The sequence below is a fragment of the Vanellus vanellus genome (genome assembly GCF_965231255.1).
Source record: "Vanellus vanellus genome assembly, chromosome: 4".
Classification (NCBI taxonomy): Eukaryota; Metazoa; Chordata; class Aves; order Charadriiformes; family Charadriidae; genus Vanellus; species Vanellus vanellus.
The window spans coordinates 76,604,160-76,748,338 of NC_138909.1; the positions used below are offsets into that span (position 1 = coordinate 76,604,160).

Sequence of the window (144,179 nt, forward strand, 5' to 3'; positions counted from 1 at the left end):
TCAGAAGCGTGCTTTGTTTTGCAGATCTGCTGCAGTTCTCTGAAGGGCTTTAAATAGAGCGTGGCCATGGATGAGTTGGTTGATGTACTTGGATTCCCAAAGGCTTTTGATAAGCCTGCTAAAGACTCCATGGGTACCAAGGTGTGGTGAGACAAGGGAAGACCTCTCATTGAGTAATAAGTAATAGAAAACAAAGAGTAGGAGTTAATCTTCAGTTTTTGCAATATAGGCATAGAATAGTTTTTATCCAGTTGAATTTCACTGGGACCTTGTAAGGCACGTGCTTTTTGGCACATTTATACATCTGCTAAAAGAAAAGAAAACTGTCAGTAGAGAGTTGTGGAAGGATTTCTCCGTTTTGAAAGACTGGGCAGAGAAAATAGGACTTGAAATGTTGTGTTGGTAAGTGCAAAGTAACACAAATGATTCTAACTTCATATATGCATTGATGGGTTTCTACTTAAGAATTTCTAACCAGTAATTCCTACTTAGGAAAGTGATCTTGGAGTTACGCCTGGTTATTGTAGAGAAAGTCAGCTCCTAATACTACTTTCTTGAAATGTGATGAGCTATTTGGACAGGAAAGAAGACGTCACTAAAATGTACAACTATGATTTGACCATATCTTGAACCTGGTGTACTGTCTGCTTTTGTCTTCTTTCCGTTACCCAAACGTAATGTAACTAAACTGCTGTAAGATGCATATTCTTTACAAGGAACAATTAAATAAAGTAGGACTTGTCAGTCTGGAAAGGGTATGTTTGAAGGACACTTAAGTTCTGTAAAAGTACAAGTGCCGCAGAGAAAGTTGTTGGAGAAACAATGGATATTTACTCAATTCAGAAACTAGGAGGCATCTAGTATTTATGTATAACTTGTCTGGTTGATTTTCAAAACTATGCAAATTAATGAGGGAAAGATCCACCAAGGTCAATAAAACAATGGCAGCTGTGGTTCACAGATCCCTTGAGCTAAAGGTTCTTGGAAGCTAGGAGACTAGTATCAAAGGAGCAGAGATGGTTGCCTTGTTGCCTGGTTGATGTCTGACACCGGGTGGTGTCAGTGTGAAGATGTTGGCTAGGTAAATGTTTGGCCTGACCCATTGTAGCCTTTCTAATGTAATGCAGGGAAAATGTGCTCCTGCACCAACAGTTTGCCCCTGTAATGCATGCACTGTGTCACTCACTAGGGTCATGTGCTCTGAGTAACTGGAAAAATCCTACTTCATGGTCTTCCATGGGAGGCAGCAACCACTTCTCTGAAATTCTCCTTTGTTATCATCATTCCCCCAGGTTTGTCAATTTCACAGGGGCAAAGAAAAATTGGAAGAAACAGAAATACTTGTTTCACTCTCCCTTCCAGAAACTATGAAATGTTACTCTTTATCGTAAAATATCATGATTTCTGCAAGGCATTTCTATTTGATCTCTTCAGTTTATGGCTTATTTTACTGTGGGGAGGCATCTTTGCAATCAACTTCACCAATGCTCACAATTTAGAACGGGGAAAAATGTCTGTGTGGCAAGGAAGGGATGTACCTTAGTAACTGGATGTGGGCTTCTCAAAAAATTATTATTACATAAGACTCCAAAAATGTTCAAAGTGCATTGAGCAAACTAAGATGACTACAGCATTGCTATCTTCCAGTTTATTTTCCAGTTGGTGTGAGACCAGCAAATGCTTCTACACAGGCAGCCCTACTCTGTGTGCTGAGATTGCAGAGTCACAGAATGGCTGAGGTTGGAAGAGACCTCTTGGGATCATCCAGTCCAACCCCATGCTCAAGCAGGGCCACCTAGAACAGGTCACCATGTCCAGTCGGGTTTTGAATATCTCCATGGATGAATACTCCACAATCGCTCTGGGCAACCTGTGCCAGTGCTTGAAAACCTTCACAGTAAAAAGCGTTTTCTTACGTTCAGGTTGAATTTCCTGTTTTTTAAATTTGTGCTCACAAGGCTCTGCGCCATTTAAAAGAGATGTGGTGTACATCAGCTTGGACTTTGAGAAGTGGAAGGCTGAAGCAGTGCAAGGTGTCCAGCTGAGGTATGAGGAATGTCACTGGAGCTGTCAGTGGCAGGAGCCTGGAAATGTTGCTGTTCATACTGCAGCCAGTACCAGTTTAATTCATGCTAACTCAGTATACAGCAGGGCTACTTTTAATTCCAGAGGGAGCTCTTTGATTGATTTGGACAATAAAACATCCCAGCATTTTCATGTGGAAAAGCCATGTTCAATGTGAATTAACTGTCAGGCACAGTTAGTGGAGTTCTTGGTGTCGGGACAGCAGTTTTAGGCTCATCTCAGAAAAGATCTGTGCTTCCTGCTGGCAGTTAAAGTGGGAATCTCTGGGGTTTTTTTTTTTTTTGTTTGTTTGATTGGTTTTGAGACTCCTTCCCCCTTTGCCCCTTCCTTCCTCCTTTCCCCCTTTGCCCCTTCCTTCCTCCTTTCCCCCTTTGCCCCTTCCTTCCTCCTTTCCCCCTTTGCCCCTTCCTTCCTCCTTTCCCCCTTTGCCCCTTCCTTCCTCCTTTCCCCCTTTGCCCCTTCCTTTGCTTTGTTTTTAAAGGCAGCTGGGCATCCCTGCTGTCTCTAGTGGGTAATGAAATTTCTTACTGTTTGCCTCTAAATAAGGTTCTCTTTTCATCTGTGCTGTCAAAATAAATGGCTATTACAGAGAAGCGATGAATTAAAAACTACCTTCAAGTGTCTGAAGTACAGTACTTACTGTAAAAGAAGAAAACCACATCACTGTCAGTATTTTATAAATTGTCATGAAGTTCCACTCTCACCAGTTTTTCTTCAGGTGTCTCTTAGTGTAATATGGTGTGTGAGAAGGTCATGCAGAATTGATGTCTGCATGACGTCCTTATGAAGACGGCGAACTTGTATGGCATTGCGTGCTAAATGGCAATGACATGAGGTAGAAATGACAAAAGTAACCTGGAATAGAAATGCTGTATTTCTTTCCCTTCCCATTTGTAAAGTTCTCATACTTTACATATTTTTCTGTTTATGTGAACTGTAAGCATAGATTTTCCACATGTTGTTGGAAGCTTTTTTTTTCCTTTTTTCCCCAGAAAAATGGGTCATGTCAGAGGCTTCAAAAACATATGGAAATTAACTCTTACTCATTTTTATGAATCCTATATAGAAAGAGCAGAACTTTAGTTATTCTCTGTCATAATAAGGAAGGTGCTTTTTTTGTTGGTTGTTTTTTTTTTTTTTGCGAAAAGACTATGTAAGTTTTTTCTAATCGGTAACATTACCTTCTCTTCTTTATTTTACTAGTTATTGGACAGCCTGCAAAGAGTAAGCGTCCAAAAGAAGCTGGGGAAAACAAAATCAAGCCTGTTAACAAAAAAGTAAAACCCAAAATGCCCAAAATAAAGGAGAGAGAATCTGCTGACTCCTCTTTGAAGTCGCAGTCCATATTGACACAGGTGATGGATAAAGGTCGTTTCCAGAAACTAGCTGCCACTCTAAGCCTGTCTGCAGGACAAAGCATAGAACTGCGGTGTAAGGGAAGTAATGTTACTTGGAACTATCCTTCATACTTAGACACCTTTAAAGACGCCAGACTCAGGTAAGCTATTTTTCATTTTGAGGGGAAAAAATACCCCAGAATTCTTTTCTACAGCTTTCAATGATGTTGGTTTTGTTTGTTTACATTTTTACAATCAAGATGTTCCACTTAGTGTTTGTAACGTCAACAAAAAAGGATGAGCATCTTTCAGTTGTCATCAGTTACTGCCCTGTGATTTGCACTGTGGAATAGTCTTGAAGTGTGTGAACTGGATTTCCTTCACATGAATGTAAAATAGAAGATGTGGTCCAGCAGGACAGCAGTGTGTTCCAACCACTAACAGGGAACCGCATTAGAGCTCGTCTGAAATAAAACTCTCAAAATGTGCGACTGTGGATGTCAGGTACTCACTACCAACTCCGTTGCTCTACAGAGACCTGCTATGGGTGGGCTGTACTGATTGCTAATGTAGCTGCCACCTGAGACGCTAAGATTAATCTCCTGAAAAGGCTCAAACCCACATCTGTCAACTAGCAAAAAAATACAGCAACTGCCATGCTAAGGAGCAAGTAAAAGGAGTCTTTACTTTTTTCAGTCAAAGTTACCTTTGTTTGCAAAAGGGAATTGCAAGGTTTGTGGTGTGGCAGAGTTTAAAGCTGAGGATAGTCACCTTGGGTTTAGGAAAGCTTTTTCTCTCATCTAGTGACATCTTAGTGGAAACCACATAAATAGTTGGTAGAGCAGGAAGAGGAGCCGAGGACTCTCTCCCTTTGTCTGCCCCACCAGGTGAGTGTCCTGTTGCTCTAAACATCTTCCCCAAACCCCCATACATTTGTTTGCCTACCCGGTTTTTGAGGATAGTACACATAGCTAAATGTAGATTAAATGTAGTAATTTAGTTCTGTATTTGAAAGAGGAGGGGCATAGAAGATGCTTAAAGATGTCTACCCATGGCAAAAAAATGCCTGTGGAAGCGTTTGTTTTCACTGGCTGTTTTATGGAGATTTATGTGTCTGTATAAGACATATAGTGAGGAGGCTGTGGAGCATTGTGAACGATGAAGAGCTCTAAGGAGCTTTTCTTGGATTATTGGGTGAGAGGAGCAGAAGTGTGAGCAAAGTATCAACACCTATTGTCCTTTTGTTCCTAATTTAAGTACAAGTGTGTATGCTTTCTCTAAATAACTGAGGCTATCTGAGTCTCTGTGACCCATATCACTTATTTGCAGGTATGATGCTACCTTAAAATCGCTCCCAGTTAATTAATTTTTCAGATATGTTCTTCTCCTTTCCATTTCCCTTTTCAAAGAGGAGTGTTGAAGATTGGCAGTTATACGCTGTGATCTCTAGCATATCTTTCTGAAATTCATAAGCCAGTTCTTCTCTGAGTGTTTATTTGCTAGTTCCCTGACAACTGAGTTCAAGAACTGCCCTGGCTGAATAAGCCTCTGTAGCTAGTGCAAGGCTTCTGTCATAGTAAGTTACAGCACAAAACCTATTTCTGCTGAGGGCTTATCGCAGAAATATCTCTCAAAAGATCTTGTGGCCAATTTAAACAACTATTGCTTTTTCTTTTCCAAGTAATAATGTTTTATCTGGATTTATTCCAGTAGGTGGCGTTTATCAGCTGCAATACAGACCTGACTTTCCAGCAAGCCAAAGCTGAACATGCAAAATAGTATCAACAGGGAGCGTGTGTGTGTGTGTGCGTGTGCGTGTGCGCTGGTGGCTGTTCTTTTCAAGTGTATCTTATGTTTTGTGCATTTGCAAATAGGTTGCTGGCATAATTTGGTCCTGTAGACCTCCAGGTCATGTTATCTGAGTATTAGCGTCTGGCATTGAAGAAGGCAAGGCAAGTATTCAGTTTTTGGAGAGAAATCTGAATGCTGCTTCATTATTTGTTTGACTGTCTATTCCACTCTTGCAAAATTAAGTACTTTTCTAGTGATGCACAGTGGACAAAAATACAAGAATTTAAGGTAGTTTTGGGGGGAAAAATGCATTTTCTAATTGTGTAGTTTGGCATTTTGTAGTTTGAAGTAGTTTGGGATTCTGTTGCCTCAGCAACTTGTCTTTCTGTTGTCACTCAAGTTCACAGTATTTGTAATATTTTAACCATATAACAAAAGTTAATAATGTCATGCAAAATAAATGCTATAAAACATTTTTGCTGGGTGGATATAACTTGCCTAAGTATTTATTTTCTTTTAGAAGTATGTTAGGCTTATATTTAAGGGACTATATTGAAATATGATGATCTTAGCTTTAGAAAAATTATTTTGAAATAAGTTACTGAAGCAGAAAGGCTGAGTTAGACTAAATCAACAATTTTAAATGTAAGCAGAAGGTCCTACAATTAACTAGAGAAATTGAAGACGTAGATTAGTAGTGCACAGAGTCACAGAATAGTAATAATTTATGGAGACATTGACCACAGAATCTTTTGCAGTTATATTTTCATCACATTTTTAGCATGACTTTGGTAATTATCTCAAGATCTTTGCTGTACTGCTAATAGATGCATATGAAACAAAGTCTGCTTTATAGAATGTGAAATATGAAATTTATGTTTCGTGGTTTTAGAAAGCTATGTTTGAACTGAACTGGAAATATCATAAAGATAGCATGTTATTTGTTAGCTCAGTTGATAGTGTTTGTAAGTGAACTGGCAGCAGCAAAGGTTATTAACAATGCTATCTTTCAAGGGGAGCTTAGGTCTTCCTCGCAGCATACAAAAGACCACGCACCAACTACAAAAGGCAAATTTTAAAATTTTACAAATACATTACACTCATTATTTTAAAATAAAATGCTGAATATAGGGCAAAGGGGGGAAATCAGAAAAAATATTAGCAAATAACCTAGTTGTTTCATCATCTAGATAGATATCTATGTCCAGTATTTTCTAATATTTCTTGAGTGCTTAAAGGTAATCCCTTCATTACTAACTAGTGAGGTGTGGAGTGAAACCCGAGCTAATTAACTGAGCTGGGCTTTTTTACCTTGGATTTCCATGCTGGTCTTGTTGGAGTTGCGGCACTGGTGCAAAACAGAGTTGGTGGCAGCAGCAGGGGGGAAGTGGTTGGGGTCTGAGGAGGTACCAGAAAGTGAAGAAGGAGCGGGTTGCTGGGCTGGAGGATAAGTAAGGAGGAGAGGCAATGGCGATGAGGCCCATGCAATTGGTGGGGACTAATGACTGCTGTTCATTTGTTCATTTGGACGTCACTACAGCAATAGATGCTCAGTCATCCAATTCCTGTTTTTTGTTTAAATAATAAGAGTAATAAATAAAATTCAGTGGTGGGGAATTTTAACAGTAAGCAAGGAACTGCTAACATCTTCTAACTCTAGCTGCTACAAGAGGAGGCTTTAAGGACCTTGGCATCTAACAGAATTGCAATTACGGGAGGTAGAAGAGACCTTAAGGTTCCGGGCAGTGCGGACACTTGTAGCTCAGCTGGTCAGGGGGGTGTTAATAGCAGAGGTCCAAGACAGGAGCTGATGTTGAAGGTGCATGCTCACTGTGTTCTGTTTCCTGTCTGTAGTTCTGGGAGAAGAGGGTGTTTTGTTTTGCAGCTAGTTAAATTTAGCATCCACATAGTATGTTTCCTATGGGTGGTTGCAAAAAGAAGTAAGGATAAAAACCAGATGTTTTCACTCCGTGCCATGCTTATCATGTTTTTAACTCACCCATATGGTAAGGAGAATACAGCAGCCTGGAGGACAATATGACTTTCCTAAGAAGGAAGAGATTATAATTAGAAAAAGCCATTTCTGTAGTATTAGTGGCTATGCTTTCTTTGAGTTTGTGTTTGTAGGTGTACTTTATGTCCTGGTAAATAAAATATTTTTGCTTGCTGTGCTAGACAGTATCAGTTTTTAATAGGTCTGTAGCAGTTAACATATGCTAAAATTATCATATGGGAGGAGGGAAAGATGCTGAGTGAAAGGAGGAGGACTCTGTTTCTTGTTGAGCCAGAGGAGAAATCCTCTCTTTCCACTGTCCTCACTGGAGTAAATAACAGTACACACTGAAATGATTTACTTAGCTTTAGAGACTGTAGCATGCAGTGCAGCTCTAAGGAGAAAGCAAGAATCGTGCAAACTTGGCTCCTGACTTAAGGGTACACACCAGCTTGCTTCAGGACTAGCTTATCTATAATGCTTTCTTGCCTTGTGCAGCACAAATACACCCTGCAGATAACTTTTTGTCTGGAAATTTTGTGTACTGGCTGCACTGGCCAAAAATCTTGGCGGTGTTAACGGTTAAAGGTAGCTTGTGCACCTCCAGAATGGAAGGGCTGGAATGCCGTTTTGTAAGACACTGCATAACAAATTAATGACTCCAGGCTCGCCCAGAAACTGGATCTGCAATGTATGAGAAGGATCAAAAACTGAGAGGAATGAATGAAAAATAAGGGCAAGCACATTTTCCCTTTCTTATGCTTATAGAAAAAGCTGCTGTAGATGATGCCAGTCTAACTTCACGTAGTCTCTGCTCTGCTGGACTTGTAGCAGGGATCTCTCACTTGCCGAAGACTGACTGTATTTATCACAGAAGTTCATCTGATATATAAACTCATGTGAAATAGAACTGCTCCTGTGGAGGAAGCTGGGGCAAAGAGCTGGACATGCATCACACGCATATTTGTGTGCGCAGGGTGTGTACGGACAGGAGCACTCTCATAAGTATTGAGAAAACTGTGTTGTAGAGGGCAAAATTAGACTGCTTTCAGTGAATGCATGCTCCTTCTGGCTTAGTGGGATGTCGGTTGTGCTCATGTGTATAACTGAATTTCGTTTTGTTCCATGTACTCTGAAGTCTGAAAGCTAGGGTTTTTTTTCTTGTGTTAAACAGTAAGATGTTATGTTCCTCTCCTAGTGAGCTTGTATTTGAGATAAGCTGTCTTTTGTCATTATGAATACAGCTGCTTGAGAGGAGCTTGCTAGATGCTCTTTGAGTGATGCTATGCACACTGTCTTTTTGTCTTTTTATATCTATTTTTAGCTTCTAAACTTGGCATATTTTTTCTGGCAAAGATCTTTTGAACTTCAAATAACTAAAGCTTCATAAGATTAATGTACGGAATAAGATTTTGGAGTAGTTTCCTAGTTTCTTTAAACAGTCTTGAAATGTTTGTATATACAACATTTTTACTTTGTGATATGTAGAAAAGTTTTAACTTTTGAGTCAGATTTCCCAGCATCTAAAATACTAATGAAATAAACGTTATCCTGGAAATATTGGTCAGGTTCAGGATTTACCATTTCTAATTTACTTTATATGGCCTATTTTGTCTGCTTAATATGGTCATGTCACAAGTTTCAACACTTCCACTCTTGCTTGCCAGGTTCTGTTAGTGCATGTTTGTGGATGACTACCTCGCTAGGCTATTTCCATTGATTACTGGATAGCTTGTTCTCAGCTAAGTAGAACACACTGTACAATAATTAATTAACTCTGACCTTATTTTTCTGTCTGTTGGGATTTTGAGCTATAGTTCAGTGTCTGCATTAATGGTTGAAGGCAAAAATGTTCTGGCATAATGGTTTCTCTGTAATGTTGACATTTAATACTGGATACTTGCAAAACATTTTATGAGGATGTAGTCATGTAGCCTATGAAATGTGATCTGTGAAACTGAATAATAATAATACAGACTAGGACATGTCTTGGATTTCTCTTTTCTTCCTGTTGGGTGTTATACACAACAGGATCTCTTGCACAAATAGGAATGTCTCAAAGCTTATCCAACAACTGAAGACAATTTATAATGTAACATAGTGTATATATTAAAAAGAAAAGTGCTACTACTCCATAATTACATGATTCCAAAAAAGTGGAATCAGATTAGGTCGTGTAGGACAAGCATGTTAGCTGGTAGGAAACATGATTTGCCTGTTTCCTTAAACAGGCCTCAAAACTGCCCCATGGTGGATGTGTGTACTAATGGTGTCTGAGGGCTTTAATGGAAAAGATAATTCTCAGTTAGCCCTGTTTGGGTTGTGTATTTGCGGTGTTTTTAATTTCTAAGCTACTGGCCCTGACTGGAGGCCAAATGTTGGGTTGCATGAACCATGGCTTATGATTACTGGTAGTAGTGCAAACTGCTAGCAGAACACTTAGGGAGTCAGAAATTTCGGGAAGTGAGTGTAGCTGGAAGGAGTGGCCTCTTTGTTTAAGCAGTTATTCTGCCTGCAAAACACAGCATTTAGAGCCTACAGTACAGTCAGGCAAGCCTGTAGTGCTACTGTTACACAGTGACAAGGTGTTTCAGAGTATTTCTTCGAAGCATGCTAATACAAGAAATAAATGATTCAGTCAGACATCTGCCTTGCAGAATAACTGCCACATTAGTAAGAAGAAATCAGAGGATAATAAATATTCAGAGAACTCACAGTTGAATAAGAGTATGGGAGCTGTTCAGACTTCATGCAAGCTGCGTATTTGTCCAGACCCCATTTGGAACACTGAAAAGAACTTAGCTATCACGTGCTTAAAACTGGAAAAATCTCTCCTGGTTTGGTTAGAGCAGAAATTACCTTGTAACTTGATGTATTGCAAAGGAAAGTGGGAAACCTCTGTGTTCTGGATGTGCTACCATGTAAAGGCAGGTGGTTGAAAATAACACTTTTAAGGGTCAGAGCAGCAGTGGAGTGCATTAGTACTGCCACACGGCTGTCCTAACAGTGGTCCCTGAGAACTGGTACTGTTGGACCATTGCTTTTGCAATCTATCAAAAGGCGACACAGCAGACTGCCAACTATAACAACATCTGTCTGCAAGAAAGAGCCAGGAAAGCGAACCTTAAAATCAAAAAAGAACAAGATGAGATTGTAGCTGCTGAATTTCATAGATTAATCCTTAGAAACATTGTCAATATCTACATATTTATAAATATTTATAAATATTTGCACGTTTACAAATGACAATCCACTGAGAGATGTACCTGGGAAATTCAGGAGAAGGAGGAAAAAGCAAATCAAGTCTGAAATAATCGCACAGGCTGAATTTTGTGTAGTTATGTGATGACGCTGCCAGTACACCTCCAGCAGTTCTCAGGGTCATGCTCTGAAATAGCTGAGGAGTGGTGAGGAAACTCCAGTGAGAGGATGCCAGTGAGGTGGCTTAGGGCAGAGGAGTAGGTAATGCAAATTGACTTACTTGCAGAACAAATCCAAGCTGAGATAGAAGCGCTTTATGATGGTGTTTGCAAGTGGAAACTTGGACCAGGATGTTAAAGATGGGAAAGTATTCACTCTGAAAGCAGGCATAAATCATCAAACAAACTCTTATTAAAGTACCTGCTACTTACTACTCCTGAACTATCTTTGTTATATACTATTGAAGCAGTGCTACAGTTAATGATAACAAAAAAGGACTGAGATGCATGCAGGTTGACTTGGAGCATGAAAATATGCGATATATGTGGACAAACTGAGACAAAACATAGATGAACATATTGTCTGTAGCGGTCACAGCCCAGTTTCAAAGTGGAGACTGAAAGTAATCCAGGAATGAACTGTACAAGACAAAAATTGGGAAGCGCTTGTGTGAAGTTGAAATCAATAAACCTGCTCATGTAAGCAGGTCTTTGCTGGAGCAAAAGGGGAAGTTGCAACATAGCTCTGAAAGCGAAAGGTGAGGCAGTTGCAAAGTAAGAATAAAAAAAATCAAAACTAGAAGTGAGCTGACAGAAATGTACAAGGAAATACATCTGTGCTTGTCTGTGCCTTTTGTTTTTCTTCTCCCCAGTATAAAGCAGCTTGACAGGTACAGTCAGCTGATCCTCGCAAACTCCACTGCAGCAGACACAGGTGAATATAGCTGCTGGCTTCAGCTGTGCAATGGTAACAAATGCAGGAAGGATGAGACTAGAACAGGTTCAACGTACATCTTTTTCACAGGTAATTAACTCACTGGGGGATTATTCATGGAAATAGATTTGCTGGTAAGACAGGAATAAAGCTATATCAGCAATTTCGCTGTCAAGATTTTTCTTGTGCAATTTTCATCTTTTTTAGTGGATTTTAAGGAAAACAGTGCCGGTGAGCAGAAAATTACTTGCTTAGTGTGATTTATGAGTCCATTTTCCTTGTGGATTATGCTAAATATGTACCCAAAATAATGCGTAATGCAATGGAAAGCAAATATCTTTGAAAATACGAACGTGCAATTTGAGGTTCTTCTACAAAATGAATAAAAAAAGCTTAAGTTTGAAAATGTGTCTGTATAAAGAAAATAGATCTGTGCAGAAGATTCGTTTTGTCATGGCATTCAGATGAGCACGTGGGCTCTTCTCCCCCTGCCCCCCCCCACTTCCTTTTACCTGCACTGACTTAAAAATCTTGACCTCATTGATCTTGGTAAGGCCACAACTTCTCCCAAGAGTCTATGTAGCATGTTGGGAGGCAAAACACTCTTAAAGTACATGTGTTGTCCCACAGAGCTTGAGGTTGACTGCAGCCCCAACACTGCATGGATAGGGTCATAGCAGGTAAGTGCGCAGTTCCTGCTGCTTGGTACAACAGACCTGAAATCAAATGGTTAATTCTTCTAATGGAAAATATTCTGAATGGTAAAACAACCTTTGCTGCCTGATTAGAGCTAAAGCATTCTTGGCTAGCAAATACTACAGTACAAAATACTAAGATAAGATTGTTTGCGATATGTTTTGGAGCGAAGTTACACCATGAGACTGGGCAGAAGCTATTTATCAGAAGTGCCTAATGTTCTGAGGATACATTCCTTCAGAAAGGCTGGAATAAACTTTGCAGTCAAGGAATTTCAGCTTTATATTTCTAAGAAGGATGCCAAATATGGAAATACTCTTTAACTGTTATTCCAAAAGCAGTAAATATTTCAGCTACTTAGAGCAGTAAATCAAACATTTTGCCTAAAATCATATGTATGAAAAGGCTGTAGCTTCAAAGAATATCTCTTTCTAGTAGTGCTTATCTACTGGTGGTGGTGGGTCTTTTTGTGCGTGCTACCCTTTTAAAAGCGGGCAAGTGAACAGAATAAGATCCAGAGGAGTATTTGGAAACTTACTGAAAAGGAATTCCAAAGATTTCCTTAAGATTAAAAAAATATCTGACTACAGTGAAGAATACTGTGGTTTTCTTTTTCATTTAATGTTTTTAATGCCAGTTATGTAAATATATACTCAGAGGTTAAAAAAGTTGTTTGGTTTTTTTGTGCGTGTGCATATTTAAAGCAAAAAGCTTTGGGTTAATTTTTAATGTTGTTCATAGCTATTTTCTCTTGTCATATGTACTTTCTCTTCTTTCTGTTAAACCAAGATGTAAATATTATTCTAACTATATCAACTCTTCTGCACAGATAAAGAGGAACTTTTTGTACCCACTCCCAGTTATTTTGAGATTGTCTACCTGAACCCAGATAAACCTGCAGTCATCCCGTGCCGTGTTACTACGCCTTCAGCAAAAGTAACTCTGCACAGGGAATTTCCAGCAGGAGAAATTGAAACAGATGGAATTGATATTCTTTATGATGCGAAGAAGGGTTTTGTCTACCAGCACCCTACTTCTGATCATAAAGGTATTGTCTACTGCAAAGCAGAGTCACAGGGAGCACCTCAGATTTCCATCAAGTATCACCTACTGTATGTGGAAGGTAAGGTGCAGTTTTCTATATGCTTACACTGACTCTTGTTTCTTCTGCTGATGTTGTTTGGAAAACTTTTTTTTTTTTAAAGTAATATAAGTAATGTAATCAGAGTTTTAAAATCTTGGTCAAAAGTATATATGATAAAACTTTGTAGGTTTAAATTCCAGCAATTTCCCAGTGTGGAGGGGAAAGTTGCAGGTGTACATCACTTACCTGTTGCATTAAGCAAACTGAGGCAAAAATTGACTCTTAAGTTTTATCAGTGTATTTAACTTTAGAAACTAACTTTCTGCTTCCAAACACTGTCTTTCTACTATCAGTTCCCAAGGGCCCACCCTCAGCCACAGTTGCAGCATCATCTAATAGAGCAGAAGTCAGTGACAGCGTTCATATAATCTGCACAGTCCTTGGGGAGCCAGATGTAGATGTGAACTTCAGGTGGCAGTACCCCGGGCAAGAGGTAAGAGATGAATGCCCTGGCTGAAATGATTTGTTCTTCATAAAGGCAATGCTTTGAATGCCAGTCAGTGTCTAGATTTGGAGTAAAGATTCTGTCAAATTGTGGTGTCTGCTTCTTGCTAGCTCAGGCATGCTGGCAGGAGGAAGCAGCACATCCCTTTTGAACTTCAGCCCATCTTTCCCTGAGAGCCTAGCAGTAGTGCAGGAATGAAGCTGGAGAGGTCTACCCATGTTAGCAAAAATCAAGCTCAGCAAAGCTCACTCCTCCCTCAGGTTTCCATTCCAGAGACAGTTGGCCTCTGGCAGCGTTTACAAAGAAAAGCCTCAGACAGGGTCAAAACCAGCCAGCGTCAAGAAGCTATTCTAGGGCAAGCCACAAAGCCTCACTGATGCCGCTGCACTTGATATCCCTTCCATCTCCATGGCTTGGGCACATGAATCATCACAGCACAGATCTTCAAGCTTAATTGTTATCCACATCTAGAAACACAGTAATCTGCTTCTGCTCAGTCTCATCTGAAAGAATCCACTGGAATTATCCAGTGAATCTCAGAACTTTGTTGGTCCTTTCTCTTGAACAAAATAAGGTGTATCTAAGTAGCATCATTGATGGTCCCCTGTCTTCTCCCTCTACCTGCTGCAACCAGTTACCGTAGGAACTTGTTTCTTAAGCAGCCTTATCTCTACTGCTGCTTATCCTAAGCAGGCTAGGAGTAAAGGAAGGACTGCTGGAAGATGGAACCCTTCACCAGTGGAAAGGGTTTGCATTGTATTCTCTCCTCTTGGACCTGAGGGTTTGCATTGTATTCCATTTGCCAGCCCTCCTGGGTTCATGGAATCATAGAATGGTTTAGGTTGGAAGGTACCTTGAAGATCATCCAGTTGCAACCACCCTGCCATGGGCAGGGACACCTCCCACTGGACCAGGTTGCTCAAACCCCTATCCGGCCTGGCTTTGAACACCTCCAGGGGTGGTGCATCTACAACTCTGGGCAACCTGTTCAGTGCCTCACCACCCTCAAAGTGAAAAAATTCTTCCTGATATCTAATCTAAATCTACTCTCTTCCACTTTGAATCCATTACCCCTTGTCCTATCACTACATGTCCTTGTAAAAAGTCCCTTTCCAGCCTTCTTTTAGGCCCCCTTCAGATGCTGGAAAGCTGCTATAAGGTCTCCCTGGAGCCTTCTCTTCTCCAGGCTGAATAACCCTAATTCTCAGCCTGTCCTCACAGCAGAGGTGCTCCAGCCCTTGGATCATCTTCGTGGCCCTCCTCTGGACCTGCTCCAACAGGTCCATGTCCTTCTTGTGCTGAGGGCCTCCAGAGCTGGAGGCAGTACTGCAGGTGAGATCTCACCAGAGCGGAGTAGAGGGGCAGAATCCCCTCCCTCGCCCTGCTGGCCACGCTGCTTTTGATGCAGCCTGGGATGCAGTTGGCTTTCTGGGCTGTGAGCACATGTTGCTGGCTCATGTTGAGCTTCTCATCCACCAACACCCCAAGTACTTCTTCTCGGGGCTGCTCCCAATCTGTTGTGCTTGGGATTGCCATGACCCATGTGTAGGACCTTGTTCTTGGCCTGGTTGAACTTCATGCGATTTGCACAGGCCCACCTCTCAAGCCTGTCGAGGTCCCTCTAGATGGAATCCCTTCCCTCCAGTGTGTTGACTGCACCACACAGTGTGGTGTCGTCAGCAAACTTGCTGAGGGTGCACTCAATCCCACTGTCCATGTTGCTGACAAAGAGGTCAAAGGATGATGCAGAGCATGCTAATAAGGTACTCGTATCAGCACTGGTCTCCCTGAGCCAGCATAGAATTAAGTAATTTAACGGCAGAGGTAATTTCTTAAGTGAGTGAACAGAGTTCAGTGCTTACTAGGCTTGAGAAAATTCAAATCTAAAGCCCCAGAAGTTTGCTGTAGCCATTAAGTTAGAGACTGTTAGCACTCTGCTGTCATGGGAAGGTGTGTGCCTTTTCAGGGAAAAAGAGTGAGAGAGCAAGTGAACTCAGAAGGGATTTGAACTGCTGGTGAGGGCACTGGGCATGTAGAACCAGGTTTCTAGTCCTTGCTTAGACATCAGTTCATTCTTTCACTTCCCCCTCTCCCCTCCACCTCATCTTGGTTTTTTTTTGCTGCTGCTTGCCATGGAAGTTTTCCTGCTGAGACTATTGAAGTCTGAGTTCGTGAGCAATTACCAACTTCCCCTCCTGCCCTGCTCTGGCTATTAAATGAGGGCAGACTCAGCTGCATTTGGTGAGGGGCTTGGTACTGATAGCATGAATTAGGTGATTTGAAGAGTAACTACTGGATGGAGCAGCAGTAGTTTGGCAGAATTCCTGTTTTGGGTGTCCATTTGAAGTTAGGAAGGAAAGGGACAGATGTCTAAACGAGCAGAGAAACTTGCAGCTCTCAGTGAAGTAAAAAGTAAAATGTTAGATGCTTCCAGGTTGGGGGAACTGTAGAGCAATAGTGTTTTTTGAGTTCAATGGCCGATGTCTTCCTCTGAATTTAGCTCTTAGCATTACTTTGAGTGAGATGCATCAACAAATGGCAGTGTCTCTGTCCTTCAAGATGGGGCTGTAACTCTGACAGTCTTATAACAATTCACTCTTTTGGGTGGGGAAGAGAAGAAATGCCCCTGCTGATCGCATTAGTTTTGTTGATTGATATGGTTTTCCATTGGGATTTTTTCTGTGTTTTGGTGGGGGGGGTTCTAGCTTTCTTTGATATCTGTTTATTGGACTGTAGTAACAGACTATACAAAGCCCAATTTTATGTCTTCTGTAAAGAACTGTAGTTATGAAGAACAAACAATTGAAGCAATTAAATTCTAGACTCAGCCTGGTCTTCCAAAAGTCTGTACCTTACTAGCATCCACCCCTTGCTACTTTTAAATCTTTCACAGCTGAATGGCTGCCCAAGCCTGGTTGCTGGCTGTTCTTGGCCCAGTTGTTTCCAGTGCATGGGCCCTACAGTTACCAATTCTCTAGCATTGATTGACTATAAACAGCTAAACACATGCAAATTACCTCCCTTGTTTGCTGTAGATAGCGCAGCAGGGCGCATGCACTGTGAGCAGAGGGCTGCACCTCACTGCACCCACCTACAGGGGTTGAGCGAGACACTTTGGCCTGTGGCCTGCATCTGCCCTGGAGAGGGCCGGTGTGATGTGCTTATCTGCTGGAGGAAACAGTCTCAGCTCCAGCTGTGCCTGGGGATAGGGAGGGAAGAGTTGTGTTTGGGTTTCTGCCCCAACAAAATGATTAAGTAAATGTCAGAGTAGAAGCACTGTATGCTTGTTGGAGACTTCATGTTTATTAAGGAAGTATTTACATGCTGCAAAGGAAAAAGGTGGGGTGGATGGAGAAGAAAGAGGACCATCAGTGATGCTGGTCAGATAGACCTTTTTCTGTGCAATAAAAGGACAAAGTTTCAAGTTTCACTGGATGTTTCCATTCACTGCTGCTGCTTTCAGTGCAGGGAGATTAGTGATAGTTTTTGTTCCCCACCATCCCACCCAGCACCTGAGCTGTCATCTACCACTTGATCCCTGAGCAGAAGCAGGACTTTAATCCCAGCTTGCTCCTAGGTACATTCCTTTGTACAGATCCTCATCTCATCTCTGTAGTTACTAACCTCTCACTCTTACTTTTTTTCACTCAGTTGGGGTGGTGTTTTTTTTCCCCTTGCCACTCCCTGACAATTGCATTTGCTCATTCACTTGCAGTGAATGCATACTGATCCACTCCTTAATAGGGTTCCCTGAAACTAGCTTCAAAGCAGAAGGCAATTAGTTTGAGACAAACTGGGCTAGCAGGAGCCCAGTCAGGCAAACAGCATCTGCCTTACATAGACTTTACCTTCACTTTCAGTAGGGTCAGGGAAGTTCTGCCTACTATATTTAAGAGCTAACTTAGGCTTGAATTGTGTGCAGTAGCACTTGATTGTCACATGGAAAAGATGAGGGGTAATGGGTACAAGTTACTCCAGGGGAGAGTCCAGTTCAGCTGGACACAGGAGGAAAATTTTTCACAATGAGAACAATCAGCCATTGGAGTAATCCCTCAGGGAAGGGGTGGATTCCCCAACATTGGACACTTTTAAGATTCAGCTGGACAGGTTGCTGGGCCATCTTGTCTAGACTGTGCTTTTGCCAAGAAAGGTTGGACCAGATGATTCTTGAGGTCCCTTCCAACCTGGTAGTCTATGATTGTATGATTTTAACTATGTTATTAGTGTAGCACAAGCCAACAAAGGTGCTGACTAGCATGATGGATTTTTGGAAGGAAAGAGACTGCCGTGGTCTGTCTTTGGGCCAGCTTATCTTATCCAGTCCTTTGCAAACTTCTGAGGTTTCCGGGAGTGTGACCTGATAAACAGTCCATGAGAGAATACTCTTATAGAAGCGGAGTTAAAAACAAAACAAAACAAAAAACCAAAAAAAAAAAAACCCACACCCTGTTACAAATATAACACCATGCTATAAAAAGTGGCTTTCTAAGCATCCTTGTCTGTATTCATGGCTTTGACTTTACACACGTATTTTGGAAAGCATAATGTGAGGATTAATTTCAATCATTTGCGAATTGTTACTGTTTGTTTGTATGTTATCTAACACAGTGTTTCTGAAACCAGAGGAGGAATAAGTTTGCAACACACAATTTAAAGCTATTCTCTGTGCTAATAGGTAAAGCTCGGTCAACTAATGCATGCCACTGCTGCCTTGCTGAGACATGCTGAAAGTCTCTGAAAATAACCTCACATCTATCCTGGCATCTCCCCCAAGCTACCTCACCCATTTGATCAAGTACCCAAATGCAATCTTAATAAGTGGCCCACAGCTGCAGCTGAGTCCATTCACATACTCCAGGCAGCGCTTTGGCAGCCCATTGCTAATCTAAAGATACACAGTACCTGCACTTAGAGTGGAAGAGTCACTATATTATCCTTATTTGGCATAACTTATTGGTACATCAATATTTAATGCAGGAATGTTGTTGCAACTGCCAGACACCTTCAGTTTCCTGGCTCAAGGCTGACTTTTGTATATAGGTTCCTACTATCCAACCTCTTGCTTCAGGGTTTGATAGGGCAGTGTCACTCAGTACACTTTGCTAAATCATGTATTTTCTTATGTAGGTGGGGTGGGTTTTGTTTCGTTTGATTGTTTTTTTTTCTTTCTTATAAACAGTCTGAGAGGCCTGTGATTATCCAAAACTTCTGGAGATTGATAAACAGAGGAACTGGACATACCACAAGAATCTCAAAGAGTGTTCTTCTTGTTGAGGATTTTGAAGCCAGAGATGCTGGAAACTACATTTGTGTAGCTCAGAACCTACAAGGAGAAACAACAGTAGCTACTAAAGTTGAACTAAATTGATAGGAAAGGCTTCTGGACAAAGAACAAACTGTATGTTACTGATATTATAGCCATTTATTTCCTTCATTAATGTTTAAATTAAGTTTTCTTTATCACTGTCTCATTTCATATGTCAATGCATTATTCCATATTCTCTAGTTTGACAGCATTCCCTATGCCCAGCAGTAGTCAGTTGCGAGTTAATAAACCTACTACGAAGCATTAAAGTTTAAGCCTGAACATGCATAGGGCTTATTATATTTAGGAATAGGTGCTCTTGGGCTTTCCTTTGCTATGGTCTCTTTCCTCCAACTCTTTCATGAGGTTAACCTTTTTTTTGTGTATGTGGGTACTGAGAGGACATTAAATAGCCTCAAAAATCCACCAAGCAGTTGTACCTCTTCTGGCACTGTGCAATTCTAAAGTTCAGTGTACTATACATGTTTAAAACAACAACAACAAAAAAAAAAACCAACAAAAACTTGTTACAGAATTAGCCAATAGAAATGTTTATTTTGTAAGAATAATTAAATTTCTGAATATTATGAAAAATGTAAAAGTGTGTGTGCATGGGTGTGTCTGTTCGTTTCATATATGTGTAAAAACATAAACACACCAATAAAATTCTTACTCGTGGGGAAGATTAATACTAAATATATACTAAGGTGCTAGAAGGTATCTCCAGAGACATGCAAGTTGTTAGCTATGTTGGACTTCCCTTATGTTGTTGCTTCTTACACCCTTACAATATGTAGCTTACTTAAAGTTCACTCTTCAATAGATGTATGGTGTTATGTTTACTAAATTATGCAGCAAATTTTGTTCGCTAAAGGTAAAACCTGCATTTATTTACATAGTATCATTGACAGAAGGAAAAACCTCCCAAATGTAACATTATTCTAATGTTCAATTATACAGCAGGATTTCTTCTCAGGTTAATAACAGTTCAACTTGATTGTATTAATTTACTTAAGAGAAAAGGAAAACCTTTCATTTACACAGAACTATATCTGTATAAATAAGCTACTGCTTCTCTCGCCCTGGGTTTAGTTACCAATACCAGGAAAGTGACTTTTCAGAGAAAAGGTAAAAACTTGGTAACAATGTTGTTGGATGTTTTGGCAATGTTTTTACTTCCTAGCCTCAAGCACAGAATCCAGGTAAACTCAAACTTCCAATGCAAATCTACTCAGTAGTGTAATTGCGTGACAAAAAAGGTCTTAATGCAAGCCACTTTATTTACAGGGTGTGTGCAAAACAGCTTATTCTGAGCATACAAGGAACCAAATCAGGAGCCGGTCCCTTGCATGCACATTTCAGATGTGCAATGCGCAATTCATTTCAGCCTGCATTTGACTAGAATTCCTAAAGCTTTCTCCTGGTGGAGGCTTGAAGTAAGCCCTGTGCTCCAGATAATTCAGCCCTTTGAGCAGACGCATACAGCACTGTTTTGAGTAGTGGTATCCAGTAGAAATGGCAGCTTCTCAATGTGGCATTAACCTGATCATTAGTGTAGCTAATGAAAACATTAAACAAGCTTGCTGAAAGTTTTTTCTTCAGCATGCAGGTACCTAAACCAATGTAACCAATATGATAAATATCCATGGTAAAGACTGAAAGGGCTATGCACGTGTCATTAAATTGGTTTCATGGAGAATGCTCCCCAGATGCCCAGAATGTTGTTGGCTTCTGGAAACAAGGTAGCTACCAAAAAAACCCAAACCAACCCAAACCAAAAACCAACAAAAAACCAAAAGCAAGCTATAGGACCAACTTCAAAGGCATAAGAGGTAGTCCCTTAGTAATCATCTTTCTCATTGCTATTAAAAGGTATCACAAATGTTACACTGTTACCTAAATGACTAAGTAGGTGTTACACAATTTTATAGTAATAACTAGAAAGTCTGTGTATTTTTTTTTTTTAAGCAATACTTCAGTCTGACTAAAGCATCTTAACAATCACTCAGCTTCTGGATGAGGCTGTGCCATGTGTTCATTGCTTTTTAGCCTTTTCACTTATCAGAACAATGTATTTATTTCCCTTTGAACTACAGGAGCTGTGCCAACTTCTTAAATTTCAAAGTGCTTTTGAGCCTTTAATTTGACAATTGATTTCCTTTAGAATACCTAGCAAGTGGGAGATAGCATCACCTGTTCAGACTTGTTCTCAACAGTGCCAGCAGTTCACATGGTAGCATCGCTGCCTTGGTGACAGTTTGGCAGGAGAAGACAAGACAATGTAAATCCATTGCTGCATCACTGCTCGAGCAGTCTCCCTCAGGTTTAATGGTTATGTGTACCAATCACATAAGGAAGAATTTTTGGTGGTTGTTCCCCCTCCCTCCATAAACATCAAAATAATTATCATTGCAAACTATGAGAATTATTTTACTGTATAATTTATATAGTTCTTATTTTACCAAAGCCTCCTGGGCAGGCCTGATTCTTTTCACATTGATGCAATTACACATAAATGAACAGTGACACGGGGTAAGAGAATGAAGCCCCGGGAAATCCAATTTAAGTGACTTGTCAAAGTCACATGCCTAAGCCTGCCACTGGTGTTATTTTCTATTTCCATACCTCAGTCACAGCTCTGCTAAGGCAAGGCAGCAGCAATAGACATAAGGTATTTGTTTCTTTAGGGTTCAATGATTATTCCAACTTTCTGATGACCTTTTTAACTCCAGCTCAGCCCTAAATGATTTCCTGGTTGTCAGGCAACTACAGTTTTAAGGATCAGTGGTTAGTTACTGTCTAGAAGGAATTTCCTGCATGAATTGCACAATCCCAGTTTACACACAAGCGTCTTTGGTGATTGCAATGAGAAACTTCAAGTCTTCAGTTACCATAAGGAAATGATTCACCTCAAATTTTACAGCAAATACAATGCAACTCATACAAAGACCTTTAGAGAAAAGTATTGAAGGAAGGTGAACCATGTTACAAATAGTCTGAATGGCAACAAACCATTTGGTACAGATATAAGCGTCACTGTAACTTCCTCTGAAACTTATTAGAGTTGGAACTACTAGTTGAGTATCTGAAACCAATCATTCATTTAATGCTTGACTAGCACTAGACCTTTGGTATATATTTATGGTGAGTAGGTTGCTAGCATTTCCTGAAGGAAATGTTGTGCGCTAAAGAGACTACCAAAAAATATGTAGAAGTTACTGGTCAAGCAAAGCCTTTGCTAACACAGGGTATTTAAATTAAAGCTCAAAATACTAATACTGAAATGGTGAAAAAATATTGAAACCGTGTCTTACAGAAGAACAGAATTATTTAATCCTTTCAGACCAACAGGACAAACACTAAACAGGTATTTCTGTCATCCGATTTCTATATACGAGGATTCTTCATTTATTCATAACAGCATTAAATATTCTACTTGCAAGAAGTTTAGAGGTGAGGAGTCTCCTGTATTGTGGAGGGCAAATTAACAGTCTTTGTATTATTTACTATACCATACTTACTTTTCTGTACTGGTAGCCTGGAAAAGCTTTCCCCTTCTCTGTTACACACAGGGGTACACTATGTTTGATCTTCAAACATTTGTTGCACTCTTCTTGCATCTTTTATTTGAGGCACTAATATTGCAACTAAGATAAGAAAGTTCTTACCAGTGGCCAGACAACTGTTCTTCTGACACGACCTGTTAGCTTGTTAAACTATGTGGCTTTTCTTATAAAAAAGAAATTCCTCAATAAGGTGAGCACTTTAGTAAGATGAGTCCCATCGGATGCCTTTAGCAGGCATATGCACATTGGGTCCCTCTATTAAACCAACTGTATTCAAGTATTTTATTATTGCTTAGTTCTGTAATGTTAGATAACATTCTCCTTTTGTTTTATTTTTTAAACAGCCAACTCAAACTGAATCACTAATAATCACAAGCCAGCTCTGTAACTTCTGCCTACTTGAGAGTAGCAAGGGTAGAGTTAAAATTTTCTAAGGGTTAGCTGAACATTAATAATTTGTGCAGTGAAGCTTCACTATTGCTGTTCTGCTGCGCTGAGCAGGTACCAAGAGATTTTAAGTATTTGGAGGAATGTTCCTCCTTAAAGATATACAAGCAGGAGAAAAACCCTTCAATCAGTACAAAAAAATTTATTTTAAGCATTCAGCTCAAATACATGTGATCAAATCTCTTTGACCATAGAAAATAAAAATGTTCCAAGATATACTTTAAGCCAAGCTTTAGCCCGCAAAGGATTTTCAGTTAATTTTGATAACCCCTAGAAAACATGTTAAGTACTGACACCACTAACAAGTGGTATGTACAGTGCCCTAAAGAGGATTAAAAGAGAGCATAATGTTCCATAGAAATGGCGCCCTTAACTTGTACGTTATGGAAAATTAAGTAAATTTAATGATGAAATAGTCAATCACAAGTTTAAGTATATTACAAGTTTACTTGCTGTATGAGCACTGTTAACAGTCTGGTTTATAGGTTTGTGTTCCTCATTACTAGCCAAGATTTTTCAAGTCTTGGGTAAAATGGTTTGAAGTGGTTCTCCAGTTGAGTTCCTTAAACACTTTCCACCCCTCTGATTCCTGTCCCCAAGCTAGTGGAAAACACTGGGAGACTCAGCAGATACAATTTACCCCAACAGTTACCTGTACAGCTGGCTAACAGCATTAGCTAAACAGTAGTACAACAACGGTCCTGGGAGTGGTGCTGTAAACCCCAAGCTATCATAAGCGCGGACAGTGTTTTGCAATACAAATTTGAAGTTGAACCTGTGTTTAGTAGGTACAGTGTAAAGATCTTAAACAGGTCTGACCAAGGGTGTAGCAAAGCTACGCAATTACCTTGTTGAAGCGCAGCATATGGCATTTCCAGAAACGCTGACACCCTCGGCCTCCAGTTCCAGCTGCCAGGACAGTTTTTCCCCTACTTTACAGAATCTCTTGTACAGGCTCTTTTGCCAAATGAGCTGGCAAAACACTGATATCCTGCAGTCTAAGAGGGAAGGTATGGTAAGATAAATACACCGCTACAACCTTGCCCCTCTTCCTCAGGTGAATTTAGCCAGCGCTGTAAGGGTGTTAATACAAATGCTGATGCTTGAAAAGGCAAAGTGTGTCACCAGATACACTGGAATTCACAAATTACTTAAGATTCTTCTTGAGAACTGAGTTAAGAATGCACCTAATGACAGCTACTGCATTTTTCTCTTTGGCTTTCAACTCTACATCTAGTTTACCCTCAGTGGGTGGCCTCAGCAATGGACATGCTGTTTGGGGGAAATAAGTAGACCTTGCCTGCTGGAAAGGAATAAGTTCCTAAACCTGCAACTCAACTGATAACTTCTGACCTTGAGGGCTACCACGGTTCTGACTACGACCCTGTTTGACTTGAAAGCCAAAATCCACTGTATCCTGCAAAAAACATCTCCTCGTAAATGGCAGAGTTGTGCATGGATATTAAACCAAGAATCCATGCAAAATATGGCTGCAAGTCAGTTTGTTTTTTAAAATTAATTCAAAGTTGCATACTCAGGTCAGCCAAGATACTAATGAGTCAGTTGACGAAGCGTTCCATGCCATTTTTGTTACTGAACAGAAGGCAGAAAGGAGGAGGAAACTAACCTATAGTACTAGTGGCAGTTTCTCCTCATTCCCAGGGGAGGGTACTCTTGCTAATCGCATGCATACTGACAACATTATTAAGGAAGTACATGTCAATGTATAGTCTTTAGCTTTTATCCTTTATTACATACACAGCAAAGAAGGCAGCATTTAGACACACGCACAGTGTGTTACATCCATTCCATCCACAGCACACGCACGCACACACACATACACACGGCCTTAAAAAAGTGTCGGTGATAAGGAACATATTATAAAGGTTGTGATCTTTATCTCTGAGCCCCTGAGCTTTTTCTTATAGTTAGGTGAAAAGGCAACGAACAAGTCTTTCCTTGCTCTGTAAGTGCTTTGTGCAGCAATGTCCGTAGAGGTCATAAACAAGTCTCTTTGGGAGGAGCAACATGAGTGTCTTACTCCCATATTCTCAGTCTCTTATCGCCATTTTTGCACCAAATAGTTTCCAGTTATGTTTAGTCATCATAGTCAGCTAATATAGCTCTTGCTCCTGTGATTAAAAGTTAGGATCGGTTCTGCAGATCACAAATGAAATGCAATCTCCGCTTTCTCTCAAGAGATGTCATCTCGGTGATACTGTGGGACTAGAGAAGTTACCAGAATTTCGCGGGGACTGAAGAGGCACGGATGGAGAACTGGGAGACAGTTTTCGTGGGCTGCATAAGTCGCCATTGTGCAACTTCCACAGGAGTTCTTCATTTTCCATTGACAGGCGTTTGTTTACTTTTGATTCTTTCTCTAGCGACTCCTGTAAAACAGCTTGCTCCGTAGACAGTTGCCTGTAAGCATAAGATTTACATCAGAACGTGTGACCCAAGTTGGAGGCTACAGCACTGAACTTAATTGTTAAAGACAGGTTTGAAATTGCATTAACCCCTCCTTGGCTTACAACTTCTGTTAATTCCTTAAAAGGAGGAGTTAGCATTTTCTCCTCCTTGCTGTATTTAAACTGGGACCTTGTAGAAAGCAGGAGAAAGTCCCAATAAGAAACATTCCCAGAGATGAGAAAAAGCATCTGAAAAGTGAGACTTGTCCCACTTAGAATGACAGATGCTTCTAAATGGCCATGCTGGAGCCTTTGGGGTCTTGTTGCAGGCTCAGCTCTACACAGAAGCTGCGTTTCTTCAGTTTCTTCAAGGCTGGAAGAGTTTGCCCATCCATTTAAGCAATAGTTGAAGTTAGGAGAGCATCACACCCATTTTATTCATGTTAAATATTGCTATTATCGCTAAATAAAACACTGGTCTTTTCACTGATCTAAATTCCAATCACTTGACTAAAGTGGTTGTAAATAAAACCAGGTTTAGCTCACAAGCCAGTAATACTTAAAGGGCCAATCTACAATTTCTGAGTTGCTGCTTCTGCCCTGAAATACTATTTTGGAGCACTGAGAAACAAACTGAGCCTTTACCCCCTTGCAATTTGTTCCTTCTTGTTCTTCTACATAGGAATGCACATTTGTAGAGAGACAAGTGGGGAAGAAAGGGGCATGTTCTTTTGTGGAGTACTACAAAACCCCAGTCACTAATATTTACACAGAATTTTCTTCCTTGTCACAGGATCACCCCCCCACCCCCCCCGGTTCATAAGAACATCTAAAAGTCCACAGATATTTTTCACCTTGAAAGCTCCATGTGTTTGTCCATCCGAGCTTTTAATTCTTCATTTTCTTGCTGAACCTTCTTTAATTTATCCATTAAGATAGTGTTGTTCTCCAACTTCAAAAGAAAGGTCACAGTTTAAAATAAAACCCATACACGCACTCATCAAATAATGCCTGAGCTATCACACAGATGTTCATAATCTGGAGTTTGCAGACCTTGTTACGATAAGTGCAAAAAGGTAGAGGAATGTGAGGCTGACCTGCTATCGTGGTTTAATATTCTGTAACAGTCAAATAGATCCTACATAGCTTATCCTTGCATAACACTGGCAGTTTGCCACTTGCGCTGATTAGATGCCAACAAAGGAGGACTGGATAAGGGATCGACTAGTTAACCAGCACGTTCCAGTAACTTCTGCCAGTGACGGGCAGCAGTTTTAAGCAGCTGTTGCAGACAGAAGACTGTCTGGAAATAACACGCTGGTGTGACCAGCACAAGAGCTCCCCTGCGTAAACAGCCCTCCCTGCTGCTCTCCTGATTCCGCTTCATTGCTGTGGGACGTTATCAAAAGTTAAGGAAAAAACAGTGATTAAATGGTGGGATGGTCCAAGGGCTTCTATACTGTGGGCAACATCTGTCAGAAAAGATGAAGGTTTATTAGTAATTTACTAGTAATTGTAGACCAGGACAACATTGGATGCTGTACAACACTGAACAACTGGCATGAACGTAGCCCTCTGTATCCAAACCTCTTTCTATACTTCCTCATTAAAATCTTGCTTAAGCAAGCGTTACAACAGTGTTCAAAGGCCCCACCCAGGATAAGGACCCTGTCCCGCCACAAATAAGAGCATAATATGTAATTACAACTTGTATCCCCCAAGTTGCCTTTTCATGTGGAATTATGCACAGATCAGGAACAAATCCACACAGCTAAAGAACAAGTAGCTTAAAAGATAATAGCTAAAATGATGGACTGAAGCTAGTCAACTCTAGATGAAAACAATTATTCTATTTCATATTTGATCCCTTCTCACTTAATTAGGATAATTTCCATGTTAGTGTTTTCCTGACTGTACAATCTATCTTCCATAACACTCAAGCAAACGTGGCAGGTGCATTTTTTCTTTGGGGGATGGGGGAGAAGAGAGGGAAGAGGAAAGGAAACGTGGGAGAGGCTCCCAGATAACCCTGTACTAATTTAGCAATAGTTTATGCAAACCAGTAGTTGTCGTAAGAGGTTAAAAGCTCATTTACAACATCTGGTGATTCCTTCCCCCTCTTTACATTACAGCCCGATGTAGATATAACTGTATCCACAATGTGAGCGTGTCCCATCATCATTTCATGTTTCCTTTTAAACAAAAAAATTAATTCTCACCCATAAGACTGACCAGCCCGAGTTCGTTATCGGAACATAACTCAGAGACACGGTCCAAACCTGCCAGACCCTAAGGAAAACTCACCAGTTTTTCCATCTTCATGAGCTTCACATCCTGCTGATGGAGTTTCTCATTCTTGATCTCCAGCACTGCTTTCAAACTTTCCAACTCCTGTTCCAGATACATAATCTGCGGGTTTTTCTGAAAGATTTCCACAGAGTTTGCTTAGTACCCTGAATTTCAGGAACAATTTAAGAGTTTCTCTACTATTTAGAAAGAGCAAGAAAATAAACATGGTAACAACAGTTACTTGTTCTAAGTGAAATCAAGTCAAGCAGTTTAGAATTAAAAAAAAAAAAAAAAAAAAAAAAAAAAAAAGATCTGCTACCACTTTCTCCTCTGCTTTTGTTTGCCCTTTGGTATAGGTGGACAGTTGCAGTTTTCCTTAGAAGCTGTTCAGTAACCACTTTATGCACAACCGTGAAAACCCCTTGCGAGTCAAAGGCAGATACTACAGCTGTCACAGCAAAACCCGTTTTGCAGGAGTGCCCAAGGCTCCCTTTAAGGCTAGGAGTTCCAAAATTTATTTGGTATTACTCATAACCCATCCCAAGAGATAATTAGAGTGAACATTTGAAGAGGTTTCAGATGCTGGAGTAGTTCAAAAGGCACCAGAAATTTAAAGCCACGAACGTGACTGTAACTGATTTTCCCTGTTTGGAGTCTGAAGGTAACTAGTTCATAAGCAGAAATGGAAAGTTTTCGGTTTTACATTCTTCATAAAGCCTAGCACTGCAATCGGACAGAGAAGTCTTGCACTGCTTTACATCCATGACTTATCTACAATACAGCAAGTTAGGACTTTCTTTTCCATTTTTCCTTTTTTTTTGTTGTTTTCCAGGAGGTGGAGGGGAGAGCAGGAGGGGGACAGGGCAGGGTCAGATCTGGTTTCCTCAAGGACATCTTTTCCAGAGTGCGGAACCCTTCAAACACTGCAGAGTAAAACATACTCTCTGCATTTCAAAGGCAGTCACAGGCAAAATTCAGGAGAAATAAAGCAAGTCTCGGTCTGTTTCCAGGTAGCCCAAGTGGAACGCAAACAGAAGTCAATCAATGATTAAGTGTGTTGTGTAACTAAGTTTATCTTTAAAAACAAACAAAACTTGTTTTGGGGTAATACTGGTGTACTGCGTTGAGTAACAGCTTCACTGCCACATCAGAAACTCAGGACTCAGTCTGCGGGGTGCCGTCCCACACGGACAGAGCCAGTACATTTCCCAGGTAATGAGGGCCTCCACACCTACACATTTCATTCTCCTGCCTGCTAGAATGGACTGTGCCATTACTGAGTCTTGTTTCATTTCGACTTTTGAAAAAAAGTCCATGTGAGAGCGGGGTGTGCTGTGCTGCCTCAGAGGAGGTGGCAGACAGTTTGAATTCCTCCCTTTTGTGGCTTTACACAGAATCGAGGAGCTATCGAGAAAAGTGATCCTGAAAAGTTGAAGTGCAGCTTACAGTATGTTCAAAATTTAATTTTCTTTTCTTTCTCTCCTCTTCCCAATGGTCTTAAAATGTCTTTTAAAAGTTAAATCTGAGCTACCACATTAGCTACACGTAGTAGAACACAGAGCCAGATAAAAAGACTGAAAGGCCTTGATAAGGTTTTGGCAAAAAAGCTGGGAGTATCAAGTGACACTGTAAATACTGGAGAGTTGGAAATACATCTCTGTGTTCAAAGGGCTAATGGGAATTCTGCTAGTGCAAAATTTGTGTTCAGTACAGAAGAATATACTGGGTCAAATCAGTATTAGAGAAGCCTCAAGGTTAAGATGTGTCTTATGCTGTCAGGAGGCCAAGTGCATTTGCAGCTATGTAAAGGCACTTGACTATTGCTCCTTTAAATTAAACAACATCTGAGCATGCCTATGCAATACAGTTCAGACTCCCAAGTGCAGTGTACAACGTGTTCTCTTTGGTATCATCTCTCTCAACCACAGCAACATCGTGTGGTTGCAGATTCTTCTTGTGGCAGCTCCATCCTGCCACAATAATAAACAGTAAGAGAGAAAAAAAGAAATTAAATTCCAGTGAGAACTAGGGCAACTTCTACTGGAAGCATCCTAAGTGAATTTTTAAGCACGGAATTTCTCCTTATGGCAGAAGCAATACCACTGGTATTCCACTTATTTCCAGGTGACCAGAAAGATAAGCATGCTTGTGTCTAACCCTCCCAGTGCATAAAAAACCTCTCTCAGAGGACATTTCTAACTGCCACACATAACAGCAGCCCTGGGAGGAAAGGCAGGACAAAATATAAGTTTATCTGGAGATAAATTAGCAGCAAGTATCCATCAACATTTGAATAAATGCATTAGAGACTCAACACAAGAAGGGGGTTCTGTAGTAGTGATTAAGCCCACACTGATCATAGCGCTGTCAGAACATTTATCGATTGTCTAGAAGAAAGCTATGGTACAACTTCTGCGTACACACAGGTCTTCAATTTAACTTAGGACATAACTTACACCACTGACTTAGATATTCAACAGCTTTATAGATTTATAATTGTAAGCTTAATACACAACGTTGTAGTGATTGAGAAAAACTTCTGGTAGGCGAGCCATTTACATAAAATATTAATCAGCATGGGAGCCCTATCTGGCTTGACTGCAAACCTTTCATATTATGCAATAAAATAAACCCAGGCTTACAAGATCTGCTCATCCGCATTACTTTTGAAGATCAAGACTTACAAGATTGGCTTTTTCTTTGGCTATTTGTTTTTGCTCTTCTAATTTCAACTTCTCACTCAGAGAGTCGTTTTCACATTTTAATTCATCGATTTTTTTCTGAAATGAAAGGACATGGTATAGTTAAGCCAAGCATTCAGGGCACATCTCCAAACTGCCTTTTAAATTTTAGACCCCAACTCCAAATCACCCCAACTCTTAACAAACCTCCAGCAACTCCTGCTTCTCTTTAAAGGAATCTTCAAGCGATTTCCTTTCAGATTCATGGGCACTCTTGAGCTCTGCAACAGATTTTTTTTTCAAATTTTTAATACCACTTTAAGACATGAAAACACTTTCTGAAACGCCACAGCACGAAAAGCCAGCCAGTACACATATGCACAGGTGCAAAGTCAATGACAACAAGGAATGAACATCTATCACCAACTGATGCAGAGCATGTACAAAGCATCAGATTTATCGCTGCTTCAGATTTGTTGATTGCCCCCTCACATATCCATTTCATTAGTTGACAGCGTGTCAATTTTGAAAGCATTCATCTACACACAGCAAGTGGATGAACTGAGCGCAAGAGCCACATCTGACTAAAACTGAGTTTCTGATGGGAAAACGCAGCAAAAATTCAAACTGTGTCTTCAAGAAACTTCTAGAAAAAAAACCAAACATTTCCTTTCATACTTTGGAGATGCCACACAGAAGAGTTTGCTCTTTGATTGCAGTGGAAGCGTCACCAGTTTTAGTGACACAAAAGTATCACTGGAAACGTGGCTATCAAGTGGATTTGAAGGGAGGACGGAAATCATCATCACTTCAATTAGATGCAATGCCACTGAAAACTGAGCACACTCACCACCCCCTCCCTGAAAAAACACCTTTGCCCCAGTACACTGTAAGCAGCGAATAATATTTCTCAACATTCCCATGTCAGTCTGGAAAGCACACAACCCTCCTTATCCGCAATTTCAATTTTGAGGTGCTCCTTATTAGGGGGGTGGCAGCAATTACTCATTAACTTGAGATTTTGAGGGCAGACTGCAATTCAGAGAGCTCTTGCTGACAGAAGAGGTCATCTTCACTCTTGAAGCGTTTTAAAAGTTTCATTCAAGTACAACTTGATGGCTATTTCTGTATGTAAAATGAGACTTGCTCAGTTCCAAAAGAAGGAATTCAGCCAATGTTTTTATAAATAGCTGACCGCCAAGAACAATGAAATGGATGCACTGATGAAAACATTTGAATATTTTTGTTTGTGACTAGCAGTACTATAGCATATGTACTTGAATACAAAATACTTGCCAGAAAAAGAGGATTCATACTCCTTTTTCAGCTCCTCTACTTTTTCTGAGTGGCTGTTTTCAAGTTCCAGCTTAAAGTTTTCATGTGTGATATTTAAGTTGTCCACCTGCAATACGACAAGATGATTTTTTCCCCCCTTACATGTGTCAACTTAACCCTCATTTCAAGTATTGTTCCAGTGGCTTTACACACTGAGTACATTTTAAATGGTCTCAGTAGCACTTAAAAGACGGTCACAGGAGAAGCTAAGCCACATACAACACTTAATAGATGAGACCGATACCTTACAGTTTACCACTACCAACAGGATGATGTATGCATCTGTCACACACACAGAGTTGTTGCAAAGCAAGGTCACAGGCCAGGGGTGTTGCTATAAATCTTAAAACTCAAGCTGCCTCAAATATCCAGGGGAGCTCTAGAAGTCATTGAAGTTTGCAAAACACAAGGAATCTCCACCACGTTTAAATACAAGCTTAAGATCTGGACAGCTTAGTGTAGTAATTAATTGTTTTATAGTTGCAACAAAGTGGAGTTTCACATTAGATAAAACAACTCCATTATTAGCAAACCCCAGGACTCTCTGAAGGTTCGTTTGTAGGAGAAAGCAATTGTTGGAGAACATTCCTACTTCAAATGTTACCAACCTGCTCCTGGAGTTGTGCTTTGTACTTTTCAGCTTCTTCAATGCAGATACTTTGGAGTTTCTCACATTCTGCAGTGTAAAACTGTTTAAGCCTCTCCTCCAGCTCAGCTAAATCATTGTGATGTTGCTGGTTTAACTTCTGCAAAAACCCTTCATAAGCAACCTGCAGTTCATTCCTGTCTCTCTCCAATTTCTCACAGGCTGCAGAAGTGGTTACTGAAGATGTCAAAAGAAAAAAAGAAAAAAAGCATGGGATCAAGTTCAATGCTAATTTCACTGTCTCCGTTACAAAGTATTAAGGATAGTGAACACTGCACAGCAACATGGTTATACAAAGACAAATAGAATATATCCATGAAACAAGCACCACCTCCAAGGACACATGAAAAGATCTTTGCAAAAATACTGAATTCAGTGTTTCTTGTGCTTTCTATAACTAGATTCAATTAATTCTCAGCATAAGTGTGACAGTTTGTCATGACATTGAATAATGAATGTCTCACGAGAGACACTGAAGTGCTCCAATAAAAAAATTAATTGATTTGCTACTTCACCTAATTTGATCCAATTCCAGTAGTGCATTTGTCAGAGTACTTCACTTTTTGATATATAAACCACTTAGCTAAATTTGAAAGTCTTAATATCCTAGAGACCATCCGTTCAACATGTTACTCACACTTGGATAGGCAGCAGAGAAGCAATTCCAGCCTGACACGGGCTGCCTGATACAGAACCGCCAATCTGAAATGTACTGCTAATACGCATATGCCCAAGATATTTAAATATGCAAGATACAGAACAGTTTCAGGCAGAAAGTGCAGAGTATTCCGAAAACAGAACGAAACGCTGTGTAATTCTCTTTACATCTATATTAACACAGGTCAGCTAAGAACACTGCCTACGTTTGTCTCCCAATATTTACAGCTGATTAAAAGGCAAACCAGAAGTTAGTAACTTGTACTGCTGAGTCTGACATTGAGCGTTCCCAGCCCCAGCCAGACAAGCCCAAATAGGAGGAGTCTTTTCCCTACTGTTAATAGGAGAGGAGCAAGCGCCTGCTGCAGTTCCAGCTGCACCCAAAGCCTGGAAGCAAGGTGAAACAGGACCTCTAACAGGTGTGTGGTCACCGACCTTAAGCAAAACTGCTTCTACACAGACTCTAGTGCTTTGGTTTAAAATAAATTAAGACAGATGAGTGTCTACTTAAGAGAGGAAGGGAAAAAAAAAAAAATCAACTAAACCGATAATTTGATCTTCAATCAAATATGGGAGAAGTCATGCCTAGATACACTTTATAACAGTTTGGCATGCTGCCCAGCCAGCATAAATATAAACTCTATGTAAAAGCATGGGAAAATTCAAGGAATTTTGTACAGGCAGCACAGGAAATTCTCATTGCAGCTGTGTTTGAGCCTTAAGAAACACGAATTACAATATCTTTAAGGACCGGCTCCCATAGCAATACTGGGTTGGGCTACTAGGGCAAGCAGCCTGCCCCAACAGAGTGCCTCACGTTACACACAGGTCACATTCCCGCTTTGCTACAGCTCATCAAGAGCCAGTGAGTAACTCGAATGATACTTGCACCCTCTTTTAAGGAAACTGTAAAGAAGTCTTGGCCCCGCTGCCATCACTTGGAACCTGCAGTTGAACTAGCAAGTGCAAGAGCGCGAGTGTACTGCACAGAAATCTGTCTGCGTATCTGTCTCTACCTGAATCAGTTCTAGTGGCAGGCTTCGCTCTGCGCTAGGTCTCTGTGAAAGATCTGCTGATCAGGACAGATTTAAGCAGAGCTCTTCATCCCGGGACTGGCAACGATGCAACTAAAGGCTCAACTGAAACATACCACAACATTCTCTGCAACCCAAGCAGGTTTCACAGCTTTCTATATTTTCCTATAACGCTACCAAGAAAGATTTTTATTTCTGTCTCTTTATCCCTTCCACAAATTTCTGTAACTGCTTCCTTTGGAAAAAAAAGATATAATAGAAAATTAGCATTCACACTTTTATCGTGTCACATTGGTGTAATGTTATTGAATATATATGCTATATATATATGCCCATATTGTCACATTTGGGGGGGGGAAGAGGAAACATCACAGGTAGGGGACGTTATTTTATAACGCAAAGAACCAGGCAGTGAGTCAAATGCAGACGTTACACAGCCAACTGCACACAGAACGAATCCGGCCGTCTAGAGCAGAGTAAGAGGGGTATAGCTGAGAGATGGGCAACACACGCCTCATCTGAGATAACTGCAGCAAAATGCTTCAAATGATCCACTTCCTTTAAAGCCAGCAGAGGGAGAAGCAAACATCCAATTCTTCATTTGTAAGGCCAGAGCCATTCGTTTGCCTCCATTTAGCTGGAAGAATGTGCTGCTTATCGCTGTCGTATCTTTAAATGTCAGCATGCCGAACTTCAGATGATGCAAAACGCTTCAGAAAAAAGCAAATAGCAAACCACACCTTTGTCAAAGAAAACAGAAACATCAGTTCTTGTTCAGCCAGTTTGCAATTCAGATTGATGAGAAGACTAACTTTACAAAGGCAAACAAAAACATCTGAAGCTTGCATTGGCAGTTGAAGGTTGTGTTACCATGAAGGTAACATCTGGCCTCCACAAAGCTGGCTGCTGCAATGCTTCCTCGCAGATCGCGAGCCTGACTTGAGTCCCTGCCATCCCAACCAGGAGCAGAACCACTACACCACCAGTGAGCTCCCAGCATCATGGTGGTGCAAGAAACCGCATGTGTGAAGTTTTGACAAAAGCACCAACAGAAGAACTGTTGATTTGAAGTTACGAGAAGTCCTGGAAACTAAAGTTCATCCCCACGCTTGAGATTCAAGTGTCTGCAGCAAGTATTTTACACATCCCTATCCATCTCCAGACTGAAACATCTAATTTATCACTGTACACTGCCTTGTTTTAAGAAGGGGACAAGCCACGAAAACAACTAATTCCTTAGTTTCGCCACTCATCCACTGCAAGGGGATGCTGCAAAACTCCTGACTAACCAAATGTAATGGGTACTCAAGAGTGTTCTTATTGAACTGGTGCTTAATTTTGAAGAAAAATTTCTAATTGGAACGTGTAGTCTTCCAGCAGCACACACAAAACCTGTTTCGACTTCTCATCTACTTTAGAGACACTTGAAGAGCGTGCTTGAGTTTTTGTACACAACTACCATGCTTCCTCTCCCTTCTTAAAGGGTTTCCCTCCGCAATTCCACACCTTTGTTGTGCCATGCACTCTAACCACAGACCCTGAGCAAGAAAGCAACAGGGGACAAATGGTCCAACAGCATTTGAGAGAAAAAAAATTAAGCCATAGAGATGAAAAGATGCAGTGGCCATTTGTCCATTAAATTTGTTCAATCTCATCTGTAATACTGAACAGTTTTAAGCTTTAAGGACAGAGCATATGGGATGGTGTACCTGGCAGCCAGAAGATTTACCTCTTTATTCAAATAGCAAAGCCGTTAATATTTTTCCCCCCACTTGGTTGTCCCAGCCTCTCCTCCCACTCACACAACACTATCTTCTCCCTGCATTATTACAACAGGGAGAAAGACTAATCTGTAATTTTAGGCTTCTTAACACCTGTTTATTATAAACAAAGAGCCTGGTTCTTTTGGGCAGAACCACGAACTCCGGCAATCACGGGAAGTTTCTGAGATCTGGTAGCAGCGTATCTTCAGATCAAAAATGCTGGTTTTGACATGTAAAATTAACATTCGTATGTAGTTGTTAACAATGGCCACTTGCCCCTTGGGTGTTTCATTGCAAAGCTCTGTATGTGACAAAACCAAAAAACAAATGACTGCAAAACAGAAGTGTGGAGAATCAGGCACGTGGCAACTCCCTGCAGTAGTGCAACGGCAGCAGATCCAAACCACATGAACAGGGGGACCAGCTGAAGGAGAGTATTACAAAAGTTGCCTTAGTATCCCCAAGAAATCTATTTCATATTTTCACTAAAAGCAGCCAAGAGATAAGACCTTACCATTGTGCAGTATCTCCTCCTTATGAAATTTTGTTTTTTCTTATTCTAATTATAAAGCAATTCATCATCCCATGCAGTCCTTATGGCTAAACTGCTTGCATAAAAATATTTTGCAATTTACATTCCCCTAACAGTCACCATAACCATAGCTCTAAGAAGATAAAATATAATAGATGGTTTTTTGAATCCTGAATTAAATTGTTTTGAAACCACAGTTACCTTCATAAAATTGCCTAAGTCACTCCCTAGTCTAGTTATGATTTATGAAAAGCCATTAGACTGTCTAAAATTTTGCAGAGGTCACTAGGACAGAAGACAAACTAGCAGCATTTTAATAGATGGGGGCGATGTGAAAAGGGAATAATTACCAGAAAACCATGTATTTAGCATAGCATTATGTCACAGCACATAACACTATTGCTCTAACTTTGCATTTCACACTGCAAGATATATTGTATGTGTTCCATTGATCACTAAGTCTACAGTAGGCACAAAGGTTCATTTCCTTCTCCGTATATTTTTTAATTGTTATCTAATAATTAATTCATGGTTTTGGCAGATTCACTCAATATTGGAATTTCTTCTACCCAAACATGCTTTCAAGTTTATGGCCAAGTTTCTCTTGGTGTTACTTCTATAACGAGACTAATGGTAAACAACGTTAAGCCACATTTGATCTTTTTGTTCTTGGGCAAGTTGAAACGAGGGAGGCAGGCCAAAAAAGCATGCTTTAAGCTACACTGAAGTGGCTCTGGCTCAATATGTACGTGAAGAATTCAGATGTCTGCCAGGACGTAAGTTCCTATCCTCTAACACTGCAAGTGCTACAGTGTGAGCAGGCAGGCAAGCGTACCACTTGTGGCAAGTCAGGCCCTGACCCAAATAATTGATAGAAACATGTACCTACTATTAAGTATTTGTAAGGATTATCAAAACCTGAAAACCAAATCACATTCACTCCATGTGTCTGTAGAACAAAATTGCCTTTTTTTTTTTTTAATCCCAACCTCCAAAACACTTTAAAGGTCACTTACTGACTAAAAAAAAAAAAAAAAAAAAAAAAATAGCCTGAAGGTATTTTGAAGAAAGTGTTGTTTATCAATCACAATGCAGCAAATGGAGGGGAGAGAAAAGGGCTTGGAGCTTGGCTGTGCAGGGTACGCACCAGCCTCTCCGGCCCGCTGAAACCAGCTCCGGAATGGCCGTGTCCAAAGGGCCAAGGTTTGCAGCAGGGCTGAGCTGGATCACCTCCAGCACAGTGGCAAAGAGGCTCCGAAACAGTTTGGAGCGAAATTAATTTAGAGGAGCGGTTTCGTACCTCTGAAGAAATATGCAGCTCTTGCAACTTCTATTTACGTAACTGAACAGGTAACTAGAAATAATTTACGCACTAGCTTGGATCTTAATAAGAAGGGAAACAGGTGACAAACAGCACAATCTGTACCTGCTCCAGGCTCACAGAACTGAGGCGTTTACATTCAAACCACAAAGTTTAGTCTTTGTGGCTGGAGATTTTAAGGAAACCCAAGTTCAGAATCCAACTGTTAATGAATTTGAACTCCTCTGGAAAAGTCCATCCCCAAACACACCATCACCACTCATCCTCGCAGGCCTTTCCAGCTGCTGAGAGCAGAAGGCAGTGTGTGGTAACTATCCCCCCAACGCTCTGACCAGCCATGGGCAGGTTCTGGGATCCTAAAGCCTATTTAAATCATCAAACAAGAAAAAAAAGGTGTTTTGGTAGACCGGGTCATGCAGAATAACCCAGCAAAATGGACAATTTGACAGCAAGCCAATTTGGTTATGCAAGGTAACTCAAGGAGCTTAGGAGTGCACACAATTAAACTTCAAAGCAAGAAATTGAGGAGTCCAAGCTGTGCAGGGTGGAAGCTGCAGGAGACTCCACGTTCCTGTCAAACTTGGCAACACACAGGGACCAGACTACACCCAGCACCGGGGTCCTCCCCCTCAACTGCCCCTTCCTAAACTGCAAACCAACCGTCATTAAAAACACAGCAGCTGGGACTCCACAAAACACATACACATGTCCACACAGCCAAAATTAGAGTCAAACTGTACTTAACTTTCTGAGCCCATCTATGCCTAGATCCTACTGTGAATCAAAACTCACCATACTTACATCAAAACAGCCTATGGAAATTTTAAGTTCAGCTATATCCATTTAACAGTGGCAACAGAAAGCTGATTAGCAGGTGTGTATTTAAACAGATTATTTTCAGCTAAAGCTGCTGTTGCTTTTCTCACACCTTGTTAACAAATGAGGTCTGGCTGACTTTATTTTTTTTAATCTTCTCTTTTTTTAAAAAAAATCATTTTAATGTTAGATAGAATTGAAGACCTGTGTAGTTATTCATTTCTGTGATTAAATCCGCTCCCTTTACATGCTGAGAAATACAGACAGGCTAGACGCGTGACATTGTTGAGACAAAGGAACTGCAGGAAGATAAATGCTTCACTGAAACCGTGGCCTGGAAAAGCTTACAAAGGGGAGCGAGCCCGAGGCTGCCATTCAGATGCTCCTGCGGAAGGGAACAGCTGACGGCCTGGTCCAGCAGCACGCCAGCCAGCATCCCCTCTGACAGCTCTGTGCGCTCAGGCATCACACATCCATCAGGCTCAGTTGCATTTCAAGGTTTTTTTTTCTAGTTATTGACATGAATGGCATACTTTCCAAAATAAAAAAAAACAAACACACAAACCAAAACCAAACCAAACCAAAACAACAAACAAACCAAAAAACCCCCACCAAACCCCCACCAAGAAGTGGTAATGGGCAAAAGTTCTAGCTAGCTTTTGGTCTGCCCATCCAAGCTGAATTTTCCCTTTCCTGATAAGTGGCAAACAGAATGTAGGTTGATAAAGGAAAAATAATATTGCAGATGCAGGCCCATGGAAGAATAAAGACTGTCTTGCTCTGACAAAAACCCTTCTGAAGTAATTTTCATGATAAATAAATGGGTTTGCCCAGAAAGTTACATGTATGTATATAAAAAAAAAACCCTAAACCTTATTTATAATATTTATAACACAACTTTGTAAAAATACAAGCAGCCCATTTCCACACTGAAACTCTAGTTTTGTTGTCACTTCAGGGTGACAGAAGTGCTGGCTGCAGCTGATGGGGGATCCTGTTGCTCCTTCCCCTTTCTCCGCTCTGGCACCGGCACTCCTCCAGCCACATGCTGAGCCAGGCCTGGCAGCTTTGGCAAAACAGTACTTCAAGCCACTAGTTTTCAGCTGGTGGTGGTCCCAGCACAGCTCACCGCACGGCTGCACAGGCAGCGGTGGTGGCACAAGGCAGGACAGGGGGACCCAGAGGCAGAGGGTCAGGCTCTCTCAAAGCAGCCCCTGCTGAGACCTGCCTGAAACAACTGCTAAACTGCAATCCAGGTGCTGCTTTGGTATGAAGGTTAAAAGCTGCAGCTCAACAGATGCCAGACTGCACCAAGCTTGAGAAAAGCCTCAGCTTTTTAGTACTACGCTTCCAAGAAAGATGCTACACATTTCTGCAGTGTCTTTGGTACTCTCGTCTGTCTATTTAGGCTGCAAGGCATTCTCTGCTTGTGATACTCCCCATTCACACATTTGCAGTTTTATGCAGCATCAAATAAAGCTCCCAGAAAGCTGTATTTTAATATAGAACCATAGACTGGTTGGGGATGGAAGGGAACTTAAAGATCATCTAGTTCTACCCTCCTGTCATGGGCAGGAACACCTCCCACCGGACCAGGTTGCTCCAAGCCCCATCCAGCCTGGCCTTGAACACCTCCAGGGATGGGGCAGCCACAGCTTCTCTGGGCAACCTGGGGCAGTGTCTCACCACCCTCAGAGTGAAACATTTCTTCCTGGTATCTAATCTAAATCTACCCTCTTCCAATTTGAAGCCATTATGCCTCATCCTATCACTACATGCCCTTGTAAACTCTCTAAATTGGACGACAGTAATAGTAATAAGCAGAGCAGCTTTGCTCTGTTGCTTCAGCTGGGGAACGGGGAGAGCCCTCCCTCCCCACCATGCTTCCAGCTCAGAGTCATTGCCAGGGAACGCCTGCCTTGATTAATCAATGCTAAAAAGTAAATCTGAACATTAGATGTACCACCCGCATGTAACAAGAGCTACATTCACATTCGAGTTTGGCTGAGACAATACCCAACTTCCAAAGCATGTGAAAATAAACATTTCACTAATAAGTGACGTATCTGAAACTACTCCACACGTTTTACTTCTGCTTTCAAAGCTTTTTTTTTTTCCTTTTTTAAAGGGGCATTATCATAACAGAAGTGTGCTTTTATAAAACACTAGCTTCGTTTTCAAGTGCTATCATTGTCAATCCAATGACTTTTTGCACTCCACAAGATGATTCTGCTTTGAATTCAAATAAGTTATATGAAGTTACCGTTATATGCAATTAAATCAAGCTTCAAAGTTGGCAAAACCAGCCTCTGCACATTATAGCTCCATTTCACATTATAGCTGTCCACTAGGATGAGTTCAAAGATTTAATCCCATTAGCCTGATCGCATTTCCTTCTGTTAATTTTACACTCATTCACCTACAAGCCACTAAGACAAAAAGCAGATTTTGCGCAGTATATTTTAAGGGTTTATGGATTTTTGCCAGCAAGACTCTAGAAGACAGTGTACAAATGAATTAGGGATCAAACAGGAGCATCAGCCATACTGTCAGCCATCCTCCCATTTTTAAGAAAGTGAGTGCTTTGGTCACCAGACGCATGTTTTGCGAGGAGGCCCCACTAGGCGCAGTCAGATCAGTGCCAGGAATTCGGTGAACCTGGGGTCATGCTGTCAGGGCTCCAGAGAAATGCAGCGATTAAAGCATCCCAACAGAACCCAGTCAGGGAATTAAATGCTTGCCATTACAACACCGGGGCATCTGTCTTTCCGCAGATCTGTTTTGCTGTGTTTCTGTTCTCATGAAGAATACAGAAATAAATACTTACCTAGTTCTCCACGAAGGTTAACTAGTTCTTGAGATAACTCTTTACGCTGTTTCAGTGCTTCCTCCCTCTGCAGAGGAAAAAACAAACGCAAACATTTAGTTCCTAGTGATCTGAGCAGAGCACCTTCCAATAATTAACTTACATGTGTTCTGTAGGAAAACAAGAGGCAGGAGCAAGAAGCCAAGATATGAATCATTTAGGATAACAGTTCTGCTGTTACAAAATACACAGATGTTCTTCTGTTGTTAAGGAAGTTATACTTTAAAACAAAGAATAGTTTTTTTTTCCAGGATAACACTGCAATTAAAATCCTACTTCGCGGCAATTAATTATATATTTTATGATGGGTGTAGCAACATAAGCCTCCAGAACAAATCAACTGATAGCTGTCAAGGGCACAAAAGCACAGTATATACGCTAAAGAGGCATGCATTAAATATTTATCTTGAGCTTACTCAAACACAAAACCAAAGACTTTGCTAAATGCTCAGTCTTCCATGAAGACAAGGCACAGCCCTGCACAAAGTTGAATGCAACCTACCCCACCGTTCACAGTTCTTAATTTTAAGATAGATGATGTTCCCTATACTGAGAGAATCGCAACCGATCCACGCTCACAACAAGCGGCAGCGCCCACCTCCCCGCTCTGCCCAGGAGCTGGCCCCTCTGCCCCCAGCCACGGCCGAGCCGCTCCAGGGCTCGGCGACCAGCACCTCACACCCATGGCCACGGCGCCGAGGGGACAAGGTCCAGGCTTCCCACTGCCAAGACGCTTTTCACCTTGCTCCCGACCAGCTCCCTGCGAAACAAATCCTAATTACCCTTGCTGCAGCGCACTGAGAATAGAGGCAGAGTTTGCTGCTGGAACAGCCCATCTTCCAGCTCCGGCAGCCCCCCGGCACTCATCGGTGACACGCAGGTGGTGGCACCACTAGCCAGGCTGGGCTGGTCCGGCCACGGCCGAGCAGTGACGCTGGACCTTGCCTCTCCCCAGGTTATCCGACTTCCGCGCCGATCGCTCCCAACAGCGGCAGATACTGCAGCTTCTGCAATTGGCACAAGCAGCCAGCGATCGCTTAAAGCCACAGCCCTTCTTTTATGAAAGGCGAGCCCCAGACATGAGACCGATCGATCTCCGCTCGCTCCAACGGCGGCTGGGACTGCGAAAGGGAACGCTGCCCTCCTCTGCAGATAACGGAGCTTATTTTCAGCCGTATTTTCAGGCTTGCAAGATGCTGCTTTCACACTTACATTTGTTGATGCAAAAATAAGCCGCAGGAGGCCTGAGCTGAATGGGAGAGCCACAGCCAGAGCAGTTTTGCTGCTGTCAGTGCCCAGGCTAGTGCTCACAGCCCCTGCCCGTGGCAAACAGCTTGAAACTCACTTTGCATCCTTCTCCTTCAGCCAGGATACACTGGGAAAATAGTAGTGGTAATAATAATAATAATGCACTGGCCCCCAACAAAATCACTTTGATTTTTTCCATTAGCTACTACGTACCTGAGCACGGTTGATGAGTTTGGCAGTGGCAGGGCCACACCTGCACCTGGGGAACATGCCTCTCCCTGGGGAAAACCTCACCTTTACAGCAGATTCCCCCTTCGCCCCCAGGTCACTCCCACCACAGCCTGAGCCTAGCTATCGACAGCACTTGCCCACTGGGTTGCCCAGTTAAAAGCACCCTGTCCTGGAGGTGGGGAATACCCACCGCATGCCTGCAGAACAAATAAAGCAGTAAAATACACCATTCTTAAGAAAAAAAAAATAGAGGGAATGACCACCTTTGAAACCAGTCGTGTGTTAAGGTCTGACACAAGACTAATCAAAATGAGTAATTTTTATGCTATGCACTCTCATCTGCTGCAAGTTATAGGAAATTATTCTGCAGCTGAAAAGGCTGGTTGGAAGAAAAGGCCGGCCCTTTATTAGAAATATCTGTATTTTTGACCTTGCATGGAAAACATCCCCTTTTAATCACTCCACTTTAAGCAGTCTTAACGGTTATTTGGACACTGACACAGTGGCGAGGGTATTAAGTAGCTGTTTTGCAGTTTTACATTAAGCACTTAGAAGCTTTTTGCAGTGACAGTGGGCAAAGATTGAAACCCATGCCTCACCCTCCAGGGTAAATTCTCAGGAGAGCAGAGCGCTGGGTTATTGCAAGGACCAGCCCTGCTCTTCCCCTCTGCCCTGCGCAGGGAGGAGAGATGAGTCAGCTCCTCTTCAGCGCCAGTTCCCGCTATGGACACAGCAGTGGGTGATGAAAACGTGAACGCTGCAGTGATTTATCTGAGCCCCATCCTCACACGCTGGGGCACAACCACGTAGTGGATTTGCAAGCAAGTTAAACTACCAAAGCACTTTTATTTTCATGCTGCGGGCTCCTGATGGGATTTTCCAAAGCTTTTACAGCACCCTTGTCCATTACTAATTAGTCTACAAACACACTTAGGAGATTTATTATTTTTTAATGTGCCTCCTCCCCTTGGTTTGCATATTTATTCTTTATTCTAATTCTCAAACAGTCATCCTTGAACCTGATTTCTTCCAGCCCCTTCTGTTATTAAAACATCTCAAATTTTCCCCCCTCAGCCCAGTGGCTGGACCACAGCTGCAGGCCCTTTGGGAACACTAATGTTTTTGGTTAGCTTCCAGAAGGCCGCTTCATGGTCCACACATTTTGTATTTGTTTTTGGCTAAAGCAATTTGATGAGAAAAAGGCACATGAGATCAGAATATACTAAGGACTGAGAGAGGCTGGGACTAAAAACCCAAAACAAAATAGAATAACACTGCCTCATTAATGTATTTATTTAAAAAAAAAAATAAAAATGTTTCTTCCTTTCTGCTGCTCTTAAGCCCTTTTGCTTTTTTACTGGTGCTGTTTAACCTTGTGCCTCAACCTCCAGCTTGTCTGTTCGTAGTTTCACAAATCAAGAAATCCAGACAGACTGACCTGTATCACCACCTCCTGTTACAGGATATAATCAGAAAAAGCTAGCCATAGAGACTGCCAGCCTAAAATAAGAAGAATAAGTTGCTCATATGGTTAAGCAGTCACATGAAGTAGTTAGATAAAAGTGTGCTAGATTAACTGCTAGTTAGTCGAAGTTCTGCGAGACCTGAAGCTCCAGGTACAGGGGCCTCCCCAAGAAAACATTAAAGTTTCCAAGACCTGAAATCTAAGTGTAGTGAAAAACCAAAGACCACTTGAATAATCCAGTAAAGGCCATCTTCAGTGTTTAAATTAAAGACAGGCAGGGACACGCTTTGGGATGGAGTATTGAGCAACCTTCTAGTTCATGCTTTACAAGCTTCTAGCTGAAAAATCACTATCAGAATTTAAAAGAGCAGACTCAGGTGGGAGGATACAGGATTGAGCAATTTTGGCCTTGTTCATTTATCCACATAAATCTGGCAATAGGGATCATCCTCACTTAGTTGTCAGACTGAAGGAGGGTCTTCATACCAATTTAAAGTTGTTTCTGGCACAATATGTGAGTTTATGCCAAGATCATGTAGGATGACTGGGTACCTACTTTTCTTATTTCCAAGGAATCTATTGTAGGTGCATAAGAAATCCAGTTGTGCTTTAGCCAAAACATTCCCCCTACCTTAAAGAGGGAAGATGTAGGACGGAATGAGAACAGAGTTTGGGGATAAAAGCTTTGCCACAGGCAGTATCGGGGTGGTGCACCTCTACTATGGGATGCTACAAAAAAATTCTCAGCATAAAGAAAAACTTGGACATTTCTTGCCCTGTGAAAGATTAGGCAGTTAAAAATCCTTCACACATTTTGAAATTTTTGACAAGTGAGTCCAGAGGGATGTGTGCCCCATAGCAAGGACACTTGGGAAAGTGAGGTATACCCCACTACAACTGGACAGAAAAAGAAGAGGTCCAAGGCAGGGGGTTAGAGAACCAGGCAGTTTCAGGATGCCAAAAATGTCCCAGTCAGGAACGGAATAAATTACAAAATTTGTCATTTGTGTTTGAGTTACTAGCAGTTACACAGCCCAGTTACAGGCTTAAGAGTATTTTTCCTGGCAACCAGTTATTTTTGCTACAGCTTGAGATTCAAACAGACCAGCTTAGGGTCATTTTAGATACAAATGAGGGTGGGTGAAGCTGTATCAACATCTGGAACAGTTTCCACCACTCTGTTTTAAAAGCAGGAAGCTCAACAGAAGTCCACATCCCAGAATGTACAAAACCAGGCATTTATACCAAGCACACAAGCAACCAGCCTTCCTGGCTATGTACCTATACCAAATCTTCACGTGAGAAAGACACAAGATACCTCCAAGAGCTCCGGTTATGAGCAATTCTCAAGCTGGAAAGGGCAGGTATTCCTCAAGCATCCCACAGCTCCTTTTGCAGATCTCAAATCCAGAAACATGCAGTTTACGGCAAATTGGCAACTCTATTCTTTGACAGGTCATGCAACTAGCTGGCCTAACCCTTTCAGGTTTCCCAGCGCAGTCCTGCTGCTGGCCAGGTGAGGTGGCCCTAGTGTTGGAGCCCATGCTCTGCCTGCAGGTCAAGGCTTTGAGCGCCACAGGTAGGCTGTGCCTGGCCAAAAAGCCCTATTCACCTTGTGCAAGTTTTTCCTCCATGTTAAGAGCTACAACTCCTTCAACAGCTACGCAATATAAAAGAGGCAGAACCCAGGTTTCCAGTATGCATGTCCAAATAAGCTAACATCTGGTAGTAATTATCCACACATCACAGTTCACATTTTAAACAACCACACTCCTTCTGGTAACGAAACATGTACTCTTTTGGAGTTGTACTAAAGAAAGATGAATTCTCAAGAACCAATACTAAAAAGTTCACATTTTTATATATATATTTACACACCAAAATATGGGCGGGTTGTTTGTTGTTTATTTTTTTTTTTAATTTCAAGCAGCTATGTGATAAGCTACCTATCACAGTTGCCCAGTCTACCCCATGCAATGTATCACCTCCTCCAGGAGATATATGGCATTTCAAACTTCTTAGCAAGCTTCTGTCATTCACCAAAACCCTCTCACTCAATTTTTCATCCTCAGATTAATGTTTCCAGATCTTCCTCAAAGGTGTATTCATGCAAAGCCTTATACCTTCTATCCATTAACAGGTTCAGGAGAAGCATTATGCATTGCCCGAACCAAAAACCTGCAAAGCACTAGTACATTGTGAAGGAACAGACACAACCTACTTCTAGATCCTGAAATATCCCAGGGAATCGGGTTGTGTCGTAGGACTTTTCCCATGACACAAACATATAGTGACCATACTGAAACATTCCCCTCTTAATGCTGGGATGCAACGCTGTCCCTGCCCAGAGAAGGTGGCAAAAGACTAAGATGATGCTGGTACCAGGCACTCCCTGGCATGCAGGTGGGCAGCAGCTGTACCTGCCACAGGCAGGACTGGCAGGTGGAAACCATCTCTGAGCTGGAAGGATGTACATCAGCCTTCTAGTCTTACCAGCAATACACTTTGTAAGCAAGTCAGTTCAAGAGTCAAAACTTGCAGGAGGAGAACATTAACTGTTAAATATAAAAACACTACGATGCTTTTTTAAAAAGCATTTTATTAGACCAGACCAAATAAAATGTGTTCAGAGCACATAAAAAGAAATTCATCAGCGCAGCAGAGAATGGAAGTACTTAAGTGTGTTTTACTGTCATATACAGCGCCAAATTAATTTTATTCTGGGAAAGGAAAGCCTGATTTTTGAAAGCCATTTGCTACCAAACCACAAGCACTTACTCCTAAAATCAAACTGAGAAACACTGAGCATCTTAAAAACATAAATTATAGTTATTTGCAAGCACTTCTGTAATGTGTGCTTAGACCTTACAGGAGATGAAGAAGAAAAGAGCGTAATTTCAATATTTTTTTTCCATACTGGTACAGTCTCAGCTGTCAACAGATTCCAATATAGGATGAGTCTCTGTCATCCAAGGAGGTTTTCCTCTTATGGACAAAGCACTAGAAATTAGAGTCTACTCCATCCTTGTGCTGCACCAGGCATGAAAAGATGAGCAGCATCACTGGCTGTGATGTAGAAATTGAGTCACATCTTTGCATAAACTCCAGTCACTCATGTGTCATCAACTACAGCCTGGAGGTAATTATGAAGGGGTAACAAAAGGGCCATTCATATCCGCTTTGCAGTATGACATTTGCTTTGATTATTTTGGTCCTTAACCTACAGTATTTCTGCTGGTCCTTGTTCCTTCTTTGCTGACAAAACCCAATCCTCTAAATAAATCTTCTAATTAGAAGTCAGAAATTTTAGAAATAATATTTTATTTTAAACTCACCTGCTCCCCACCCCACTTAAAAACCCCTTGAAATATCATTTCTTTCGCATCACTTGGATGCAAAAGCAACCTAAAGAAATAAGCCAAGGAAGCAGCACAACAAACTGGATTTACACCCTCTGCTCCATGTATATTTTTGAAAGGAGTAACAGACTATTACTGCAATAAAGTGAAAATGTCATTAACCATCTCAAATCAATAAATACACAGTGAAATTACTACTTCCAAGTTACTCTTGGCCTTGTTAGCATTACGCATTGCCTTCTTACCAAATGAAGTAAAGCAATCAGTTTTCACCTTGACTTATTACTTCAAACAGAATTCGATTAAGCCTCAAAATACAAAGATTATGTGATTAGCTGACAGAGACTCACTGTAGTTTCTAATATTTTATTTCTCTCTTTTGCTAGGTACATTTATGGAGAATCAGGTGGTTATTCCCTGACATTTAGTGTGTGAAACACTAAAGCAGAGAACCAGCCAAACAGGATTCCTGTGAGTCACTACCTATTTAACACGGATCATATACTTACAGGCTCTTTATGCTTTTACAAGCTTTACATGGGATCTTATGCTCATATGGGATCTTTGTTTTCTCAATTAGAAGCGATATCCACCTTCCTGTAATAGCTTTACAAAGTAAAAAGATGCAGTAATATGGGCTATTTAACTTCACTTCTCTGAAACAGCCTGTTTTATACTTTACAGGGTTTCTGAACTCCAAAATTAGTTTTCACTTATCACACAAAATGACCCCTTCCACCCCTGTAAAAATTCCCATCTCAAAAAAAAGTTTACCCTATCTAAGCACTTATTTCTTGGTATTTTCTAAAGTTTTTGTCTCAGTTCATTTCATCTGAGTATGATAGTCTCCATCAGATACCACACAGCTTTGACAAGTTACAGTGTCACAACTTAAATTCTCACATCTATAAAATTATAATGATGTCTCTAAAGTTCTTTGAAATGTTAGAACATGAGATCTTATGCTTGAGCACAATATTACAATATTTTCTTTATGTCATTCCACTTTTCGAATTTCATCTGAAAAGGCAGATGAGGGAACAGAAGAGGGAAACAAGTAGCAAAGATGTTATTTTCTTTCCTCCACTAACTGCTCCCTTTAATTTTGATTTTGTAATAGATACTTCCAGTTTGCTGCTGTCATTAATTCTGCATCTTCTTTAAAGAAAAAAAAAAAAAAAAGAGAGAAATAACAAGGTAGTAATGAGAATCAACTTCTTAATGGAAAGCAACACTGGTTGCCTAAAACACCAAGCTTGTTTCAGCCAAAGGTGTCTTTTCTCAAGACACCTTTTGCTGGGAGTAGCTACAGGACAGGACTCCTGCTTCTCTCCAGCTGTAACCCCTTCTGAATACCCAGATGTACCCAATAAATTGCTTAACTGAGGCATCATCTAAAAAGTTATTTCCACCAGAGCCTAGTTTCACAGTAATTAATGGATTAAAATCTTTCTCTGGGTGTTAGAGCTCACAAATCTTCAACCTGTTGCCAAAAATATTCTTATGCATCAGCAGTCATGTGTTACAGGGACCTTGAGCATCATTTAAGCTTCCTTGCTTTCCAACAGCTACCTGTCAGGTGCCAACTGCTACAGCCCAGGTTTGCTTGACTGGGGGAAGCTGCAGTGTTACTACTCAAATACCCTCCTTTATGAACAGAAAATACTGAATTCCTCAAATTCAAGATATTAACTTTTGTCTTCTAAGTGATTTTTTTTTTTTAATCTAAACCACAAAAATTATCTAAATTAAATGTCCTTATTCTCTCTTGTAAAAAGTTATGTCTGTATTTTGGGAAACCAGATTTAAAAAGCAGAATTATACTTTGGATGAAAAATCCTAATGAGAACCCGCCAAGTTTAATGTTTGGTTCTAGAAAATCAGAACTATAAATTTAACTCAAAGACAACTGCTCTGCCAATATATTTTGGATTTATAGGCCAGAAATATGACTGCTCCCAAACTCTTCCTTTCACTATAAATGGTTTGGGGTTTAGTGATGCAAACCTTCTGCTCCTTAAGCTAGGTATGCATTTCTCATTTGATAAACATTTTCTGTTGAACTTCCACAAAAGCCAGGACAAATTTTTCTGATGCATGTGTCCATGTATTCCAGGACGGAAAAAACACTCTTTAAAGAGTGAAGTTCCCAAGAAAACGAGCATCTCGACTCTTACAGTCATTCACACATCAGGAAATGCCAGTTACAGTAGCTCATATACTAATGGTTAATTTTTATTTCCACCCAGAAATACTGAAGCCAGAGAGTTTCTAGCACATTACTTATGTTGCTTCCCATGTCACATCCATAATTAGTGGTATCCACATATTATTGTCAAGACTCTGTAGCCTCTCAAATGGCATTTCCCTCTGTGAAGGAAACTTCTTGAACATGTCACCAGTTATTCCCAAGTTTGAACTGTAAATACTGGCCTTCCTGTAACCATACCAAGAGAAGCACAACAGTGGAATCTAGTTTCTGTTCATCTCGGTAGCTCCCTGTGGCACAGACAAATTTGAAGCTCATTTCTACAGCAGAATCTCTTGAAGCTCTTGAAACATTTAGATTCATTTATTAAACTGGAAGAACAGAAATGGATGTTTATAACAAACATTTTACTATCTAAAGGTTTTTTTTTTAGCAGTCTGAGTAGTTCTGAGTGTGGCGATTTGGGCATTAAAATGAGGATGAAATGGTAGTATTTGTTAATTCACGCTTTGCAGTCACAAAGCCACTCAAGTTACTCTAATAATACATTGCTTTTCACTCAAAAGCTAAATCTCCCTTAAATAGTCAAAGCCAGATTTAAAACCAAACTAGTACTGTGCTGCTAAAAGAAACAGCTTCTGCCCCCAAAGATGTAGGAGTTTATATGTGGCGGTGAGTCAGAGGTTCAAACTCCCCAGCTCACTCCACCTTGCAGGGCCAGCAGCCCTGAGGCAGGGGAAGGGGCTGAGCACCCCTCAGGACGTGAAAAGTAGAGGCTCACACTGAAGTCCCCATGGCCTCAGCCTCATCAGCTGCTGATGTACTTTTGCAGGACATCACAAAAACAGAGTTTGGGATTTTCCTTCCCAAGGGAACATCTGGCTCCTACCCACGGCTGCAGACCTCTTGGGCACATGTTCCCACCCCACCCCAGCACTGGTGGACCTTCACTCCCACTCCTTCCCACAGTGAACCACTGTGTGGGACATACCCATAACACTTCGGGTATGGACAGACCTATAAAACTAGACCCATAATCATTTTTTTTCTTCCTGACTAGATGCCTGAACTGGCTTCTCAAGGCCAGGCAAGCACCAGCCTGTGCAGACATGAGGGCAAGGGAAGAGAGGGCAGGGCTGCAGGAGTGACAGCCACGGGTTGACTTACCACAGACATGGCTAAACCACATATTTAAAGCCTCTGTGAAAGCATCTGTTACCGAAGGGACAAGAAATAAATTCGAAATTAATATGTGAAATGAATACCAGGGGAAGTTAAAAGATCAACTAAAACGCAGTGGTGCAAATTTCAGAGTTTGATGCAGTTAAAGGTTAACGGAAGATGGCTTTCCTTGGCATATCACACACTTATTGTAAATCGCCGATTTCACCATTTCCTCTGTACTGCCACTTTTCCTTTCTCATTTCAATTTAAAAAAAACCAGGAAAATAGTTATGAAGTCACAGGAATTAACCGGGAATCAGGGCGAGCGCAGTAGTCTAGAAAGACTAAGCTTGCTTTTATGATTAGCCCACAGTTTGACACACATTTTAACACTGCTAGTGCACATACAGCTGTCTAAACAATGGAAAAAAACTCAGTACAGCACGGCATTCTTGCCAGCCACACTGTTCATTGCCATCGAGTATTCTGGATGCCAAGAGCATTTCCATCTGGTACTAAAACAGTGTAATAGCACAATATTACAATATTTTCTTTATGTAATAGTAGCAATAGTAGTAATAGTGTAATAGTAGCTCCTGCGAGGTAGAAATTGGGTTTTTTGGATTTTTAAATTCAGAAGAGTCTTGGTAAAAGTAGTTAAGCATAGAAAACCCCTGGACAAACTCTGACAGCTCAAGTGTGAGGGTATTATCAGAGCCAGCTGTTAACATTGACAGCTCCAAGATAATGCTTGCAACAAACAGGTTTGAGCTCAGGCAGTTTTGGGAGAGATTCCTGCTGGGCTAGAAAGCGCACAGTAGCATTGTTCAATCTCGTTTAACCCTTCGACAGCAGCCTCTCAACTTCATGCCAGGTGGGCTGGCCGCATTTTTGACAGAAGTCCTTGCCAGCAAGTCCTGGTTTCCCATTTCAAACAAGCTCATAAGAAGCAACTTTTAAACTTTTGTGCAGAAATGCACTGAGGACCTCTTGGAAAAAGAAAAAGAAGAAATAAAAAGGAAAGCAAACCCAAACCAACTCAACAGCTCCCAAAGCAATCCTCCCAGTAACTTCAGCTTTGCTGGGCACGCTGGAGAGGCTGGGGCAGGTTTTGCCAAGGTGCTGCGGCTGGGCTGCACAGCCTCCAAGTGACCCAGCAGCTTGCTCTAGCTCATTTCTCCATTTGGCCAGGCAGCCTGTCCTTGGCCCCCTCTCACCATCGTGTTGGCTCTGCCCACACATTTGGACAATCCACATTGTTAATCTGGCAAAGGAATGCTCTCTCTGTGGCTGGGTTCACTTTCTGGGAGTTGCACGCTGAATCAACCTCCTGCAGAGAGAGACCAACACTGGAAGAGTCCAGAGCAGGACCTTCCTCCCATTACAGCAAGCCATTTCATCAGCTTACACTGCATCGCATCACTTCACACTTGCTCTACTGGGAGGAATGGAAGAACAGCTTTGTTTTTCATGTAATCAGCTAAGCATGATTTAAAAAACAAAACAAAAAAAACCTAGAACAGCTGAAGCTATTTTAAGCTGGGTCTGCACTAGCTAAGTTATGAGCCCCTGACTTAAGTGCTAAAACCTAACTCCAAGTTTGTCCCTGAGTTTACCCAAAGAGTTTGAAAACTACACCAAAGGGGTCCCCAAGAGATACCTGAGAAAAATAAACGTATAGCCAGTTGAGATGAAGTTAGTTATAACAGACTCCACACCTCACCAGAAGAGAAGAAACCCAAACCAACAAACAAAACCAAAACAAACCACAGAACCAAAACAACTCTTCAGTGTTCCCTAAAACATAGAAATCCTGCAAGATATTTTTCCCACCTGCTAACCACCATATTCTGAGTATTCCTTACACCACCACAGCAGAAAAGTCCTCCTCACCCCCATGCTAAGTACACAAGAACTCTTCAGCAAGCTTTGTCTTATCCTGGGAAAGGAGAGAACAACCTCAATTCCAGTTACTGGTATGAAAGTACATTAATGTGTCGCATTTAGCTGAGCGTCATGTGCTTAGACTTAACTCTGCAAGATTACTGATTTTATACGATTTGATAGAAATAAAATTTCTATTTCCACCTACAAAAGAATAATGAAGAGGAAGGAACAAAATTACTAATGTCCTCCACTCAGTTCTTTTCCTTCCATCTTCAACACCACTTTTTTGTCTTTTTTTTTTTTTTTAATAACCATTCACATTATTTAAAAAAAAAATAATCATGTTTAGACTAAGTAACCTGTAAAATAGCCTGGAAGAAGCAAATATGTATGACAGGCTTCTTAAATATGACATTGATAAAGTATTCCTGAATTTTTAAAAGCTGAAATACAAAAATATTTGATAGAAGAATCTAGGCCAAGACATATAATTATAAAAGTTACCGAAAATCAAGATGCTTATTACGCAGTAATTAGAAGATTGCACAGAAGTTTAGCAGTGAGAATTTCGCATATAAATTTCACAATTTCATATTAGATGACAGGCATTCAAAAACCCTGTGACAAATTCCTTTGAAGATCTTAAACTAATTCTTTAGCAGAGAAAGGTGTTCCAATCGAGAGTTTAAAAAACCCAACCAAAGCAAACCCACAAACCTGGCTAAGAGCCACTGCTCTTACTGAGCTGAACCAAACTCGGACATAAAGCAGTATTTTTACATGAAATAAGAGCAAGCAGATATTATCCCACAAGTAGAGAATGTTATATTTCTGGCAGCATATTAAGATTTTGTGTACCAGACTAAAATCACTGCCTATCGGAAGAGCTGAAATAAAACTGATACCAATCTTGGAACGTTAGTTATAAATGCAAGAGAAACTGCTATTTCTGATGCAGCAGAAACTGCTGCATCAACAGTTACAGCATAAATCCATAACCGCTGTAGTTTCCTTAACTTCAGATTTCTCTTTTCTCAGAAGTTTTCAAGTCAGACCAAACGTTTCCAGTGTAATATCAAACTGATTAGGTCATTATGTATGTCAAATAGACTAGAAAAAATAAACATTAAAAAACATCAGATTCATTCCACTCTAAATTCCAGGTGCATTTCTAATTTTTTTTTTTTTAAATGAAATGCTGATAATTTTAAAATGCCACCAACAATGCAGGATTCAATAATAACCATTACAACTCACACTTTATTCTGAATAGCTCAAAAACATATCTACTCCTTATATACTCTTCTATCCAATGTCAGACAACAAAGCAAGGTCACGCAGGTTATCTGTTGAAACTAATCTTTCCTAGAAGGGCAGAACTTGAAGTATATACTTGTAAAGGCACTCGGCCCTGAAGGACTCCGACTACAAACATTTAAAAACTTCTCTTCTAAAAAGGATGTGAAGCTGCAAAGAGGCCATAAAACGCAGTGTCAGGGGGTTTATTTTTTCTACCCAATTGATGCCAGGAGCAGGTTTATTGCTACCTCCCCAGGAAAAGAGAAATCACTGGAATGGAAACACAGATGTTATGTATCACTATATTAGTATTTTCAGAAGCCCTTGTTGAGAACAGTTCAACAAATTAAAGCCAAAATTGATTAGCTGTGAGTTTTTACCTCAGACTGCAGGTGCTGGATCACAACCGTTAACGCTTCAAACTTCTGGTTACTGTTTGTCAGGAACTTCTTCAGCTGCAGGATGATTCCATTTTGGGTCTCACATTTTGTTTTGTACTGCGTCAACTCGGCTGTTTTTGTGCCAGGTGAACGCACATCTGTGGAGGCTTGAGCCTGTATGCATGAGCTCTTGGGACTCCGCTGCTTGCCCTTGTCAACTAAAACAACAACAGCAACAAATTAATATGCACTTTGACTTTGAAGTCTCACCAAACCTTAAAAGACAGGTGCAAAAGAAGGTAGTTAGAAATTCTTATAAACACTTCCTGGAATACTAACTAGGAGAAAGGGTTATTTCAGTAGCACTGCAGAGCAGACCCCAGCACCTGCCAGGTTCATTTCTAGCACCATAACCTTGTATACAGCCTTTTGCACTTCATCCTCACCTTCACATCTTCTGTGGCTTGCTTTCCAACACACTCTTCCCACTGTGCTTTAAATAAGTATTTTCATAAAATGCAAGATCTCTCTCATCCTACCTATCCAGTAACTTATTTCTAACATGAGAATTGACCGCTTTTGTTTGCGACATGGATTTCATATTTCCTTCGCTCTAAAGTAGTGCTGAATACAAACCCATCTTCCTTGTGTTTACTTGGTCTTTTTCTTCCTTTCAAAATTTTTGTTGCAAAAACTCCCCTCTCTGCAGCTCAGGTTTGAGCTTTATAAACTAGAGGGTCTTGCAGCATTTCTTAGTGTCTGCAATCTCAGTCATGAGGATGAAATATATTAAATTTTTTAAAGTCTCAAGTTGGCCCTGCCACTATTCACGGTCCAAGAATTACATCGTTGATTTAACATTCCTAGTTATGTTGTAACCTCAATCCCTTCACAGTACACAATCATCTCCTGTCAGAGGAAACCACATTACGTATCCAGCGCTCGACTCGTAAACACCGTGGAGGTTACAGGCGTCTCTGCTGCCTTCAGAGTGGCAAGGGAGTACAGCACTGCTATGCAGATAGGGCCAGTCTTCCCCGTTTGATCCCACAGGGAGAGGAGCAAACACTTTTGCAATAAAAGGGCTGATGCAATACATAAATATCCCTTGGCAATTTAATGAAGGCATCTAAGCAGATTACTTTGTACAGTTTCAACTTAACAAGATTGCTTCAAGATAAAGTGAAAAAAACTGAGACAGGAGATTTGGAGAAAAGAAAAATAGGAACATGTGGAAAAAACAGGGGACAAACTAACCAGCTGGTAGTGGCTCATGAATCCTTCCTGAAGCCCAAGCACCTGCTTTGCAGGTTGTCAAGTGATTCTGGAATAGTGCCAGAGGTGTAAGGTCCAATCATACAACTGGGGACAGCATTAATAACAAAAGCTTTGATTCTCCAGTAGTGTTAGTCTGACTGACACATCAGCTATTGCATTAATACATCAGTCTTGCACAGCCTTCACTTGTTTTCAAAGCATTTGAAAACAAGTTTCCTGTTCAAAATACTGATGTGCTCTGTGCCTCTCTTACTGAGCCAGGTATAAAGTGCCTCCTAAGCCTATTAATTTTCCAAATAAATCCTCTCTAAGCAAGATTTTCTGTCATCCCTCATAGTTAAGAGAATTGTCAGCATATCATATTCAGACGCTCTTGTATTCTTGGAGATTTCAGTACACTTCTGCTCAGAGATACTGACTGTTAAAGGTATATTTTCATTCAGAAACATACTGTCTTGCAGTTTAATAGTAGAGCTGTTAAAAGGAATATCAACACAATAACCCAAATCAAAATACAAATCTGTAGGGGAAAGAAAGATCAAGCTTGGCTGCCAGTTCTAGTTAGCTTATTTTTATCACCATTTTAACTACTGCGACCACTCCTTTTCTCACAGTGCAGACGTAACAATGTCCTTTGAGTAGATGTCTTTAAATGAAAGACAGCTCACATTTGAGGGCAACCACGTCGGATTTCCAGCAATCTTACGGAGAATATTGTGTTTAGGAAAATACTGGTTACTTTCTGAAGCTCTTTGAAAAAAAAAAAAATATCACACGAGCCGATAATGAAGGAGAGAGGAAGTAAGAGCTGGGACTAGAGAACAAACATGTACAGCCAGTCCTTCCCTGCCCTCCTGGCTCACATACTCCTACTCTCTTATATATTCCACCTCCCTTCCTGAATGCTCCACTTACAGTAAATAGAGAACTAGAGCACTCTTCTTGATTTAAGGCTACTGGGTGAATTCACCCATGCAGATGCTAATGTCATCATTTAATTAACTATATGAAATGACTTTTGCATCCATTTGTAGGTCCCTGACAGAGCTGCATTAAACCTGAACAAATGTTTGCAGACAATTTTTATTCTGGCAAAAAGTTACATCATATGCTGTTACCTAATGAAGTTATTTCATTTAAATACAGCGATACAACAGCTAACCACAAATGACACGAGACTCCCAATATCAACTGTTTCCACAGTTCAGCCAGTCAGTTTGCCAGTTTCCCACCGTTGCTTTTATCGTGGTGCCCAGACTACTAAGTCTTTTCCTAGAAGCTCATTCAAACATCCAACCAAGTCAACCCTGGATACTATACTAAAAAGAGCTGAACAGAAAACATGCACTAGAGAAATTCAGTGACATTCCTCTTGGCAATTTTATCATAGACATGTGCTACACACAGCCACTTCAGATGTTGAAAAGTATTTCTCTGCTAGCATGAAGCCTCTGTAGCATGAACTGCCTCTACAGATTAACACCAGTGACACTCCAATGCTTATTTATGGCCTATGTACCTCTGGGCAATGACAGATTGTTTCCAGATTTGTATAGAAGGCATGTTGTGATGTCAAAACAAAAGCCATGCTTTCATTAAAACAAAAGCATCATGAGTCTAATTACTGATACAACACAGCAGTGATGGACTCTAAATTAAAGACAGTATTGGTTACCAGCCCAAAACCTCCTCACTTGGGCTTTTCTACTTGCCACTTTTATACAGTCAGGCTTACAAAGCAGAACAATTTCCACCCTTCAGTTAGGTTCTGGACTCCTCTCCAACAGGCCCGAAGACACTGTACCAAATCTAGTTGAAATGCTCAATTTCTGAAGACTAGAAATCGGATTCTCAAGCACTGCATGTAGCACAGTAACCACGCAGAATCACCATCTAAGGTCCTATCCTTTGTACCAGTAAAAATAGCAGTTAGCAGTGATTTTGCAAAGACTAAGCCTTTAGATCACTGAATCCTTCACTAGCTGGCAAAAAGAATCTCCCATGACCTTGGAAAAAGGTCTAAAAATCCTCCCACTCCCTCCACCATCACTACACAGCAGCTAACTCCAGTTCTTTGGGGAGAACATTAGACCCATCCCAAGCTTTTCCATAAAGCAAGCTGTTTCCCATGGCTTCTCTAGTTAACAGGCATTCAAAAGCAAGAAATACACAACTGTCTGTAGATCAGGGCGGGTTCCATAAAGTTACATTTAAGTGCTGGGGTATGGCCCAGTACTTGGCTGGCCATCTCAGCACTTGCCTGGTACTGCTGGTTTCCTCAGCCTCCCTATTTTGTGCACTGTCACAGGACTACCAGATGAAATATCTGTCACCCGCTTTTTGGTTTGTAGAGCCAAACCAAAGCCTTCCTTTGCTTATCATGTACTAGGAAGGTCTGTGTAGTAATATCTACACTAGCAAGAAGTTATTTTCTTTAAGCAAGAGATTCAATTCCTAAAAAAAAAAAAAAAAAATTACATTTCTTAAAAGCATTCCAAAGAGCCTAAAAAAACTACTTGACAAGCACAAGTAGGAGCAGCTTCACTCCTCTCACCACACTTTTGGAGTCACCATTGTCTTACCCCTAAGCACCTTCTTTTCCCATTCCTCATCCAAACTGTTAGCTTCCACAGGTTTTTCAAAACCCATGTGTGTCTTGTGTAAGCATTTTTCAAAGAAAAATCCTTGCTCAACATTTTCTCTTGTAGGAAGATGCAGGCTGGTAAAAACTTTCTGCCTCTCCTCCATTTTCTGGAAAGCTTTGTCTACACATGTTAAATTGGTGCTCACTTCTTTGATCAGTAAGACCAGATCAGCTTGAGTATTTAAGCGAACTTCCATTTCTTCTCTTACTCGCTGGATTTCCTCAAGCACAGTTCTTATATCCAAGTGACTGGATTTCACCTCCGCTTTGAGATCTTCTTTCACCTGTTGCTGGCTTCTCTGCAGTGCTAACACTGTTCTGATTTCCTTTTGAGATGTTTCGACATCATGCTTTAGTTCCTTCTGTCCAGCCTGCATCGCCTCCTGGCTAGCTTTCACTTCTGCCAACAGAGCAGCGAGGCACTCCATCCCAATCCCACGGGAGTCGCAGGACCTCTTTCAGTGTCACAGCTTCCAAGCAGTCAGGGACGTTTGTGAGCTGGCAGCAGACTTCCCTGGGTAGCAAGAGAGCTAGCACATAGCTCTTGGTATGGTATCCTACCTCAAGTTACTATGAGCTGCAGTGAAGGTACTAGGTAAAAGTCTTGTACCAGGCAAGACAAAAGCACTACATAAAGCACTTCAATAAGCAGGACTCGAGAGCCAGAGCTCCTTCTCAGAGCTCAGCCAGAGCACTAATCAGTTTAATTGGCAGATTATGCCACACCTGAATTTTTTAAAATCTTTTGCTGACATCACTGTACGTGGGACGTCACCCCAAAAGCCACTCCCAACAGTCACTTGATCTGTGCATCAATCAAAGTATGCCCAGGCATCAGCAACCAGGTTTGTTGCAAGGCAGCCAAAGGCTCTGCAGGAACTCAGCAGCCCTCCCTTTCCAACACAAAGTCTCAAAAGAAGCCCAAATCGCCTGCAGGAGCTGAAAGCCAAACACTTCAACAGCACTTCATTATTTCAAGTGTATATTCAACAAGGTGATTATGCACCTGTCCTTCTGCTAATGTTTGCAGCAAGGGTTCAGGAGTACATCTGCGAGCACCTTGGACACTGGCCCACTCCCACTGAACACCCTCCTCATTCCCACGGCTAGCTATGCTCTTTTCGCAATCTTTGGACAAACCCAGATCCTGAGGAAGCCCTCTAGTCCACAAACAATAAACGGTCACCACAGCAATATGGGAGAACTGACTAATGAGATAATTTTGGCAGGTTAAGGAGGTTAAGCTTTTCAGCTATCAGGTCTGAGTGTAACTTATCTCTATAAAAGCTAAGGCTTCTCACTTTTAAGCACAGAACTCATAATAGGTCTAGGCTCCAAGTAGATTAATGACACCAGGCTGTTAGCTGTTTTGTTACATGGGGATTTAATTACTCAGTCATCAGATTCAGTTTGGAAAAAAATGACCAACACAACACAGATCTTGGTCTACAAAAGGCGCCAGTCTCTGCCTTCAAAGAGGTGAGCTGGTATTCAGCGCAACACCCAGCACTCGGAGCAGCACGCAAGCTGAACCTCAGGAGAGCTTTTACACCACACATGCGGTCCTGCCTGGCTCCAGGATGCTTGTGGAGACAGTGATGATCTCACAGACACCCCAGAGCAGAGGACCTATGCTGTCCATCCAAAACCACAGTAACCCCTGTCAGCACTGTTTTGGGCTGGGGAGCATTACAAAGAATGCTGATAGTCGACACATACAGACACAGGATTTCCAACTCACCAGTGCTACTGGCCAAAGAGCCAATCTGGGGAGTCCTGCTTGCAGTGAAAGTTTACTGCTCACTTTCCAGTTCGCCTCCTACACTAGTCCAGGCATACTCATGGGACTTGGAAAGTATCAGAGACATATCTTCCTCACAGAGCACCCCACAGCTTGCAGGTATCCCCCAACCGCCTGCTAGCACAGTGGTATCACAGACCCTGGTGGACACAACGCCAATGGTGGAACTTTTTTCCAAGCCTCTGTATCAACTGCCAAAACGCCAGACACACGCTTTCTGATGGGATCTCCTCAGCACAGCTACAGGCCACAGGTGTAGTTTCTTCCCCCTTCAGCCCCCTGCCCCATTTCTAGCCAGAGGATAGCTATCCCAAGAGCTCCTGAATATTATTAGTCACATACAGTGACCACTAAGGATCAGTACATAAAACAGACTGAAGCACAGTCCAAAGATTGAATCCAGGTAACATCTTTGACAAAAGATTTAGGTAGGTGAAGAGAGCCAGGTATGAGCACTAGCAATATTTCTGCATCCCTAGATCAACACCTGCAGTAATTCAGCTCAGCAGTGTGACACACCATTCCTTAGTGATTCCTAAAAATGTCACTTGCAAAGACCTTGTCAGACACTTCCTGGCAGCAAGTGAGAATCCAGCAGAATTGATTTCCACTGGTTCAGATATGATACAGGTAGAGAATGGGTCTCCCTCTGTAAGAGGGAGGGTATTCACCAGGCTCATCCATGTAACCACCCAAGATCTAACTCTTCCTGACATCCCAAAGGCTGCAGCTTCCTTTCTACATGCGTTCGTGCCCACCCTAAGTATTCTCTGCTATAATATAGTACACTGTGAAGAAAAGCTCTCCTTGGAAACCAGTGTCTTGCTCCATATGAAAACATTAATTCCATCCAGAACGTAATCTACGTGTCTGGTGCATTCCTCACTCAAACTAAGAGGTCTGATCACCTTCTTCACATAGCTACCAGGCAGGTTTCTTTTGCTTTTCTCCACTCTTGAAGACATTCATCAAAAACTTATCAAAAATTAAATTTGCAAGTAGATACTACAAAGCAAACAAAGTCTACAAAGATTGTCGGTACTTTGAAGTTTACAACCTCCTGAGAAAAGCACCATGCATAGTTTTGAAGTCAACATGGAAACTCACTAAACCACAGTAATGGTTATATTTTACAGTGTTAGGTAATACAGCATATTTGAAATATTAAAGAAAAAAGTTTACACAAAGTTTACAGTGAATCACACAAAAGAATCCATTACTTCGGTCTTCAGGGTGGTTTCACGTACTGTATGGCTGACCGTTTTGTACAACTAGGACTGGGGTCAGACTTAAAACAGCAACCAGATATTTTCGCTTCCCAAACATGAAAGAGGAAGCATCCAGATGCCTCTATATATTGGCTTTTCCCCTTTTTTTCAAAAAAATCTGGTTTACACCTAATTATAATTGGTAACTGAATATACTCCCCCACCACAAAAAAAAAAAAAACCAACACAAAACACACAACCAAAAAAATGTACCACCCTTGGACTTCTTGGTATTAGGCTGGCAAAGAGTTTGAGAACTAACAAGAAAAACCAAATTAAAAATGAAAAAAGGGAGTAGGGACTAGAGAGGGCTATAGAACAACGTACTTGCTACATATAATAGGAGGGAACACTTGGACAAGAATATATGCTTGCAAACTAGATATATATTTCTCAGATTTATGAAATCAGCCAAATTACAACTAAAATAACAAAATACAGGTAAGGAAATGCTGCCAACACATAAACAACACTGAACCAAGTTATGGAAAGCATTACAAAGCACGTATCCTGTACAATATTAACATTCATGAAGTACTTCTAGCTAACTGTGTTCAGTGGACTTTTGAGCTGGATCACATTTCTCCAAATACGCTGATAAACACTAAAGTAAACTTGAAGGTCTACCTGGTTTTATTAGAGCCTGAAGAACACAGACCTACACGGCTGACCTCTACTCTAGATGCTTTATCTTTTCCTCCTGTGAGCGAGCTAGTCCCGTTGATGCACTATTGCATGACCCATGGGTCTGATTCTAGGTTTTTCCCTTCAGGAGCTATCAAATCTCAGTCTTGCATCTGAACCAGCCCACCAGTGAGTACATAACTTCACCTTGTATGTTGATCTTTACGCAGATGGTTCTAAAGACTCAAAAAGCCTCTTCAGTTCTCCCACCATCCTCCCCCTCGCCACAAAGCGTACAAGCTATTCAAGCAATGCAGCAGAAAGACCGATCAACCATTTGATTTCATGGCTTTGGTTTTATTTTGCCTCGTGACAAGCTACGACACTTCAGAGAGGGAGATTTAAGAACACCCATACAAATAAGGAAGCCATTGGGTTTAATCTGCAGCAATACATACATTATCTTTGAGAGGACCTGGAAACTTGGCTAGCTGTAAATTACCGCCCTAAATTCTTTCAAAACTTTTGCTCTGGGCTATAAACCCAGGAAGAGGTTTCAGACAAATATACAGGGAAAGCGGTCACAACACTAAATTAACGGTGTCTGCAGAAGGCTTGACAGGCTAGACTTGGATGGAAGCCTTCCAACCCCCCCCCAGCCACTCCACTGCTTGGTCGGCTGTAATTTTCACCTGCATCTAACTTGGCAAGTGCCAAACCACACCTTTCTGCTGTGCCTCTTGGAGTCCAGGCTGGTGACTGTACAAACACAGAATCCTAAAGTGATGTTCTGTTCCTAACCTCTGCCTCAGGCCTGTCTGTATAAGCCAGCGCAGACAGCCCCAACTTGCCCAATGCGCGTCAAGCACATCAGTCATGAGCCAGTTCCAGTCCACAGGAAAGCGACTTCATTTTTCAGAGTTGTGCATTAATAACTTGCCCAATTGAAATTCTGAAGACATTGCCGTACCTCAAACTCTTCTAGCTACTTATTCAGATGGTCTTGCCTCAAGAAGCTGGGGGAAGAGAAACAGCACTTCCCATCTTGCATCTCACCCAGCATCAATGCGGTCTGAAGCCCAAGACAACTAAATGCTTTCTAGAGCATAACTCCCCCTTTCCCTTACTCTTAGAATAGTTTGGGTTGGAAGGGACCTTTAGAGGTCATCTAGTCCAACCTCCCCTGCAATGAGCAGGGACATCTTCAACTAGGTTGGGTTGCTCAGAGCCTCATCCAACTTGACCTTGAACATTTCCAAGGATGGGGCATCTACCACCACACTGGGCAACGTGGGCCAGTGTTTCACCACCCTCAGTGTAAAAATATTTCTTCCTTATCTAAGTCTAAATTCTCCCTCTTAGTTTAAAGCCATTACCCCTTGTCCTACCACAACAGGCCCGCTTAAAGGTTTGTCCACATCTTCCTTATAAGTCCCCTTTAAGTCCTGAAAGGTGGCTATAAGGTCTCCCTGGAACTTTCTCTTCCCCAGGGTGAACAACCTCAACTCTCTCAGCCTGTCCTCATAGGAGAGGTTCTCCAGCCCTCTGATCATCCTCGTGGCTCTCCTCTGGACTCCTTCCAACAGGTCCACGTGACCTCTTGAGTTTCTTTACGGTCAGCCACTAGCCTATGTCCAGGAACATCAGCTTATTTTAGCTGTCACCAAATCCTTTTCAAGTTGGCCTGAACAAAAGAAACTAACCATCACAGAAGCTTTTAAAAAGGTTTCAGGAACCAAACAAAATTTTACTGCTGGCAGGTAAAACCTGACCTAGATGCTTAAACTGACTCAGCAGGATTAAAACATACACAGCAGAAATCCCTCTGCATTTCTTTGCAGAGGTACAAAGGTTTTTCAGCATATTTTTCCTTAAATACTGGTACAGCCTGGAGGGGCAGTGCAGAATCATCACATAGTTTTCCAGGCATTCAGTCAGAAGTACTGCTTCCGAAGTCTGTGTCTGTCCTCTCAAGCCAATTCATCCATTGACTTACAGTATTATAGCACTGACTTCTAGCCTCAGTATAGTATTTTAAATCCATCCCTTTTTGCTCCGCAATTCTAGCCACAGAACTGGATCTTCTCTTTATACACACAACAGCAAAAAAGGAAAGGGAAATCTCAGATGTATTTACATACTTCAAAGAGCTGTATGCCTATTTAATGTTTTAATCACATGCTTAACACACATGTATCTTGCAGCAGTGGCCACACAGGGTTTCATGCTGGTAGGAGCTAGTCTCTTCTGAAGCAGAACCTATTAGCATGTCAAGTGCTTCCCTGTCCGTTACAACGCTATTAGGTAAGAAACCAAATGCTTATGGATCACGCCAGAGTCCTGCAGCCTAAAGCTGTTACCTAGAAATTAGCATATACCGCATGCAGCTCTATTAGCTTCCTGCTTGTTGACACAACAAACAGACCATGAACCAAGGGTGCCATTTCCTTACAGCATACTTTACACAGAAATTGGAGCAGGCGGCTGGGAAGAAACCAAGAGATAGCAAGCAAGGACAGTTTTCCCACCACACACCTTTCTATGCATGCTTTTGCATGATCTCCACAGAAAGCTTAGCAACCCCAAGCAGTCGTCCTTAACTACTTGTGCACAAGGGTTCTTCTGAATACAGATCAGATCTTTGGGTGGTTTAGGTTGGAAGGGACCTTAAAGGTTGTCTAGTTCCAACCCCTCTGCCACAGGCAGGGACACTTTCCACTCGACCAGGTTGTTCAAGGCCAGGCTGGATGGGACTTTGAGCATCTCCAGGGATGCCAGCCTACTCCTTGCCAGTTAGTCTGACATGTACTTCATACTCTTTCAGGCAAGGAAGTGATAACATACAGCGTGTAGCAAGCCCTCTGCCCTGTGGTGTGATGGTCTGGACTTTTTCTGTTGGGTTATGAGCATGCTCCTGCTACCTTTTCATGAGGGAGAGAGTTCTCCCTGCAATCGGGAGGCACTGGAAGCAGCCATGAATCCAAGGCTAACAAAATACCAACTATGCAAGTGTGACATTGCACTAAGGCTCCCAGGTAAGCCTCAGTACATCATCTTTCCAGTTCCTACCCCAATAGACTCCGACCCACATGGCAGCCTTTGAATTGTGTTCCCTATGTGTACAAGCCTATTAAGATTAACCATCCATTAAAGCCTCAGTATTTCTCAACCAAAAACATGCCTTCATCCAAGTGATTAACACTGATGTGTCTTTGTTCTCCTGTTACCTGTCCTACAGAATATGTCTCTCAAGCTTGTACAACTGTTTTCAGACATTGGCAAATACACTACTGATCACCTGGAACACAGTGCTTTTCTCCCTAGAGGAAGCATGTTAACGACACATTTTCATTTGCCAGCATTTTGTATGATGTGTTACTATACTGGTTAAGCATACAGAATCTCCATGTTACATTAGCTTTACTCCCATTTCTGAAGATTTTAATTTGTGTTTGAAAACCTACATTAACCTCATACTGAAGCTTTGCAAGGAGCTAGATTATGATGTTTGTAAAGATACGTAAGCTACATCTGAGAAAACGTATTACCTTCCAAATTGCTGATGGCTTCCAAAATAAAAGCACAAAGATGAGCATGAGCTCAACAGTTATCACAGCTGGAACTGCTTGATCAACCAGCCTGTGCATTTTTTAAAGAGCAACTTTTGAAGGAAAGTCTGGTGATCAAGACCCTCTTGAACTGTGCCCTATGCTGTCCTAGTGTTACATGTTTCTTTATCATTTCACCAGTAGCTCTTTCTTTTCCAGTCTTGATGATAACAAAGTTAATATTGCGTGAGATTATGTCAAATGGCCACACATTTTGTCAACTCCAGTAGTGCTGCACCGACAAAGTGAGTGAAGGAATTTAAAACACTTCAAAATAGCAATGACCAAATTTTCTAGCAGATTAGACGATTGGAACAGATCATCTTTACAAGTCATGTTTTACAAAGGACTTAAAGGAGTCTCAAACTTCACCATTAAGTGTGTTATTAATGTATCAGACAGATGTCTGCCTGTTAAATGCATAGCACACATGCAAGCCTAACACTTCTGAAATCTCAGCATTGTGCCCAGGACACTTTTTACCTTATGTACCACAGGCCTATCTCACGGAAGCACTAGTTGAGTTTTGAATACTTAATACACAAAGCAATTTTGTCTCAATATTGCATTCACAATATATTTAGCCAGGTTTACTGGAACTGTAACATCTAGAACTGCATTAGGTTTTCATCTAACTAGTACAAATCAAGCATCAATATGAGCCACACACCAACTACAAAGATAATGTTCAAAAGCCCACTATACATTCAGAGCTGACTGCAAACTACATAAACAGATCTGAAGTGCTATGCAATTTACAGAAGAAAACTCCAACACGCACCAGCTAGAGTACCAATGGATCGGGGTCATTCTGGTTTTTTTTTCTAAATAACCAAGAGCACTATTGATGCTTGATTTCTTCGCTTGTTCTGAACTAGAACAAATCCTGCCACATGCTAGTTAACCACAGTGCTACATACCACTGTGAGGGAAAAGAAAAGGAGGGGGAAGATGGTAGAACTAGTTTATTGTACTAATAATACAAAGCCTAGAGCATGGATGTTTTGATATGAGAGGGACTGGCCATATGTACACTAATGAAACAACTCTTCATCCACCTTAAAAAAAAAAAACACAAACAAACAAAAAAACCCACACAACACTGCAGCGAGTCACCCATTTTTAAGGGCAAAGATGACAACAGGATGGATAGTAACTGCATAAGGATGTGCTACAGTGTGCAGATGCCTTAGCCAATAAGGACCAGCTTAAAGTTTGTGAACTAGATCTCAATCTATAATCCTTTGTTTAGACATTTGAATTTCACTACATCAGTTCATCCTATACACCACAGGCAACTTTAAATCTTTGAATTCCCTAGCTTCTCAAGGAAAAAAAGAATGCTATATTAGAAGCTAACAATTATTTTTACATAAGGAGTTTACATTGAAGTTTCTAGTTGATGTATTGCTCTGAGTAGGCAAACACATCTGAAGCAGTCCTCTTTTTCTGCCATACCTTCTTATAGTTGCAGTTGTGCCTTGTCACCCCTGAAACCCACAACTGCCCAAAGAACCAAGCACAGAGTGATGCTGAAGACCGATGTTCCTCACCATCTGCTCCTACTTCCACCTTCTGTACAAGAAGCTGGTCCTTGTTGTCTGGTGCCCTCTACTGCTTCATCACAAGTACAGGACACAGAATATTTTTGCCCTTCGTTCTGCAGCCTTTGTCTACAAAGGCAGGACTCAGAGTCAACTGGGATAGGGAATCCCACCATGGTTAGTTCATCCATCTGCAAGCCCTTCCCAGATCCCATTAATTGCCTTCCCAGTGCAAGTCTTCATACCTTCTTCTTTCCTTCACATACTTAATTTTTTGCATCATAAATTTATTCTAGAGCTGTGTGTCAAACTTGGCTCCAACTTCCCTAGGTTTTAACAGCTAACTGTAGGAAGACCTCCACACAAATCCAAACAAGATTCTTGTAGCCTGTAAGAATCAAGCCTTTAAGTTTGAAAGTCACTGTCTGCTTATATACTATGGAGGTCCACTTTGTTGCAAAAAAGGCAACACACCCCCACAGCCCAATCCAGAACTAATTTAGAACTTGAAGATCAGTGATTCAGTTCATCAGCTGTGCCTGCCCCTAATTCAATGTAGCAATTCTTCCTTCACAACCAACACACGATTAGTTAACTGCCAGAACATTTACTAGCTCTGCTTAATGTTAGAGTCAAGAATTTTACGTTTCTCCCTAGTTTTTCTGAACTACTCAAAGTAGTTTTTCAGAGTAAGAGCCTATGTAAGGCTCAGTAATTTGCAAGGATGCATAATCTTTCCTTGAAAACAACTGTACAAGAGAGACCTGTAAAATGCAGTTTGATCACAGGACTAGCACATTACTATGCAACATCATTTCTTACACAGAATCTGCAGCTATCTTGGATGAAGAGGACAGAGTGACTTTTAATTTGAACTCAGAAGCTATTTATTCTATCACACTAGTATGAGCTGATGTTATATGACTGCAACAAATGTCACTGGACTTAAGTATGGCACTGAAATGCTGCCCAAAGGATATATGGAAGTAAAAGTAGGACAGGCAGTGGGAACTTGAAGAGTCTCCAGAGCCTTGGTTATATTCTGTATTATTGCCTTTGTGCCAAAACTGTTTCTGAATGTACCCTGCAACAGCTTCCTGTGTTTATGAAACTCTACATCCATTTAAAGACAAATAAATCCAGCTTAGACTTAAACTCACTGATGTTGTTCTTTAAAAAGTGAGGTGATAGCACTTCTAAGCATGCAGGAAGCACTGTAGTCAGTACTAAGTTATCCATAATAATAATACTTTATCTACCAAAGGATCACTGAAGTTCAATTCTAACACTTTGAGAAAAGTAGATGACTGCAATTTGCAATTTCAAGTTACAAAATAAGTAGCTAACAACCAAATTCTCTTTTTAAATCTGTATGGTCCACTTTTTAGAGAAGTCAAATTTCTGAGTATAAAACGGACTATAAAACAATTCAGAGATCAAGGTAGGAGATAAATTTTGCCCATGGCTTAAAAACAAAATAATTCAGTGATGATACAGGGACAATCAAGCTTATAAATTGGAAATGAACTGAGAAAAGTAAAGTTTACAGTAACTGTTTGACTTTGCAAATCCCTTCAAGAATCAGCCCTAGAGCTCTTAGGAGCTATATAGAAAATGCTAATGTAGCATTTTCAACACTGTTCACTATGGTATCACACAATGACCTTGCTTCAATCAATATCTCAATGGATGCCCAAAATGGCATCCCAGCAGGCAGCTCCTCCCCGACTACAGCCCCAAATCAGGTGTTTTCCCATAATTAAAAAATAACCATGCTGTTCTTTGTGCAAAGTATTAATCTATACCATCGCTTCCACACAACACAGCAGAGGCATACATTTTACCCTATTTGCTGATGACTACCCTGACATGTCTAGAAGATCATGTAAGGGAAGCTGCATTAAAATTTCTCCTATATGTAACTAGAGGATTATCTAGTTCTGCAACTGTATCATATAGCTTGGTTAAGACTCAGGGTTCCTCTAGACCAGTACTGTTTTTCTAAGGCATTAGAAATGGTATTTGTACATATCCACCTCTGCTGGGTTGGTTCACATAGGGCAAGTTATTTTTAGTTTTATATACATTACTATCTCAATTTAGAGTTTAAGCACCTGTGCTATTCACCCTTTTGACTGCACACATCAACACAGTTAAGATGAAGTAAAGTCTCTGCAGAATGAAGGAAAATTTAAGCAGCCACTAAATTAGCGATAAGCTCACAACTTTAAGCAAACATATATGAGGAAGCAGCAGCATAGCCCGTTTTAAGGAATACCAGCATAGTTGAACATGGGCCTAAAATTAACCTTGAAACAGTACTTTAAAGCTACCCTAGCTGTGAAACGCAATTTGCCGGTCAATAGAATAAAATAGCATCGTTGCTGCTGGTTAAAATCATCCATGTGAACTCAATCTTCCATGCTTCAGTGCAAATGGAAGACAGAAAATATGTCATCTCAAGTGCCACATACGAGCTCTAAATGCTGCTGGAACATGCCCTTCTCAAAAGACACAAGAAAACGCACTTATATAATTTCTGGCAGTCACCACATCACAGTCAAGGACCTATTTGTGTATTTCCTGTTATGTTAAAGAGTTTTCCTGTTATTAAGCAGCAAAGATGTCTCCCCAGGGACATGCCCAGAACATTGCACACCATTGTTTCAGGAACAGCCTGAGTGCAACCCAACAAAGCCCATGTGGAAACATCTTGCCAAGCTGAGAACAAAACAGAGAACAGGGCAGCATCCAGTGTTTTTATTAGCCACAAGATATAACACGTCCCCACCCTTTGAGAGGCGCACAGTCCTTCCTCTGCTTGCTGACCACTGCTGGAAGTCAAGGGACTTCTCTTCCTGATGACTCCTAACCAAACTGTACTACTAAAGATCGCTTTGGCAACGGCTGCCTGACAGGTACCAGTGCTCCCCTGAAGGGGGGATTGCTTGCCATGCCTGCTCTAGAGTCCAAGCAGTTCCTGTGGAGGAGGTTTGAAACATTCATCACATCATTCTTTGCATTTTACGCTCCCCTGAGTCTCTTCTGTTTAAGCTAACAACTACAAAGACAGCAGACTTACATTTTTGTTAAACTGGGTGGTGGGCAGGGAGGGAGGCAAAGACAACTACAGAAGTTTTCATGAGGAGCCGATACCTCAGGTAACTGGGTTGTTCGCTGGGGTATACCCATAACTTACCAAAGACCAAAATCCATATGTAAGGTTGACCTCTATGAAAGATCTCTAGCTAGAAACACACTTGTGCCACCAAGAAATACAGCAACAAAAATATTCACTGCACATTACGGATACATCCTGTCTTCCTTGACCTTAAGTCCTCGCTGAGAGGTCCCTCACAAGACACAGGAATACAGGTTTATTAGGGTTATGCTATTCATTTCATATTAGGACTTTTTTTTTAAGTAGCAAAATGTCTTAGTTTGTTAAGTGACTTAAGCAGGTGGTAGATTGTACAGTAATATTCATGGAAATAAGTGAGCCTTGATTTTGTATTGGTTATACAACAAGCGGCCCATACTTATGGCTAAGAAAGGCAAAGTTTTCCAGCCGTGTGTTTTATTTGGAGTAGACTAATTTGCAACTGGCTTTGTAAGTAAGTTCACGCATTCTTCTGCTGGAAGCATTTCCAATATTCCTGTTTTACTGCTTCAAGTAATTGAAAATAATTAGCACAAAGTCTATTCTTGTAATAAGTATAAACATAACATTTTTAATAATTTAAGTGCTTCTGATATTAGCAATATTCACACACATAAAAATGAAGGCCACTGAAATATCCAAGAGTCTAAAACTATTATTAAAGAAGTAATTAATGAGTATTATTTGTAACTTTCCCAACTTTTCTACCGAAGGGCTGCTAGTTCTCTTTAAGAAAAAGATGAGCTTTCATTAAAAGAATTTCACCACAGATGTTCCCAGCTGTCCTGTTTCCTGCCCAACTAGAAGTATTTCCACAACATCACATACAAACTGTTTACATGAGCATCTTAAGGAAGAACCTTTTCTCACGATAAACTTCTAAGCAGCATACTAACATGACAAGAAGTAGCAAAATTAAACTTAACCAGGAGCTGAACACAGGACCTCGGGGTTGTTAGCACAACAACCACAAGACATCAGTAAAGATGATACTAATGGAAGGTTCATAAATAGCAACTGTAAAGAAACATCTCTCCCAGATACAACCCAGGTTATTTAAGATGGGTTATTTCTACATTTCAGTATGTTGACAGTTAAATTGGATTTTTAATTGGACTTTTTTTTTTTTTAAAGAATAGTTAAAGGTGCAAGTTATACTGCTGATGCACTCATTTTTTAATATTAAATGCTATTTTTTTCTCCCTGAAGGATGGAGAACAGAAACAATACTCTGTGACCAGGAAAAGGTAATGGGGAAGAGCACTGCTGGTGGACATGGCTGGAAAGGTGCCGGTGATAGCACTAACTGTAATCTAAATCATTAATTAATAATTCTGAAGCACTAGTTTACCATATCATCATGGTAAAAATAACTGCTCTTAAAAAAAAAATAAATCAGATTTCATTCAATCAAATCCTTCTGACAATAACATTACTCTGTAGACACTCTGGATGTGGTGTTGAAGGACATGGTTTAGCGGTAACTTGGCAGTGCTACGTTAACGGTTGGACACAATGATCTTAAAGGTCTCTTCCAACCAAAACGATTCTACTCCTTTGACCACAAATAGCAGATATGTCTAAAGAAGAACAAATAGAGGTACAGGTAAACTCAGCAAGCTAGCCAGCTTGACAAGTGCAACCTTCAATGAATTTTGTTGTGGGGAAGATAAGCCAAGAGAGATGGGGTCTGCTTGCAAATAGTTACCAAATAACTTAGTTTTTGGTACAGTATTTGGTGAAACAGTCAAGAGTTGTTTGGAAGGCCAGCACTTTTCCTAAAGGCATCAACCCTGGACCTAGGTTCTTCCTATGCATCATGCCGCTCAGGGATTAGATTATTTTTTTCTTATACTAAAAGCACTGGAGACACTGCTTCATTACATGACACTAAATTAACAGCCCATCTATAAACAGAAATTGTCATCTCTTGCCACTGATTGGAACGAGTGGTAAGTGTGGTTCCAATCTATTCAGTACTGCCTCCACAGTACTTCACATCCAATTATATTTGATTAACTGAAGATGCAAAAAAACCTTTTCTGCCTTCCACTCCCCTCCCACATCAGAGTTCTCTCTGCCAACAAAGAAAGAAGCGTAACACAATTAACAACAGCAAGCCAATTAGCTGCAAGTACTCAAAACATTGCATCCTAGCACTGAAACTTCATGCTACCGTTTTCCTCAGAAAAAGTTATTACTTTATGCCTTAGAAAGTTCAAATTAGAAGGACCGAATAGGTAGTAATGCTTTATTTGTCTGAATTCTGCAAGCCATTTCTATTATGGTAACAGATTCATTTGCACAAGCTGCAAAACTGGTAGAGGCTGCTTTTAAAAGTTTAAGTCCAGTTTTGCCACATTGGAAATCCCCCGAAGTAATTTAAAAGCTATTCAAGTTTTTAAGCATAATTGTAGCTGCCTGTCACTTCCAAACACCAACCTACTTCACAGCAATGGAAGCTGCAGCCAGACCCTTTTCACCTATGAGACATATCAAGTGGGAACAAATGCACGCTTAGAATATGCAATGATATTAGCAAAGATAATTGAAGAGTAAATATGAAAGACCTAAAAATTAACTATTCTTCTATGATGTTGAGCTTGAAGAAGCAATTCTGCTTACTTCATGTTGACAAACACTTGAGGCAACCTTCACATATAATTAATCTGTTTAAATGAAGGAATAAAAAAATTCCAACATCACTCACTCCAGTGGAGACAGAATGCCAAAGTTGCCACGCATCTGCTTTTTACAACACTTCAGTTTTCTCCAAAGACTTTTTTGAGCAAAGCTACTCATTTACATTCACTTTCATGCATAGTTTAAGTGTTAACATCACATATAAGTTATTGTTTTTACTTTGGTGTGATTTTTGTTGGTTTGTGATTTTTTCGGTGGGGGTTGGGGGGGGGAGGATTTGTCTAGGTTTTTTGTTGTTGTTTGGGTTTGTGTTTTTTTTTTTTTTTTTTTAGCAGCTCCTTTCTGCTATCCAAGCTTCCTTTGACAAGACCTAAAGTTGTCTTCATTTTATACCTATCATAAATGCATCAATTGGATGAGACTTATATAGAGTACAAACTATACTTACAAACTCCAAAACACAGAGTCCTACCACCTGAAAATAAGAACCTTTATTTAGCCATCACCTACATGCCTACTGAAGATATGACCGATTAAGACTGAAATAAACACCATCAGGCAAGTCATTTCATACCCAGTCTTGAATAGATTAAGTCAGGAGCAAGGAGTCTCATTGACTTCAACGGGAACATGATTAAATCCAAAATCTGTCACAACAAATGGTTTCCAGCTATTCAACTTTAGCTCAGAATAGATGAGCTGGCTTTAATTCTGAACTATATTTTTCCTTGGTAGGTGACACAAGTATTTAACATCTCTGTCCTGTATCAAATCTCTCCAGCAGACTTTCAGATTTAGAATACTTCGTGGGGTATCTTTCTACAGCTCTATATTAAACTGTAGTGTCAGACATTAATTACTTCAGTTATTCTTCAGGGGGAAGGAAAAAAAAAAAAAGGCATGTGAACAGTTAAGCAACTTGTGATGCCTGAGGCTTTCAGAATCCTCATTTAAGAGCCCTGCTTTGTGATGCACAGAAGTAATTTCCTAGTTCCCAACATGATCTGAAGCAGGATTTAGGGAAGAAATTGCATTGGAAAAGGATGTCACCCGCTCAAATAAACAGGTCTGTGATGTTTGCTAGTTGCTAGCAATGCAAAAGGGAAATTTTTAAAATTGGTATGGCCGAAATGACATCAGCTACTGTTTGTCCTCTGAGACACCTCTTACTCCCCAGGTAATAAGAGAGTAACTAGGTTTAGTGAGCAATGACAGTCACCAGAGAGGTAAAAGCACTAAGTACAGTTTTCTTAGGAGAAAAAGAGAAAGAGGAAGAGGAGCAAGAAGGGCTTGATGAAAACATTTTGAGACAAAATAGTTTACCACGAAAACAACAGTACAGTTCAGTAGACAATCCCTTAAAAACTCTGAACAAAAGGCACCAAAGCTTTGACCTCCATTTGCAAAACTAGTTCCTTGGCTAGAATTTTATCTTTATGCAAGAGAAAACGTAAGTAACTCAAAATGACTATTTTGAATCATTCATACAAGAATGTCTTTCTCTGGCAGTTTATACTGAATCATAAAGAGATGATGATTTGCTCTGTCACACCATTGATGCATGAAGAGCCTAAGAGCACTTTAGTCACTCTTTGGTAAAAATCCTTAATGGTTTGATAAAGGAAGCAAATGTATTTTGTTGCTGAAAGACACTGGTTCATATTTAACTCGTATCTATCATGTTTATGCAGTTCTGAAGCATTGAGATTTTTGTTGCAGTTACTTGCTACAAGTAAGTTTTACAAGCCACAGGATGGGTAAGTAAAGAATTCCCTGAAGCTTTTTAGTGTTTTTGTTTTGCTGAAGAGGACGCTTATTATATACCGCTAACAGGGTAGGTGTACTATACTTCCAGTAGCTGAGAAAAATGACACTTTGATGTCTGCCTGCATTTAAAGGGAGAAGAAACTTCTGGATATGACGACCTTGAAGCAGTGTAGAGCACACAGCAATGGAAGTCAGAGACAAGGCAATAAGCTGAATGACCTTAAGAAGCACTTAAAATTTTACAGCAAGTTTCCTCTGGATTTATTCCATTCCTAGAAAAATATCCAATTTTGTTTGTTTATCCCTGAACAGGCTGTAAGCTTATGCTGCAAGATATCTGAACTACTCCAGTTACTTTGACACCTCCACACAGACAAGATGTAAGCAGTACAAACACACTCCAACCCAAGGATCCATTTCACTATAAACTCAATGACTAACGTAGACTAACTTCACACCACTGTAAACAAGCGTACATCCAGCCATACTACACACTGTGAGGAAACTGCGGCAGGCTGCTGCAAAATATCCTCAAGTCAGAATGAAAACCCAAGAGTGAGTTCCATCCTTTTCCTCCCAACAGTGCCTATGTCTTAACTTCACCAAGTAACCGCACTGCAGACCGGCAGCCAGGACACAGTAACAGAAGAATCCAACTTGACCTTCACTCTAGACTACTTCAAAACTCTACATTTAAACAATCGCCATAAGTATCTCAAGGATGCTCTACAGTCATACAAGGCAGTTAGTCTGTGCTATTATGAAAGGGAGCAAAGGATGAAATCCATCATAATGCTTATTAAAAGTGCAATCTACACCAAAACTGGAACTGAATGTTGCTTACATAATGCTCATACATATTCACATTCCTGTGTGGACCCTGAAATTCCTATTCTCAATTGCTCCTTCCTTTATTTGTTGATACAGTCCGTAGTATATTCTGTTTCTCATTGCTTATGTGACCTTGGAAAGAAGCCACATGTCATTTTAACCCAATTAAACCGCTACAAGAAAAGATACTCATACTAGTGCTGCAAAAACAAATATGGCTCCTCCCAGCATGTAACAAAAAAAGAACCTTTTACACTTGTGATATACACTGACATTGCCTGATCTACTGTTGCTGAGTTTTATGAACCTGAAATAATCACTAACAAGCTTCGATGCATTCCACTGTTGCTAAAACCACAGTATATCTATACATACTTGCACTCTACACTACAGAGTATGACCTGGTTTTCAGATGCCCTACTTTTTTGGCATATTCAGCTCTAGCTAACCACTGGTCAGCTTTCTGCTAAGACACTGGCTTCCTACAAGACACAGGGACAGCAAAGCAGAAGTGGGGAGACCAGGCAAAAGCCTCTCTATGCTTTCAGTTCTATACCATTAGCCTGTACATGCTGCACATGGAGAAAACACAAGAAGTGCTGAATAGACCCTTCTGTATTTAGTGAAGTGCTGCTTAACTGGAACACAGGGCTAGCAATCTATTTTACATGCTGTATTAAACAGCAGCATCCTGCAGGCAGGTTTTGCTTCCACATCCACTCAAACAAAATAAAACCACAAATGGATTCTTATCAATGAAAAACTCCTGTGATACACACACTAACATTTATTTTTTATTTTTCAAAATTATACAAGTTTCAGTAAATGAACATTTGGAAGATTGAACGCTATCTCCCCTTCTCTTTTAGGGTTTCTGTCCCTGGAATACCAGCAATGAGGAAATTTCACACTGTTAGCAACACCAAGGATGTATGTACATGCACAAAGACTCCCTTACGTAAGAACTTTTAGCATCAAGGTTTTTAATCCTAGCTTAAAGCTGTGCAAGCGAGCTGCAAACAGAAGCCTGTATTACGTTTGAAAAGTCAGCCTGTGTTATGTTTGTAACTGAATTTATCATCTAGGAGGAACTCAAACCGGATTTACTTTGCCAGGATAAGTAATGACAAGGCGAATGGTTTAAGCTGCTGTGGGAGATGCCAGGACAGGAAGGAAAGCTGACTGGTAGAACTGAACTCCAAAAAATAAAAGCAAAAAGGGTGGTGTTCCAGAGAGAAAGGAAACACTGGAGAGGAAGAGCTTCTGCAAAACTAGTTTATGTAGCTGCTTGCTCCTCCCTAAGTAAAAAGCATGAAAATCACAAATAGTGCAGTGGAAAAAGATACTTATGTAATATGCAGGCTGCCATCATTTTCTCTAAATGACATGTATCTTAGCTAAAACAAACAAACAACAAATAACTGCCACCCTCTACCAAAATGACACATGTATGTCCTGGAAAAAAGCTCAGCTTCCATAATCCTGTTCCCATTCCAGACACTGGCTTTATTTGCTGTACCTGCCACTGAAAATGAAAATCAGGTCAGACGCAGCTGAGAATTTTGTGGGTGGTGTTTTTTTTTTTGTTTGGTTGTTTTCTTTGTTGTTTTGAGATTTTTTAGGTTTGGGTTGGTTTGGGGTTTTTTTGGGGGGGTGGGGATGGGGGTGGTGGTGTATGTTTTTAAACACACACTTGTCTTGAATGTCTCTAAAACTTCATACTTTTTTACATTTGTATCAACACCACTGAGCATAAAAGTTTGCTTGTCCAACTTGCATACAGGACGTTGTTATCACATGTCATGTTAAACAATACCTACATGTGAGCATTCAAATATTTCGCACAGATGGAAAGCCACATCGTGACACATCGTGTATTCATTCCACTTCCCTCCATGTTTCCCCCCTCCCCACACCCAATCATGGTATAGAAAAGACACTGCCCCCAGCAGATAATCATTAAAATTATTAGATAAATATTTAATAGCACAGACTTCCTGGTACTATTTTTGGACTTGTGGGAGGAAAGAGCAAATTCCAATTTGCATTTCATAAACAGACTAACCATCTTCCAAACGAGCAGCTCAGCACGGGCGCATGCACACGCACAGACTTACAATATGAAACTACTTTGCTCAAAAGTCAGGCTTCTGTATGAAATTCAAAAACTTTCATGTCCAGTAATGTTTTTATTTGCTAAAAATAAGCTGCTGTTGAAGTAAATAAGATATTATCTCAATGCATGCTCTAATCGTCATATTAAAAACCCCACAAACCTGTATGAAATATAACAGTGCTTTTCTTGTAGCCAGAAGGTAGACGAATGTTTCGGAGCAAGCCCTTTGCTGTCAGCCGTATACGCATGTTGGATAAGGAAAATTTCGGGGACCATAACATGTCTTCAGTGCAATTGGAAGATAAACAAGCAAGAAATAGCCTCCATGTACTGTCACATACTATGTTTTTAAATCGCTACTGGCAGAAGTGAAGCAATTCTTGCTAAAGAAAACAGGCTTGAAGAAATAATCAAGTCTCCATTCCTTCGCTCTTACTCCTCATGCAGAGACAAGCAGGAAAAAAAAAAAAAAAAAAATCAGTAAAAGCAGATATCCACGGCGTAAATGCTGCTGGCAGCTTCTCCTCACCAGATGTTGTGGAAACAAAGCTTGCCCTCAGAATAAAACCGACTTAGTGACTCGGAAAACCAACAGCCTCTGAATTGCATCAGTGTTGATGCTTAATCTGCTATGGGACTCCGTGGGGCTGGGAGCTAGAAAAGGAGAAAAGGGAGGAGGATGAGGAGGGAGGAGGCGGAGGAGGAGGAAGTGGGTGGTCTCCCCAGCTGAATATATCATCCAGCAATGTCACAGACTATATAATTGTTCTTTGGCGACTGTTAGGGAGATTATTTGAATATTTCTGGAGGTATACTTCAGCTCTCCTCTCCAACAATCCTTTCAGGGTACTTTTTTTTTTTTTTTTTAAACAGTTTGTTTCAATTGACATGATTTTATCACAACAGATTTATCAGCTAACATTTTCTCCCAGAGTTTCTTTTGGCATTAAATATTAGATCAACATTTAAAGTCTTAACAAATCCACAAACACATCTATTCTCTAAGAACAATTCAGTATTCGAGATCTGCTTAAGGGAAATACTATTTAGCTTGGCAGCTCAACGCTGCAGATGCTTCCATTTATCAGAAGAGAAGCAGGGAGGCAGGCATCAATTTCATATTAAAACAGATCTCTGACAGCTGAGTTTTCAAGGCACACAAACATTATAGCAAACAGGCAGTGTTACAGGAGTTCCTTCAAAAGAGATGCTGTCTCCATATTTAATTAGCCCTCTTAAAAAAAATATATATTTCTTCTATTTAATGAGCTCAAAAGTTTTGCATACACCTTCGTCCCTTTCAGCTGGCTGCCACTAGCAAAAATAAAATGAAAATTAGAGTTAGAAACTAGAAAAATAGGAAGAGGTGTAACTGTTTTACAGAGATTAGAAAACATCACATTTCTCACCTACAAGCACGACTATAAATACATGTTGCTAAGGCACTACAGACTGGCACTGGCCACCTTTTCTGTGTAAAGATAAACATTTCACTACTTTGCCTGTGTCAGTAGCTGTCTTGCCTGGCAGCTGCAGGAGCAGGGACCACCCAAGTATCTCACAGCCAATGCAGGAGACAGGGCAGTAACAGCTTATGCCTTCTTTTGGGTTGCTTGAAGAGCTGCTCTCCACAGCCTTTGGTTTTTTTTTTTTTTTTTTTAAAGGCAATGAAATTAGGTACATTTCCATTGATCCCACACTTCTACCATTTCACCAAACCCCAGCTAACACTCTCTAGCACCAAACCCTCTGACAGGTTTTCTAGTTCCAGAAACCATTAAGCCAGCTTGCCCTGAAGCAGGTATAACAGAAAGCAAACATGATACCATTGATAGGTCTCATCCCAGAGGTGCTTTACCTGTCCTCTCCTTACCACATATCTATTATATTTTAATAACATGTCTTACTTGCTGAAGACACATAACATTAAGTTCTCTAGTGCTTATTTACCACATCAGCTAGAATTAAAAATAGCATTTTGCCGCTTTATCCTGGGCTCTGGGTATCTCTAACATCAAACAGGCCAATGCAGTGACAATAAAGCAGCTCATCGTAAGTAGAGCAAAAGAGCCACAGCCCATCATTGAGACCATCAGACCCATCAAGCCAACCGCCCCAGCGTACTGCGGGAAAATACTGCTGAATGTTTTATGGTCGTGTACCAAAATATTTATTTCCCAGCACAGTAATGTACTACCAACTCTGAAGTACTATAATACACCTTCAGTCCACACAAAACCATTCAAAATAAGTACAAAGACAGTAAATTAGCTTTTTCGGTTGGTTCCCAGGGCAGCCTCTGCACACAGCAGGGCATGCATGTCACGACTGTTATAAAATCCTCATTGATTCTTTCTAGCCTGAAGAGCTTTGGCATTAGCAACATCTGTCCATCTATCTTTCCAACAGTCTGCAGATCCAGACCCCTTCCTAATCCAACACCACCATCACAGACATCACCTCCTTTCTGTGCTGGAGGATTATTATGATTGGAAACCATGCTCAGCAGTAAGCCAGAAGGCTTGGTATGGCACACTACAGTAGCCTTGCATACTCAGCGTAGTTCATTAGCCCATCTCTTCAAATATTAGATCAGTATTGTCAAATCTTCTCTTAATGAAGGCATCTGGAGATTTTGACCAGGCCTACAGCCAGTCTCCAAACCCCATTCAGCACTCAGCCATACCAGGTTTCACCCTTCTACCAGGGCACCCACAGGAACACCCTGTTGTTTTCCTCCTCAGCTCCCCAACGGAGGGACTGCTTCATGAAGTAGGTGTTCTCTCACCATCCCAATTTGATGCTCACAAAAATGGAAACAGTCCAATCAGGTTAAAAAAAAAAAAAACCCAAACAAAAAAACAACGAAAAAAAAAACCAACACAACAAACCAACAAAAACCCCACACCCAAAAAACAACCCACCACTTCTCCCCATCCTTGCAATGGTGCCTGGGAGAAAGGTAAAGAACTTCTCATCTGCCTGTGAAACCAGAGAAGTTGAAGTATCCCACTGAAACCCTAAATTCCTTCCTAGGGACTGGAGCTAAAACAAAGAATCTCTAGAGGGCAAGCGTGATGTAATGAACCAGTCTGGAGACTAAGGAAGGAATGAATCACCAGGCCAAATATAAGAAGATAAAAGCTCTATAGGGACATAAAAGCCCTTGTAGCAGAGGCCAAAACTCCTCTTAGAGACACATAATATTTCCACTACCTCCTCTTTCCCACCCTTAGTCTGAGTGGAAATAGGCCATGAACAGATACATTGTAGTATCAATTTTTCAAGAAAACTTCCAATTTGAGGAAAACGCCTTTTTAGCCTCTGGGGTCAGAGTGCTGCTAACCCCACAAACCTAAAAAATAGTTTGCTTTATGCAGAAGACCTGACAACACTAACAGAAAGCAATGGAGGCATATCAGTCCCATCTAGCACCCAGCACTCGGCTCTGACAGCTGCCAGTGAGAGGACTACCCATCTGTATATGAACAGAGATCTAACTCACAGAGAGTTTCCTCCAATATAGCATTGCCAGAGCTCTGTGTCACACCATGGTGGTGGCTACATGTCCACTTGCATTGTTTTCTTGGCTCAGGAAAACAGCACCTCCAGGTCTGGGTCTGTACTCCTACGATTGTCTAGTGCCTGGTGCCAGCAGGGTACAAAGGCAGGACGTAATCCATGGGATCCTAACACAGCATGCCAGGAACTCGCACTGTCTACATTTCACACATAACATGATAGAAAAAGACCTCTCTATGATCCTCTTGACATTGGATAAGGGCAATGGAAAATAGCTCCAGAAAACAGCAGAATAAAATACGAAGTGATATATAGCCCAGACAGAGGACAAAAGACCTAATAGATTTTATTTACTAGCACCTTACTGCTGGCTTCCCTCCAACTCCAAGAGTAAAACTGGTGATCAACATGGACAAAGGGGCTCTATCCTGTTATGACCATGTAATTCAGTCTGGGTTGCTGTATGCATCCGTGCCCGACGACACAATCAGATTGATGGTGGGGCTAGACCTATTTTAACCCCAACAGATTTAGCATATCTGCCACTCCCTGGGAACATTAGCAACATGACAAGAAAGGAGCAAGAGGTACCAGCATCAGTACACTCTTCAGTTCAATCCCCTGAGGTCAAGTCTGCAGTATCTGTACATGTCTCTGCTGTCTCTGTTCTTCTTTCCACATCCAATAATCACTACAAAAGGACTAAAATGACTAAAAGGACCTGGGGGTGTTGGTCAACAGCTGCCTGAATATGAGCCAGCAGTGTGCCCAGGTGGCCAAGATGATCAATGGCATCCTGGCCTGTATCAGGAACAGTGTAGCCAGCAGGACTAGGGCAGTGATCATCCCCCTGTACTCGGCACTGGTGAGGCCCCACCTCAAATACCGTGTTCAGTTTTGGGCGCCTCACTACAAGACAGACATTGAGGGGCTGAAGTGCGTCCAGAGAAGGGCAATTAAGCTGGTGAGTGGTTAGTTAGTTAGTAGAACAAGTCCTATGAGGAGCAGCTGAGGGAAATTGAGTTGTTCAGCCTGGAGAAGATGAGGCTGAGGGGAGACCTTATTGCTCTCTACAACTACCTGAAAGGAGGGTGTAGCGAGGTGGGGGTCAGTCTCTTCTCCCAAGTAAGAAGTGATGGGACAAGAGGAAATGCCCTCAAGTTGTGCCAGGGGAGTTTTAGATTGGATATTAGGAAAAAAATCTCCACCATAAGGGTTATCAAATATTGGAACAGGCTGCCCAGGGAAGCAGTTGAGTCACCATCCCTGGAGGTATTTAAAAGATGAGTAGGCATGGTGCTTACAGACATGGTTTAGTGGTGGTTTTAGCAGTGTTCGGTTGATGGTTGGACTTGATGATCTTAAAGGTCCCTTCCAACCTAGACAATTTTATGATTCTAAGGAAGCCCACTGGAGTACAGCAAGTGTCTTGTTGCAAAGAAGTCAAAATCAGAGGCTAGATCTGTAGATCCGAGAGGCCCAAGTTATGGCTCTGTGTCATAAGACAGCATGGGCAGTGTGGAGCAGATGGATTTTACTGGCATGTTTTACTTCAGGAAGAACTGAGAGGCGATTGCTTATGCAAAGAGATGCGAGATGCAGGAGCCTACTAAGAGCCAAAGGGTCATCTGTGTCCTCGTTTTTATTTCTGGAAAATGACTACCCCTCTCCACTTCCCGTGCTCACCCTGCTCTAGCCAGCGCTCCAGAGAGAGAAGCTAACCTTCCTGCAGGCAGCAATACCCACTGCCACGCCAAACACAGCTTGCAGCTTCAGCATTCATTTTAAGCTCCAATCCTCACCTGAAGAAAAAAAGCAAACCTCTTGCTGCCTCAGAGCGGGACCTAAAATCCTAAATAATTTAGGTTTCTTCTGGTACACAGAAGCTTTTAGTCATTACAAATTCAGCAGGCTGTCAAACAGAACATGACGCTGCAGTGGATTCCCATGCAAACAGCTACAGGAATCAGGCTGATCTGTGCCTCTCACACAACAGTGGTGGCATTTACAGTGTCTGCACTCTTTCAGAATTGAGAATGGCTGCAAAACACTTCAAAAATAATTTCATTTTTAACTTCTGACTTAAGGGAGTAGCAAGTTATTTTCCATGTGCAGGATGTCCCTTCCAAAATGGCATTTTTGTTAGACTGCCTCAATGAAAATCCTACAGTGCTTTGAAAAAATAACTGCTACCCTACAACAGCGCATGGTGTCACTAACATTAGGATAACATACCTTAAAATATGAAGCTTCAATGATCTAGCCAAACATGTCAAAAAAACCCAACTACCTGTGTGCTAGGGACTTCTGCTGATGTGTAGGCTAAGTGTATTCTTGAGTCCTGGTGAGCTCAGGCCTCAAGGAACAAAGGAAAATGAAAAAAATTACTTAGGGCCACAGCTTACAGAGCTATTAATTATTTCTTCACACAATACTGATTTAGATGCGCTGTGTAACTGTTCTTAGTCTATGGCCTCACAACAACAATACCCAGACAGCCTCTACTGAAAAGCAACAGTGCAAATAAGGACAATGTAGGCAAGTATATGTCTTAAGACATGCCAGTGGTTTATCAGGAGATCACAGCAAATTAAAGACAACAACAGGTGTGTTTCACTTCTCTGTGGGCTTTGTATGTTCTTCACAGCCCCAGGGGTTCAGACAAAAAAATGCAGATATACATTCCATTTACAAGCTGTTTAACCATCTTTGACACAAGATCCATGAGTTTCATGTCTCTGGCACAGTTCCATGGTCTTTCAAGTATTATGTTAATGAAAACAATATGGGTAGCCACTGTATCTGTTGAAAAATCTCTTAAGAAATATGGGGAAAGGACAGACTTATAGAAAGCTAGGAAGGAACAACTTGGAAGACTTCAAAATAACTTAAAAAAACACAACACTATTGTAAGAGGACATCAAGAGTCAGCTTTGGGATACCTCATCCACTTTACCTCAAACTCAAGGAAGAAATCCAGTACAGTGACACTCTATTTAGTGTTTACTGCAAACACATAAGACAATGCGCACAATCTAAGGAACTCCAGAGTGTCAAAGACAAAAACAAGACTGAACATCAGAAGAGATCCATACCTAGATTTAACTGGAGAGGAAAAGGACAAGAAGATAGTAGAGAAAGAACCAAGTACTAGGATGGCAATTCCAGTAAATTGATGTAATTCAGCACCACACACAGCAACTCAGTTAGGAATAACAAAATGAAAACAGTTTGCTACTGGCACATGATCCTGATGGTCAAAGCTCTAAAGTCTCCTAGCAAAATAAATTTTTATTATCCTCTTAATCATTTTAAAAAATAATGAGAACTTAGATGTTTTAAAATTAATTCAGATGGAATAGTAATAAAAGCACCATCTCTGGCTAATCCTAACAAGGAGGTCTATAATTTAAAGCCATTATTAGGACAGACTTCCATGCTAGAAAAGCCTTGAACTCCAGCTCCCAATACTGGGAAATTTTCTTTAAGCATCCCTTTGTCTGAGCTGATACAATCTATGGATATCCATTTCAGCTGTCCCTTCTACTCAGGCAGAGGCTGGCCTATTCAATATTTACACAAGCATGAGGAAACCACAGCTGTGTTCTTTGCTTGTGTGGCTTGTTATTATGAAACATCAAAATAAATACCATGGAAGAGAACTACAGACATTCCTCCCAACATCAGAATAAACACCACAGAAGTAAACTACAAGCATTCCCTCCATAGAAAGTCTGCATACTTCTGTGTCACCAAGAGTTTGGAGTATGGCTGTGCAGAGCTGGAGAGCAAGTTTCTCACAGAAGTTTGGAATTAAATAATAACGATAAACATTTCTGAAATATTTAACTTGCAACCCAGAACACAGGTCCTTCCTTAAAAACATTAACAGAAGAAACAGACCTTGTAGTGCGAAAACCATTTGGGTTATGCTACAAAAGGCATTAATGAATGATACTCTGTCACTATAGGAAAACTGATAGGACCCACATCACATCCTCATTGCTGGGGTTGTAATAATAATCCCAGCATTTTCAATCCCCTCATTTGAGAAATTCCCAGCAGAATACCACCGCCTGAACTGAGGTGACCCATGTGTTGCTCATGTAACCATTGTTCTTTGTGGAGATATCTGTTGAAGGCACAGGGAGCAATACTCATTTTCAGCATGGAACAACAGACAACCTTCTCAAAAAAACATTAATTTTCAGAAAATCGAGTTTGGCAAGAACACTAGGAACATACATGCAAATACACCGATATAGTTATTTGACAGCTGAGGGACCAGTCTGGAAGATATTAACACTGTGTTGTCATGTGTCTCAGTTTTTTTGCATCCCGTTCTCTACTGTGACAAACATACTACCTCAGGAAAACACCACGTATTTAAAAAAAAATACTGAAACACTCAATACAGATAACTTCAGAGTTTATGGTGCCATCCTCAGCACCAGCCATTTCACTGTGACAACTTCGGGATAATAGTAGTTCTCACCCAAGGAATTAAATCCTTAGATCCAGCTACTGTACTATACTTCATTTGGTAACACTGGAAAAATCTGGCCAAGAAAGTAACAGCAATTGGGTTTCAAAGGTTATTTCAGCTTTACATATATTCCCTTAAGTCTTCAAAATAAGAACCATTGTATCTCCTTAATGAACACATTTAATAAGAAACTCAAATTTGCATAGATTTAGATTAATTTTGCCTTTATTTTATATAGAGGTGGCATAACAAAAACCTGCTGTTATAGCCTTTTCACATGTAATAGCTACACCACTTAAGCAGCTTTGCTGCCTGTTTATAACAACATTCATTATTAGCCTGAAGGCATTCTAAGGCTAGATCACATAAGACAATTAAATCAGATAGTCCTCATAGTTCACATGGATAGTTCACACATCTAAAAAAAGGCTATAGCTGGCTTTATATCACAACTAGAAAGGCAAAAAATAGTCCAATGCACAGTACCAATATCTGTAAAATAAGTATATGCTTGATATTTTTATTCCTTTTCAAGAGATGAAGACAACATATATCCAACTCCTAGAACTTCCAATCTGTAGAATATTAACTATCTTCATTAAACTAATAATGAATCTGATCTTACTTCTTCTTCACCCCACAGAGTTTACAAACTGTTCAAGATTTTCTGCAAAATTTCTAGGCTTTCCTTTTGGAGAGTGGGGGAAAAGACAGAAAGACTAACCCAACTTATTTATGAAAGCCGAAGCTCTTAACACATAAAACCAGGAATTTGGTCTCAACGCATCCATACTGAAATTTCTGATTAGACCTAGTCAGAGGTGCTACTTCTGCAATGTGGAAGACCTGGAACAAAATCCTCCCTGTGCCCTGAGCTTTAAGACATTTAAGATATTTACCCATCAAACTGTTTCCTGTATGATTCTTAAGGGAACTTATTTCCCATGAGCTGCAAAGTACAGTATTAGAAGATGATGAAAGAAAAGCAGAGTTGGTTCAATAACAGAAGTAGTTTTACTTCACAGAAAGTTTTCATGAATTACCACAGTATGTTTTGTTGGTATTTTTTTAATGGATACATAAAATTTCTGTTTAGAGAATACTGAAACACATTTTGTTTGAAAATTGCCATGTAGAGCTCTGCAACATGTACTCTCTATCAGAATTGTTGAGGAGGGTTGAGGAGTTTTGTTTCTTTTTAAAAAAAAAAAAAACAACAAAAAACACAGTTTAAGATCTCTGGGACTTTTTTTTATATGAATGGGCATTCTTCTGAACCAAAGAAAATTAATTTTACACTTAACCTTGCAACTGCAAAGTTGGGTACTCAAGAAAAAATATAATATCTCTCTATATTCTCTAATAATTATCGTAATAAGGTTTACGTTATATGGCAGAAAAAGTGTATTAAAAGTGAATTCTAAGGTAAAGCCATCAAAAAAGAATGCTCAAAGTGCTGAGACAGAAGCAGTTTGGTCTGTTTTCTGCCTGTTGCTAGCACCATGATCTATGCTAGAACTACCATCAAAAGGACTATCTTTCCTGCCTTGTTTTTAACTCAGGCGAGTTGCTCAATCCTAAAACTAATCATATGAGTAGTTATGCTCACATGTGCATGAGGGTCCTTTCAACTATCCACGCAAGAACACTGCTTCCACAGTTTCTTCTACAACTTGCAAAAAATTTTTACAAACAACAAGAACACCACCACAACCCGTCCCCCCTCCCCCCCAAAAAAAAGAAAAAGCAAACCCTTGTGAGCAGATGTAAGAGGAGAAACAGAGCTAATAAGCCACTTGACCAGATGTTCCTCATCAGTAGGGTAACTTGCCATATCATGCTGAAGACAGTCAATTAGATGAAGGACTTCACTGAAGACTTAAGTATTTGACACTCAGTGTTCAGCAGCTCTCAGAATTATAATCTTCCCCATTTTTAAAGAAAGTTTACACATTTTGATATAGTGTCATGACACATTTTAAAACAGTAATGATTTTTTGTTGTTGCTAAAAAAGCACAAGCACAGTGCATTAATCCCTTGTTTTCTACACACTGAAAGTGCAAGTATTTTGAGGGTAAAGGTGAATCTACAACATAAGAAGAGAAATTTATCTTCTGTTTCCCCCGATTTTCAACAGTGGCGACAGATCATGATAGAAAGAGGTGTTAACTGAACCTCAAACTATCCCTCCATAAATACCGTATTAATGAAAGCATTCTACCTCAACATAAGAGTTTGAGTGAGAAGCCAGCATCCACCTTTAACAACCTGTTCCAAGAGACAGCTTCATGGACTGTTACAATTATACCTTATTTCTCCATTTGGGCATGATCAGCACTATTACTCACTTTTGCAATAAGCTACCTGACTGAAGTTATTCCCTCTCCCAGTGTTATATTTTTCTCACAGATGATTAAAACAAGCAGCCTTCTAACCTCTTTAAAAGGCTAAAACATCAGAATACCTTCTTTCATGATGGAGCACATGCTGGTTTTAGATGAAGTTTCTTTGATTTTCACGGCTTCTATAGCCTTTAGTAACCGACTCCACTATGTATGATCCATCATCATACAAAGAGACATGACATAAATCTTATTGTTCTTAGTTGATAATACTTTATGGGTATTATCCAGCAGTTGCCGTAGCTTTCCTGACAACAGTGTTGTGTCACAAGCATAAGTAACTTGTTCCCCATGATACACCCTATATCCCTTTCAGGATCACTGAACAACGTGATAAAGCTTTCCAATAAATATTTGCAAGCTTTATTCCTGAAATGACAGCTTTACCTTTGGAACTGCCAAAAAGGATATTTGCTTTTGCTTGGCTTACATAGTACCAGAGATTATTGTACAGTAACATCATTAACCTTCAGTGAATAACAGAGACCTAAGACTTGAATGGAGAATGACTTTAAACTGAAAGAGGGCAGATTTAGATTAGATATTAGGAAGAAATTTCTCACTGAGGGTGGTGAGGCACTGGAACAGGTTGCCCAGCGAAGCTGTGGCTGCCCCATCCCCGGAGGTGTTCGAGGCCAGGCTGGATGGGGCTTTGAGCAACCTGGTCTGGTGGGAGGTGTCCCTGCACATGGCAGGGGGCTTGGAACTAGATGATCTTGAAGGTCCCTTCCAACCCAAACCATTCTATGATTCTATGAATATCCACTGCATATACATACTGCGCTGTAGTAGACTGCACAGGTATTAGAAGTAGGTCACCGTTTCTACAGGGAAGGCAGGAGAAACAAAGGAAAGAGCACTAACTTTAACCCAGTTCAAAATTCCATCTCACAAGAGGCAACATTTTTAGTGATATCTACATTAAGACATTACCATAAGTGCACAAGTACATTCTTACTTTAAGTTAGCAAGTTAAGAAGTGTAATAAAACATATTATGCCCAAGAAGGTAATTTTGCCTAAGCAGTAAAGCCAGTGCTGAAGCAATATGGCACAGAACTCATGAAAATTACTTGATCCACTGAAATATCACCCATGAAAAACATAGAATTCGCAAAAAAGTCCTGTGAATGTTTTAACAGGAATAAGGAACAAACAGCTGCAAATACATAAGTCTCTCCAGTTCTACAGGCATACTAGCAGCATGTTGTGTCTGGCTTGGCATCATTGCTGTAAATGAATGCAAAATGAATAAAGAGCACAAACAGTCAGAGAACAGACATCATATCCTAGAAATGCCTGCTGTTTTTTCCATCCTTGAAGTAATGCTAAAAGTAACATTAAAAACTCAGCTAGACACTTAATTAATGCATTAGTATGGTAATCAATTTTTTACTAGAATCCTGCCTCAAGAAACTAGTCCTGACTCTTCAGACAGAGCACATGGGCAAGAAACAGAAGTGGGGTTGGAACTCCTCACCGAATGAGGCTGAAAACTATAGAGTTAACTATGGCACTGAAGTAAAAGAACAAAAGCTTTAGCTAGCTAAAAATCACTAGAACAAAGCTTCACTATAGTATCAAGGCCACGGAAAAAAATAATAAATAGCGGGTCCCATTCCACATGGTACCAGCTGGCATTATTTCAGTTCATTTCAAAAAAGATCATTTGTCTTTTCTTAAAATGTAAGACATTGTACTGCAGAACATCCAAGCAGCTACACAATATTTTTGTTCTTTTGTAAGAACTATCTGCAACTGTGAAGACAGAAAAAAAGATAAAGCATCTGAAAGCTTTGCATGCATAAATGGAAAATTATACTAATGTTCTGTAAGTTAGAAATGTATTCACTTTAAAATCTAACATATCCTCTAATTTTGGAAACTGACTCAGTACAGAACACAGTTCAGGTACATACACAAATACAGCTATTCAACTGGCAAAAGTATGATGCTAAAGAGTGTTTGCTACAGAATCACTAAATATGACAGCCAATTTGGAGTTTATAGCTGTGTTTTTACAGCATCAAATATAATACTTCAAGGCTATGTGGATACATTCTTTATTAGGTTGGAAAAGATGAATCACAAGAAAAGTTATATTAAGCTAGTAAAAAGGGGAGAGAGCACTAATTACTTTTCTGCATGGAAAATCCAGAGAAAGTGCCATGCTAAATTTAGGGAAAAACAGAGTTATATTTTAAGGCTATCATAAGCAAATGAAAGAGGAATTTAATTTTCTGTTTCTAGTCCAGAAATGGACTTCGTTGCTTATCATGAGTTTCCTCAACTGAGCTAATCAAGACATCATGCTGCTATCTGTGTCATCCTATATAATAGGACTTTATATATAAAGTCATGAAACTCAGTGTCTGGCTATACCTAAACTAACAGTAGTTCAGCCAATTATCAATAAAAGCAGCAAACAAACAGAATAAGAACTTTGCGCAAAGTCTTATGCTTGCTGTATGACAGAAGCCCTGACTCTTAACAGGAGATACCAAGCAAGGTACTTGGTCACAATTAATATGCAGACATCTGACACACAAGTGAATAAAAGGCAAAAGCATTAGACTCACATTATGACTACAGTAAATTAAAAACATACTGCCACAGTACCAGAGTTACAGGTCAGAACCTATTTACCCAGTAATTCCAGACTCAGATTTATAACATCTGGTTGGCTACAGCACCTCTTTCAGAAAGACATCTGCTATTCACTCAGGGGACACGGGGCTTTACAGTGATCTCCAGTATCTTTCAAAAAGGGGTTTTCAATGAGTGATTAAATACAAGCAGCTTTTAATTCAGCAAATACACACTGATGCTGGGGAAACTAATTTGGACTGCCAACTCTTGAAAAGACCTGGAAATTGCTGCAAGTAAAAACATCATCTGAAGACTTTTCTGTCTCCTGGCAGATAGAAACTAGCACCAGGTGTCCTGACTGGCATAAACACTAAAAACAAACCCAATATGAAGTCCTTAAAACTCTGCCAGAATTTGGAACACCATCTGCCACTTAATCAGCTGCCATTCCTCCCCTTGCCATACAAGCAGACATACACATCAACACGCTCAGATAATTTCAACTTCTTATTCAAGTGTAGTTTGCAGTGACACAGAGACAGCTGACACCAAAAGGGTACCTACCATGAACCTTCCAGAAAAACCTGTTATTCTGAATGAGTCTTCTACTTAATTTTTTTTTTAAAGCCACAACACATGAGCTTTGATCATTACTCACCTCACTGTGGCTAAACAGCAAAAACTACATCCAAGTTTCATTGCCATGTTTTGTTTGGGTTTTTTTGTTTGTTTTTTTGTTACAGTTAAAACCTCCTTTTGCTTCACTGGAAACAGAGTGACAGATAGCACAGGCTGCATGTTCTAAGAGCTGGGTAGCCAGAAGACAGTAAGTAGGAAAAAAACCCAAGACTTTTCTCCATATCCCTTGAAACCAGAAGCAGTGACCGTTTATGGAATTATCCCTTGCAAAACTGTTCTTACAAGAAAAAACCCAATATACTAATAATGTATAACTTAAGCTGCACCATATAAAATGTAAAAACACCTTCAGAAAACTCACCAGAACCCAAACAAGATAGGCTTTGGTGTCCATTTCTTCCAGGAATGCCTATAGCTGGGGGGGAGGATTACACTTGAAGCCAGTAAGGGGCAGCAGGGGTGCCTTTTTATAGATTCTTTCTACATAAACACCTCAACTTCAAAACAAGTTTCTTTATTGCAATGGCTGATGACAAGTTCAACAGTGAGACTTAGCATTATAAGGTTTAACTATTTGGAAAATTCGTGATGAATTCCCAGTGAGCCAAACTTTTTTTCCCCCTGTTACAATTATTACACTTCATTTAAGCGAGGTAGTTCTGTTCCATTTTACTTGTTCATAGAGGACCACAGATCGTAAAAAACAATAGTCTATCCTGGCAACATAGCAAATTTTTTCCACCTATATGCTCCAGTTATTTTATTTGTATAAAGTAGGTATAAATTAAAAGCAAATGTGCTACCAAGGAAGTTAGATACAAGTGAAAACACTGAGAAGATTAACCTAGCCTTACTGTATTTTTTAGATTCATGTGAAAACTGACCAAAGAGCCTCATTATTTTGAAGGATATTAATTGAATGAATGAAAAAATGAAATTAAATGAAAGCACTCTTTTGGACTGCTAGGTATAAGTGCAAAAGTCATGTGCAGAAGTTTATTAAAGATCTGTTGACAACACCTATCACTTTTCTTCAGGCTTCACAAATAGCATGTGATCCAATAGCAGGTATTTCAATAGAAAACAATCTGCTTTGTAGCATTACTGTACTTGTTTCCCTCGCCTCAGCCATGCAAATGAAAATTTGCTCCCAAAGTGAAAATTTTGTCTTACAGAGCTTGCCTGAGGATTCATATCTATTCTATTGATTCACTCTGGCAAAAATTACTAATTTCAATTGAGAGTTAAAAAATAAAACAAGTATCTGATACAGAAATGTAAAGTGGAGTAAATATTATCCTCAACGGCCAAAGCTGATCAACACTCTCTCAAGAATCTTGCTTAAATTAAACACAAACTTGGGAAAGCTAGTCTGGGTTGTGTCTTACAAGTATATGACCTTATAAGCAGGTGACATACATCATTTAACAGACATTATCAAGTACTCCAAGTCCTCATGGGATGCAAGTTTTAAGCAGAGAGTGAACAATGAATGCCCCGATTTCCCCCTCCCCACAGATAAAACAAACACATAAGGAACATTTTGCAGAGCCAGTCTGCAATACTATGAACTACAAAGAAAAAGAGCTGACTGCCCATCTCAATAACCCTGAAGCCACAGAGCATAGTTGCTCTTTCTCAAGACAGAGATTCAAGGATATAATTGAAAAATTGACTTTACCCAACAGCTGATTACCTCTAGCCTCACCAGCTTTCCTTGTTGAGTTCAGTGGCCCACATGGTTTTGGTATGCACTGGTTCAGTGAAGCAGACCTGGCCTTGGCTCCTAAAAGTAGAAGCTTAGATCAGGTTTAAAAGTACAACTATGGTAGCAATTAAAGATACGCCTAACATACTTAACTGTAGATGTGTAACAAGATGCACAAATCTACTCAAACACACACAAAAAGAGACACCTAGAAAATTTAAGCTAAATTTAATTTTCTTTACCAGAACTCACATTGGAAGAAAAAGAGATTTAATAAAGCTTCTAAGCAGAAGAAAACATTACTAAAGATTTCACTTTAGCACTAAGATCAAATTACTGAAGTCTCAAAGTGGCAGTAAACACATCTATGGAAACATTGGCTGAAAGGGACCTCTGGAGGACAACTATCCAGCCTCCCACTCAATTGCAGGCCACCACCAAGTCGAAATCAGTTAACCGTGCTTTTGTTTAACCGAGCCTTGCAAACCTCCAGGAAGGGAGGCTCTGTGGCCCCACTGGGCAATGCTCTGTCTCCCACTCCACAATTTGCAATCGTTTCCCACTACCACATCACTTGGTACTACTGAGAAGAGTTTGGCATCATCACCTTTGTAGCCGTCTTTTTCAAGTTACAGCAGATTGTTACAGTACCTCCCTGTACTCTTCTTTTTACCTGACTACAAGAGCTCAACGTCCTCAACCTCTCCTCATGGGTCATGCAGTCAGAGACCACAGCCATCTTAAGTCTCCAGTTGACCTTTCCAGTTTCAAAACCACCCTCTTGATTTGGGAAGGCCCCAAAACACAAGAGCAGTCCAAGTAACACTGAGACAAGGAGGAGGAAAAGCAGCTTCTTCTGGCCACACTGCTCCTGCACATGCCAAGGCACATTTCTAGTGCCCAGGTCACTGAAGATGTTGAGCAATGCATAGCTGTATCGCATGTGTTGGACCCCAACAGAAAGCTTGTCAGACAGCCATATAATTTCTGTTTGTTTCAAAGTGATTTACAGTTTGTGGTAAATTGTTTCTTTTCACTGTTTAACATTTTAAAGCATATTATTATAGCGTGACATTTGGCAGGCATCTCTTCTATTTATTCTCAATTATGTCAGATACCAGCTTAAAACTTAAGCCTAAAGCAGGAGCATAGTACTTAGTTAGGTTTATCCAATTACAATAACCAGTTCACCACAAAGATGGTCAGAAGCAAGCTGATTATAACTAGGATTTAAGAGAGAGAGACAGCAAGCTTATTTATGTGCTCCCATTACATCTTTAATTGTGGCCAAAGAATGGCTTGTCACTGCTGTTTGTGGCTTAAGTGGAGAAGCCCTGTTAGTCGATCAAGGGGTCCCGGCTCAAATAGGAAGAGGAGCAAGAATAGTGCTTAATACGAAGCCAGAAAGTACATTTGAATTAATGTTTCCTTTAGCACCAGATGATGGACCTTGGATCCCCCAAAGTCCTTTCTGTCCTGAAAGTGGTGAAGATAATGCAAAGTCTGCATGAGGATGAGGACAACCAGGATAAGTTCAGGGTAGGTCTACCCTGAAGACCATCAGCAGCCACAGAGTCTATGCATGAGCTTTGTGACAGAAAAGAACTCTTATTGAAACAAGGTAAACCCCAAACAATGACATCTGCCACATAGCAAAGTGCATTTAATCCCTGTGCCATGCAAACCTTAGCCAGAGCGTAGACCTCCTCCTCGTTTGCCTGAAATACCCCAGTTAATTACAACAATAAAAAAAGCATTTTAGCCTTCCTGTGAAATCTTACAAAACTTGAAACTCCACTGATATGATTTACTTCCTCATACTATTTTCCCAGACCACTGTTTAATAAACACTGCTTCAAGAGGCAGCCACCTGCAAAAGGTAAGGTACCATAACAATAGTAACTACAGTTTCACTCTATCTACAAATCAACCCATGCACCTTTTGGAGTTGACTTCAGTGAGTGTAACCTAGGTCTCGGTACTGCTTTCAAAGGGACAGATCCCGAAGTACCATTCTGGCAGGTTGGTTTTGAAGGCCATTCTCCATTCTTGATGATGACTGTGGCACTTGCACCTGCAACACAGAACAACAAAGAATTTGTTTTAGACAGTATCAAGTTTGGGAAAAAGTAAATCCTAAACCAAGGCTCTTTTACCCAAGGCTAAAGTCAGAAGAAACAAGTTGGAATAAAAATACCATGACCACCTCTGATATCTTCAGTACAGACAGACTGATGAACTTTAACAGATCAGTCTATGCCTGCTACAAACACTTCTCAGAACTAGACATACAGCTTTGAACTATGCAAAAGAGGGGGGCATATATAAAAGTATACTGATCAAGACATAACTAGAAGTCTTGAGTTTGATTGCAAAGCAAACACAGAACACATTTCAGTTTAAGCCAAGAAAAAGCATCATCAGTACACAAAGGCATTCTGACCACAGAACTGACCGTTAAAAGAAATAAACACCTCAACTTCCTCATGCAACACCTTCCCCTCTTCTCTCTCATTGGAGCTGAGCATTGTTTTAATGAAGCTGTTTTTTTTTTTAAAGGTAACATAAAATACATATCTAATATTGTTCAAAAGATAAACCTATTTTCTAGAGATTGTTTTAGTGTTTTTAAATGCACTAGCATAAGCAATGTAAGTTAACTGCTTAAAAACCAGATGGGTTTTGGCCCTTAATCAATACATTTTCAACAGAAAGAGGGACAGAACCGCTTTCTCTTTTAGAAACATATGCAACTGAAGTCCTCTTTTTAAATGAAGTTGGAGCCTCCCTAAAGGCGCAAAAGCTAAATATTTGCAAAAAATCTATACATGAGGAACAATTTCCATAACACATCAATAACACAATTATGCTGCAGGATTCTGACCCTGATCAGCATCAGATGATTTAAACCAATTTGTTTTAGTAACACATGAGGCCTGAAGCTGTCCTTAACTTTTTCCATAAACCACTAAATTAAGGATTTTTTTTTTTTTTTTCCCCTCAGAGTTCAAGCAACCAACAACTGCCAACAGACTGCTATGCTACTTCTAAATCAGAAGCATGCCATGGAAGTAACACTTTGGGCAAGGGAGCACACTTCTGGCAAGGGGACTCGTTAGGGCACTGTTTCTTCATATTAGAAGCTCTGGAGCCAGGTAACCAGGCTGCAGGCAGGAAAAAAAAAAGCAAATTTGCAAAGTTCAGTCCATATATGATTCAAGGATGGTTATTCATAGAATTAGGAGCAGGTACTGCAATCTTGATGAAAGACGGACACGTACGAAGTGATCTCACCCCAGCTAAGATCTAAAGGGTTTATAAACTCAACTCATTAAAAGAATTATAGTGAAGTACTGACTGTAGGGAAAGGCAGCTCCAAGTCGACTGCTCAGATCAGCTTTTTAACTTCTGAAACATTATTTCCATTGTATGCAATTATTCTAATGCACTTCAAATTTGGATTCTTGTTTTTAAACATCAGAGTTTAAACATTTTGGTATGTTCAAAAGATAGTATAGTTCAGCACTGAAATTGAGAAGATTTCTCTACTGTCAAAAATTCAATTTTTCAATGCTTAAACTGACAGCTTCCATGTAAAATATGCTTTTATGAACAAAAACATTTCAAACTTCGTTATTTCCAAACTGCTCAAATAGTAAGTCTTTTTAGAAAAAAGAATTATAAAACTAAAGTGCTCATCTGACAAAAACCCCCTAATGCTGCCACAGGAAATTACCAATCCAAGGATATTCCATAACAAAGGGCTGAGCTGACACAGCAGGAGCAACCCCTTCTTTTGTAATTTTTTTCTCCGCTAACACAAGGCAAACTCCTTAAGCAAAACAAGCCAAGTGCCTTTGTCAATTTAATACTGTTGACAGGACCACAATAGTTTGTCATAAATTTCGTAACATTCACAGCGTAAGTCTCCCATCCTGATCTTTGTGTGCCCCACCAATATAATAAAAAACATTTTACGTTTACAAGTACGTATTTTTTGCTCGACATTATTATCTAGTAGATTAAATGAAATAAAAAACAAGAACAGCACTGTACTTAAAACATTAGAGTGCAAAGTAAATTCATTAGTTCTTTCCAATTCGATAGTCATTAAAATTTCACTATACTAACATGTGAATCATATGTAACCTAAATTCATTATACTCACAAAACCTGACCATCAGACTTAAATCATCCTTATCAAGTTTAACAATTTAACTAAAGAAAAATAATCTCATGGAAAATCAGCAAGTCAAAACATTGCATACATTTACCAACCTCTACAAAACAAAATACATGCTTTAAAAAAGGAAATAAAAAGAAATACAACCTACTTCTTTTCCCAGTAAACGTGGCTAACAAAGGAATAATACAAAAGCTGTAAGATCCCACTACCAGCAATGTCAGTAAGGTAATATCATAGTGGCTTCCTGAGTCAGTCGGTGGTGTTAGTGTAGAATTGATGAAAATAACAGGAGAAAAATTAGTTTCTGTGCAACTGCGGAGTCCTCCTGGTATAGTCATTTAAAAAGGATCAAAGCAAGCTGAAAGCCAAAGAGACTGCAGCCATGTTCAACCTCTCATATTGCTCCTGCTTGCTCTTCGTGAATCGGAGTGGAAAAAATTATAAGCTCCAAGGCAGTGGACAAAACAGATTAAACCAGCTAGCAAATCAGGCTAAATAAGGAGTCATCTGTTTGGTTACTTAATCTGAATACACTGCTTTGTTATGAGGCGATGACCCTTTCCTTTGTTACATGCGGGAGTAAAATGAAGAGAGGATAAAGCTGCTTAGGAATTCCAGATACAGTCCTAAACCTGAACAGCAAAAGTCAACATGGCTGTCACGGTAACAGAACCGACCCGACTACATAGGAACATGCACTGCATATTTTATTGCACAAACTCTTATTCCTTTGAAGAGTACATTAGGTCTTAGTTTTTTTAATGAAGGCATTACAGGGAAGAAAAAAGAACAAGAGAAAATTTAGTTATATATGTATGCATGCATATGCGCATACATAAACTATAAACGTATGTTAAATCACAGTTCTCTTCTTCAGTCCATTGAAGACAGATTAAAACGACATCTGGCACAAAGGAAAGGCCTTTGCCTTGTCTCCAAGATAAAAGAAATGCGATAGTAACAGAATATTTGAATGTACTCATTTGAATACGTATAGCTGGGAATACTGATGTGTCTGACAGTCAGTCGTGTGTTATTTCCTTCATATTTTTGCCCCTAAGACTCCTAAACTGCTAGTACAGACCCTTCGTAGAACTTCAAATCAAAGCTAGTTCCGTTATTTTTCTCCCAAGTTTTAAATCAAGATGGATTTGGTTCAGGTCACACACTCACCTTCAAAATTACACAAGTCTACCCATGCAAAGTTTTACCTTCTAAAAGAAGTTTCACTTACCTGCTTTTTATCTTGTCTACACATTTTGTCTTAAAACTCTGAAAGTAGATATAATCTAGCTCAAAAAGAACATTTAGTATCAAAAACCTTGAACGTGCTACTCCAAGTATTATGACAGGTAATCCAATCACATCATTCAGACTTATTTCTTACTACGCTATATGTAAACATAAGGAAACTTTTGCTCAAGACCCACTGGTTTTGTAATGTTTCAGGATGGAAGAAAAGCAGTACCGAAACCTCTACTCAAACCAAAAATCAAGCTCCAAGCTCCTTCAGGTGGCATGTCTCAAGAAGGAAAGTTGTGAGGTAAGAGGCAGAAAGACCTAGAACTAATAATAAGTAGTAAAATGAGAACTAAGACAGGTCTCTGTCAGACAGGACTTCAAGGGAATTTTTTTCCAGCGAGCAGTTGATGCAGGCTATCAGCTAAAACCCATAACCCTGAGAGATACTTACAATTACTGCTGAAAAGACTTTGCTCACTCTGAGTGCTGCTGATTGATGAGATGCTAGGTGTTCTCTCAAGCCCTGGTCTTTTGACAGGCACTTTGGATTTGGCAAGCGATTTACCAGAGTTAGCCCAGGAAGCTGGAGAATTTTTCATGGAGGCATGCTTCTCTCTTGGCAAAGACCCTGTACCTATCAATTGCAATTGGGGGGGGAAGGGGGAGGGAAGAAAAAAGAATAAAAAAAAGTTGGAAATAAGCTTAAACAGTCATTTCTTCTACATATATGCTTACAAGTAAAAAGATCTGCACATTAAAAATACATAGAAAGTCTTATTCTAGCCCATACTGACATAGGGAAAAATGCTGTAAACGCAGAAAACGATTCCAAGGATTTAAAGGATACCATTTTGCCTGCATATTGACCTCAGGAACAAGTCAAGAGCTTTACAGACTGGCCTTCAAGGCAGACATCTGCACGCAGAAGTAGTCTTTCTTGCACTCTCCTACCTCCGTGTATTATGTTTAGCTGTACAGGCAAGCTCATAAAAATAGAACCTCCAGCTCAGAGACAATCCAGAAAAGATTCTTTTGTTTGTTCCCACCCTCAAAACAGAAATCCCCCCCACCATTTGACAGAGCACTCTAAAAGACAATATCCTTTCAAGGACAAACACGGCACAAGAGTATCAAGTTGTGTTGTACTCGCCAAATATACTGAAAACTAACTGGTTCTGCACAACTAGTTAAACAGCACTCCCCAGAACCAAGTTCTTAATGGCCAACTGGCACAGACACATGTTTGCATTAATTGCTGTTTTCATTTGAGCTTCTTGAATACAAATGCCCAACAGCTAAGTTAATAAAATAGGAAGAACATTTATATAGAGGACAGGTGTGCCATCTGCAGACAGGAGCTTACTCTTGTACTACTAACAAAGTAACTACATTTTCCGCAGGAAAATTTGAGTTTAGTTAAATTAAGCTTTTAGTTTACTTCTGAAAAGCATGCACCCAGACTAAAACCACAGTGGCCCAAAGGAAGTTTTGTACATGCAGATTTGTCTCACCAGGACTGGGTTAACTCCTACCAGATTTGACAACAAGATCTTTATACAGTCCTCTGAATAACTAAAGAGGTTTTTATTTTCATACAAAACCAAAAATAGATATGGAAGACAGACTTAAATTACAAAATATTTTTAAAAAAGAAAATGTATTATAACCAAAGCTAACTTCTAATGTCATTGCCATTTTTAAGTCTTAGACATAGTTTATCTGGCTTGAAAAGAGACGGCTACAGCATTCCATGCTGTATCCATGCTCTATCCATGGCCCAGCAATGTGCCCTTGTCACCAAAAAGGCCAATGGAATCCTGGGCTGCATAGGGAAGAGTGTGGCCAGTAGGTCGAGGGAGGTCATTCTCCCCCTCTACTCGGCACTGGTGAGGCCACAACTGGAATACTGTGTCCAGTTTTGGGCTCCCCAGTTCAAGAGGGACAGGGAACTGCTGGAGCGAGTCCAGCGAAGAGCAACTAAGATGATTAAGGGCTTGGAGCATCTGCCTTATGAGGAAAGGCTGAGAGAGCTGGGACTCTTTAGCCTGGAGAAGAGAAGGCTGAGGGGAGACCTTATTATGGCATACAAGTATCTAAAGGGTGGGTTGAAGGAGGATGGAGCCAGGCTCTTGTCCTGTCACTGGGAACCATTGAAGAGGGGCAATGGGCACAAGTTAGAACACAGGAAGTTCCGTTCAAATACACGGAAACACTTCTTTACGGTGAGGGTGACAGAGCACTGGAACAGGCTGCCCAGGGAGGTGGTGGAGTCCCCTTCCCTGGAGATTTTCAAGACCCGCCTGGATGCAGTCCTGAGCAACGTGCTCTAGGCAATTCCTGCTTTAGCAGGGGAGTTGGGCTAGATGGTCTCTAGAGGTCCCTTCCAACTCTGATGATTCTGTGATTCCAGATTTAACTTTGAACAAGAAAGTTTCTACTCGAAGGGAATACCCTTTATTCTTATCGCTGTAAACCCCATTTAAATTTTGCTTAAGGTATGTAAGAGACTGCTGAAATATGACAAAATTAGCTAATAATCCCACATTATTCAGCATCAGTTTTGCTGAAGGATCTCCACTCTTCAATACCAGAGACCAAGAAACCATCAGTTTGCACTAAGACCAAGAAAGCATGACATTAAGGGAATTACATTAATATTTAGGCAAGAAAGACATTTACGCCTAGTGTCTGCTTTTCAACAGTAGGTGGTGCAACAGGATTAGATAAACATGTCTCAAAAGATCCTGTTTCAAGTATGCAAATCCAGGAACAGCACTAGTAAAGGAAGGTATGTCCAAGCTGTTTCCCTCAATTCAGATCAACTTAGTAACAAAAGAGAAACCCTACACAGAACATATACTAATCACGCATTAGGATATTAGATAATACTGGTCACTGAATATAACACACAAGCTTCAGTGAGTCACTAAACACTAAATGTTTTACATCAGACCTCTCTTCAGGGATGCACTTTTACTACTTGTTTGGCATTGCTGTGCAGAACTGTGATTCTGTATATGGCTTTGCTGTAGGCTTGTAATAAATCTCCTAGACAAAGTTATCAGTAGTATTTTAGTGGTCTTTGTAAGTTACTGCACTGGACACTTGAATATCTCCAACTCACTAAAGAGCATCCCACCTTTGTTGTGCTATGAGAACACCATAAACCACAAGCTCACACATTGAAAACACGTCAAACATAGCACTCCAGACCAAGTATCCAAAATAATTTGTGTATTTGGAGAAGAAAGTAAAAAAGTTTCTGTGACATCTAAATGTCATACAACAAATCTGGCAGCTTTCTAAAAAACTTTCCATGTTGTTTTCTAAAAGTTTGTTTCATTAATGGATCAACATACCAGAAAAGTAATTAATCCAGACCAGTCAGAAATTCCTTTTCTAAACAGCCTCTCAGCAAAACAAGGTGCAAAAAACCAAACCCCACTACCCCCCCCCCCCAAAAAAAAAAAAACCAAACAAAAAAAGGGGGCTGCAGTAGACACACTGTTAAGTTTGTATGACTTAATAAGTTAAAGCTTTATATTTCAAAGGGCAGCCAGAGGAACAAATGCAGCTTCTCAGCTGCATGTTATTGTTTAAAGATGAGGGTGGCATGCTTGATTGCTATTGTTCTGGACTTGTTCTTCCAGTTCAAAAGGTACAGGAATGAAATCCTGTTTTCTTCACAGTGATTTTCTCTCAAGAGGGGTCAAGGTAAGCATGTGAAAAACCTCGATCTCTTCTCCTACAGCATGTTCCCTATATATGATTTTGCAGCTAGCCCAGCTTCTCAGCAGACACTGGAACATGGCAGTACTCTAAACCAGCTGCGAACTCAAACCCATTCAGGGAGCACAGCAAGCTCTGGGATGCCCAGTTTCAGAAGCACACACAGATGACCTTTGTTCTTTTCTCAGTTCTTCTACTGCTCCGTGCTTTCCTGTAAGGCTTCTATTAAAGTAATTACTCAAGAACTTAAATAGATTTTTTTTTTTTCCAAAAGCCCAGCTCAAGGGAAAATTTCTTTTAAGTCATGACACAAGATCATTAACCAACTACTCTAGGTGTTACTTCAACTAACAACAATGGTTTTGTAAAGTATTTTTATAAGTATCATTCCCTAAGAAAAGATTAGCACAGAATTAAATGAAAGGTTTTGAAGACAGAAGCGTGAAGATGTGATATATACACAAAAGTACTGGAAACAAGCACAAAAGGAGGATATTTAGTGAACCATTATTATAAAGACAACAAGCAATAGCGTCAAAGTAACAAGCTTTCATCAGTTATTTAATCTAGTCACTGAAGTGGAATACTAGAAATATCACATTCCTCTACAGTGAGGTAATGTGTTGGCAATTCTTTAGAAAAAAGTCTCTATGCAACAGCTACGTTACTTCAAGTATGTTAAAGTATCTGTTGTATTGGAATGGAAATAAGCAATGAACAAAGCTAATTTTTCAAGAAGCTCTGAAGTCCGATTTCATATCCTTACTCAAATAATCATCCTCTTGTATGACTCTCATAGATGGTTATTGTTAATAATAAATTAAGGCTTCCTTTAAATAGCACTGGAACTGAAAAAATTCAAATTGAGAGAATAAACATATGCCAGTAGTGCTGAACTTGGGACTTGGTTGACACCAGGCAGACTGTAAAGCCGAATATGTGTTCACCAAATCTAAGATTCAGTGTCCACCACTTCAAACAGGATCCACATACTTCATATCTAGAACTGAGCACATAACAACTGGCATTCAGAGCTATATGACACCTGGAGATGAATGGTTGGAAGACTTTCCCAAACAAACTTAGGGCAGACCAAGTGCAAGAGGAGTCTTTGGAAGGATGTTTTTGTTGTTGCTGTTTTTGTTTAACCCTAAAGCTAACAGTAACAGTTGGTTTGGCCTTTCATTCTCTTCTCTTGAAGATGTTGAAGTTTGGATTTTTGTCTTATGCTTTTCTAATTTTTCCTGCAAGTTCAAAAATCCAGAGGGCTCCATTTCAGAACTACTAAACTTCTTACTTTGTAAAAAAATAATTTTAAGTATGATGAAAAAAAACAATAAAGACCTTGTACTGTAGGCTTAGAAAGCAAGGGGAATAAGTCTTCAAGAAAACATACTATTTTTTGACAGCTATTGAAAGGAACAAGTAAATCGCAGAAAGAAACTGGTCTTTGGTATTGTTTCCAGCAGATGGATCTTAACATAGTTGTAAGATTGTTTACAGTTATTTTGAGCACTGTAAAGCAGTAGCAATACTAAGAGATTTCTGATGGCTGCAAGCTCCCCAGGTTGCCTGATTAGCCATTCAGCAATATCAGTTATACTTTATTACACTATACATATATCAGTATTCCTTCAAGGAATAGAGTGGTTACAGCACGCTTCATAATTTTACCAAAGATAATCTCTCTGTAGTTATCTCTCCCACTTAAAGTCTCAAATTACTACCAAAATTACCAAGAAAAAGCAGGACACATTATGTTGCTTGTAATGCCTAAACTGCTAAACATAAACACAAAGACAGGGAATGTTAAGTTACTACTGGTCTTGAAATATTTACACAAGAGATTTATTTGTTTAGGGGATAACAGCTGACCAGAGAATGGTTTACACATCAAGGCAAGACCCAATTCCCCATCTGATGTAGACTTCCACAGTATTGTTCCCATTCACCTACAATCCTTAGGAAAGTGCTCCTCTTTGGCACAGGTTTCAGGGAACCAGCAGCAAGTCAGTACCTAAAAGATAACCGGGCTGCCAGCAGCCATGCAGGTAGGTATTCATATGTTCTTCCTCCTGCAGCTAAATATCCTCAGACTAGAACTGGAAAACTGATCTTCAGTGCTATAGAGCATTATATTAGCAGTTGACAACCACCAAACAAACCCTTTTCACTCTCTCAATTGCTCCTACTCTCCTAAGAGCAATTGGGGTGTTTTCAATTAGAGGGAGAGAATAAAATTCATGTACGTCTGCTGTTAAATTTCACTTTTTTCCCTTCCTATTTGGCCCAGTCATGGAATTTGGCAGACTTCCCCCCCAGTTAAATCCTTCCACGACCAGAGAGACTCCTCCCTTCCAAGTCTTCCTTCAGGCTTAACTCCTTGCCCGTGATCTCTCCAGCACCGAGAACCAGCCCTTCTCCTCCCCGTCCTCAAGTGCAAACTCAAGTCTGCTCTCCCAACTCCAGTACCATTGGCCATGATGCTGTCTGCCAGAGTTACACAATTTCAGGTTTTTCCGTTTGTAGGCTGAATGAGAACAGCCTCAAAAGAGACCATGTCTGCACAATCACGCTGTCATCTCCTATGACCCCAGGCAGAGCCAGTCTCCAGATGGCAGGTAGTTTTACACCAGCTTCCCTGGGGAGCTCACAGCGGTGGCAAAGCTTGCCTTCTCCAGCTTTGCCAGGAGACTGCTGTGAGCTGTTTGCATCCTGACTTAAACAAACAAACCCCAAACATTACCTTTAACATGGCTGTTGGAAAGTTCTGTCTGTTTAGGAGTAGTGGGCACAAGAAGTCGTCAAATGAATCATGGAAACATCTAGGTTGGAAGGGACCTTTAAGATTATCAAGTCCAACCATCTACCTAACACTGCCAAAATCACCACTAAACCATGTTCCTCAGTGACATGTCTACCTGTCTTTTAAATACCTTCAGGGATGGCAACTCAACCACTTCCCTGGGCAGCCTGTTCCAATGTTTGATAACCCTTTCAGGGAAGAAATTTTGCCCAATATCCATCCTAAACCTACTCTGATGAAGAAATGGCCTCAAGTTACTTGTCCTATAGCCTGTTACATGCAAGAAGAGACTGACCCCCACCTCTCTACAACCTCCTTTCAGGTAGTTGTAGAGAGCGATAAGGTCTCCCCTCGGCCTTCTTTTCCCCAGGTTGAACAACCCCAGTTCCCTCAGCTGCTCCTTGTAGAACTTGTCCTCCAGACCCCTCACCAACCTCATTGCCCTTCTCTGGACCAGCTCCAACACCTCAATGTCTTTCTTGTAGTGAGGGGCCTGAACTGAACACAGTACTTGAGGTGCGACCTCACTAGCACATACCACAAGGAAAGGCGAGGCAAAAGAAAACCACCAACCACATCCAATTATGCTTTTCATTATTGTCCAGCTCTTCAGACCACGCACACACCTTCATGTTATACACTGAGAATTTTTTCATAGAATGGTTTGGGTTGGAAGGGACCTTGCAGATCATCTAGTTCCAACCCCCTGCCATGGGCAGGGACACCTTCCACTTGAACACCTCCAGGGATGGGGAGGGACAATTTGCAGCTTTTATACCCATGTTAAATACAAATACTTGTAAGTCTTTTGTTGCAAGAGTTCATACATTCCTTGCATGAAGAACAACCTCACTGCAAAACAAATACAATTTTCTTTGGGAAGACAAGGACTCCTATTTCCCTCCTTCTTTATCTCCACACCAAGAATTCAGAACTAACCAGTACAGGTGAAGGGTTGTTTGAAGACACACCAGCATGTCCTTGCAAGTAAATGACTAGGTACCAAGAAATTCCCCTGCAGGGAACTGGTGTACACCTTATTCCTAAAGGAGAATATTCTTATATATGCATCCACATTTCTGACAGTATTGACAGGTGGACTGCTAGCATCAGCCCCTGCAAGTACGATCACGTTTCTTGCAACAGCTATAACACATTAAAACCCTGATGTGGTTAGTCACAAGTCACCTGTAAAAAGTCTGGGAACATATGTGAAAACATGATTCCCAAAGCATGGTACAAACCTGACAGGATGAAACACTCCCTTCTGGAAGCTAGAAGTCAGAGTACTGGAAACACCATAAACTTTGGAATAAAGATCACTTAAGTTCCTCTTCAAACATTGCCACACTCCCACTTCTCCCCCTACCCCAAAAGTCTCAGAGGACCACACCTAAGGCTACCAAACCAGACATCAATCAATCAACTTGCTTTGAAATCATTTATTGTAACATATTCCGTATTACCTCACAAACAAAAAGCCTTCTACTTTTACTAGTTTCTCATGGTCCATTTGACTTATAAAACTAAGTAGCAAATAATTTATTCTAAATGGGGTTCTTATGCTGAACCCTGTGGAAGGCTTGCAAAACATGAGCAGTATCTATCCCATGGTGAGAGCTCCTTGTTAATGAAGTGTAACAGAACAAAATAGGTGTCAAAGTTCAAACAAGTTTTTCTGTTAGCATACATAGCCAAAGCTAAAATCAAATTGATTATGCTGAATTCAGACTGCATTGTTTTATGGGTCCTTTCTGACTTCAAAATGTGAATTGACCATGCCATACCTGAATGACCAACAGCTGGGGCAGAGGCTTAGAGGTCAATGCTTGGCACAAGGATCTACACACTGCTCCGGGCACCCTCCAGCAAGCTGTTGCTGCTGAGGATGGCCAGGAAGCAAGGGCAAAGTGGAGTGGAAACATTACTACAGAAGCCCAACTCCAGCAGTCAGATTTCGAGAGGCAGGAGGGATGACCTGCAGGTTCTTCCTAAGCTCTCACAACTAACGCTGCTTCCTGAACTGTCACAAAATTATCAGCTGGACAGAAGTCCTTTCAGATACATTAGGTACATTATTCCTTACTTCATACTCCAAATTAAAAGACAACTGCTTATGAGAAATAGTCACTATGTAGTGGAGCTCTCTGGGTGAAGATGACCAAAGAGGGATGACAGGCAAGCTTTATGTTATACTACAGACATCCGTTATGATCCATGAAAACTCATGTACGGGGTTTCCTTCCAACAAGTCTGAAGGTGAATATGGGAGTTTTAAGTTCACTTTTAACACAGGCTTTAATTAGTGTAATTAAGCACTAGGCGTGTATTAAAGAAAGAGAAAAAAGGGGACCAAGTAATCTGGACCCAGGGACAAATGTTACAAGGGCAAATAATGCTGTTGGATAAGTTAGTGTATGAAGAACCTGCTTTTAGGATCTATGAAAACAGCTGACTGTTCTGCAAAAGAAACAAAACCAAAAAGCATAAAAAAACCTGATTGAACCTAAATTTTAAGCCTTACTTATAGACTCTAGTGTATTTCAGATTTGTTCACAAGAAAGTATATGGATACCATTACAAGTAACTCTTCAGCCCAGCATTTCCTGACTGTTTCAGCCCAGAAAACCTGGAAGTTATGTTTGCCTGTTAAAATATTTTGTTTCCTCTTGGCAGCATGTCAATCCAACTTTAGAGAGTCACACGGTAAATAGCAGGAATGATACAAGCTGCAAAGTGATTTGCAATAACCATGTTTGGTTTAGCTCTTGGTTCAGTGTTAGAACATAGACTCAAGATTGTGGAAATGCTTACTGAAACTAAATTGTTTCGGTTCTGCTTCACTAGTATCGTGAAAGGCTATACCAAAAAGTCCTGAATTATCAAGTTTATATACATCTCCAGCTGCATGAAAACCCATTCATACCATTTGGTTTCAATTTTCCATCTGAAAAGCCCTTCTTTGTGCAATAAATAGCAACAACACTCAATAATGAGCACAGTCTTAATCTGTTACGGCCTGTTCTGGTTTTAAATGTGTAACTTTGGAAGCTTCTCTGAATTAAGTGTAAGATCAAGCCAAAACGCAACAGAAGGAATTCAGCAATTATGAACTAACAAGCAAATCAGTATTTCAAAGTATCACTAAACCTTTTGTTGTCTAATGTAACTTAAATGTATTTCCTATAACATAGGGGGAATTATTTTTCCCATGCTTCAGTTAGTTGCACAACACCAGAAAATTCCTTCAGTGTGATCAATTTTTCATAAAGAAAAGCTCTCACTTGTCCAAAATCTTCAAGGAAACACAGAATTCAGACTGTTGAGTTTCTCTCTACCCAAGCTTTCATTACTCTAGTTAAATGGTGTGAAAATACCAGCAAGCAAAAGAGGGAGTACTGCTGGACTAGACTTATGGAAAAGATAACCAAGTAAAGCTCTGTGACATTTTAGGTACCGTTTGTCTCTGATTTAAGTCACTGATAAGTAAAACAGAAGTAACTGTCAGAGTTAAAGATATTTCAGTTACAAAGATGATTTACGTGGTTTATATTAATTTCTGGAAGTCTTTAACAGTAAGTGGAGAAATAATATTTTTGATGCTTTAACATCCCCAAATAGTTTCAATTATGCGTAAGGTTTGACGGAGCTGTCATAGCTAAGACATCAATAACAACGTGAAGTTTCATGCAGTGGGGAAATAATTGAAAGCAATGGTATTATTTTAAGGCAGAAGTGTAGGTGAAGTATTAGCATATCAGAAACCTTAACTTGCAGGTAAAGCTCCATTCCTTTACATACTTATAGGTATGCTCTATAGTCAGAACTAAGAAAAAAAAAAAAAAAACAACAAAAAACAACCACCCAGCAGTGGTGGGCATCTACATTTTTAGATCCAAAGTAAACCATTTATAGCCCTATTTTACACTGTTCCAACACAAATCAAACAATTTCCTGCAGCTCAAACTCTGTGTTTCCACCCAACTGCAGGGGTAGTAGCACACGGTTTCTGGGGCAGGCTGACAGAAGAACTTGGAGTGATGTTCCATGGGACCACCAATTTCTCCTTGGCTTCTCCGAGCCCCTTCCACCACTCCCCTTCAAGTGAGAGAAAGGCCAGACTCTTCCCAAACCATAATACCTCAACTATTAGCAGGCTATTACTCCTCCACAGTGGTTATGTGCAGCCAATTAGAGGGCTGCGTGCATTTGCTAGGAACGAAAACAATAGTTGCTTTCATTTCTGGACTGGTTCAAAGTCCAGGTTACAAAATTACACACGCCTTCCAGTAAGAACCAGGTAATTCAAACACTTTATTCTGTGTCTTGAATTCTAATAAGTGTTTTCACTAATAGCAAACTAACATAGCAAAGGCATACTGCCCACCATGCAGTACTACAGAAATCTACACACACCACCATGGAAAAATTAGCTGTAGAAAATTAAGATTTTTGTTCAAGAATGAGTATGTGATCGCAGGTGATTCTGTCTTATGGAGGAATGGAAACAAATAGCTACAGAAATAATTTTGAGGCATCTAGCTTGCAACTGTGTCCTGATTTCTAGATTTGCTGCAGAAACTGGGCTTCACAATTTCACAAACCACAACAACGAATCAAGTTGGGCTCCCCTTTTAGAGAACCAATTTCTAATTCAGCAAAAACTTCAAGTTCCAGCCAAGACACACCAATACTGAAGAGCATTCAGCAACCATTTTGAAATAAAGGAAAATGTTATTTCTAGCTTAATGTGCTCTGCAAATAACCTCACAAAAATACAATGCTTGAAATATCCTCCTCCTGCTGTCTTCTGATCAGGAGAGGATGAGGGAATTTCCTTCTAAGACATGTTTCCTGTTGGGTTAGTGCGTTACCACTGAAAACTTATGGTTCACATTTACAAGTGAAAAAAAATACCAAGATTTCAACTCCTACCAAGTTAGAAGGACCTTATAATTGGTGTTTTATACAGGGCCTTTTTTTTTTTTATTTCTTGTTTGTTAGGGAGTTTCCTGCTTCCCACTCAAAATGACAGTGCACGATACAATTCACTGCTCACAAGCTCTTGATTAGTCTGGGAATAATACATATACTAATACATTTTGGACAGACAGACTGCTTCTCTCCCTAAACACACGTGAGATTACACAGACCTATACTGTCACTTCTCTTGTTCAGAGTATTTAATGGAGTCATTACACTCATTCATCTGCCTGCCCAGCGATCCAAATACAGCCAGCAACTGGCTAAGAATTAAGTGCATTTGTGTTAGTACCTCAGGAAGCAACGAGGTCGTTAGGATTTGGACATTTTTAAGACTTGGCTTGAAAAATGCCTGAACAACCTAGTCTGAATTCAGTGCTGACCCAATTACAGGCAAGGTGGGGCTGGACTAGGTGACCTCCAGAAGTCATTTCCAGCCTGGATTTAGCTCGTCTGTAGTCTGGAGAAATCCTGAGAGCAAACAACTGTACAGCTACAGAGTTATTTATCTGCACTGCTGGAATTACATAAAGGCACATGTTTAATACTAAAGTGTTCAAATGACTTAACTGGAAGAAATACTTATTCCCTACAGGAAGGCTTTAGCTAAAACAGGTAACTGGGTTTGATTTACAAGCTGCCACTTGACCACACGAAGTCTATGTGCAGTTTTACTTCCAAAACTTTAGAAACAGATGGAGTAAACAGCAGTGGACAAGGTTTTACCCGAAAGGTGCGGTCGCATAATACAGCAGGGCTTTGGCAGCAATACTAAGTAACTCCCACCCTTCCCCATGCTTCCCATCCTTGCTTCTCCCACCCTGTACTCCAATCCTCCAATTTGTATCAGTACTACATTTATCAGCGAGCAAGGAACCGTGTTTAAGAAATCCCTCAGCAAGGCTTGGGGAAGTTAACCTGATATAGTTTAGTGCATCAAATACTACTTTGTAGCACCAAAACATTGCATAAGCAAAACAAAGGGCAAGAAGTGCTAGGAACGGTAGGCATTGGCAGAGGGGGTGGGAAGAGGGCACTAAAGTTCCAGCCTCATCAGATCGTAGCATGAGTTTGAAACATTGAGCTGCTGCTTCATGCTTTTAGCTTAAGCAGCCTTCTTGCAATAGGAAAAATGTGAAAGGTGTGCTACTGATTATTGCAATTTCAACATTCATTGAGTTAAGGAGCAACAGCTTTAGCTAAACAAAGTTGGGGAGTAAAGGTTTTTGTTTTCAACAGTGAATGACTTCTGCTTCGGAAAGTGCATCTGATTTTTTTTTTTTTTTTATGAAGGGAAGAAGTCAGTCCTATAACCCAGCCATGCTTACATTTATTTCTAGCAATGGTGTCATAAATCTACTCTGCATTAATAATCACAGGGACAAATACACATCCATATCTATATGCATCTCAGTTCTTGTGAGACCATAATTACAGATAGGAAAGCTCTAAATTGGTATTTAGAGAGGTGATGAGTCTTCCAAGAAATCAGTGGCTTACAGGTAGGTACCTAGTTCACTGAGCAAGTCCTTCACATTAGCAAGGATCAAGTCAGAGAATAGCCTATATCTACTTTCTTTGAGGGACTCATCCCATAAAGGACTACAGATGCAGATTTTATCACACTTCACTGCCTGTATATAATTAAGAGGAGTATTTTGGACTGTTTTATAATCTTAGATTGAGTGGGTTAAAAAAAAAAAGAGAACAGGTTTTACTGGGTACAGCTGGGTGTGTACACTTTCTGAATTACAGTGTAGAGTAGTCATTTATAGCCAGGTTACCTTTGCTATTAGCTATACTGCCACACTTGGTTAAAAAAATAAAAGCATATAACCTACAAGAGCATTTCTGAATTTCTACAGTACAGTTACAGAATGCAGTTTCCAATCACCAGATTTGAACAGCAGCCTACAGACTAGTTTTAAGATCCTTGCTTCCCTGCCCCTTGGTATTAATCAATCCGATCTTAATTAGCAGCTCAAGCAGTAGTCTCTCCTTCAATTATGTTCCCCCCTTTCTAGAAACTATAGAGCTGTAACAAAATTAGGTTGAACAAAATATGCTATGTCCTGAAATAAGGGCTCATTCCCATTGGGATGGCACACAGTTACTTATTGTAAATGCTTTGTACCCAAGCTCTGTATTTTCTCCTCTTCACTTCTACATCCTTTGAGTAATTTTAGTTGTAATTCCACAAAGTACTGTTATATAATCAAGCTATAATAATATTTAAATATTGCTTCTTCTAACAGCCCTACACCCTTCTAAAGACATTCCTGATAAGATTTTACAATGATGGGGTGTAACCTACCTTTTTGGTCCCCCCCCCATATTAGCAATTTGTGATTTAAACAGAATCATATTTAGCACCGAAAATACAGCCCTGTACCATTCTAAAAGTTCTGTCAGAAAATACATTAAGCATACCTTAATTTTAAGAATCTAGTTAAGTGGAAGTATTCCAGTGAAAAAAAAATCTCTTACCAGAGCTTGATGACAGAACAGCTCCTTTGTGAGAAGATGCTTTAATTGTGCTGACTGTTTTATTTTCACACCCTTTCTTCAAGGGCGACACAGTTGGCACCATTTTAACCTTGGGAGCTGATACACTTTGTAGTGTGATTGGGTCTTTCTTCGGTATGTTTTTCCCTTGTATCGTCCCATCTTTCACAGAAGGCATCTGTTTGGTTTTTTTTAAAAAAAAAAAAAAAACAAACACACAACAAAAACAATAAACAAAACCCAAACACAAGGACAGCCACAAAAAAAAACCAAAACACCCCCACACACAACCACTGTGAGAAGCCCAGCATCTGTAATGAAATACAGACCACACAGGTAGGGGATATGCTTAGCTGTTGGCTGTCACATTGTCCCCATCTCCTGTTCAGAACCTCAAGAATCACCTCCTGAATGGCCCTCAGCAACACAATACTATTAGTTTGAAGCTAATCACTGGTAATGACAAACACACTAAAGAGGTTACAGGGGTCGTTTAACATCAGAGTTTCTTCCTCTTCCTCCCCAAACTCTAATTAAGCCATTCAATTACATGACTGCACCTAATCTCAAGATTAATTCTTTACCAGCCCTTCTAATAGGTTTCCTGGTCTAGGTCTTAAGTTACAAGACACAAACAGGTTAAAATCTTTCACATTCAGGTGCCATAGATAAAACCTGTCCTGGGTCCACTCCTGAGTTTAAGTAACTGGTTTATATGTAGCATTCATCTCTTTCATAGAGCATCCTTGCTCCAGTTTATACAGGCACTAATTCATGACCACTTATGCTGTAAGGTTAAGGCTATAAAGGCAGACTCATGAGAACATCCAGCTCTTCATATGCTTTTCTGTGACTCAAGCTGATACACAGCGATTTGGTCATATTAATGTACTTTCTACTTTTGACTCCAATACTCAGCTTCATTTTCAGAAGTTAATCTGTACTTTTCAGAAGACCACTTATTAAGTTTAGTCCATCTTATTGGTCTACTGCACATATCTTAAAATCACTCCATGAATTTTCCAGGTACCAGCAGAACAATTAATATCACAAAGGTTTCCATCTTGGTGCCAGGGTGAATTAAAAGGATTGTCTCCAACCCTCAGCACTAGAAGTGAAGCAGAATCCAAGCTCTGAAAGACTTTAGAATTAAGATAGGTCATCCTTGCTTTCATGTTTATTTAGGTTTTCTAGTTAAATTATTTATTATTATAATAATATTTATTATTATATTCATGTTATTATTCTGTAATGTTTCAAAAATGGATAGCTGCTTCTGTTTTACCTGAAGTAGCTTCCTCCATATACTGAGCTTTACTGGAGGCTTTCTGGAAAAATCAGTAAAGCCTGACAAAAATTCAGACAATGCCAGTTTTATCAATAACAGCTGCTGCATCCATTTCACTGATTTAACATAAGCTGTTGAACCTACTAACAAACAACAGGAGGGACTCCATAGAGCACCAAGACTCCAACCCTGTGTCCCTACCATACCTCCTGAGATCTTGGTCAACCCAGCCTTGAAGGTCTTCTCTTCTTTCCCACCGTTCCTGTTCTTTTAACCTTCCTTCAGAGTATTTGAAAGCAGCACGTTTCTCCTGACAGGCAGCTGACTCGTCCGAAAATATTTCCCAGCCAACCAGCACACACATACCTCCCGGCCAGGAAGTTTGCACCTTCCAGCTGGCTGATTGCCCAAAACCAGGTATATGCCCTCTGCATGAGAAATATTTCCTGGCTACTTTTCACTACTCTAATGAGTCCCGGTTCCACTTCAAGTAAATGAACTCCCAAATTATTCAAAGCAGACAGTTAAATTCAGATGTTAAAAACAGAACGCTTGACCAACTTGGTGGGTTTTAGGTTTTGTGCAACTTAATACTGTTAATATATGCACAACATTTCTGTAAGTAAATTTAAAGTGTAATTTAGTTCTAAAGCACACTTTGAAAGAAAAAAATACTGAAAGTAGCAATTTATCTCTAGTGTCTATTTAAAGTTACAGTACCACTAGAATTATCTTGATAAAAGCTATATTTAGAAAAACCTCACCAAGTTATGATATGCTATTTTACCAGTTTGACTAAATTAAGACTTGCTTGCTTTTATTAGAAATCTTACCAACTGCACTGTCTTAAAAAGACTTTGCCCCCAAAAAAATTTTATACAGTGGAATAAGATGAAGGCTGAAGACACTAAATGAGGCCAAGTGCAACCAGTTTGTAGAACGGTATTTCTTTGCTCCCTTTATTAGGGAGAGACTTCACCTCAGAAACCAACACCAGAGTTACACTGGTAGACCCAAAACCCATTCCACAATTTCCATTCAGCACTGTGATGCAGAATTCCCTTTTTCCAAATGTACAAAACATATAATTAAGCATGTAAAGAAAAAAGCTTACCAAAGGAACTGAGTGCAGGTCCAATGCTTCCTTTGCCACATCTTTTAACAAGGCTTCTTCCAGAAGGATTCCCATGTTGTTGCTTTCCTCTTTCTCACCTCCAGTCAGGTGGATGTTTTGAGCACAGGGCTGCATTAAAGAGTTTGAACTTTCCATTTTATCGTTCAGCATCTCTTTTGAGTTCTCCACAGACGTTGGAAGCACAGCAGAAACCGAAGAGCATGCCGAATGGGTCGAGCTTGCTTTGACAACATCTTCCGGATTCTGCTTTAGCGCAGGTGTCTTTGAAGCCTTGTGGGAACCGTTTCTGGGATGTGTTGTGGCATGTACAACTTGGCTAGCGAAGAGGTGTTTGTTAAGATGTAGCTTATGGGGCTTATTTGCAGGCAATTCCACTTTAGTGTCTTTAGCTAGATCTATTTTCTTTTTCAGCACTTTTATAGAAGGTGACAATTGCCTCGGGGAAGCAACCAGTGAAGATGGGGAGGCAGCTGACAGTTGGGTGGACTGGGGAGACTGTTTTGATCCTGCACTGTCTCTTGACTGTAGCACAGGCCTAGACATAACCTTTGGCTTAACATTTTTAAAGTTAGGTTTGGGAAAACTAACAATCTCAGATTTCTTTGCTTTGGTTATTGTTGACACAACAGGAGACCTGCCCACTGGTTTTCCTGCAGTTTGACCTGAGCTAGCTTTAAGCAAAGGCCTTCTGTTATGCCCTCCTACAAACACCTTGTTTGGTCTTGGTTTAGGAGATTCGTCTCCAAGTTCTGCCAAAGCTGAAACAGAAAAAGTTGTATTTTTTGATCGTTCTTTAGGGGTTGAAGTACACAGAGCAGAATCAATTTCTTCAGTCATAGGACTGAAGACTACAAAAGTTGCTTCGCACTTCAGGTCAGGCATAACAGTCCTCTTTAATTTTGGTACACTGCGAGATATGAAAGTGGTGTTGTGCATATCCGGAAGAGCAGCACTTCCAGAAGTGCTTTGTTCTTTGGTTAAGGGTTCACTGGCTTTCTCTGATACTTGTTCTCCATCCATTCTATCTACTGGGAGAAGGTGCACATTATTTACAGAACTATCCATGCATGTTTCAGCATTAGAATTCCCAATTTCATGATGGTCAGCGGTATCCTGCAAGGATTTCGCTTGGTCATCTTCATTAATATTAACGCATGGTGATAACGCATCCTGCCTATAAGGATCTATACATCTAGCAGCTAGTTTTACAGACTGTGCTTCTGTTTCCTGTGATTCTTTATCAGTCTTGTTAGTGTTTTTTAGATAGTGTTTGACACCTGCAGAGGCAGGACAATATACTTCAAGTTCAGAATAGGCATCTGGGCTTTCCGAAACCACTATCATAGAAGAGAAATTAGGTGTCCTTTCTGAGCCAGTTCTATCAAATTTCTCTCTTATACATACTTCAGAAGAGATTAGTATTTCCCTCAGATGCGTGTCATCATTTTGATCAGTTCCCAGAGTTTCACTGATAACATTCGTAACATCCAATGTGCTCAGGTGGCATCGTGCCCTCTCCTTTATCGGGGACTGCGTGTTCTGCTCTGAAGCAGGAAGAGGTAATACACACTTAGAGTCAGTCTGACTGCAAGGCACCAGTTGTTCCGTACTCTGATTTTGCATTTTTGCCCTTGCAACATTACCTTTCAGTAAGCTTGTTGCTTCTTTCGAGTCACAGTTCAAAGGATATGCACAATTCTGTTCAGTCACGGAAGACTTACATGCAGCACCTCCATCTCCCAGCTGAGCTCCTGTGCAGTTGTATTTACCAGGTGCCTTCGGCAGATGAAGTGCTTCAACACACTGCGGTTTTACAAGAATACTTCTAAAGTCACTCTTATTTTCAAGAATGATATCATCGTCATGCTCAGTCACTGTATTTTGGTCAGTTGAATTACCGTGTATCCTGGTGGTACAATTCTTTGAGGAGGCTGTAGCTCTGTCACATGGGTAGTTATTTCCATTTTCATCCCTTATAAGTAAGGAAGACTTCAAGCCATTCTTTGCTTTGTCATCTGACATTTCAACATTCATTTTGAAGGCTAAGTTTTAAACCATTTTTATTTTATATTTATTTAAAATCCAAGAGAATGCAGATTCTTCTGAACTTTGCAGAAAAAAAGCACCCAACCAGCTTCTCCCTGGAACGTGTCAACTGTCCTGAAAGACATTTAAAAAGTAGTTCTTTGTTTTCATGTTTCTCAAGAGGATTCAAGAGTTCTGGAATTAAAAAGAAATTAAAAATGGTTAGCCAAGCCAGAGTTTTAAGACATTCTTAAGTTGTTAGCCTTTGAATGAAGCGCAGCCATTTTGACAAACTTCCTTAAGGAAATTAGGCTTTTGCAACAATGCCATCTGTGCATGTTTACCTTCACAAGCCACTTCCACTTCCCTGAAGGTCAAGTGACTTTTGAGCCCTTTGGTCAGTTGCAATCAAGCAGGATTTTAGGGTTGCATTCTCAGATACTTCGTTTGCTTGGCTTCCATGCAAGCAAAGGAACAACCCAAAAGATTTGGCTCCTCAACAGGAAAAAGGTATCTGAAGGACGACATGATAGAACAAACCATCATTTTTCTCTCTTCCAATAGCAGGTAACACAACAAAAGGTTCCTCACACAGAGTGTAGTCAAGCTACGAAGTTTCTTACTGCAAGGTACTTGGAAGCTAAGAGCTTACACAGGCTCAAACACAAGTGGGTAAAAGCCATATAAGAAAAAGTGTTCCAAAACTGAATACCAAACTGACTCAAGAAGCTCTCAGTCACCAGCTGCAAGCAGCTAGGAAAACCCTAGGGAAGAATCACTACACACTCATCCTGTTCTTATACACTTCAGTCAACATTTGGCCCTGGTTACTGCTGGAGATGGGACACAGAATTAGATGGATCTTCAGTCTGACCACATCTGGTCACGAGTATATTCTTATGTAAAAGTTTGCATGAAGACAGGCAATTATGAGAGATCTAAATTACAATAATGACGAAATGCTGCTGTTTAAGCCCAGGTCTCCAAAGCAGCAACACAGAAGCAACGCTAAGAATCCCAGTGAAGAAAAACTTCGGTGCTCATCCCTTGATGCATATAGCAAAGAGCAATAACAACCCCAGACATCAGTTTGTCCTCTGCATGGAAGGCCTTTTTCCTGCCTTTCAAGGAAGCAATGCACAGCAGAGGTAGCTAAGATCTTCAAAGAGTTGTCTTAAGACATCTGAGCTGAAATAAAGATGGGAGGTCCATAGTCGGTTCTAGGGTTACACTAGTACACTACCCCAGTGCTGCTGGGGTAGCCAACAGGCACATGGCACCCCTTCAGAGTTACTGGAGAGCAATTCCCTACATAGTAACAGCCTCTGTCTTCTTTATAGAAGACACAAGATTAGCCAAGTGGAGAAACAATTCCAGTGTCCTCTCCAGCACAGCAGAGCCACACATCCTCACCCAAAACCCTACAGAAGCAGAAAGGGATTGGGGGGGGGGGGGCAGGCTTTCCTCCATAGGAAAGGCTCCTAGTACCAGAAATAAGACCAGAGGCAGAAAGAACTTCAGATAAGTTGAGATATGGTTGCAGTGGGGTGGGGGATCTGGTAAGAAGAAGGGTCACTTTCAGAGCAATAGTCTAAATAGAAGGGACAGAGTTCACTGGATCCAACAAGAGAATAGGGCTGAAGATGCATTCATTGACAAAGGCCAGTTTCCCAACTGAAGAACAGGGAAACTGGACAGGTGTTGAACACCATCACACATCTGGAGTGACAGATTCTACTCCCCAGTCAAAGAGCAGGAAGGAGGAGGGCACTTACCATCAAAAACTACAAACAAACAGGTCAGTGGTGTTTAACTAAAGTGCAGACGCCAGAGCATGGTATCCTCAAATGAAGATACTGATATGACATATTTGAAATTTGGCAGGCAGAAAGCAGCAGAACATGAGTATTAGGATTAAATATATAGTATGGGCAGACTAGTGCACAGAAATATGGGAATCATATTGAATTCTGAAATTATTTGACTGTGAATTAACCACAATGAGTAGCGAAGTCCCCAACAGAAAAACAGAATATTTGATCTGCTCTATCAACCATCTCAACTAAGGTAACAACACTGGTTGCAATACACTGAGACAGGTCAAGGAGGCTACAAGATCAGAAAACATAACAACAATAATGGCAGATTTCTGCTATCTCAATGTTGATTAGGCACATTGAAGAATAATTCTGTCATATTTTCGTACAGGAATCAATGACAGCTTTGGGAAACAAGTTTGCTGTAACAAGAGAGGGAACTCTGCATTTGTTCTCTAACAAATAAATTTAAATCCTCACAGAAACCACATAACCATTTTGGAAACTACAGCAAAGGAAAGAAAACAACTCTTATCAACAAATACTTTGGAAAGTGTAAAATAAAGCCAGCACACTAAATAGTGAAAAGTAAGTTACTAAAAGCAAGAATGCATCATTCAAACCTTATTTTCTTCAGCTGGAAACGTAGTTTGAATAACTATATTCAAAATAAATTATTTTTCATACCAGTGAAAAGTATAAAGCTTTCCAGACAGGCTGTAGGCCTGTAAACAGTTTTGAGTACAAAGCAGCACTCAAAAACTGTTCTAGAACTGCAGGAATCTGCATGCTCACTATGGACCAACGAGTGGCCTCTGGCCCACAACCTTGTCTTTACATGGGACTTTAAAGATCTGTCTCAGACTGAGGGTAAGACAACCATGGAACAAGGAAATAACAATCTACCAAGATCAGACAGCACCCTCCTTTGTTCCCCCTTCCTCCCCTAAGCTGAAATGCCTTGACTAGCTTAAAATCTCCTGGCTCTTTAAGGCTGGTCTAGAGTCCTTTGCCTACCCACTGTTATTCAATCCCTGTAGAAGCATGAACAATTTTAGTACCCTCATTTTCATCTTCCATTAAGAAACCTAAAGCAGATTCAAGAGTTCTTAAAAAAAAAAAAATCGTCCCTGAAGGCAGGGCAAGAACCTGTCCTGAATAATGTTCCGTTGATCTAAGTCAATTACAGAATCAACTGCTGAAAAAATATTTGCAAACTTTGCTTTCACTGTTGTTTTGGCACATTAAAACTAGTTTCTACTTGTCTGGAGACTAGCCCATAACACAGCTTGCTCACCTAGTCATACAACAAGAAGATTCCATTTCAATTGATTCAGTATTAGCTTAGATCCAACCAGCAGTCTTACCTCTTTCAAGAGCTTTCTCACTAGGGAAAACAGGGAAATCCAATATGTTAGCTTAGCTTATCAAGACCGAGATCTCAAGAATTTAGAGTGACATGTTTGCTTACAGCATGCATAGCTAATAATGCCAAAATTTGAAACAACACAGGTAGTTAAGTAAAGAGTAGAGAAATGAGGAAGTGTGTTAAAGTTGCATATACGAATGCGTTCGTATAGAAGTCTGCTCACTCAGTTCTCTGGACTTTCACATAACCAGAGAATATAGAGTAATACCACTGATTGAACTATTTTTAAAGCAAATTTTCTCTTTATTAATACATACTTTAATGAGCAACAGCTCAGCTTCAAATACAGCTTCATATACACCTTTAGAGTCCTAAAAGTGTCCTCTATAAGAAGGTGAGGTATTCCCAAAGATTAACTATAGTGTATAAAAATCCATAACCTAAACACACATTAGCCCTCACAGTTGACATTCTGTAGTTCTGCAGGTACCAATATGTTCATTGGGCTTATGAGAACACTTCTGGGTGATGAGAAATTGTTTAGATTTAAGGTCTGACATAGCACACTAATGAAAAATTAACCTCAGCCAGCATCTCCTCCATAGGAGTGGGAGTAGCAGATGCAAAGACACAACAGTTGCCCTTTCCGGGAACATTCCTTCCCAAGAATATACTGTTCCTGGCAACTAATGACTTGGGGAATTCTCTAAACTAAATACTACTAATAAACTCACTTTGCGTTTGTCTTACATCAACAAACGTTATGCATGCCTGGTCTCCACAACACCCTACTAAGCGCAGTGCAAAAGAGTTCGGCTGGTTTGTGCCTTCAGTAAAGTTAAACTTGCCAAATTTCAGTTGCATATTGTAAGTGCTTACACATTGCAAAAGAAGTCTTAGTTATCAGAGCTCTCAGCTTTCCCCTTCCTCAGTAGATAAGAGGTTGGGGAAGCATCACTTTGGGAAAAAAAAAGGGATAGGAGCTTGGCAAGCAGATTCTCCTGAAAGGACAAGAGATCATCTGCCAGCAGTCCCAGATGCCACAGAAACACACTACAACATGCAGAACTGGGCTCTGAGCAAGACCTTGTCACTTTTATGAACCTACAAGGGTGTGCTGTAAAAGAGCAGAGGGACAGTGACTCGTTCAGTGTGGGGTAAACAGGAATCAAAACCTTATCAATTACAACAGAGAATTCAAGCTACAAGTTTACAAATTACTACAAGAATGCAAGTCAGTTTGTGTTAGTGTCACAACACAGACAGCAATAATTTACACTCTTCCTGGTACTCCATCTGGAACCGGGTTCTTTCACCCACACCATCACACGGTGTTTACTCAACCCCATCAGCTATGTTTGCGTGGCCTGTATGAAGCAGGATGGGGGGGGGTAGGGAAATCTGAACAGAGAGGGTGTGCCCAGACACGCAGGAAAGCAGTCTAGAAGTGCTCTAATAACTGAACGTGCTTTGATACCAGACAAAATGCACCGTTGGCACCTGTATTTCAGCAGAAATTATATTACACAGTCACAATTACCACAGTCGCTCAAGTCAGAAACCATGTAAAGGATTGCTTATGTCAACGCGTTCCACTACACCCAGTTTACCTGACCCTGTTCTGGAACACAACACAATCACACAAGTCTGGCTTTTTCAGCACATCCACCTGAAGGCAGAGATGGCAGCATCCAGGAGGGAGTTTGCAATGCCCGGGCATCCCTCCCAACATGCTCTGTCCGGTGTTGCTCACACGTGTTCCCATCAGAAAGCACTGGGAACACATACAGTTTCAGATAACATTGCATTTGTGCAGAATCGCAATTTCAGAGCTCCCTGTGCAGCCTCAGTAATGTCACATCCTGATGTGAACTAGCCTGCTGCCAAGCTAATTCAAACTATTAGAAGAGATCATGAGTTAAGCTCCTAAAACAACTTCACCCAAACATTTATAACATTACAAGCACAATGTACTCCTAGAAGTGAATTACATTAAGTGCTGATACACTAACAGCATTGCCTGCTTAAGAACACACAGCATCATCCATGCTGGCACTGTGAAGGTGCTGTGTTTAAAAAAAAAAATAACACAAAACTCCACAGAGTAGCTAAGCAACATCTGTATGCTTTACTCAAAGCCATTTTAAAAATCAAAACCAACATGAGACACTTACATGGTAAGCAGAAATAATGTGAGTTACATTTGCAAGCAATCACACAGGCATGTTTGACTGAAGGAGTAGTATCACTTTCACAGGCATGCACCGTCAGGTTGTCCCTCCTACTGGGCTGGTTGCCCGCCTGCTTCAAGACTGAAGCACCAGCATAACATACAAGTAGTGGTAACCAAGGCACATGAATTTTAAGCAGTTAAATCTTGGCACTAAGGTACAGAAGAAATAAAGTGGAAAGGCAATTAAACATACAGCTGCAGAAACCAGACATCCTAAAGTTGTGTGAGGTACTGACTTCCCATAAGATGTAGAAACCATGACACAGTACCATCAGAGTGCCCCAAAACATATGGCTGCTCATACTAACTGGTCCATCTACCCTAGTAGCTTGCTCCTACTAGTGACAAAATGGGCATCTAAGAGAGAGACAGAACTCCTAGTGCTTTCCCCAAACTCACGGCCTCCAGGGGTTCAGTCCTCAGAGCATTGGTTCAATGGAAAGCTTCAACTGCTTTCGGACCCTTCTTTTCCTTGTCCATAGACATTGCTTTCCTAAAATGAAGAGTCCTTGTCTATTCAACTGTTCATAAATTCTGGCCATCCTTGTTGGCCTGTCTTTCAGTATGTTAGGCTGTTGCCTCCATCTTCAAGTTCAGACTATCATTTGCAAGCACATAATACTGTATAAATCCATTGGAATGTCTGAGTGTGTCTCATTAACACAATTTTTCTTCCTTTAATAATTGCCAAATTCTGATTTTTATTTTAAGGCAGGTTCTGGGAGAACTCTGTGTTTAGAAGCAGAAGACTGGTCCAGTGGCTTTTCTTAAAAGTAAATTAAGTCCGTCTTTTACTTAGATAACCAAGATACTTGAAAACAGTGTCTAGAAATGGCATCTAGTATTTTTGGGATTTGGAGGTGCAATCCCCTACAGCAGGAAGTTCTGCAAATGCACATGCCTTTCCCCCACTCCATTTTACAGCAACTAACAAGACAAAACTCATGGAAGTAATAGAGATAAGCATATGCAAGCCAGTAACAAATGCTAGCTATTCAAACAAGGCAAGTAAGCAGTGTACTTCATTATTTGAGATTAAGTTCATGATCAAACAAAACCAGTGCTACCTATTTGAATGTGTAGATGAGAATACCAACAAGCCTCCTGTTTGATACTCCGGCACTCTTATGACTTAATCAGGCTCTCATTCATAGCTTCATTAAGACCAGCATTCATTCCTAAAAGTGACACAGACTACTCGGAGGGTTGTCAGAGTATGTGCAGTACACAACTGCACCCACCATCAGTTATATACTTAGTTATGATTCGTTTATCCATTGCCATCATAAACAAAGGCTGCGCATGGTTTTCCATGGGATCAATATTCACTCTGTAACTCTTCAGGAACTTGTAAGAATGACATTAAGTTATTGCTTCCAGGTTAAATTAGTGATCAACTTTTCAGCAAGATGCTTTGGGTTTGGTTGTGGTTTTTTGTTGTTGGTTTTTTTTTGTTGTTGTTGTTTTATCACAACTAAATTGTTCAGCAGAAGCCTATGTTCTTGTACAAGGACGGATAAGCTTTTGGGTCAAAACAAAAGCAAGGATCTAGAACTTGAAAAAAAAAAAAACCACAAACAATAGCACATTTATTATGGCACTTCCTTGGAAGATCAAGGTTCAAGTCCTTCTTTTTGAAAAGCTTGATTGACTAGCCAAGCACAAACAAGATGGAGACTGTCAGAGCCCTATGTTCAACAACCCTAATCAGCGTTCAAGTTCTTTGACTAGATAGGGGTTACAAATACTGCCCACCTTCTCTGTTTCCTGGAATTCAGCTAAACTGATTTTCTCCATTGCTACCATTTAAAGAGTACATTTATACATTATGGATTTTGGTATCTTCAAGTTACAAAACAGTGAGCCAGGATTATTCACAAGAATTTTCCCCTCTAAGATTACAATATTATCAGTGTAGGAAGAAAGGTGGTAATAGATTACCAAGAACAAAAATGCTTTGTGAATTCACACTAGGTCTGCCCAGACATGCGCATACAGCAAGTGAAACTTTAAAGTTGAGCAAACAGGGTTTGTGCACTTCAAGACTGTCCTTGCGTTTCAAGATACTCTTCATATATCTAGCAGTTTTCCTTAAATCCCTCATCATACATTCTTTATCATCGTTTCTCATTCTTTAAGGAAATTTCAGCCATCAGCACCCTTGCTGCCCACCCTCCTTTGCACAAGCTTCAAACATTCAAAGTAGAAGTTGGGCTGACCTGTTCTAAACTAACTGGCCAGTCCTCTCAACAACCCTTCTACTCTCCATTACATGTTTCTCCTCTTTTATAGAGATGTCAATCCTCTTAAGTTGCCCCATATTCCTCACTTGCTTCTTATCCTAACTGAAGTAAAATCTAGTACAGAAGCAAGCACACAGGAAGCAGTGCAGAATAGCCAGTACACCTTGGCTTCTGGAGAGAAGAGACAAATGGGGGGGGTTGCTGTTGGTGTTTTGGGGGGTTCAGCATTGGTTTTTTGTTTGTTTGGGTTTTCTAAATTTTGTTTTAAAAAAATCCCATCTGAGTATAGCTCTACAGATGTTTAATTAAGCGAAGACTTTTTTGTCTGCTGCTGCTCCGCTCTTGACAGACAAGTACAAGGCTTTCACAAAACTGCAAGTACAAAAATGGCAGAAATACTCTGCAGAAGCAGCACTGTGCTGCAAAGGTGGTAGCTAAAATGCCAGTCATAACCCTGGAATAATAATAATAATAATAAAATAATAGTTCTTTTTTTTCCCCCCAACAATGAGCCAGAACTGAGTCATTCATTTGGCAAGTCAGAGCAGAGATGGCTTTAACCACTACCACTGAAAAAACTCCTGCATTAAATATTTGCCTTTACAATCAAGTTTTAATGCCAAGCAAGTATACCACAATGTGCTAGGCAGCATACACTGAGACTAAAGGTTATGTGCTGATTTGAAGCTTTTTGTGTTCCTGAACTATTTTATGAAGCATCTGTGCCCCCACCTCTAGCAAGTGTGTTACAAAACACGCAGGAGACACTATGAGCATTCTGGCCAGTACGGTGACTGTGCCGATGGAACCGCCTAGTTAAGGCCACAGAAAGACTCGCCTGCTCCCATGTGTTGTGTGTCCTTTCAGATCTCCACCTAAAACTGAGTTGTTGTTCAGCAACTGGCTATATTTAACATTGACATGTACTATGAACTAGTTTACAGAGCATTTGGAGTACTCTTTAACATAACCTGCAGTGAAGCAAGATACAGTACAGCAGTATTTTTTAGCTCTACTGGATTATTCTTTGTAACAAATCTATAACCCAATTAATTTCTCTGAAAAAGCAGATCAACACAGTCTCTAATGACTTAAAAAGCAACATCTTTGCCATGATATCCTTTTGCAGTACAAATAGAAGAATTAATCAAGATGTTTAGGATTTCCACATTAACCAGGTCAGGAGTTTAACCAGCTCACAGTTTTTGCTAACTCAGAAACACTTGCTATGCAGAAGTGGTCATTCATTCAGAAAAGACTACAGCCAGCCAAGAACAGTTTCCACTTACTCTAGAAGAAATTCTACCACTGAATTAAGACTGCACTTTTGCACAGCAACAGCATCACAGCAGAATTAAGTTCTGAAGATGCTATACTGGCAAATTGAAGAACAGCTGTTACTACACTTTATTAAAAAAAAAATATTCAAGGCTACTGATGATATATGGCAAACAAAATCTATTAAAACTGCAATAAACTGGTTACAGGAAATAATATTTTGGTAGCCAAATAGGAAACAGCTCCAACACAGTGATTAGAAGTCCTAAAGGTACAGTGGTTGTTGAGGATTTTCAGCAAGTATGGCTGAATAATACTTTAAATCCTATCAATCCTAACAGTTTCACCAATTTTCTCCTGCAATGTTGCACAACTGGTATCTGGAGCAACAAGGCTATTCACAACCATTGTTCCAAATGTTGTAGTCTCAGGAGAAAAACAAACAAAAAACTCCAACAAAACACACGTTTTTAATATTCAAAAAATGTTATGCTCCCTACAAAGGAAACTGTTTCTCACAGTGAGATCAGTCCTGCTACAAGAGTTTATTTTTATGCTTTATTCTTTTTAAGGTTTTTGTTTGTTTGCCTTTCCATCCCAGAAGACACAAGCCTCTGAATCCAAGAGGGACTAGCTCTGAAAAGCTGAACACAGCACTGCACCTCTGCCACAGACAACTGACAAGACAGATGCCACAACAGTTTTATAGAGCTGTTCAGAGAAAATAGCTTGATTTATGCAACGCTATTAGGTAGCAGGCTGCAGTCGCTGCCCTTGGGAAAGCACAAGCTCCCCGTGCTGTTTGACACGGCTGCCGACAGGCTGCCTGCAGCCCCCCAAGGGCTGAAATTCCAGCAGGACCTGGTGGGTGAAGGGCCGAAGAGGAGGGGGAGCTGGGCACACGTTGCTTGAAAGGCTGCCAGGGCAAGGTTATTGGTCTCACCCAGGTGATCTGGAAGGGATCCAGACATGCAGGCTGCTGCCTGGCTCCCCACGGATCCCCCTCGGCTCTGGGGAAGGGGCTCCAATCCAGCCCTGAGCGGCAGCACTCCCATGAAGGGTTCTGCACCCACATGGCAACAGCGGGACTCGAAGCTCCTGTACAGAAATCGTCCCGTCACTCCCTCTGATACCCTGCAGGAATACAGCAGTCTAACAAAGAACTACAATTTCTTCCTTAAGATTCAACCGGTGCAAATCCATTCTTTTAATATTTTTTTCCTTGAATCAAGCTGCTTAAAGTTAGGCATCAAATCCAAACACTGCTTATTATAGCCTACATTTTGTTTTATAGTGTAGCCAAACCTCTACACCAAAGCTTTAATCAGAGAGTTGAAAAGTGGTTTAACTTCAAATGCTAACCTCTCAAACAGTTCTCGCTTTAGCCGATTTGACAGCTTCCCACAAGAATAAAGTACATATACATCACCAGATCATTGCTGACACCCTGGAACTACCATTTTACAGGATCATTAGCTTTGATTTCAAGTCAGGAATGACCAAAATCAATGCCATAGGCAGTGACAGAAGTGTTACACACCCGGTGCCACATCCATACCTGATGTTCCCAAGTGAGTTTCAGCTTCTGCTGCAGCCTCCCCTTGAGATGAGATGCACAGAGAGGACGTTGCACACACCGGCCAAGGACTGTCTCTGTGCTACAAAGTGAAAAAGCAGCACCCTGGTTTTATAACAAACTAGATCGTAACCCTCAAATAACTGACAACCTAACAGCAGCTACATGATTAACAGGCAAAAACTGCCTTTCTCTTCCTTTAGCTGGTTTTTGAGAGAGTCAGTTGGCGTTTTTTGCAAGGACAGATCACACATTAACTTTTACCATACAGCCCCCTCAGTCAGATGATTCACTCATACACATGGATTGGTTCTCTGGAGTTTCTAGGACTTGGTACCATGTATAAATGACCCAGTCTGCAATACAGCTCACCACACACTTAACCATTTAGACTTTGACTTCGCTGGCTTTATAAGCCTGATGGAGGGAAAACCTGAATTGCATACAAGCAGTGACAGCAGCATGGTGATTTAAATGACATTGCTGTGATCTCATACACTTTAAGCAGCCATTCCACAACTAGACACCCAGTTTGTTAGAAGCAACCTATAAAATATTATTTTGGGGGCTAAAGCACACTTAAGACATGCAAGTCTGCAGCAGAAAATAATTGGGAGAACACACAGATAAAGGGGCTTTCCATTACTATGATCTAAAATAAGTGTTAGTAGAAAAAAAAAATACTGCAACTTCTATATATTCTGCACAGGGAGAGGCAGTACAAAGACACAAGTTAAATGATGCCTTTGTGTTCTTACAGTCAAAACTCAAAGCTTCCCCTGCTCAAAACTGTAGAGATCACCAGGACGTACAGCATCACTAAGCGCAAGCCTCTCCAAAGCTGTGCTTTCCAGGCTGTTCCTCCAAGGACGTAATACACATCCATCATTAAGAGGGCAGCAGAGACAGAATGTTATTTCTGGATTTATGTTGGTCACAGACCGTCGTTATTTAATTCTGCTAAGCATCGACACTAAATGGCAGCTGCTGGGTCAAACAGTCACTTAACAGTATGGAAAACCATGAACCTATCATCCACACCAGAAGCAAGTCAGAAACACCAGCATTTCATACACCAAGTGTTTCACCACTCTGCAATGTGGGTGGAAAACTCCTACAGAGGGCTAAGACAAATAACTGTACTTGAGTAACTTCATGCAGTTGATGTCAGTTTGGGACATGTTAAGCAACTCTTGCCTCCTGTGTTTCAGCTTAAAGAAGCCAGAAAACAATTCTTGCACTGAGATAGGTATTTGGGCTGCACGTAGAATAAGAGGGTTTTTTCGTGGGAATGAGGAAGAAACATTATTGAAAGAGTTATTGAAATGTTATTAAAAAAGCCAAAAAAAAAGTTGCTTAGGTACCTAAAAGTAAATTAGTACCTAATAAAACTGAACTTGCACAACTGAATATTATCCTGCAAAGGGTGACCAACATTTTTTTTTTCCCAAAGCAATCTCAGTCAATTTAAACTTGCAGGACAGAATTATTTCATCTATCAGCATCAAGTTCACCAAAGCATGTTAACAATGCCACAGTTTCTAGATTTCCATCTAGAAATCCACCAAGTCACAGTGCACAAATAAGGATCCTCATGTCCTGCTTGATCAGGACTCTGAACACACAGTTTGTTGATACAAGATCTCTGTAAATGAAATCCCAGAATGCTGGAGCAGCCTGAATTGACAAGGGTCGCCTAGGCAGGGGGAGGGGAAAAAAAAAAAAAAAAAAAAAACACACCCCAACAAAACAGAAAAACCCCAAACCACAGAACACACCCAGTGCTGAGTAACCCGAGAAAATAAATAGGGGTAAAAGTCATGAAGCTTCTCCTGCTAGGAAAATACATAGCCCTAACAGCTGAATGCTGAGGAAATAAAGTTGAGCTGACCAGAACATTCAAGGAAGCATCCACAGAGATCTCCATCCCCCAGATCTCTTTCCATTTCTCTAATTTTAGAGAGAATTTATTAGTTAGAGTGCTCTCTCCCGTCCTTCATCAGGTATTGGGGGATGTTCCTAGAAGAAGAGACTGTTTCTACCTCCGTGTTTTCCCTTCGAATCCACACTGGGGTTCTGTTTTCTCTGAGCCAAGATAAGCATACCAGAGGGCATTTCTGCAAGTCATTTGGGTAGTATACTGCTCAAAAATGTCAACTGCAAGCAATTAATGCTGCATTAGGAACTTTCTCCAGAGGAAAATGCCTCACAAGAAGCAGGGGTAGAAGGGATTGGCACCTGGAAACCACTTGCTTCAAGTCCTCTGGAAAGTCCATCTGTGGTTAAGCCTTCAGGGTTGCAAAGCAGTATTTGGTGGTTAGACTTAAAATTGTTCAAATATTTTCTGAAAAAAACAAAACCATAAAGGAACAGCAGTCTGTTAAAATAAATCTATGAATACACTGGGTGTAACAATCTTCCTTGGGCTGGATTTCTTGCCTCTGCAAAGAGGTCCCTAGTTAAAACTAGGTATGACAGAAGTCAGAAGGGGGGGGACAGTCCACAGGGACTGGGACAGCTCTCACACAGAAGGCCGAGGTTCAATTTGCCTACAAGTAGCAAGTGGTCAAATTAGTTCTGATCTTCAGACTGACTGGTGGGGGTCGGGTACTTCATTTCTGACCACTGATAAAGGTCTTTAAAAAAATTCTGGAGGTGGTCTCTGATTTTTCTTACAGCAGAAAGGAGAAAAATGTATATTCTTAGATGATCACATAGCAGGTAAACAGCTTCTATTGAGGCACAGATGGGAGTCTAAAATCAAGTTGCACATCAGACAATCAGGGCTTCCTCATCAATGAAACGTGTTAGACTGCATCTTTTGACTATTTTTTTCACAAATCACTAGATTAAAGAGAACAGCAGGTGTGAAAGGTAGCAGAAGTAACCATTTTCTTAATATTAAAACATACTTAAGTCTTCTGAATTGTTTCACACAATAGTCCTCTCTCCGCCCAAGGCAGAAGCAAGAGCAACTGCCTGCTTAAGCTCCCAGTTTCTAAAGGTTTTAAGTCTTACCAGTTTGGCACCCACCTCTGTCTTAGTAGTTGCACAGGGTCTGGTTTGTGTTTCTTCCCATCGTGTCCCTGAATTCCAAGTCCGCATATTAGGATTTAGAATTTGGCATTCTCTATTATTCCCATCCACATTTCAAATTAAAACTTGGCAACTAACAAATTTAAGTACTATGGACAAACTACATTAGTTCCCAAAAGTTATTTTAGGTATACAAACCGACAAGTCCAAGGAGACTGATTTCACATACCAGGTGGTAATACAAACCAATCCCAAGTCAAGCACACGCTATAGCAGTGAAGCAGCATTTGGGATGCTATACGAGAATGCTTTTTATCTCCAATATATTTGAGAGATTTCCAGAGGCTCCACTGGAAGAGCCTTCCACCTTGAGATACAGTGACATTCACATACCAACAAGCTGGAGAGCACATTTTGGCTTAAGCAGAGTAATCTCTACTAACACAGGAACCATTGCAGCCATCAGTGCCTTCTCCTGTTCAACTCTAATCACGCTGCACCAGCTTAGTGGCCAGTTTTTACCTCTCCATCCTGTTGCATTAAAGCATGGTTCAGTTATTTTGCACAGAATGGACTGGAGGCAAGACACAGCACTATCCTACTGTGCTTACTTCAACAAGCCTGCTCAGCATTAGTTTCCACTGGCAGAAATAAAATGGAATAAACCTCAGTATTCAGGTTTATTTATATGCCAGGTACCTGTATGTTTGCTCACAAGACCACACAATGGAAAAATACATTTTGAAAGCTATTTGACAAAGCAACGGCAAGTCTTATCATTGCCACAGATTTAGTGCAGTAACACGTCAGAGCTTACTGTTAGGATAGCTTGATGAATCAGATGCCTATCTCTTAGTCTTTGATATAAACCATAACTCATTTATATTCTACAAGGAAAAAATACCAGTTCTAATATAGAACTATAAAACACTAGTTCTTTAAATAACATAAAATATATTTATTAAGATCCTTGTTAGGTTAAGCTTTCAACATGAAATATGTATGCAAATCAACAGTTAGATGAGTGAATAGTTCTAATCCAGCCACAGGAGAATTGCTTCTGTTCCAAATCAAACAATCTAATAACAAAGTCAGGCTGTGCTAACTGAAATCAGAGCACCAGCAACCACAAGCATCAACACCTCGTTGAGTAAGAGTCCACATTTGTGTAGACTCAGTCCATGGCCTGGACAGATTCATCTTGCACATACCCAGAAGGTCAATACATTCAAAATATTCAGTATGGAAGGGGAAACCAAATACCAACTTGGAGAACATTCCTGTGGTCTCACCACCAGACCTCTCAAATTGAGGCTGCCAAGTTTCATATATCTCGTTACATGAGCCACAAGAGTTTGACAGCCCTGTCATGCCATCCCGCCTCTCTCCCAAGATGCACAGAGCCAGCTGAGGTTCAGGAAAGCTGACAGCTCCTCCAGCACAAGAGGAACCACCTCAGCAGCTTCTAACAGCTAAAGAGATGCAACTGCAGCAATTGGAGCTACTCACTCAAACAGCAACAACTAGAAGGACTGTATCAGGATCGGGGGGGGGGGGAAGGGACACACCCCAAAACCAGACTCTACTGACTGCAGGCTGCCACACACTTTCCCTGCAATAAGAATAAACCCCAACAAGTTCACACACTCCTTTAGAAAGCTATGGATGCCTGGAAAAAAAGTTTTTAGTCAACGTAAGAAGAAAAATTAAGATTCATCCTGAAAAAGGGTGCCTGAATAAAAGTCCCCACCCAGAACACAACAGCAGAGATGACTTTTAGATTACTGACTAGAAAAAAAAAAAAAAAAAAGAGGCTAGAGTCACAAGACCATTTTCTGCTTAATATATAACATGTTCAGAAATAAACAAGACATCAGCACTGTCACACTTATTTAGAAAGAATATATACAGAAAAATACCAGTCACAAGCTCCTTCTCCGGACAGAAGGTGCTTGCAGACTTTCAGGTATTGGTTAAGTGCTTGAGCAGCAACAGCAATTTCCTAGACAGAACAGAACTCCGCAGCTGTACTGATGCAAATACAAGTCACCTGCTCTCACCAGCTAAAACTTCATCAGTAAAGCATAGAGCCAGCTGACAGCTGAAAGTCAGGAAGCCTCAGCTGTGAGACACAGGAGGGCACATTGGCTTTTCGGGTACCTGAATACATTGTCACTCACAGCCTGGGCAAAAGTAGGGTGACCTGAAACAAGACAAGACATGCAAGGATTATACAATTTTTTTTTTTTTTCCCCATGGATGAAAGCCCGTTCCTGGGCAGCAGTCAGTATTATGTGATCACTTAGATCCCAGGCTCCCTCAGGTCATAGTGACTATGCTCCCTCACTCCATCTGCGGAGGAAAGGACTAGTTTCGGAAAGCAACGAAAAGTGGCACATTGGTCAGCTGTGACAAGTTTCCCCTTTCCAGTTTGAAAAACATTATCTGTGTTCACACACAGTGTAGGTCAGAGCCCACAGCAGTTTCAGTGTTCCCATTTTGTTAAATGTTTAAGCAAATTAAGCTCACTGCACTTTTCCAGACCTTCTGGTTGGAGATGTTAGCCTACTGTGCTACGGGCTAACCCTGTCTGGCTGTGCAGGACACCTGACACCAGCCACAGCTTCTCCACTCTGACTATTAAGTTTATTAGACACTATTCCTCACATGTGCTTTTCACCTTTCAGTGGCAATAAGATAAAGTCATTTTAGTAATAAGAATCTTAAGCTTTTTGGAAAAGTATTGTTACCAGTGCTACTCTACAGCAACAGAGAGATACAGGTAAAGATGTAAGGGATGGAAATGTAAGCATGAAACTAAAACTAATTCCTCCCTTCCTCTTCTGCCATTTCAGGGTTAGAATGGGAGACATTAAAAATAGATATTATTCTTAAAAGGTTGTTAGATAACCTAAGAAATAGTATCATAAAAGTAAGATATTACCATTGCATTAAAATCCTTCAAGAGTTACTTCTGGGGTTTCTTTAGAAAGAATTACTCCTCTTATCTAACAGAGACCTATATGCAGGTCTGACTGCTGCATCCAACCCTTCCTCTGGCATATCTGTTTCAGGAGGAAAGGCAAAAATCACAGCAGAGTTAATAGCTAAGGTGAAGCCATGGCTACCTGTCTGCTTGACCATAACCCCTTGAATCATCAAGGGAGAACGGTGCCAAGAGGGAAGCAGCCCACTATCACTTGAACTGCGGCTAAAGTCACCAATCTGCCTGTCCCTGATGTTGGGCTCTATCCTTGAGCACTGGATGCTTGTTTGTAGGTTAATTAGCCCTGCCTACAAGTTCAGATCTATTAAGACAGAGTATTTATTACCATTTAATAATGCATTCAAGTCATAAATATGTTGGTTTCAATATATTTTGCAATATTACATTAGTTTCGTATCTTTTTTCCATTCTAGGTATAGGTACTCACCCCTCCTATAAGGAGAAAGGCATTAGATTTCATTTACCACCTTTAAAAGTTTGATTGATCTTTCCTTCTATTTAGAAATGAAATACCAGCAGCTCCTGTTTTAGTATCTTAGCTTAGCTAAAGATAGCAACAGACAAAAAAGCAATGCCATAGCATGCAAAGATCAATGATCAAACCAAAAAAGCCACTAAGTGGAGGCCTTTTATCATCCCCAACTCTTCATTTTAAGAACTGCAACTTGATTGTTCTTCCCAAACTTTAATAGAAAATGGCATATTATACTAGTTTTGCCAACACATCAACCAGCCTTCCAGGAAATAATGTGTCAGCAACATATGGAAACTACTTGAAGGGGGTTTTTTTGGCATTTCTCTCCCAGCCTGGCATGTTTTTAGCATTAATTGTGGAAGCCACTAATACTCCTGTTTTAGCTGTTAAATTTAAAACACCAGGGAACATTAAATCAATGACAGTACATGGTTATGGTATGACAGAAGTCCCCAAACCTCCCTCACATAGATTACTAGCTTCTATATAATTTTTGCAACTAAAAGGTTTACTTTGGACTACGCTTGGGCACACAGCTTCAGAAAGTACAAGTAATCTTATTATTCTCTAAGAAGCAAAGAATAAACTGTAAGAGCCACATATAAGAGTATGCTTCTGTATTTATAGAATAAACAACTTCAAGTAATGCATTTAGAAAGTTATTTGGAATACAGTAGCATCTCACACTAGGGCATGAGGGAAAGACAGACACACCACAAAATACTTACCTTAGTCAAGGCACATGCCTTTTAAAAAAGACAAGTTGAGGCCGAGTTAGATTAGTCATCAAAAGCTCTCCTCAGTGGCATACATCAGAGCACAAGCAATCAGTAAGATTAAGGGGAAAAGAAAAAACAAAACAAAAACATAGAAGCCAGACTATACAGAGTCCTCTCAAGAGATTTCAAGTTTCAAAGATTAGTTCAGCCACGCAGCAATAAAAGGCTCAGGCTGAAGAATTTTCCTTAGACTCTCTGCCAGCGCTGCATCAAAAGCTCCCTGCGTGCTAGGAACACGTCCTAGTAGCAGGTTTGACAAGGACTTAACAGACTTGACAGATGATACTTGCAAAGAGGAATTTTCTATAGTGTCTCGGACCTTATGTACAGTGAGGGACAAGAGCTCTGTTCAACAAAGTAAGCAACTGGTTTGCCCAGCCAGGTCTGGAGGAAGAGGAGGATGGAATTCAACTCCCCTGTCTGTTACTGAGGGACTCACAAACCACAAACTGCTATTTTCATAAAGCTGTGGGTTACCACACCTCCAATATAGAGCCAGGCTACAATCTTCCTTCACAGCAGCTACAGTGCGCAGGAGTTTTTGCCCAGTGCCCCCCATGCTGTCCACGCAGGAGTCCCCAAGGAGAGGAATGCTTGGAGCTTGCAGGCGCCAGGGTCAGGAAGTATCACCCCTGCACTCCAAATTGCAAAGAGAAACACAGATGGACATGCAGGTGTTTCCCCACCACCACCACCACCATCCTTCTCCCGTGCATCACAAATTACAACAAACAGCTACCGAAAAAGACAATTTTATATTTAAAAAGTCTGCAGAACAGCTTGGAAAAATTTAATCTTAGCCTACTTTCAGATAGCCCGAGGAAATAACAGTTGTTTGGAAAAGTCACATTGCAACACGTCAAACAATCTTTCATTTTTGCCATATAGAACTAACAGTTATCCCTCACCTTTTTTAAGCGACAGAAAACGCAGTCTCTTACTCCTGTCTGCTACAGGCTAGGAAAGATGAATACAGTGCTTCCAAAAGGCTGAACTGGAAACTTTCCTTTACTCAATTAATTTAACCACATCACAGATTTACCCTAGAAGCGTATAATTTGCTGTTACCCCTGTTTACTGTAGCCTTCTCAATTAATTCAGCATTGCAGGAGGACAAAAAAAAAAAAAGAAAAGGAAAGCTAGGATACCGTAGCTATGTAAAACAGTGTTAAGGTTACTTTCATCCTCTGAAAGTATTTCCTCAGGGTGTACAAGAATTGCAATAAATATAAACAAATACATTTTAACAAAGTCAATTTAAATGTGAAATTATAACAGCCATATTAATCTCCACTGCAATATATTCATCATTCAAATTAAGGCATTCGAGTGGCATGTTCTCACTGACAATATTTTTAACACAGACAAACCACTGGCTTTGGGTACACAAACTTAGGAGTTGAAGAGTTAAACATTTCAGAAAATATTCTCTTTCTGAAAAAGAAAGAGAACTTTCCATTCATTTAATTTATTCAGTTCAATGGCTGGGTTTTCAAGCTATAAGAAATGACAACAACTTGAAGTCTCTTAAAAGGTCACCTCTAATACTTCTGAAAAAAAGTTAGGAATCTAAGGTATAAAGTGCATAATATGTATCACCAACAGGATGCACAAGTATATTACAAGAAATGATGCACTTATTTTTGATTATAAATGAGAACTGATAACGCACCATCCTTAAACAAAGGCATAGAATATCAATTAACTCTTCTTCCTACAGAGAAATACGTGAAGACTCTTACACTACCAAGACATCCTTTCACAACAGATACTATATTAATAAAATGCTTGCTCTCAGAACAGGAAAGAACTCTTTAAGCTATCGCATGTTCCTAGGTGACAATCTCTACCAATGAGTTTGTAGCATTAAAGTGCTTCAAGGTGTCAAACCAACTAATTCAAGAATAGAGAGGCTTGGATTTGCTGAAAAAGCCTTGCAAGAGTTATCTGGATGGCGATAGGCTTTGAACTCCACCTAACACACAGCATACTACACTCTGCCAAATTACCAGTGGAAGACAACAATACTGGAAAAGCCAAGACTTCGTCACTAGACAGCTTGCCATTGAGATCCCATCTCAGTGCCTCAAGTACTGGCTCCCAGTTCATTGCGTTTATCATCAAAACAATACACTGCACCAGAAACTTAACAGAAAAACAGCACTGGGCACCAGCAGAATGGGAATAGCTGTCTGCAGACTATAATCATCTCTGAGCAAAAACAAACCCACACAGAAATCAGAAGCAACTAAAGCAGTAACTGTATATCCATTGAGTAGGAGGATATCTAGTTTGAGAAAGCCCCCCAGCAGCACCACAGGCATTCTCCACTCAGGGTTTCACTGGGCGGTAAGTCCTGCTGCTCACCTGGCACATAGGACAGAGCAGAACACATTAAACATAGCCCCCTAACAACCATGTGCTACCAGCACCCTCAAAATAAAAACATCACCAGACGATTCTTGCCCATCCAGGCCATCCCTCCCCTGCTATGCTGAGCCTGCCATCATTTCACCATTACCTGACCCTCCCAGGTCACTACTAGAAGTCATTACGGCTTGGTCATGACATTAAGAATTTCTGAAAAGCTGCTCTTTAAGGTATGCACCCACATCAACACTGAGCTGTGGGCAGATGTTTCTCCTTTATTACTCCCCACTTGGCTCATGACAATCTCCCTTATGGAGTTTAACATGTTTTCATTCTACCTAAATACAGCTCAAACACCTCCATGCAAAAAAGTGATCACCAGTTACCCTCCCTCCTTCTCCTCTCCCAACATAGATCCAAATTTGTCTTCTGTTTGACCCATCCATTTATATTTCATCAACTGATTAAACTTGTGTGCTTTCTTGGACAGGTTTCTCAAATTGTTTACCCATCCCTTTGACTGCTGGAGTTTTTTCCTTTGACTAAGGACACTGAAGAGTGCTGCCAGAATGAGCAGAGTACTCATGCCAGCACCAGGCAGAAGCTTTAAAGAGTTGAGCCAACAGCCTGACCACACCGTTCTCTTTAACATAACTTAACATGCAAAGGTTAGAAAAAAAATTTTTTCTTCAGAAGTAAGATTTAAGAATTTCACCTTAAAAGGAAGGTGTAGTAAAGAAGTTTTCTAGCTGAGGCATCTACTGTTATATTTCTTGGATGAAACACAGATCATCATTTTATCATCCACCTGTAAAGCACTCCAAAGTAAACTCTGATTTCTTCAGTTTGATCTTCCCTTTTCCTCTGAACCACCAGCAGATAACATGAAAAAAGAGATTGGTCAACCAAAAGCATGTCTGTCTTCCCTTTGTGGGATGGCAAGTGAAACAGTTATTTAAGTTTATTTCATTTATAATGAAATCCCCAAATACATTCAATTGTCATAAAATTTTGTCTCTAACTATTGACACAGATGATAGAAAAGAGTAAGTAGTTCATACTAGTTTTAGAGCTGTAACACTTGCGCTGCCCACAGGAGGATGCTTTTTGGCACTATGCATATTTCATAACCATTTACTGAGGCACCACCCCTTTAGGCCACATAAATCACATGATAATATGTGATGTATTAATTCTGTGCTGGCTATTTGCAGTATCATTCCTTTCTTTAGGATATGCAAACAGGAGCTCAAGCAATTAACTGTAACACTGGCCCAGAGCATTTCACTTCTGTGCCGAAATACAAACACCACACAACTTAAACAAAATACTACTTTGTCTGGGAAGTTGTTGCAACCTCAAATATTTATTTCCTAGGCTTGAAGTCAGGGGATATATAATTATTTTCTTGAAGAGTTCTTAAGTGTGAGATTTCACATCTACACAGGTTGAAAAATTCACACACTTGTTTAACTTGAATGTGAGATTTGTCTAATAAAGCAAGATGAGGAAAGAAAATTGTCTCCCTCTGCTCAGCCAGGCTTATGTCAGCACACCTTGTACACTGCTTCATTCCCTCAACTACAGAGAGCATCCAGTCACCAGCGGAGCATGGCTGTGACCTGGCCACTAATAGAAAATACTTGGGATACTTGGCAGAAAACCTGGGTTTGCATCATCTGGCACAAGATGCAGGAAGCTCCTCCCCTGAGAGGGATGCTTTTAGCAGAGTTCTTAGTAAACTTAAGGTCAGAATAAAACCAGATTAGAGATGCAGTCCCGGGGTTGAAGCTCCCACCTCTCTTCTGGACACAGGCAACACAGTCCTCTGGATGAAGGTAAAAAGCACGAGACATCTGAAGAATGCCAGCACAAGTGCTCTTGGCTTTCTTCTGTAATTTTTTCCATTTCAAGTCATAAGTACCAAGACTCCCAAATTAAGTTTGAGCTGTACGCTCATCAAACCTTTGCTTAACCCTTGCGTTCCAACCCAAACAAAGAGAACTAAAAATAAAGCAATCTGAATTTAACAAGTTACCAAGTCTTCAACAAGCTTCAAATTCTTTCATGCAGATCAGTATCTTTTAGGATTATTTTTACCAGAGCTCATTTATGCTGGACTTTGACTCACAGATAAGTGCTCCTATTTAACCTAAAAAGTTCTGCAAACAGTTTTGATACCACCTGTAAAAATTCCCTTCCCCTCAGCTAAACAGGAAAATTGGATCAATAGTCTTCCTTTAGGATGCCCTTGTTCAGGATTAGCCTTAACTTATAACCTTTGAAGTTACCGGATCACTGCCCTATTGAGTAATTTTATTTTTTTTTTGGCTACCCCAGGAACTGTTTGAGTCTCAGGGTTAGGCACATGCTGTTCTACTTAAGTGGCAATATGCCAAATCCGTTTAAATATTTAAACATTAACCTCAAAGTCACTGGTTTGTAAAAATGCAGCCGTTAGTCCAGAGAGATTAAATTTGTTCTCCAGGATGTATCGTTGAGTACAAAGGCCATTTTGCCACTTTATGAAAGTGATTTCTGGAAGAGCTGAAGACCATGGAAAAACTCCTGGAGTATTCATGATTGCTTCAATGACAGATTTCTTTGCAAGTATGGACAGACACATATTATGTGATGTTTTCCCCTTCTGGCACTACAGATTCATCTTCTGTGTTTAAGAAATTCTACTGTTCTGCACTAGGAAAGTAAAAAAGTTTTGAAGATTTCATAGGCAAGTTTTCCTTTGGTTATTCTACATTAAAACTCAGCTAACAAACAATAGCAACCAGTATTCTACACTGACAGCTAGAAGTCAAAATGAAGCAAGCTTTGAAAATGTCTGTCAGAATGAAAAAAAAAAATAAAAAATATTGTGCAAGGCCTTAGAAGAAAAAAACCCAAAACCACCAAAAAACCCACAACACTGAGCTCATATCTACATTTACAAAACAAATACTAGACAATTAAAAGCTGAATGAACAAGCACAGGGTTGCTGCACTTACTCTTCTTAACAGGCTAGTGATTACCCAGTTATTCAATGTTATTTTGAGGCAGAAAAGAAGTTGAATTTGAGATTTAAGATTTCTTTGAAATTGTGTTTCTCTCAAACAAAACCAGAAAACAAACCACACACACCAAAAGGCCATTAATAGTTAAGAGATTCAAGGATCTGCACCTTTGTGCACCATTACAATTGTTCACTCAGAACTACATTAAAAAATGGGATGAACATGAATATAGCATTTTTAAATTACTTTTTTTCAGGGGTAGTGAGGGAGAAGATCAGCCAGAGAGGTGCAGGGAAGGAATCAGAACACTACTTTTGGAACTGTTTTGTAAGCCACCTTATGCTACCTAGAGACCATGATTAGTCCTGGAGATTGAAAAAACAACTTCTCTACAGCATCTGGCTATATTTACATTTGACAAGCATAAAACGAGTTTTATATGAAGCCATTTGTTAGCAAAACAAAACGGTCATCAAGAACACATCACAACTGAGTTTCTTTTCATAGAAACCTTTCTCCACCACACAATTTTTTTTTAAGAACAAAGTTCTAGGCTGCCCCTTTACAGGAAGCTGGCATTCACTGTGTGTTTATAAATAAATAAGCAGTTTGTAACAGTAGCTTTATTCTGACACCAATCAGATACAGACAAGCTCTAAATATAACTTATGAGGATACTATGGAATGACCTTTACAGAGCCAGACTTCTTTTATCAATGATATGCATCCCATTACAGATTAAAGAACAGAAAGGCTGATCCCAAAGCACCCCACCCAGCTTCCACATGGTCTTCAATAAGAAAGCTAAGCAACTGGAAATATGTGAAAGCCTATAATGGAGTGATTTTGCAGAAGACAAAGCTTTCCCATTTACTTTGCACTGAAAATAGCCCAGGGGGCAGGTGGGGGACACGCACCACACAGGCTTACTATATTTAGATGACAACTTACCTACAAGGGTATCCCACACCAGAGTCAAGGCTGGAGGTAAGCCTGCATGCCAAGCCATACCATGGAAATGTCAAGCCTTCTGCCAGAAGGGCTGCTCTAACCACTGCAGTTCATTAACTTCGTCCTTCTCAAACAGTTTTAGGTATGTTATGGTCACTCCTCTCAAGGGTCCACAGTGATCATTTTTCTAAAAAATACATTTTTACAAATGCATGTTTGTGTCTACGTATCACTGTAGAGTAAGGCTTACACACTGTTACAAGACTGTAGTGACCTGTGGGATGCCAACAGCTCAGCTTACAGGAGACCCTTCTATAAAGATAGCTGGGCACAGAGGGAAAGAATTACAATACTGATTTTCCACCTGTCCTAGCCTGGTGGCAAAGACACATGCTGGAAAAATAAAAAAAAATCCAGAGACCCCAACTAATATGGTAGGCATCACTGTGTAGTGCTTGAATCACCCAGCCAACAGGCTACAGGGCAAGCAGGGAAGCTACTAGTCCAATACCACAAAAAAGCATGCTAAATACTTTTCTTGCTAAAGCTGCAATACACTTTTCAGTAGAAGCAGCTTTTAGCAAGACTTCAAGAGGTCTAATGATACAGCCTCCTCATCTAGGAAACTGAAGACAGCTGCTATTCAATTATCACCTTGCAATCAAGCTATTAAATGAAACACCAGCTCAAGCTGGCTGAAATTTGGAACTAGATTTACTAACATCTGAAGTGTTGATATGCAGCACTCTTAGAGCAGAGAAACATGACTAAACACTAGTTATGCCCAGAACCATTATGACACCTATGAGAAGTTTGTGACACAAAAGACTTGCTTTATGGTATTTGATCTTGGACATTTGCTGAGCAGCAGGACACTGTATTACGTGAAATCCATGGCACACAAACCCAGACAAGTTCAGGGCAAGGAAAGAAAGGTAATGATGAGTCCTAACCACATACAGAAACTGCTCAGATATCTTGATCTGTGTGTTTGTGTAATAAGGTAGAAGCAAACATTTACTACAAGCACTATACATAATGAAGTAGATGACCAAGAGCCTTCATAATCTCCTGAGCAAACTGTTGAGCTCATGAGGTTTGTACTATTTGGTGTTAGAACATCAAGGAGCTACAAAGGAGGAAGAAACCTTAGGTGAAGCAGTGCTCTGCACAACTCCAAATGAGTATCAAAAGAAGCTATTCATTAGATGAATTGGTGCAGAGCAAGAACATTTATTCTGCAGCTACAGATTCAAGCACACTAAAATAAGCAAGCTTCCTGACTGCTTGGCAAGCCTCTGCCATCCTTCTAGGCAAATACTGAGAGTGCAAATGCCTAAAGGCATCCAGCTGCCCAAGGCCACCAACCCATGCTGATTGCAGAACCAGCCATTATTATCTCCTGGCATCAAGGCTCTGGCTGATTATATTACTACAGTAGGAGACAACACCCAGACAGTTCAGTTTCATAATACTCAGCTGTAACAATTCCTGAACTGGTCCTACAAACTATTTACGAGCACAAAACAAAGCAGAGGAAACGCAGATGCACTACAGGGGTCATCTGTAGCTTTTAGACTCCTTTATACTGTGACACAAGTAAGGATACAACCAGACCAAAATACCTCAGAGGAGTTCCATTTATTTAGGGAAAGCTTGCCAAGGAAGAACTTCAGAAATCCACCTGTAGATACAAACTTGACAAAAAAAAAAAAAAAAATAAAAAAAATCTACCTGCAGCTGAGCACCAAATAAGACGACCCTCACTGCATTCAAAAAAGTGCATGGTAAGTATTCTATTATATGAGAGAAGAGTACTTCTCAGACAGACAATGCTGGCAACAAATTCATTAAGTTGAGCCATGTTATGTGCTAACACATGCCGCTCTATGAACTATGAATCGTATCAGCAGCTTCTCTTCCAGTACTTTCATGCTGTTGATGGCAGCTGCTGGTAATAGAAACCTGAAAAGGATGAGACTTCACAGTCAAAAACAGTTCATGCTCCACACTGCTTGAAAGATAAAAGAATAAAGTGCCTTAAGTCTGGCTTGTGTCACTAAATGAGCAGTAAATCAAACATACAAACTAGCATTCTCTTTAGTGCAAGTCTGCAGTAGAATTTAGCTCCTGCAAACTTACACCTTAAGTACAACTGAGAAGATATGGACACCATACAGGCTTCCCAGTTACAAATATCTGGTAGATCACATACCTGAAACAGGGAGTTGTCCAGATAGTACGAGCATCAATAAACACCAAGTTCCTATAGACACCTCCTAGATATCTACAATGCAATAAAACTATCGAGTCGGCATTGAGGGTGCCTTGCAGAGGCAAAACTGGCAGACAAGTCATGCAATTAGGTAGCACTCCAACAGTGGAATATTGCAGTCAATAGGCTTCCCAAGATTAGATCACAGCCAAGCATGGACTAATGGTTTTAAGATCCTTGACTACTGCGACGAAAGCAGTAACCAGTGCACAAATCAGATGAGAGTGTGCTGCAACAGACAGAGCCTGCTGGCGGTGCCAAGAACCACTAGGCCAGTACATCCAGAAGTGGCCTGCACCAAACAGCCATAAACAAGCAGTATCAAAGGCACGGTTTACACTGTCATGCAACGCTCTTCTGATAGACTCAGTAGAGACAGCCATCAGTGGGAAACTCTTGACATGCTTAGACAGTCGGCGTCACCAAAGAACCCACAGGACCATCAAGAGCTTCAGCTATGAGTCAGAAATGAACACATGCACACAGGACTGAATGATTGATGTCCAGAAGGTGGAAAGGAGTAGTTGAATATAAGCATTCCTTCTCCCTTTCTAATTCTCCCCAAAGCAATAACTGGGGGAGAGGGATAAATTTTAGAAAAGAAAAAAAAAAGAGCCAAGGAGAGCCATACAGTAATGGTTTGAACACCAGCACATCTGCAAAACTGAAAGCTGCCAAACCTCTCAGAGGGAATCACAA

At 40.4% G+C, this 144,179-nt stretch overlaps 2 protein-coding genes across 2 annotated transcripts in view; one reads left to right on the forward strand and one right to left on the reverse strand.

Moving 5' to 3' along the window:
* Positions 1 to 19,523, forward strand: part of PDGFRL (platelet derived growth factor receptor like) — a 24,088-nt gene extending 4,565 nt beyond the window's left edge. The window contains exons 2-6 of the mRNA XM_082482600.1: positions 3,289 to 3,583; positions 11,279 to 11,430; positions 12,866 to 13,159; positions 13,474 to 13,613; positions 18,805 to 19,523. Coding sequence (XP_082338726.1) covers positions 3,289 to 3,583; positions 11,279 to 11,430; positions 12,866 to 13,159; positions 13,474 to 13,613; positions 18,805 to 18,993 — 1,070 coding nt within the window. The 3' untranslated portion in view covers positions 18,994 to 19,523. The remainder of the gene's footprint in view (positions 1 to 3,288; positions 3,584 to 11,278; positions 11,431 to 12,865; positions 13,160 to 13,473; positions 13,614 to 18,804) is intronic.
* A 4,865-nt stretch (positions 19,524 to 24,388) lies between these two features.
* Positions 24,389 to 117,071, reverse strand: MTUS1 (microtubule associated scaffold protein 1; the record flags this gene model as incomplete). Its single annotated transcript, XM_082482573.1, has 14 exons — positions 24,389 to 25,364; positions 26,206 to 26,303; positions 27,656 to 27,772; positions 30,325 to 30,420; positions 30,529 to 30,602; positions 31,618 to 31,723; positions 32,265 to 32,479; positions 41,253 to 41,319; positions 54,534 to 54,751; positions 93,152 to 93,241; positions 95,103 to 95,237; positions 99,043 to 99,225; positions 112,597 to 112,792; positions 115,017 to 117,071. 14 exons carry the CDS (start codon positions 117,069 to 117,071, stop codon positions 25,148 to 25,150), a joined length of 3,867 nt encoding a protein of 1,288 aa, XP_082338699.1. The 3' UTR covers positions 24,389 to 25,147.
* Positions 117,072 to 144,179: the final 27,108 nt, after the last annotated feature.